Source organism: Solanum lycopersicum, chromosome 1 (genome assembly GCF_036512215.1).
Source record: "Solanum lycopersicum chromosome 1, SLM_r2.1".
NCBI classification, from domain to species: Eukaryota; Viridiplantae; Streptophyta; class Magnoliopsida; order Solanales; family Solanaceae; genus Solanum; species Solanum lycopersicum.
The window spans coordinates 4,751,118-4,879,320 of NC_090800.1; the positions used below are offsets into that span (position 1 = coordinate 4,751,118).

The window sequence follows — 128,203 nt, forward strand, 5'->3', positions numbered from 1 at the left end:
CAATCGAACGATTTCTGAGATATAGATCTTGGCTAACTTCTCTGCATTGTAAGTCACCTTTACCGGAATGAAATGAGCAGATTTAGTTAACCTATCAACAATTACCCAAATGGAGTCATACTTACCCATTGTCCTTGGAAGACCAACCACAAAGTCCATTGCAATTCTTTCCCACTTCCATTCCGGAATGGGCATTCTCTGAAGTGTTCCTCCGGGCCTTTGGTGTTCATACTTTACTTGTTGACAGTTTGGACACTTGGCAATAAAGTCAACAATATCACGCTTCATTCTACTCCACCAAAAGTGTTGTTTTAGGTCACGATACATCTTGGCTGCACCCGGATGTATAGAATACCTTGAACTATGAGCCTCTGTCAGAATAGTGTTGATCAAATCATCGACGCGGGGTACACATACCCTTCCCTTGATTCTCAAAACACCTTCCTCATCGATTTGTGCTTCCTTAGCCTCCCCTCGCAATACTTTATCTTGGATTCGCCTTAGTTTCTCATCATCAAACTGTTTTCCCTTAATTTTGTCAAGAAAAGAAGATCTTGACTCAACACTAGCCAACAATCCTCCCTTCTCATTTACTTCTAATCTCATCAAGTCATTAGCTAGAGTCTGAACCTCTCTAGCCAATGGGCGTCTAGAAGCTTGCAAGTGAGCTAGACTTCCCATGCTTCCCGCCTTTCTACTTAAAGCATCCGCTACAACATTCGCCTTCCCCGGATGATACAAAATAGTGATGTCGTAGTCCTTCAGTAGTTCCATCCATCTCCTCTGTCTCAAGATCAAATCTTTCTGAGTAAAGACATACTGTAGGCTACGATGATCCGTATAGACCTCACACTTAACCCCATATAAATAGTGTCTCCATTGCTTTAATGCAAACACTACCGCGGCCAATTCCAAATCATGAGTTGGATAGTTACGTTCATGCACTTTTAATTGTCTTGAAGCATAAGCAATCACATTCTTCTCTTGCATTAGCACTGCACCCAAACCAGAATAGGATGCATCACAATAAACAATGAAGTTCTTACCCTCTACTGGCAAGGTAAGGATAGGTGCGGTAGTCAACAAAGTCTTGAGCTTCTGAATGCTTTCCTCACATTCGTCCGACCATACAAATGGAACATTCTGCTTAGTCAAGTTCGTCAATTGGGAAGCAATAGAAGAGAATCCCTTGACAAATCGGCGGTAGTAGCTAGCTAACCCAACAAAGCTCCTTATTTCTGACACATTAGTAGGTCTTACCCAATTCTTCACTGTCTCAATCTTAGAAGGATCCACTATCACTCCATCCTTAGAAACCACGTGCCCCAAGAAGGACACTGCATCTAGCCAAAACTCACACTTAGAGAACTTGGCATAAAGCTTTTTCTCCCTCAACATTTCCAATACCATTCTCAAATGCTCTTCATGTTCCTTCTTGCTCTTTGAGTATACCAATATATCATCAATAAATACGATCACGAAGAGGTCCAAATATGGCTTAAAAATCCCGTTCATCAAGCTCATGAACGCAGCAGGGGCATTCGTAAGACCAAAAGACATCACTACAAATTCGTAATGCCCATACCTCGTTCGAAAAGCAGTCTTTGGCACATCCGTTGCCCGTATTTTCAATTGATGATAACCGGATCTCAAGTCAATCTTAGAGAAGACACAAGCACCTTGCAACTGATCGATCAAGTCATCTATGCGGGGAAGAGGATACTTGTTCTTTATGGTTACCTTGTTTAGTTGTCTGTAGTCTATACACATTCGAAAACTCCCATCCTTCTTCTTTACAAACAAAACCGGAGCACCCCAAGGAGATGCACTTGGTCTAATGAAGCCTTTGCTCAACAACTCTTGAAGTTGGGCTTTTAACTCTCTTAACTCCGCGGAAGCCATTCTATAAGGAGGTATAGAAATGGGGAGAGTACCCGGTTCAAGGTCAATACAGAAATCAATATCCCTATCTGGTGGCATACCAGGAAGATCTGCAGGGAACACATCCAGAAACTCACGAACCACCGAAACCGACTCAATCGAAGGTACTTGGGTAGTGTCATCCTTAAGATGTGCCAAGAAAGCTAAACACCCTTTACTAATCATTTTCTTAGCACGAAGAAAGGAGGTGATACGCACCGGATTGGAAGTGTAGTCACCCTCCCACACTAACGGATCTGTCCCAGGCTTGGCTAACGTCACCGTTTTAGCATTACAATCCAAGATCGCAAATTGCGGAGAAAGCCAAGTCATACCCAGAATTACATCAAAATCATCCATTTCTAAGATAACCAAATCTACATAAGTGTTGCTCCCCACGAAGTTCACCAAACAGGACCTATATACCTTTTCAACTACCACAGACTCACCCACCGGAGTAGAAACACGAATAGGTATATCAAGTAATTCACAATGTAAATTTAGACCATTAACAAATGAGGAAGATACATAAGAAAATGTGGATCCAGGATCAAACAATACAGAAGCCATGCAATCACAAACCAGAAGATTACCTGTGATGACAGCATCAGATGCCTCCGCTTCAGACCGCCCAGGGAAAGCGTAACAATGGGCCCTATCGTTTGTCTGTCCATTGCCCCTACCATGTTGTGATGTAGTGATTCCAGTTTGCCCATCACCTCGGCCATTTTGGTGACCACCATTACCTCGACCACCACGTCCTCCAGAATAACGGCCTCTACCATGACCACCTCTACCTCTAGCTATTGGGGGTCTATAACTCTGTTTTGGACAATTCCTCCTAATATGTCCAGTCTCCCCACATCCATAACACTCTCTGGAGTCAAGCATAGGTCTCTCAGAGAAGTGTTGACCAGTCTGAGGTGGACCCCCAACTACAGTTTGTAGTGAAGACTGAATGGGTCGACCTGAGTAACCTCCGGAACCTTGTCCTCTAGAGTAAGAACCATTAAACTCACCTCCCTTTCGAAACCTCTTTGATGTCGATGCCATGGTGAATTCATCTGGCTTCACTCCTTCCACCTCTACCACGAAATCTACCACCTCTTGGAAGGATTTTGCAGTAGCCGCTATCTGTAAGGCTGAAATCCGCAACTCTGACCTCAACCCCTTCACCAAACGGCGAATCCGCTCTTGTGGACTGAAACATAGTTGGGTGGCATACCGGGATAAAGCATGAAACTTAGCCTCATATGCATTGACCGACATCCTACCTTGCTCTAGTCTCAAGAACTCATCCCTTTTCCTATCCCTCAAAGTCCGGGGGATATACTTCTCCATAAACAAGCTAGAGAATGAGGCCCAAGTCATAGGTGGTGCCTCCGTTGGTTGACACTCAATATGTGACCGCCACCACATTTTGGCATTCCCTTGAAACTGATAACTCACGAACTCAACACCAAACCGTTCTACTATACCCATCTTGTGTAGTAGCTCATGACAGTCAACCAGAAAATCGTAAGCATCCTCAGATTCAGCACCCTTGAAGACTGGAGGTTTCAATTTCAAGAACTTACTGAAAAGTTCATGCTGATCACTTGTCATTATGGGCCAAGTAGTCAGACGTGGAAACGTGCCTATGTCCAATGAGGCATCCATACGAGGAGCCATAGTGGCTGCATGTTGTACCTCTGAAACCGGAGGTGTTGGTGCAGAAAACACTGGAGGTGCCTGACCCTGATCAGACAACCCACTAAGATAAGCGAGAACCTGATTGATCATCTCTGGGGTAGGTTGGGGTGGCAATTCCTCATTTTGCACTTGTTCATTCTCCCCTTCCTCACCCTCTCTTACTACTTCCTCAGTCGGTGGAGGAGTCACTGCCCTAGTATCAGATGGGCTAGGTGCTCGTCCTATTCCCCTAGAGGACGTCCTCCCACGACCTCTACCACGGCCTCTTGCCACTGCTTTTCCTCGAGCTACAGCCCCAGTGGCTGGCTCAGACGCACCCTGTCCCGCCGGTGCTGGTGTTGGTGCTGGCGTAGTCGTTGCTCTAGTTCTAACCATCTGCGAAATAGAGTGAAGATGGTCAGATACCAATTTGTATCACCTAGATACCAATTGGATCCAAGTAATAGCACGAAAGAAAGAAAGAATGGAATTTTCCTAAAGTCCTATAGCCTCTCAAAGAAAAGTAAAGGCGTCCCCCTACCGTTCCTCAAGACTCTACTAGACTCGTTCTTGTGTGATGAGACCAACGAACCTAAGGCTCTGATACCAAGTTTGTCACGACCCAAACCGGGTTGCGACTGGCACCCACACTTACCCTCCTATGTGAGCAAACCAACCAATCTAACCTTAACATTTCAATATAATATCAACAGAAAGTAATGCGGAAGACTTAAACTCATTAAATAAAGACCAATTCATTAACTTCTAAAATTCAACATCTATTATTCCCCAAAATCTGGAAGTCATCATCACAAGAACATCTACGATCAAATGACTAAACTAAGAGTGTTCTAAAAGCTAAAAATACATAAGAAGCTAGTCCATGCCGGAAGTTCAAGGCATCAAGACTTGAAGAAGAAGATCCAGTCCAAGCTAGAAGCATTAGCTCACCCTGAATTTCCGATGTAGTAAGACTGGCTTGAATTACTGTTGAGTTGAAGACGATGGCACGTTTGCTGCACTCCACAAATAAACAAGAAGAGAACATAAAAGTAGGGGTCAGTACAAAACACGGGTACTGAGTAGATATCATCGGCCAACTCAAAATAGAAATCAATATATACCAAGTAATATCATAAAATCAACTATGATACTCAACATGTAGCAACAGCAAATACTATATCGTTAACAATTACCGTCAAGTTCACACATGAGGACTCAAGCCTCGATACCATACTCATTTGGGAATCATGTTCATTAGATTGAGTATATTAACATCTTTCAAGATTCATTATCTTTATTTCTCTTGTGTCGGTACGTGACACTCCGCTCCCTCAATATTCATTAATCCTCTTGTGTCGATACGTGACACTCCGATCCCCTAAATCTACGTGTCGGTTCGTGACACCCGATCCCCTAATACTACGTGTCGATTCGTGACACCCGATCCCCTAATTCTACGTGTCGGTTCGTGACACCCGATCCCCTAATACTACGTGTCGGTTCGTGACACCCGATCTCCTAATTCTACGTGTCGGTTCGTGACACCCGATCCCCTAATACTACGTGTCGATTCGTGACACCCGATCCCCTAATTCTACGTGTCGGTTCGTGACACCCGATCCCCTAATTCTACGTGTCGGTTCGTGACACCCGATCCCCTAATTCTACGTGTCGGTTCGTGACACCCGATCCCCTAATCTCCTTCCATCAATTCATCAAGCCTTCCTTCTTACCAAGGCATCATCAATCTCATTACTTTAGTTCATCAAGCCTTCTCCCTTACCAAGGCATCATCATTAAAAAGAGATTAGGTTTTTATCAATATTTGGGATTCAATAACTTCATCATGCTTAATATAATCACAATTATATAATCACGTTCATGCATGCATACAATTAAGCACATAGCAGGGTTTACAATACTACCAATCATATCATTCTCTATTAAGAGTTTACTATGAAAGCATGAAAACCATAACCTACCTCCACCGAAGATTCGTGATCAAGCAAGCAAATTTTCCCAAAGCTTTGTGTTTTTCCCCTTCTCGATCGTCTCTCTCTCTATCGATTCCCTTCTCTCTCTTTCTCTTGTTCTTTCTATTTTCTTTATTCAAACCCTCTTTCTTTTACCCTAATTAGTATATAATTAAGAATAAAAGATGACAATAATAGCCCACTAATTAACTTAAGGTTACCTCTTTTATCTCCCAAGAAATTGAGTTATTAATATAGACCCACGAAATATATAATTATAGCAGGAATAGTCCAAAACGCCCCTTTAAAACTTAACCAAAATTCCGACTTCCACTGGGATTACGCAACCTGTGACGTCCCATCGCGCTTGCGACGGTCCGTCATGCAGGTTCGTCAGAGACTCGATTTCCACTGAATAATCTGTGACGGTCCGTCCTGCACTTCCGTCACGACGTTCAGAGAATCGTTCCCTGTACCAAATTCTCAAGAGTTGAAGTGTTTTGAAACGGTGGATCACGACGGTTCGTCGTGCCTGTGACGGTCCGTCCTGCGGGTCCGTCACAGAGTTCAGAGAGTCGATTTCAGCACCCAAATTTCAGAATTTCTAAGTGTTTTGGGACGAGACACCCTCGACGGTCCGTCGTGCCCATGACGTTCCGTCGTGGGTTCCGTCGTCTCAGCCTGTTTTTTCAGAAATAAAATCTGCTGCTCAAAACGACTAAACAGGTTGTTACAATTTTTTTCTTTCAAACTACAAATTGTATTTGGGTGATCAAAATTGTATTACTTGATTACCATATATATATATACACACACATATCTCAATATGTATGAATATAATTTATGAAAGGGTATAAGATTTTTGGTGGAAAATAGCATACTTGGTGGAAATGATAAATTTGTTGAGGAAGGATATAATATTCTAAAAAAATAAATACAAATTGATTATGAAAGAAATAAGAATACAAGATTCTGAAAAACAGATAGCATAAATAGTAAAATAATATAATCAGTATACAATATTCTAAAAATAATACAAATTAATTGTTGAAAAACAGGATACATATTTGTTTAAGAAATACAAATTCACATGAGATAGTATACATAGTGAAAATGATATATTTAGAATATAATATTCTAAAAAATATATAAATAGACTGTTAAAAAATATGATACATCTATGCTTAAGAAATACAAATTCATATAAGATACGTATTTGAATGACTACAAATAAAAAAGAAATACAATATTCTTAATAAATATATAAATGATGAGTAAAAGAAAAATAATTGACAAACAATAATTAATATGAATATTATTCTGATATGAATACAATTCGCAACCTTCTTCTTTGACTCTCTCTTTCTTCTTCGTCTGCTATATTCCTTTATTCCAATTCTTTTTACCAAATTCAAATCTGAATCTGTGTTTTATTTGTAAATTAATAACCCTATAAGTAAAATTTGAAATTATTAAATATGAATATATAAAAAAAAAATCAAACAATATATTATGTATGAATGCTTCTGTGGCTTACTACAAATTACAATCTACGAAATCTCAAATATGAAAATAAAATCATAAAAATAGTGTTTCAAATACTAAAATTTCGAAATGCATAAATATTTGATGAGTATGTTAACAAACTCATATAAGAATCGAGAAAATGACGAAAAAATTATAATACATACAATCCAAAATTCAACATAATTTTTATTTCGAAAACAAAATCTTATGAAATTTCACAAAATAAAAGATGATTATGAAAATACCTTTATGTATTGAGAGATTTCTTGAATTAATCGATAGATCTAAACAAATTGATATGAACTTGAATAATTAGTTCTTCTTCAATAATGAGAGACAATAATGGTGAAAATGGTAAAAGAGAATTTTTTTTTTGAAAATCTTAAAGATGAAAATAAATTTAATGGTATTAAATTCTAGAAGAAGTCTAAATGGATACTGAATATATTTAATGTTGGACTGTTTTGAGAAATATAAGGAAAGATAAATAATAGTATTTCCAAATTATTTTTAAAATATTGACATTTTGACTAAATATTTTAAAGTGTAGATGTTTTTACTAATTAAGTTAGAAATTATGAATACTTTACTAATTTTTCCTAAAAAATTGTTCTGTGACTATCTTTTACTCTCCTTTCATTCAATATCCTCCATAGATTTTTATAAAATCTTTTTCAAACAATAAAACAAAAATTGATAAATTGAAAATAATATAAAAGTAGTGTCATACTCCAAAACAACATCTAACAATTAATCTCAAAGATAATTATAAGTAACCAATCTATAGTGTTACGCTCCAAAACATTATATCACTATGTTGATTTCTTTCGAATCATTATAAAATGTTACACTCAAAATTTAATTTCTTTTTAAAAGTTAGAATTTTTATTTTTACTATACTTCATTGTTGCTGCTTGTTTGTCAAAGTGCAGATCTCTACCCGGTAAGTACTATTTACTCTTCTCAGATTCTCTCGATTCTCTCTTTCCTATTTTTTAAAAATTTGTTTTTATATCGTATAATAATTTATTCAAAGATCTTATTTTTAATTTTTAATTTTAAAAATCCGTTTCACGTATTAATAATTTTGATTATATTAATTACATTATTATTTGTTTCTCGAAACTTCAACTTTCAAGGCAAGGATGACTCAAGGGTGAAGCAAGTAAAACCTTTCCTTTAGGTCCCAAAAGTATTAATGGTAAATTTACTAACTTCAATTTTAAAATCTCAAAAATATTAATGGTGAATTTAATAACTTTAATTTTACTTAAAATAATGTTGAGATTATAGAAAAAAATCTTCAAAATTTATGCTAAAATATAACAATTATCTACCCTTTACCAAATAATATTTTATAACTTTAAAATAAATAACTCAAATCTTTATATTAGCAAATGAAGTATTTGAATATTTACCAAATGACACATTATTTTTGTCATATATATATTTGATCATAACTTTGATGATTGTTATATTAGGCTAATATGTATTTTATTTTAAAATTTAAAATTCATAAACATTAAATTCTGACTCCATCTTTGATTTGACATATCCTAGTTCTAGTCTAACTACTAGAAATAAATATATTGGGTTTGTGAAAGCATTAAAAACTTTAGCCGCAGCCTTCAGCAATTATACTATGCAGACGAAGGATGAAGATGAAATTCGGAAAAAGAAAAGTCAATAATGTTTGAAATATTCTCATGGCTTCCTGTTAAATTTTTAATGCGTTTCAAGTAGAGTTAAAAGTCTAAAGGGTGAAAAATGTTAACGAAAAATTTAAAATAATATATATAAAAATAATTTAATCAAAACGGCAAAAATCGCTCACGAAATAGCGATTTTGTCCGTTGAAAAAAGTAAAATCGCTCATGAAGTAGCGATTTGTCCACTAGAAAAAGTAAAATCGCTACAATAGCAGCGATTTATAAAATTTGATTTTTTTAAAAAAAAATTAAAACAAAATCGCTCCCAAAGGAGCAATTTTCAATTTTTTTTTTAATATATCGCTGCCTCAGCAGCAGCGACTTAAGTTTAATTATTATTTTTTGTTTTTTTTAAAAGAAAAAAGTTTAAAATCAATTTTTTTATTTTTAAAATCAAATCGCTAAAAAAAGTTTTGATATAAAATTACTGTCTTAATAGCGATTTAATTTTTTTTTAAAAAAATTAATTAAAAATCAACGCGGTTTGATTTTTAAAAAAAATTGATTCAAACCTTTCTTTTTTAAAAAAAAAGCAAAAAATAATTTTAAAAAATTTTGGACTTACTGCCTCAGCAGACATTGAAAATATTATTAAAAAAATATTTTGAAAATCGCTCCCAGATTTTGTTTAAAAAAATGAAAAAAATTAAATTTAACAAATCGCTATTATAGCAGTAATTTTAATTTTTCCAGTGAATAAAATCGCTACTTAATGAGCGATTTTATCATTTTGATTTTTAAAAAAATTTCATATATCATTTTGAAATTTTTATTAACGTTTTTCATCTTTTAGGCTTCGAACTCGTTTCAAGGTGTGTTTCCGAATTTTGGAACTCTCTAGCATCTGAATCACAGTTTTCGAATATCCATAGATGTAACCGTCCTGCAACAAAGTTGTTTCTTCATGAAAGGAAAACTTTTTACTCAGGTTGAACAAGATGAAGACGGAAATATCTCTGCCTCCCTTTTTCAACAAGCTCAGAGATTTATTAAATCTATAAATATATCTCTTCTTTATTGCATAGCGGATTTATCTATCAGTTTGACAGTGAACATAACAGAGATGTTAAATGTGAAAATCTCGAAATCATTATGTTGTGGAATGAGTCTCACTGGAATTTTTGCAGTTGTGGATTATCACAATGTAAAGACATCCTTTAAATTGTGGATTTTTAGAGCACTCTCCACGAAGAGAATGGAAGAGACATGTTCCTTCAAAATGGAGTTACAAATTGACCGGATATATTGTTGAATTCATCCCATTTTTTAGTCAATTTTAGCTATTCAATTGGTACAAGCAATTGTTAAAAAGGAATAGTAATTGGAGTTAAAAGAAAAGATTTGGTGGTCGGCAAATTGGTAATATTTGCAACCATTCTTGACTTTGCTATATTTACCTATGTCATTAGTGACATAGGCATGGTTTTATCCTTCTATAAGTACATCATTCTTGCTCATTTGTAGAACACACCAAGTTAGAGAGCAAAATCATTTAAAGAGCAAAGTGAGGTATTCCATAAACTATACAAGAAAATAGTCTGTGAACAAAAATAGAGTGTGAGCGATATTTTAGTAAGACGGAAACCAAAAGAGTGTTGTTCCTTTTGAGTGTGTAGTAGTTACTAAAATTCTTGGTGTCATTATTTTCCCATTTTATTTCCATTACTTTTACCATATATACTTTTGTGTTTGTACGCGTTTTCCCAACATATATATCATCCTGCACGTCGCGTGATGGGAAGATTGTGTTCATTCGCAACTTTAAGTCAGGTGTTTTCTGCTGGTGTTATGATCTCATTGCAACGAGAAGGAAATGGAAAAAATTAGAGATCAAGGGGCTTACTGACGAGACCAATTCTCTATGGAATTTATAGTTATGTGGAGACCTTAGTTGCATTTAGTATAGGTTAAGAGATATTATTTGATTGTGAGTTTTGGTTTATGGGATTTGTGTTAAATTTAAATAAAATTATTTAGTTTTGTAGTTTGTTCTGTTTTTCTGTCAAAATATCTATACATCAATACGAAGTACTATTGAGGTTCAGGTTTGGCATAGATACAATTGAACTGGTCTCCGTTTGTTTGTTCGTTCACTAGTCACGAGTCAAGTTATTTGCTATAGTCCCTACATGGAACGATACACCGTACATCCTGCAAACCACATCATGGTCAGGTCACTCTGAGAGCGGAGAGTGGGAGAGAGGTGAATTGTATATGTATATTGGTTGCTGTTAAGTTTTTCGAGTAAATGTTGGTAGGCTACTTTTGTTAGTATTCTTTCTTGTTGAAAGTTTTTGGATGTTGATGTGGTGTTGAATGTCTTCATGACGACCACATTGATCGCATTTATGTGGAAGAGGGCTTGTTTGGTAGATGCTTTGAAGGTATTTGATGCAATGGTTAACGATGTATGTCAATATGAGAGCAAAGGGGCTGCAACCAAATAAGTCGGAACATTATGGTTATGTGGTTGATCTATTAGAGAGAGCTGGGTTACTGCAGGAAGCATACGACTTCATGGAGCCATACCTTAAGTCGCGGCCTAATCATGCTGGACGATATGTGCAAGTATGCTGGTGCGTGCAGAGAGGTGGGATCATGCTGCTGTAATGTTAAAGCTAACAACTACAGCAGCATTTATTTGCAAAGTTATCAATGAAATCTCATTACGGGTTGGCTTACCTACAGGTGGTTACAGTAGGTGTCATCATTACTAGAGAAATCGAGTCGTAACAAATCTTGACTCATCAATATTCTCATTCTGAGATCATAGTATCTTTCGTTGTATTTCAATGAGAACAGTTAAAGCATAGCAGATTACTGCAATTTTTGGTCCATGATTATAAGGCCATATCGTAAAGCAAAAAATTTGAACAAACAAACAAATGAAGACCGGTTCGCGATACCCTTGGTTGTTGTAGTTGACACTGAGGTTAGCCACACTGTCCTCATATATGTATGGTGTATAGAGGTATTCGATATTAATAAAACAGAAAAGTAAAATCATCAATAAATATTGGCATATACTTTTATTGAAATGCTAATTTTACACTAAAATCTTACAGACTTGATATCCAGATGCAAAAAAAAAAAAACATATGAATTGCATAAATTCTAAAGTAGAAAGAGATTTAATTTCTACATAACTACAAATGCCTATGATACAGTGGTTCTTAGGAAGCCCCTTAATTTCCAATTTTCTCCAACTCTGTCTCGTGACATCATAACACAAACATAAAGTACCAGACTTTAACTTCGTAGTGAATAAGATCTTCCCATCACAAGACGTGCATGATAATCTGACATCGAGTATGATTTCTTGTTGTATATACTTCCATGTAGAAGGAAATTGAATCGCATAACTCTTCCATTCTTCTCCTTTTCGAGTTTGTTCAAAAACAAACAAGTGGATTTTTTCATACGAGCATATTTCATATTCTACGACAGCTAGTTTACCCTTCACCTCTATTAACTCGTAAGACCACCCATGAGAGACGTCCCTTAATGCAATAAGTTTGGAATTTTCCGTTTTAACATCAAATGCAACTATAGCAAGTCCTCTATGGAAAACAAACCTATAGATAACTCCGTTGATGCAAACCCCGGGCTTACACAAAATAAGAGGGGGAATGTGTTTAGTCTCTCTCCATGACTCGTCTATGCCTAAAGTGAAAACCATGTTTTTTATGCAACCATTTCGATCATATATTGTTGTCGAAAGAACTTTGTACTTGTTTTCTTCGGGCTCAAAACCTAATGAATAATGACACCAAGAAAAACCTTCGATTAGGTTTGGAAGATATCTGACTTCTCTTGTACTAGGGTTTAAAATTGTGGCTGGTTGTACAGATGATGGTTGCCAAAGTAAAAATAAATCGTTAACACAATTCAAAAGAGTATCTATATGGATATGAAAGGGGAGTTCACAAAAACTCTCAATTTGAAGAATGGAGGCAGAGTTTTGTGCGGTGCAATAAAAATCACTACCGTGCAAAAAGAATTTTGTTCCATCGGGACGGATAAGAGATCGATATTTATGGATATTCGTGAAATCTGATTCGAAAATAATAGAATTAAGAATTTGGTAACACACTTGAAACGCATTAAAGATTTAGCAGGAAGCCATGACAATATTTCAACGACTATATCTCGAGGAATTGATCGATTCATCTTCACACTTAGCCCCTTAACGTTGGACACCCCCTTTTTTCAAAGTCTAATAAAACCCTTCACATTTTTTTTATTTATGACTTATTCATCAAAAAAATATATAGTATAGTAAACGTTTTCTAATAGTGTTAGGAGAGATAAAAAAAAAAGGAAAATTAGTAATAAGTCATCTTTTAAGAGTTCTATTTTTTATATATTTTAAGTATATATATCAAAAATTACTTCACGCCTCATATTATTTATTAATGTATTCAAAAAAAAAAATACTATACGTTTTCTATTAGTATTAGGAAAACTTTTTTTTTTGGAAAAATTACTTGGATGAATGTCTTTTAATAAATAATTACTAATTTTAGTGATATTTTTTATTTGTTATTATTTATAGTAATGTTATACTAAATCTGCAATATGTATTAAAAATGAATTAAGTACGCAATATATACGCATTATAACTATTTTCAAAAATATGTTAAGCTTGTTTGGTAAGAAATTGACAAATAAATAAGTGATAAATGTATTATCCATCAATAAAACTTGTATTATATGTGAATAAAAAATTATTATTTTGTAATATGAATTAAAAGTGATAAAGTGGGAAAAAAAAGTTATTGCTATAAATGGTAAATATTATTTATTTGTAGTATATTTATGTGGAGTTTCAGTTATAGCTACTCCTAAAAGAAATTTATCCTGGCCTAAATTCGATTATAGATTCAATGTATTTATTACCATTAAAATGGAACAAGAGTATATGTATGTTGCAGCAGGTTGGCACTAGTTGTAGTAGCAAAACAAGTTAGCTAGGGAAAAAGGTTGTAGATTATTGTGTTTAATGTTCATGAAGTGTGATTTCCTTAGAAATAGCTTAATGCTTCATAACATTAGTTTGATAATTAGGATTTGTACCTACAGGTTAGATGGAGTAGAGAGGCGAGCAAGATTGGGAGAGGGAGGAGAGAGGCGAGTGAGAAAGTGAAGAGAGGAGAATTACATATGTATATTGATCAAAATAATTGTATATATGAAATTGGTATGCATATGTATTTGTATATCTGGCGAGCGAGATTGAGAGAGAGAGACGAGCGAGATTTGGAGAGGAAAGAGAGAGGGCACAAAATGGCGAAAGACGAACTGTATATGTATATCTGTCTGATAAATTGTGTAAATGCAACTGGCATACATATGTATTTGTATATCTGGCGAGCAAGATTGAGACTGGGAGGAGAGAAGCGAGTGAATTGCGAGAGGAAAGAGAAAGGAGAGCGAGAGAGGCCAGAGAGAGTGGAGAGATCAAAATGTATACGTAAATCTGTTAGATAAATTGCATATATATATATATATAATTAGTACATATGCATTTGTATATCTAGCTGGCGAGGTTGAAGGGGGAGGAGAGAGGCAAGCGAGACTAGGAGAGAAAGGAGAGATGCGAGCCACAGATGGCAAAGAGCGAAGAGAGACTAATTGTATTTGTATGTGTCACATAATTATATATCGATATTCTTTAATTATATTTTGTATTCGATAGTTTGTAGTTGTATATGTTAAAAGAGGAGAGAGGTGAGAGAGGGGGGAAGAAAGGAAAGAGGTTACGTAAATATAATTAAAATTAAGTTGTGAGCCGTAACTAATTCAAACTATAGTTAAGTTAGCTAATTTACTAGTAGTCCTCTGTTCTTAGTTACTTCTCTACTTTTGAATTGACACCTCTATTAAGAGACAATTATTGACATTGTGAGTTTATTATTTTATTGCTATTAATTATGAAGCGGATGAATTAAAAACCTAATATTTTCAATAAGTTTTACTTTATTCAAAGTAATTTATTGAGGGTATTATAGGTGAAAAAATTTCCTTTCTTAATTCGTAAAAATGAACAAGTAATTAAGGACAACTCAAAAAAATGGTCAAATAATTTGGGATAGAGAAGTATATGTTTGTTTATTCGCATAATTTTCCTTTTTAAACAACTTTGAATATTTGTTCTACTGTTCACATCTCTTTAATTCACAATTTGTGGTTACTAATGTGTGTATTATATTGGTGTTAATAGTGTTATTATGAAAATTCCCCTAATTATTATGGTATAATTTACTAATATCACATAGTGTTAAGATCTAATTACGTTATTTTTTTATTCTTTTGCAAATTATAAAAATCCTTTAAAATTTATGGATTTCAAATACATCATTAGATTTCCAGATACATCATTAGACTTTCCGATAAAATTATAATACGGTCACGTCATTCATTTTTTTAATTAAAACTATTTAATTCAATTTTTCTTCAGAATTTTAATTTTTTTATCTAAAAATTGATGACGTGGCCGAGTTACAATTGGCCACGTGTCAAAAATGATTTTACAAAATCAATATTAAAAAAATAATGGCATGAATGAGTCTTTCTTGAATGGTAATGGCATAGATGAGCCAAACTTTTAACGGATGACATAAATAACCCTTTTCTAAAAGTTCGATGGCATATTTGAGTCTTTTTCCTTAATTTCCATTCACATCTTTTAAAACCCAACAAATGCTAGTGAGAGAATGAGAAGAGGCGAATTGCATATGTATATCGGTCAAAATAATTGTATATATTTAACTGATATGCATGTGTATTTGTAGATTTGGAGAGTGAGATTGGGAGAGAAAGGAGAGAGACAAGCGAGATTTGGAGAGGAAAGAGAGAGGGCACATAATGGAGAAAGACGAACTGTATATGTAAACCTGTCAGATAAATTTTATATATGTAACTGATATACATATATATTTGTATATTTGGCGAGCGAGATAGGGAGGAGAGAGGCGAGTGAATTGGGAGAGGGAAGAGAGAGGAGATGGAGAGAGTCCAGAGAGTGAAGATAGACAAAATGTATACGTATATCTGTCAGATAAATTATATATATGTAATTGGTATACATATGCATTTGTATATCTAGCGAGCGAGATTGAGAGAAGGAGGAGAGAGAAGAGCAAAATTGGGAGAGGAAGGAGAGATGCGAGTGAGAGATGACAAAGAGTGGAGAGAGACGAATTGTATTTGTATACATGTCATATAATTATATATCTATAGATATATTTTGTCTTTGATAATTTGTATTTGTATGTGTATAAAAGAGGATAGAGGGGAAGAAAGGAGAGAGGTTACGTAAGTATGACTAAAATTAAGTTGTGAGCCATAATTAATTCAAATTATAGTTGAGTTAGCTAAATAATTAGTACTCCCTATGTCCCTAATTACTTGTCTACTTTGAATTGACACCCCTAATTAAGAAACAATTATTGACATAGTAGTTTAGTATTTTACCGCTATTAATTATGATATGAATTAAAAATCTAAGATTCTCAACAAGTTTTACTTTATTTAAAGTAATTAATTGAGGGTGTTATAGGTGAAAAAAATTGCCCTTTCTTGATTTGTAGAAATGAACAAGTAATTAGGAATAACTAAAAAAGAAAAGTGAACAAGTAATTAGGGACAGAGAAGAATATGTTTGCTTATCCGCATAATTTTCCTTTTAAAAACATTGAATATGTATTCTATTGTTCACATCTCTTTAATCCAGAATTTGTGGTTACTAAAATGTGTATATATTGGTCATTAATAGTGTTATTATGAAAATTCCCATGATTATTATTGTATAATTTACTAAAATTCCATAGTATTAAGAGCTAATTACATTATTTTTCTACTCTTCTGTAAATTATAAAAATCTGTTAAAATTTATAAATTCCAAATACATCATTAGACTTCTGGATACATTACTGGACTTTCGGATACACTAATAGACATCCTAATACATAGGTAAGGGATGTATCAGAGATGAGAGGAATGTATTCGAAAGGGAATATGAATGTTCCAACGAGAGGAGAGTGACGTATCCGTGATGAGCGTATTTTTGAATTTTTTTTTAATGATAGTAAATTTTAGAGATTATGATAAAATAAGATATGTATTTAGATAATGTTTCCATTATTTTTTGTAGGACAACTTTCACATATAGCAAACACAAAATTCAAATTTGTATGCTATAACAAAGTTCGCATAATTTCTCTCCATAGCAAACATATATATGTATAATTCGCTATACATATACTGTTGACACCCAATTTTGACCCGCGTCGGTGTAAATTAATTATCGAGCTTCGTGAATTTTTCAAATTATTTAAATTAATTAATGTTATAATTTTGCAAAATATAACGATATAATGTTTACATAGTTGTGTATATAGACGGTATATCTTGTGTATATTCGAAAATCATCCCAAAATATTTCGATTTTGATAATCATTCCATCTTAGTTTAAAATCATGAGTCACTATTTTCAAAATTTTATTACTAGGTAAGTAAGCTCGTTAATAAATTTACGCCAAATTCATCTTACTTTAAATCAATTGACCATTCATTAAACTTAACTCTTTTTCTTTAGAACCATTTTGGGTCTTCTCCCAACTTACCAACCCAATTCCGAGGCCCAATCCTCCCTATTCCAGCCCACTTCAGCTTTTAAAAAGAACAAACCCAATTCCCAGGCCCAACCTCCTTTAATTTAACCCACATCCCTTTGACCCGCCCCGAATCCAGCTCTCCTACCCGACCCGTCTTCCCTTTCTTCTTCCCCCTCACCCCACGTTCTTCAGAACAGAAGCCACGCACGCGACCCTCCCTCCCTCCTCGTCTCTCCCCACGTTCTCCCCTCTCTCCTGCGTCTCCCCCTCACGCGTCTTTCTCTCCCCCCTCCCATCGCGACCTGCAAAGAAAAAGAACAGAGCTGCGCCGAAAACGCAGCAAAGACAGACACCAAAAAATGCAGCAGTGCAGTGCTTTCGGCTGTGGCAGACCTGCTCTCTCGTCCTTGCATCGCCGAGATGACTCCACGTAGCTCGCTAGTACCACGATTTCATCTCAACCCTCCACCTCGCCTCAAACTCCCTTCCCGCTCGAAATTTCGGATAAGATTTTGAGATTTTGAATTGAGATGGGCGGAAACTCGTGAAACCCATCCCAATTTCAAAAACCATAGGGATTTTTCTATATAAACCCCCATTCTCGTCAGTTTGGGGGTTGGATTTTTTTTGAAATTTCTTGGGTTGAAAATTGGGAAATTCTGAAAAAAAATCGAGCTACTCTGTTATTGTGAGCTTTGGAAACATTTTGGTTTCTCTACAGTTGGTTATCGGAAGAACTAAGGAAGTCGGATAAATTTTAGAGTGAAACACTCTCTTTCACCGACGAGTGTTTAACAGTGGTGTTCCGGTGAAGCGTCGTAGCAACCTCGGCACGTCTCTCTTGTTTGAGGGTGGAAGCTCGTTCGCGTTCGCGGTGGTGGAAGTTCGTTGTTGCCTGTTCTTGCTTACCCGTCCCTGTCGCTGCTCCTTAACAGGTAACCTCTCCACTCTATATTATCTTCTCGTCTCCCTTCATCTCGTAATGGTCTCTTCTGTCGCTCATTGCTTTGTTGGTTTGTGCCGGTTCGTTTCATGCCATGGTTGTTGAAGAAGTTCGATTAACCTTATCCGAAGCTTGTTGTTTTTTTTCTTATATGGAAGTTTGGCGTTTGTTCTTGGTTTAAATATACTTATCCAGTTGCTTTCAGTGCGTGTCTACTGCTGGTTGTGATGTTGTTCATGCGGTATGCTAGTCTGCTGCTTTCGTTTTTTTTTGTATGTCAAGCACCTTGGAACATTCGATTGATTGAATATATGGCCTGTCCTAGTATATTTCTGGCGAATGTTCTGTTTCCTTCTTTGTTGTTGTATTGAGTTGTGCGTATCGATGTTTTCACCTGTTTCTTCAAGTTGTGTTTTCCTCTTCTCATACCTATGCTGAGTCGGCTGTTTACTCGCCACTTATTCGATAGCATTTGGTATGACATATGCATCTTTAGAGATGTCATTGACATAGTGGTACTACCGATTCGAAATTACGGGATTCGCAGTCAATATAATGGCCCTGCTGTTCTGTTTCTTTCGGCGTCCTTCCGACGGTCTTTCTTTTAGGGATTAGCGGTTCGTTCAATTCTTAGCCATGCTGTTTGTTCGTTTTTAAGTACTTATGTTGGTTTTGTCTACTGTTAACTTGAGGTAGTGAAGGAATTATTTGAAGACTTATGGCTTTGTCGTTGTCTCCTCGTTGTCATTTATATTCGTTCGTATAGATAAAAAGTATTCTCACTCATTTTAGATTCGAAAACAGTTAACAAATTGGCAGGCTAAAGTTTATTTTTGTCACAACGTCCCTATTTTTCGGGTCCTATGGTGTCACGGCCTAACCCTTAATGGTTCATTTTAATTATACGCTAAAAAAAAACGTTGGTTCTAGTTGAAGTGTGTAGTATCGAGATTAAATGGCACTCCTTCATACATGTCAGGAGTCCATTAATGAGAATAGGTTGTGCCTTATCAACAGTCTTGTGAAAATGAAGATTGGTGTTGAGTTTGGTCTCAGAATTCATTACTGTGTTGTTTATGCCTTAGCTGCTACTGTTATTATTATTTTATTTTTCCTTATTATTCCTTTTCTCTTTTTCTCTTCTTTTCTAGCACGAAATATTTCTAAGGTAGTGCGCTCTTTGATATCTTTAAACTTCTATTCTAAATTAGTTTATTAACTTGTTGTTGACATCCGATCCCTATCTCTTATGCACTAATATGCCTCCGTGGATGTTTGATTTCTTTTCCCTTTCACGTCTGTTTTGTTTTATCCCTATTAGCGGCTAGTCAGATTGGGTCATGCGTTGTAACGATATTCAGATAGTAGTGTTTATCTTGTTTTAGTGTTTTGTGATGTTAAATCATTGAGTTACCGCTTACACTTATTTCACTTTATGTGGCATGTAAAATCTGCTCGAGTTCTCCATGAACTCTCCCTCTCTGCATTTCGAGAGAGTCGTAAAGACTCATAATTTTATCATCGAGTCAAACCTGTAAAGCAAGCATATGAGGACCAAAGTTCCAAGAAGATTGGAGGAATTCGAAGGCGTCTGATTAGAAGGCCTTTTCTTCTTTATGTTATATTTTTGCATTCTATTTGTAATGGGCCTAAGCCCTCGATAATTTACTTTTCCGTATTTTTATTTTATTTTGTACATTTAGATTAGGACAGGTACAAAGATGGGTCAAAAACCCAAAAAACAGGTGGGTCCAAAACTCGGTCAAGGCGAACAGAACCCGAGTTTGGACCCAAATCTCTCCCTCTCTCTCTCTCTCTCTCTCTTCCGCTTGCTACTTGTTTATATTTTTGCTTTGGATGCCTTTTAGTCTAAGGTTAGAATAACTCCAAACCCCATCAAACGCCTTTTTGCTTCATCAAATTCGAAGTTAAAAATTGACCTTTAAAGATGTTTAAGTTCGAAAGTTGCTAGGACTTGAGGTTTAAAAGGTTTAGTTTTAACGAAGTCTTGAAACAGCGGTATTTCACAAGTTCGTTTAAATTAAAAGCTTAGACCTTGAATGGAGATTTGCAAGATAAATAATAGCATGTCAAAACTTGTAATATTTGTCTAGATAAATTTTAAAGTTAAGCTTCGTAAAGATTTGCAATTGCGAGATAAACTATGAATATTTCCAACCTTGAAAATTTGCCTAAGTAAATGTCTAATAAGCTTAATAACAAAAGATTCGCAAAAGTTAAAACAAAATAGTCAAATAAGTTAATCGTTGGAAAACCGTAAGTTAGCGGAGTGTCTTAGGTGCCTTACACCTTCCTAAGACACTAATAAGAATTCCGAACCCCCCTAAAATATTTTCAAAACGATTTTTTCTGTTTAAATTGTTTTGGGAATGAGTTTTCTTAATTTTTCTTAAAAATTAAGTGGCGACTCCTAAAAGTCGAAAATACCTTTAGATAAAATAAACTTTTTTTCGAAAACCACTTTTTTCGATAAAACAGAAATGGCGACTCCGCTGGGGACTATTTGGAGGATTCTAACCTTAAGACTAACTTGTTTGACTAATTGTGATAATTGTTCCCTGGCTTAAATACTTTAGTTTTCGAATAATTGTATTTCATGGCATAACTTCCGCCAAACGGCAAATAGACTGCATTAGGAAACGGAAGTTACGCGGCTTACCGCGACTTCTCTCAGAAATACCTCAAGAAATCATTTGGGAATATCGAATAAATAGTTGGAATGCGGTCATCCGACGTTATTCGATAGCTCCGCCCCGATGTTTGTCCGACTCGGGTAACCGTCTATTTGAAAACAATTCTAGAAAAGCCTAAGTTAGAGCGAAACCAAAACCAAAATTAGGCATTAGCCTAGGATGATTTAATACCCAAGGCATATTAAGTCCATTTTAGTAGAAAACCACCAAAATCGCGTCTAAGGTCTTCGACCTCACGACGCATCATGTTATTTGACATTCGAAAGTGTATGTGTGAAAACCAACTTGGGGGTAGGGGAAAGTCTAACAGGTTTCTGTTTTGCAGGTATGGACCGCTTCCCCAAATTCAACATGGTCATCTCAGCGCCACCCCAACTAACAATGTGGCACAACGACTTAGACGGAGATCATAGGCGGACTCTCAACAAGTATGTAGGGGCCTTGACCGAGCTAATCAACATGAATGGTTGGCCAGAGTTGATAGAGGTACTCACGGGGTATTGGGACAGCCAAAGAATGGTCTTCCGTTTTGGAACGGCCGAAATCACCCCTACATTAGAAGAGATAAGGGATTGCATAGACACCGTGGGAACGGGCCTAGAAAGAAGAGCCCGAAAACAAGAGGACGTGTTTATCCCCAACAAACCTTCCGTTGAGGACATCTCGGATTGGTTAGGACTAAGAAAAGATTTCACTTATTGGTGTCAAGATTCCCACATAATGTTCAGAGATCTATACGTTAGATTTGGACACGCGAGTTTCTATGCCGCGTATAATCGGGAATTTAGAATTTCCTACAGGGAGTGGAACGAGCTCCGCCCATTGGCGTTTGCCATAGCCTTGTTGGGGACAATGGTCTTTCCGCACGGCCCGAGCCTGAGTATCAACACCAGAGTCATAACACTCATCCAGACGCTATTCAAAGGGTATGAGAATCAAGGAACGACAAAGTACTACTCCGTAGCCCCGGTCATATTGTCAGACATATATCGCGCTTTGGGTAAGTGCAAAGAGGGACATCGGTACTTCCAGGGCTGTAATCTGCTCCTCCAATGGTGGATTCTCAGCCACTTGGCGAAGCGTGCCGGAACTCGAGAGCTGCACACTCTCGACAACAAGAACACCCTCAAGGACTTGAACGACTTGTTATTCTGGGCAAACATGAACAATCGGAAGACGAGAGGGAGATGGGCCCAAATTTTCTCCGAGTTGAGAGAAGAGGACCTCCAATGGATGCTCGACCGCTTCATATCCAAAGAAGTTGTCGTAGAAAGTCGAAGATGTGTCGTGCTTCCTTTACCCGGTATCCGAGGGATCCGCCCTTACGCGCCGTTTCGAGTCTTGCGACAGTTCGGAAGAAAGCAGACTGTGCCTAGAGAAGCGTATTATGGTGCTTATGTATATGACATTGGGGACGACAGGGTGGACGATGCTACAGAGATGCTCAGAGAATGGAAGAATGCCAAGCGCATGGGCAAAGACAGTATCGCCCCTGACCGATTCAACGCTGGATGTGACGAAGGCTACAAAGCATGGTTGAAGAGGGATATACAAAACATCTCCTTTCAAATTCCGCGTAGCTTTCGTAGTGTGACAGACAAAGAGGCCAAAGCAGAGGCCGAATTACGAGAATTAAAGGAAGAAGCTAATGAGGTCTACGCCAAATTCGTAGAGAATCAAGACGCACTCGAGAGGGCGACTCGAGAGATCGAGAGACTGAAGCAAGGGTATGAAGAGTTCGACAACTGGATCCAGCAGAAAATTGAGAGGATGCGATACGAGAGCCTGGAAGACAAAGGGCGTCTGGGCGAAGGCTTTCTGTTGATGCTGAGGTACATGTTCCAACAGCACAAAAACCAGGAAAACGACGACGGAGCGGGATCGTCCGGAGCAGCATAGTGGATATCGCCCCTACGTGGGTTTTTCCTTGTTGTATTCGCATTGCTTTAGCCCCTGCGTGGGCCCAATGTTATCGCACTTTCTAAATAGCCCCTGCGTGGGTTTGTTTTTCCCTTTTAAAACGTTTTACTCATTGTTAAGTATTATTTTGGGGGGGAATCACTTGACTGGTTTAAAATCACACGTACATCATTCGAATGCGTTAGGCCTACCCTTGGCACAAAGGGTCCCCATGCATGATTAGGACGCGTTACCTATGTGCACTTAAATGCTTATGTGTTACGTTGCTTTGAATGAAGATATTGTAAACCCACTCCAAGCCCAAAACTCTAAAGAGTATACAGAAGCCACTATTAAAATGTCCGACCAAAATTTCCGAGTCTCTAGTTTCTCACGCAAAATCCATCTCCCACCACAAATCCTAAATACCGCTCTATCATCCCAGGGAAGTTGAATCACCGCTATGGACAAAGGCAAGAACGCCCAGACGGAGCTCACTGAGGAGGAACTACGAAGAAAGATCGAACGAATCACTCGAGAGATTCAGAGGGTTAAAGAAGAAGGACTCAAAGTAGACGTGACCACGGCGATCTACAAAGCTGCGGTCACAACCTTGGATGAAGATCTGGCGTCACAGATAAAGAGAAAGAAGGAGGTTGAGATGGAAACCGAAAGCCTAAGGAAAAGGTTGAACCTGCTTCGTTTGGAGATACACGAAGGAAAGGCGAGAGAAGCGAAAATAGATATCGAGACTGCCGTGTCGTTGGCCAGAAGTGCGGCACTCGACGAAGAATTGGCAATCCATAGCAACTTAAAAGGCGGAAAACATCCCGCCCGTGAACAGGGAACAGATCACAGTAGCCCCGGCTATGAAGTAATTGAGGAGGACGATGAAGAAGAAATCGTCTACAAGCCTCCATTTCCGACTGTCTGAAAGGAAAGGAATGACGCCACCACAAGACAAGAAATCGCCAAATGCTGTTTTCCAGAAATTTCAATGTTGTTTTCCAATTCCCTTGTAATCACAATGAAAGAATGAATGAAAATTTTCATCCTTGTATTCGAACTACGTTGGGCCTGAATTCTCCTCGTGAGATACGTAGGCAGCCTTTCCCGGCCCGGCCCCTATCACCAAAAATTTTCATTCTCCTCCGTGTTTCGGAGATACGAAGATAAGATCAACGGACGACGAAAAGCAGCTGCAAGAAAACCATAGCTCAACGTGATTAAGCTTTCCCGAGATGACGTCAAAACAAACAAATTCCTGTTTGTTCAAAATATATTTCCGTCCTCATTCGCGGGTTAAGATATCCTCAAACAAAGTGACTTGTGTGTTTATCTGTTTTATGTGCGATATTATGCATTTTGTACTCCGGATATGCACTAACAAATTTGCCTTTGAGTTGTTTTTACATCACAGGTACCTCTTACTGATCTGTGTCGATAAAGCTGGCAGATCACCACTACTTCACCAGATCAAAAGGTCGCGCAAATTCCTTCCCCAGATCAAACGCAAATACAGACATGGGCGACAACAATGAACAAATCAGCCTCACAGATGTCGTGGTGGCTCAGCCAACTTTGGCAGAGCAGAATGAGCTTATTGCGCAGTTGATGCAGCGAATAGCTGACATGAGGGTAGAGATGCAACGGAGGCAAGACACCCCTCCGCCCGGATTCGGCCCCAACTTTCTCGACGCAAGACCCCCTACATACTTCCCCTCGTCCAGCTCGGATCCTACTCAGCAACGTCCATCGACACCCGTGCATAACCTCTCCAGAATAGATATAACCACCCAAAACCCCTAATACGCGTCAGTCTCCTATCAGACTCCCTCACCACCCCCAGACAATCCTCCACAAATACCACCACACCCCCAAAGCATTCCAATAGCCCCATTACCCCAAAATCAAACCCAAAATCCCGCCGCCTTCAATTCCCAAACACCGCATCCCCACTTTAACCAAAATACCAATCCACAAAATTTCCCGCAAAATTATCAAACCGCACAGAACGTTCCAAGCCCTTCCATAGCTCCACCCCTCCCCAAAAGAACCACTTTTCAAGTCCCAATCCCAGTCGAGCATGAGGTGCACGGCTCCGAGTTGGACCACTATGAGGAGCAAGAAAGAGAGTGGAGGTCGAGGGAAGAAGCAAAGGTAGACATAAAGGAGGAGATCCGGAAGGCAATGAGGGAATTACAATGTACTCCAGACGTCGCCGGGTTAAGCTACGCAGAACTATGCATCCACCCAGACTTGAACCTGCCTGAAGGGTTCAAGATCCCGAAGTTTGATACCTTCGGTGGGGTGGGCAACCCCATGGCACACCTCAGAGCGTACTGTGACCAACTCGTGGGAGTTGGCAAAGATGAAGCCTTGCTAATGAGGTTATTCAGCCGGAGCCTGTGCGGTGAAGCCCTGGAGTGGTTCACGTCACATGAGACTCGACAGTGGCCCAGTTGGAGTGCACTGGCTAAGGAGTTCATCGACAGATTCGCGTACAACGTCGAAATAGTCCCTGATCGGTACTCCTTGGAGAAGATGAAGCAGAAGCCCACAGAAAGCTATCGCGAGTTCGCGTACAGATGGAGGAAGGAGGCAGTGAGGGTGAGGCCTCCAATGACAGAGAAGGAGATTGTGGAGGTGTTCGTGCGGGTGCAGGAGCCCGAGTATTATGACAGAGTCATCTTATTAATCGGCGCCAAGTTCGCCGAGATAGTCAAGGTGGGTGAGACTATTGAAGATGGCCTGAAGTCGGGGAAGATAGCCCGAGTGTCTGCATCACCTGGGTCTTCCGGACTGGTAAAGAAGAAAAGAGAAGAGGTTAACGCTATCTCACACGGGGGAAGAAAGGCCCCCAGAAACTTACCACGTCCCCAAGGCCGCCCTTACCCTCCATCACAGCCTCATCAAGCCTATCGTCCAAACTCAAATCATTCCAGCCACTACAATGCCGGCCCCACTTATCCAGAAGCCCATATTGCGTCGTATCAGAATCCACCCCCGATTCCCCAAAATTTTCCAAACTACCCCCAAGCCTATCAAGTCCCTCCCCACTACCAGAATGTCGCTCCCAGCTGCGCTAATGTACAGCCAAGCTATCAAGCGCCATTCCCTGCATATCAAATACAAACCCCAGCATATCAAAGCCTCCATCCAAATTACCAAGCCCCAAGGCCAAACCACCAAACAAATCCCTACCCTAGAACCCAAGCTCCACGACCAAACGCCCGCAATTACCAACAGGTCCCTCCCCCACAGCAGGGCGGGTATGATCCCCCTCGCCCCAGGTCTGAGAAGAAGCCCTCCAGAAGCTTCACTGTGTTGGCTGAAAGTAGAACTAAATTGTTCGAAAGGTTATCCGCGGCCGGATACATCCACCCTGTGGGCCCCAAGCCCGTGGATGTCCATTCCAGATTCTACAGACCGGAGCAGAGATGTGCTTACCATTCCAACAGTGTTGGACATGATACAGAAGATTGTATCAATCTCAAGCACAAGATCCAGGACTTGATTGACCAGGAAGTGGTCTCTCTTCAGCCCGCGGCGCCAAACGTCAACACGAATCCGTTGCCAAATCATGGGGGTGGAAACATCAACATGATAGAAATTGACGATGATGAGCGTGAAGCCAAGAGAATTACTCCTATTGTTCAGGAAGACTTGGAGAGGGCTGTCGCTTCTTTGAGCGTCAGGGAGAAAGGAGAGTTTGTCATTCTGACACCTGCAAAGGTTGTTGCCTTGGTGCCCTCAAGGACTCTCCCCAAACCCAAGTTTGTGATAGAAATGGCCGTGGCTCAAGGCATGACTAGGTCCGGAAGGTGCTACACTCCTGATGAGCTTGCACTCGGAGGACAGAAGAAGGACCATGCTAAGAGGCCGATAAGCGAGGGGGAAGCAGAAGAGTTCTGGAGAAGGATGCAGCCGAAGGACTATTCCATCGTTAAACATTTAGAGAAGACTCCAGCTCAGATATCTGTGTGGGCCCTGCTGATGAGCTCTCAGTCCCACAGGCAGGCCTTAATGAAAGCTCTTGATGATACATACGTGCCCTCAGGCACAAGCAGCGACAATGTAGCTGCTATGATTCACCGAGTCCTTCAGGGACACCGTATCAGCTTCTGCGATGATGAGTTGCCATCCGAAGGGAGAGCCCACAACAAAGCTCTACACATCACCGTGGTATGCCGCGGAAAGATCGTCAACCGTGTTTTGGTAGACGACGGATCTGGCCTAAACATATGCCCCTTGTCCACGCTGAAGCAGCTGAGGTTTGACCTTGGAAAGTTGGAGAAAAACCAGGTCAATGTGAGAGCATTTGATGGTGTGCAGAGAGAGACGTTAGGAGCGGTGAACTTGATCATCCAAATGGGCCCCGCGGAGTTCGAGGCAAAATTCCAGGTGTTGGATATCGACACCAACTATAACCTCCTTTTGGGAAGGCCATTTATTCATATGGCTGGAGCCATCCCTTCCACTCTTCACCAAGTGATGAAACTAGTATGGAGAAATGAAGAACTAGTTATTCACGGGGAAAGGGGCCATTCAGGTAAGCAGGTGCCGATCTTGGACGAGACGCCACAAACTTCGGATTTCTACACAGTGGAGTTGGTAAATGCCACCGATGAGGGCCTGGCACCACAGACTCCCATGCCGGCCGTGTACAAAATGATCGCCACGGTAATGCTGCAGAGCGGATTCGAACCAGGTTCCGGATTAGAAAAGAATGCGCAAGGGATCATCGAGCCAGTTCCGGTCCTTGCTACAGGATCAAGGTATGGTTTGGGGTACATCCCCACAGATGATGATGTGAAGATGAAGAGGAAAAGGGATCAAGGGTTGACTAAGCCGATCCCGCATCTCTATCAATCCTTTCCAGTCCGGGAGCGTGCCGAGCCTGAAGACGATGGGGAAGGGATCTGTGACCTGTTCAAGGAGATCAACGCCGTCATCGAGGAGGAGGCTGAGCCAGCAGGCATTCGTGATGCTGAATCAGGGGAGATGCTGCAAAATTGGACGTCCACGCTGATCCTGATGCCCCGAACTCTGTGGTAGAATGGAGTTATTTTGTGCATGCCAAAATCGGTGGTCGTTCGGAAGAGGCCCGAGACCCACCATTTCTGCATTTCTTGATTTTGAATTTTGTTATGATTGTTTAAAGGGCGACACGGTCTTGTGCCATGACCCAAATTTGCATTTTTGATTCAATTTAAATGAAAGCCTCCTTATTCTGACTTTGTTTATTCAATTGCTTGTTATATTTTACTTTTCTAATTTTGTCTGTTTATGATTTCAGTAACGTAAGTTACAAACCTGCCAATGTCATGTCATGTCACGAGCTAAACGAGCAAAATGAGGCAAATGACGACGAGGCTGACGACTACGACGACGAAAGTGGGGAACCAGACTATGTGGTAGAAGAATTTCGGCAGTTCGAGAATCAACATAAGCCGAATCTGGAGGAAACAGAGACGGTGAATTTGGGAGATTCAGAATGTGTCAAAGAGGTTAAGATCAGCACTCACCTGAATGAAACTCAGAAGGTGAGCCTGGTGCATTTGCTTGCCGAATACAGCGATGTGTTTGTTTGGGAGGTCAGTGACATGCAGGGGCTGAGTACCGATGTCGTATCTCATAAGCTGCCTATCAACCCAGGGTTCGAGCCGGTGAAGCAAAAGACTCGGAAATTCAAGCCTGAATTGAGTCTGAAGATTAAGGAGGAAATCACCAAGCAGATAGAGTCTCGGTTGGTAGAAGTAACGCAATATCCCACCTGGTTGGCGAATGTCGTTCCGGTCGCCAAGAAAGATGGAAAAATCAGGATTTGTGTTGATTACAGAGATCTCAACAAGGCTAGTCCAAAGGATAATTTCCCGTTGCCAAATATCCATATTCTGATTGACAACTGTGCCAAACATGAGATGCAGTCATTTGTGGACTGCTACGCGGGTTATCACCAGATTCTGATGGATGAAGAAGACGCGGAGAAAACGGCCTTCATCACACCTTGGGGGGTATATCACTACAGGGTGATGCCATTTGGGCTCAAAAACGCCGGTGCCACTTACATGAGAGCCATGACGACTATCTTCCACGACATGATTCACAAGGAAATTGAAGTGTACGTGGACGACGTCATAATTAAATCCCGCGAGAGTTCGTATCATTTGACACACCTGCGAAAATTCTTTGAACGTTTGCGTAGGTACAACTTGAAGCTAAATCCCGCAAAGTGTGCTTTTGGAGTCCCAGCTGGGAAGTTGTTGGGATTTATAGTCAGCAGAAGAGGTATTGAGCTCGACCCTTCCAAGATCAAAGCGATTCAAGAGTTACCTCCGCCGAAAACGAGGAGAGAGGTGATGAGTTTCTTAGGGAGGTTGAACTATATCAGCCGGTTTATAGCACAATCGACGGTGGTATGTGAGCCTATCTTCAGGTTGCTGAAGAAAGATGCCCCAACTAAGTGGACTGAGGAGTGTCAGACCGCTTTCGACGCTATCAAGAGCTACTTGTCTAACCCACCAGTATTGGTTCCTCCGCGAGAAGGGAGTCCTTTGTTGCTGTATTTATCTGTTTCAGATAACGCCTTTGGATGTGTACTGGGTCAACACGACGAGACAGGGAAGAAAGAAAGGGCAATCTACTACATCAGCAAGAAATTTACTCCGTATGAGTCTCGTTACACTCTGCTGGAAAGAACATGTTGTGCTCTGACGTGGCTTGCCCAGAAGCTGAGGCACTATTTGTCGTCGTATACTACATATCTTATCTCCAGAATGGATCCATTGAAGTATATTTTCCAGAAAGCGATGCCGACCGGGAAGTTAGCTAAATGGCAAATGCTGTTGAGTGAGTTTGACATCGTGTACGTGACTCAGAAGGCAATAAAAGCACAAGCTTTGGCTGATCATCTTGCGGAAAATCCCGTTGATGAAGAGTATGAACCTCTCAAGACATATTTTCACGATGAAGAAGTGTCATTTGTGGGTGAAGATATCTCTGAAGCTTATCCAGGTTGGAGATTATTCTTCGATGGAGCGGTGAACCACCAGGGTAAAGGTGTTGGAGCAGTCTTGGTATCAGAATCTGGTCAGCACTATCCTGTAGCGGCTAAACTACGATTCAACTGCACAAACAACATGGCTGAGTATGAAGCTTGCATTCTCGGTTTGAAAATGGCCGTTGACATGAATGTCTACGAGTTACTGGTTATTGGAGATTCAGACCTCTTGATTCATCAGGTTCAGGGAGAATGGGCTGTGAAGAACCTGAAGATTGTACCTTACGTACAATATGTGCAAAATCTGTGTAAAAGGTTTCGCCAGATCGAGTTCAGACATACTCCCAGAATACAGAATGAATTAGCTGATGCTCTTGCCACCATCGCGTCAATGATCAAACATCCGGATACTGATTACATCGACCCGTTGGATATAGACTTGAAGGAACATCCAGTCCATTGTTCACATGTTGAATCAGAACCAGATGGTTTGCCCTGGTATTTCGACATAAAGAGGTACTTGGAGTCTGGGACATATCCAGAAGACGCCGCATCTAATCAAAAGAAGTCGATACGTCGTATGGCTCTCAATTTCTTTTTGAATGGAGAAGTCCTTTACAGGAGGACTCCAAATTTGGGCCTTTTGAGATGCGTGGATGCTACTGAAGCCGTGAGGCTTATTGAACAGATACATGCTGGAGTTTGTGGTACACATATGAACGGGCTTACCTTGGCAAGAAAAGTCCTTCGAGCCGGTTATTTCTGGATGACTATGGAGCATGACTGCTGCAAATTCGTGCAAAAATGCCACAAATGTCAAGTGCACGGCGATCTGATACGGGTGCCACCTCACGAACTTAATGCTATGAGTTCACCTTGGCCATTTGTAGCTTGGGGAATGGATGTCATCGGTCCTATAGAGCCAGCCGCTTCTAATGGACACAGATTCATTTTGGTTGCCATCGATTATTTCACCAAGTGGGTGGAAGCAGCCTCTTACAAATCGGTAACCAAGAAAGTGGTGGCCGACTTTGTCCGCAACAATCTGATATGCCGATTTGGAGTTCCAGAATCCATCATCACGGATAACGGTGCAAATCTCAACAGCCATCTGATGAAAGAGATATGTGAACAATTTAAGATTATTCACCGAAGGTCCACTGCTTATCGCCCTCAAATGAACGGAGCTGTAGAGGCCGCCAACAAGAACATCAAGAAGATTCTGAGGAAAATGATTGACAAGCAGCGGGGTTGGCATGAAATGTTGCCTTATGCTCTACTGGGTTATCGAACGACGGTCAGAACATCAACTGGGGCTACTCCATACTTGCTAGTATACGGAACAGAAGCAGTCGTACCTGTTGAAGTCGAGATACCGTCACTGAGGATCATCCAAGAAGCTGAGCTAAGTAATGCTGAGTGGGTTAGCAAACGGATTGATCAACTAGCTTTGATTGATGAGAAGAGGATGGTCGCTGTTTGCCATGGCCAGTTGTATAGACAAAGAATGACTCGTGCTTTTCACAAAAGAGTAAGAGCCAGAAGTTTTGAAGTTGGTCAGTTGGTTCTTAAGCGTATTTTTCCTCATCAAGACGAGTACAAAGGAAAATTCGCACCGAACTGGCAAGGTCCTTACATGGTTCACAAAGTACTATCTGGAGGTGCTTTAGTCTTGTCAGAGATGGATGGCGCTGTATGGCCCAAGCCTATCAACTCAGATGCTGTCAAGAGATATTACGCGTGAAGTTCGTTTTGCATTTTCCATCATTTACTCGTAATCTTCTGTTTGCTTGTATTTGTTCGAATTTGAATTCTTATCCCTCCTGTAACGAACTACGTCTGACCTGAATTCTCGAGAACGAGATACGTAGGCGGCCCATGTCGGCTTCGGTCACCCCATTTATCCCCTTTAATCATTTCTTTGCATTGGAACTACGTTCGACCTGAATTCTCAAGAATGAGATACGTAGGCGGCCTATGTCGGCCTCGGTCGTTTCATTATCAAAACTTTCTATTTTGGTTAACCATTGAGAGGGGAACTACGTTTGACCTGATTCCTGCCGCAACGGGATACGTAGGCGCCACAAGGGCTCGGTCATATATCTCGTAAATTTTATTTCCCCCTTCTACAATAGAAACTGGGACAGAATTCTTTTAGAGGGACTCAAAAAATTCTCCAGAAGGAACCTTCTCTTTAGCGGATCAAACTAAAGACATTTCGAATTTGCGACTGGGACAGAATTTTTGAGAAGATCTCAAAAATTCCGAGATCTGTGCGATTACAATGGAAAGAGGAGCAAGATACTAAACTGGGACAGAAATTTTGAGGATAGCCTCAAAATTTTGTCATGGGACTTCCCTACAAGTCCGGAATGCCTCTGAAATTCATTCGACAAGCGTCGGACTCAAAGAAGCTCGTTAAGCCTGACATGACATGACTTGGCATTGACTTTTCGAGATACTATTTCTTAAAAATTTCTTGCTTCTCTTAAAAATTTTCCTTTTATATTTCATCTGTTTTGGCATAAGATATTTTCTTATCTATCAAGAGTCGGGAAATCGGGAAATCAACCGGAGACATCAAGACAAGGAGCAAACAACCGAAGGGATCGACACAGATCAGTATGTTTAAAACTGACAATTTTTCTGTGGATGCAGGTTTATAGCTTCGCTTCAAAATCGGCCGAATTCTTCCGACTTATGAATACGGAGAAGGAGAAAACTATCTCCAAAACCAGTGATTTTATTGAAAGCGGGAATATCGTTTGCGTCAGGATGCTTATGAATGTGTTTGTTTATTTCAAACCATTCTCAACAATGGGAAATTTACAAAATATCCAGTCAGATTCAAAGGTGAATCAAACGGAAATCATGCATCGCGAGTCAATAATTATGCATGACGAGAAGATTTCATGCCTCGTCAAAATTTATACATCGCGAGAAGAATTTATGCCTCGCAGGAATTCATGCATCGCGGAATCATGCATCGCGGAAATCATGCATCGCGAGTCAATAATTATGCATGACGAGAAGATTTCATGCCTCGTCAAAATTTATACATCGCGAGAAGAATTTATGCCTCGCAGGAATTCATGCATCGCGGAATCATGCATCGCGGAAATCATGCATCGCGAGTCAATAATTATGCATGACGAGAAGATTTCATGCCTCGTCAAAGTTTATACATCGCGAGAAGAATTTATGCCTCGCAGGAATTCATGCATCGCGGAATCATGCATCGCGGAAATCATGCATCGCGAGTCAATAATTATGCATGACGAGAAGATTTCATGTCTCGTCAAAATTTATACATCGCGAGAAGAATTTATGCCTCGCAGGAATTCATGCATCGCGGAATCATGCATCGCGGAAATCATGCATCGCGAGTCAATAATTATGCATGACGAGAAGATTTCATGCCTCGTCAAAATTTATACATCGCGAGAAGAATTTATGCCTCGCAGGAATTCATGCATCGCGGAATCATGCATCGCAGAAATCATGCATCGCGAGTCAATAATTATGCATGACGAGAAGATTTCATGCCTCGTCAAAATCTATACGTCGCGAGAAGAATTTATGCCTCGCTGAAATTCATGCATAGCAAAAATCATGCATCGCGGAAGTCATGCATCGTGAGTCATTAATTATGCACAACGAGAAGATTTCATGCCTCGTCAAAATTTAGGCACGACGAGAAGAATTCATGCCTCGTCAAAATTTGCATATCGCAAGAAGATTTTATTCTTCGCTGAAAGTTATGCATCGCGAGAAGATTCATATCTCGCAGGAATTTACGTAGCGCGGGAAGATATTCATGACCCGCAAGAAGACGTACTTGGATAAAGAAAGAGCAATACTTATCCATTGGCCTCGACTGCATTATGTTATTTCTTATAAAAATAAACCTCATGGAGAGCATCGAAGATGACAACAAAAGAAACATCAATATCGCATCAGCATTTATTTATTTATTTCGACATCAAGTATGGAATACATTGAAGATGATATTGCAAAGCACAAGGCATAAGCTTTATTTGCTGGACGTCAGACCGATCGAGTCGACGTCGAACATGGAGGAGAACAATGAAGTGTCGACATGGTAAAAGACACTGTCTCCCATCCTAATTGCATTTTTTAAGCTGACGAGTTTTATCTCAGTCTTTGTCGAGAGCATCCAAAAGGATGAATCCTCCAAAAACCACAGGTGCGGACGACATCAAAAAGGATGCAGCACAACGTGGAACTTTTTCTTAGCAGCGAACTGGGACACAGTCCAAAGAGGAGTGTCAAACTCTTAGGACGCGAGCAGAGGAGCGACTTCCACCACAATCGAACCACCCTCTCGAGGCTTACGGGTTTTCTCTAGTTCTGTCAGTTTCTGTCTCACTTCCGAAAGTTTTATTTTATCAGAAGAAAAGTTTCCAATCTGAGTGACAATACGCCAAAAGATTTGGAAATTATGTCCGTGTAAGTTCTTAATTATGGGTGTGAAGCGCGCCACATTCATGGCTAAAGAGGTTACAAGCCTCCTTTTCATACTCGTTAATTTGTCACTTGTCCAAAACCGAAGGTTATCTAGCATAATAGATTTCCTTTTCCCATCGATTGAGTCGAACTACACACAGCCTGATTCCGAAGGTTTAAGGATATGTAGGCGGATTCTATGTTGAAACTCGGCTGTATTCCAACATTCGCCCTCGAATCCTATTCTCGAGCATTTCGATACCTTCATAATTCGGTATCGAGGAAGCTTTTGATTCTTTCAAATCGTGCGGTAAATCAAACTTATCGAACTACAAGTGGCCTGAACTCTTATATAACCTGAGATATGTAGGAAACCCGTTTCAAGGGTTCGGCCATAATTCCTAAACCCTTTGTCAAATCCTTCCAAGTAAAATGAATGGGTTGGTCAAAATTGGTTTGGTCAATTTCATTTTCCTCAAGTTGCTTGCATCAACCCAAGTAAAATGAGGGACAGTTGTTGACACCCAATTTTGACCCGCGTCGGTGTAAATTAATTATCGAGCTTCGTGAATTTTTCAAATTATTTAAATTAATTAATGTTATAATTTTGCAAAATATAACGATATAATGTTTACATAGTTGTGTATATAGACGGTATATCTTGTGTATATTCGAAAATCATCCCAAAATATTTCGATTTTGATAATCATTCCATCTTAGTTTAAAATCATGAGTCACTATTTTCAAAATTTTGTTACTAGGTAAGTAAGCTCGTTAATAAATTTACGCCAAATTCATCTTACTTTAAATCAATTGACCATTCATTAAACTTAACTCTTTTTCTTTAGAACCATTTTGGGTCTTCTCCCAACTTACCAACCCAATTCTGAGGCCCAATCCTCCCTATTCCAGCCCACTTCAGCTTTTAAAAAGAACAAACCCAATTCCCAGGCCCAACCTCCTTTAATTTAACCCACATCCCTTTGACCCGCCCCGAATCCAGCTCTCCTACCCGACCCGTCTTCCCTTTCTTCTTCCCCCTCACCCCACGTTCTTCAGAACAGAAGCCACGCACGCGACCCTCCCTCCCTCCTCGTCTCTCCCCACGTTCTCCCCTCTCTCCTGCGTCTCCCCCTCACGCGTCTTTCTCTCCCCCCTCCCATCGCGACCTGCAAAGAAAAAGAACAGAGCTGCGCCGAAAACGCAGCAAAGACAGACACCAAAAAATGCAGCAGTGCAGTGCTTTCGGCTGTGGCAGACCTGCTCTCTCGTCCTTGCATCGCCGAGATGACTCCACGTAGCTCGCTAGTACCACGATTTCATCTCAACCCTCCACCTCGCCTCAAACTCCCTTCCCGCTCGAAATTTCGGATAAGATTTTGAGATTTTGAATTGAGATGGGCGGAAACTCGTGAAACCCATCCCAATTTCAAAAACCATAGGGATTTTTCTATATAAACCCCCATTCTCGTCAGTTTGGGGGTTGGATTTTTTTTGAAATTTCTTGGGTTGAAAATTGGGAAATTCTGAAAAAAAATCGAGCTACTCTGTTATTGTGAGCTTTGGAAACATTTTGGTTTCTCTACAGTTGGTTATCGGAAGAACTAAGGAAGTCGGATAAATTTTAGAGTGAAACACTCTCTTTCACCGACGAGTGTTTAACAGTGGTGTTCCGGTGAAGCGTCGTAGCAACCTCGGCACGTCTCTCTTGTTTGAGGGTGGAAGCTCGTTCGCGTTCGCGGTGGTGGAAGTTCGTTGTTGCCTGTTCTTGCTTACCCGTCCCTGTCGCTGCTCCTTAACAGGCAACCTCTCCACTCTATATTATCTTCTCGTCTCCCTTCATCTCGTAATGGTCTCTTCTGTCGCTCATTGCTTTGTTGGTTTGTGCCGGTTCGTTTCATGCCATGGTTGTTGAAGAAGTTCGATTAACCTTATCCGAAGCTTGTTGTTTTTTTTCTTATATGGAAGTTTGGCGTTTGTTCTTGGTTTAAATATACTTATCCAGTTGCTTTCAGTGCGTGTCTACTGCTGGTTGTGATGTTGTTCATGCAGTATGCTAGTCTGCTGCTTTCGTTTTTTTTTTTTGTATGTCAAGCACCTTGGAACATTCGATTGATTGAATATATGGCCTGTCCTAGTATATTTCTGGCGAATGTTCTGTTTCCTTCTTTGTTGTTGTATTGAGTTGTGCGTATCGATGTTTTCACCTGTTTCTTCAAGTTGTGTTTTCCTCTTCTCATACCTATGCTGAGTCGGTTGTTTACTCGCCACTTATTCGATAGCATTTGGTATGACATATGCATCTTTAGAGATGTCATTGACATAGTGGTACTACCGATTCGAAATTACGGGATTCGCAGTCAATATAATGGCCCTGCTATTCTGTTTCTTTCGGCGTCCTTCCGACGGTCTTTCTTTTAGGGATTAGCGGTTCGTTCAATTCTTAGCCATGCTGTTTGTTCGTTTTTAAGTACTTATGTTGGTTTTGTCTACTGTTAACTTGAGGTAGTGAAGGAATTATTTGAAGACTTATGGCTTTGTCGTTGTCTCCTCGTTGTCATTTATATTCGTTCGTATAGATAAAAAGTATTCTCACTCATTTTAGATTCGAAAACAGTTAACAAATTGGCAGGCTAAAGTTTATTTTTGTCACAACGTCCCTATTTTTCGGGTCCTATGGTGTCACGGCCTAACCCTTAATGGTTCATTTTAATTATACGCTAAAAAAAACGTTGGTTCTAGTTGAAGTGTGTAGTATCGAGATTAAATGGCACTCCTTCATACATGTCAGGAGTCCATTAATGAGAATAGGTTGTGCCTTATCAACAGTCTTGTGAAAGTGAAGATTGGTGTTGAGTTTGGTCTTAGAATTCATTACTGTGTTGTTTATGCCTTAGCTGCTACTGTTATTATTATTTTATTTTTCCTTATTATTCCTTTTCTCTTTTTCTCTTCTTTTCTAGCACGAAATATTTCTAAGGTAGTGCGCTCTTTGATATCTTTAAACTTCTATTCTAAATTAGTTTATTAACTTGTTGTTGACATCCGATCCCTATCTCTTATGCACTAATATGCCTCCGTGGATGTTTGATTTCTTTTCCCTTTCACGTCTGTTTTGTTTTATCCCTATTAGCGGCTAGTCAGATTGGGTCATGCGTTGTAACGATATTCAGATAGTAGTGTTTATCTTGTTTTAGTGTTTTGTGATGTTAAATCATTGAGTTACCGCTTACACTTATTTCACTTTATGTGGCATGTAAAATCTGCTCGAGTTCTCCATGAACTCTCCCTCTCTGCATTTCGAGAGAGTCGTAAAGACTCATAATTTTATCATCGAGTCAAACCTGTAAAGCAAGCATATGAGGACCAAAGTTCCAAGAAGATTGGAGGAATTCGAAGGCGTCTGATTAGAAGGCCTTTTCTTCTTTATGTTATATTTTTGCATTCTATTTGTAATGGGCCTAAGCCCTCGATAATTTACTTTTCCGTATTTTTATTTTATTTTGTACATTTAGATTAGGACAGGTACAAAGATGGGTCAAAAACCCAAAAAACAGGTGGGTCCAAAACTCGGTCAAGGCGAACAGAACCCGAGTTTGGACCCAAATCTCTCCCTCTCTCTCTCTCTCTCTCTCTCTTCCGCTTGCTACTTGTTTATATTTTTGCTTTGGATGCCTTTTAGTCTAAGGTTAGAATAACTCCAAACCCCATCAAACGCCTTTTTGCTTCATCAAATTCGAAGTTAAAAATTGACCTTTAAAGATGTTTAAGTTCGAAAGTTGCTAGGACTTGAGGTTTAAAAGGTTTAGTTTTAACGAAGTCTTGAAACAGCGGTATTTCACAAGTTCGTTTAAATTAAAAGCTTAGACCTTGAATGGAGATTTGCAAGATAAATAATAGCATGTCAAAACTTGTAATATTTGTCTAGATAAATTTTAAAGTTAAGCTTCGTAAAGATTTGCAATTGCGAGATAAACTATGAATATTTCCAACCTTGAAAATTTGCCTAAGTAAATGTCTAATAAGCTTAATAACAAAAGATTCGCAAAAGTTAAAACAAAATAGTCAAATAAGTTAATCGTTGGAAAACCGTAAGTTAGCGGAGTGTCTTAGGTGCCTTACACCTTCCTAAGACACTAATAAGAATCCCGAACCCCCCTAAAATATTTTCAAAACGATTTTTTCTGTTTAAATTGTTTTGGGAATGAGTTTTCTTAATTTTTCTTAAAAATTAAGTGGCGACTCCTAAAAGTCGAAAATACCTTTAAATAAAATAAACTTTTTTTCGAAAATCACTTTTTTCGATAAAACATATACAACTGAAAGTTATGCCTATTTCGCTATACATATATACAAAAGAAGCAATTGAATAATTCGTTGGCTCCTCTTCAGATTTTTATAATTTCTCTGGAAGGCCATTTGTATAAATTGTTGTTAGCCTCTCATTTGTATAAATCGTTGTTAGCGTCTCAAAACAATTGTATGTGTTTGTATATCTGTATAAAATTTAAATTTGTATACAATTGAATCAAATTGTTTAAAAAGATAAAGAGAGAGATTATATACAATTTTAATTTGTATAAAGCGTGAAAGATAGAAAGACAAAAGAGACTTGGACAGAGAATACACAATTGAATCGAAATGTATAAAACGAGTAAGAGAGAAATTATATACAATTTGAATTTGTATCAAAAGAGAAAGAGAGAAAAACAAAAGAGATTTAAGCAGAGAAATATGTTTATTGTATAATTATAAGTGTATATGAAGGAGATCTATGTATTTGCTTGTGTATATACAATTTCTCTCGTTTTATACAAACAGAAACATAATTTATACATTTCTATTGTATAAAGCGAGAGAGGGAGAGTGGCGAGCGAGAAAATGAGGAAAAGAGGCGACTGACAAATAATTTGCTATGGAAAACACATAAATCAAACGATAGCTATTATATTTATTTTACATTATTAGTTTGTTATTCGATACAATATTTTTTTTTTATTATCATACCCACCAAATATGATAAAAGCCCAAAGAAAAAAAAAGTCACTTTGTTAGTACAAAGGCCCAATATGTCATATAAAGATGAAGAAATGGGGATTCTTTACAGTAAAGAAAAATGGCGACATGGGGTGCATTTTTTGGTACAAGGGTTATGGAAATAGTGAAGAAGCATGACTCCGGCGGCCTTGTTTGGAAGAGAATTAAGCTCACATCTACTCGCAAAGCTAATGCCAAGAAACGTCTTCGCCGTGTTTGGCAGGTTCCTACTTCTATTCCTTTCACTCTTTACTTGTAAAAATTTAGGGTTTTACTCTGTTGATGAACATTATGAGTTGGATGGGGTGTAGATTCAATGAATTCAACTATACCCAACACCATTTCTTGGATTTTAATTATCTATAGAAGAATTGGGGAGTGGTTACAAGTTAGAAGAAATAATTAGGTGAATTACTATGATTCCATGTTTATTGGAATTTCTTAGCTCTGTTTTAAATATGGAATGTTATTTGCTGGAATATTAACTAGAGATAACAAGATTGGGACTTTTTATTGGGTTGAGATTATTGATATGTTGTTTATAGTTATATAAACCTTAAGCGGCATATACCATATCGAAACTCGGAAATCTAAATTAATGTTTGTTTATGGGGGCTTCCATTTTACAAGTCCTTTGCGTAGAGTTACTATTGTCTTAAACTACTTTGTTGTATATGTTAAAACTCCAGCTTGAGATCTAATGGTTGTAATATTTGCTTTAGGAAATGTCTTTTCCTGCATACCCAATTGGTCCGAAAATTCCTTCTTTTAGTTCGTCTGAATGAGCTGATATTCTCTAAACTTAGTTCGCAGATTTACTTGACGCCCTGGCTTATGGGTTGTGTTAGAATGCTTGGTGGATTAAGAAAAAGTGAATCCTTCTTACCCCGCACCGTGTAAAGTGAAGCCTGGTATTTAAGTGGATAAGGGTGAGGGGCGGGCTTGTTATCTACCGAGTTTAGAAGGCTGTGATTTTGGTAAAGGGCCCACGGATTTCTTGGTTATAAAAAAAAGTGAATCTTTATTCTTTAGTGCATAAGAATTTTGATGAGTCTTCTTTGGTGCGGCCTTTTCCCCGGACTCTGCGTGAATATGGGAACTGCCTTCCTATTTTTTTGGGTCACACAAGCTCCAGTTAATTTTTCGGCTTTATCACTTTATTCCAAAGCTTAATTCCACTGTCTTATATAATCTGATTTACCTTTGAAATATCATTTCCAACAAATGAAATGTCTGTCTTATAATTATTGATCTTTGGATAATCTTTTTCTTGTATGATGTTGTGTAGCTTTAGGCAGTGTTGGTTGATAATACTCATTTGCATGTTTTATGTATCATTTAGGGGTTTATTAAGTTGGACAAAAGTCAAAGGGAACTTGGTTCCTCGAGTAAGATACTTCCCGAGTTTCACTTGATTGGCCTTGAGTTGGGTGCTCTATGTTATGTTTAAATTGGAGACAATTATGTTGACTGTTATTGAGGAACTAATGATCTCAAGACGCAAATATTCATGTAATGATGGCTGAATAAGGTAATTCACTGGTCATTATTCCCATTTAAAATTACCTTGAGGAATAAACCCAAAGGGATACTTTATATCGGATTGAGAAGGCGTTTAAATGGAGAGACTTGGGTAGTAAAGGTTTATAAAGGGGACTACAACTAGATGAGAATTGAGGTGAAGTAGTAGTTGTTGTTTTCTGGACCGTTTCTTCTCAATAAAACTATATGACTGGTATGATCAGTTCAAAAAAAAAATAGAAGATATATGTATTTGGTGGTTTAGGGCAAAGAGGTGGACCCATTATCCACTGAGTTTCGAAGCTATAAACAACGGGTTTCTCCTTTGTCAGAAAAAAAGTTCTATGCATTACCTTTTTAATTTTTAGGTCCTTTCAGTTAAAAAGAGCCTGCTTAAATCGATTGAGAGTTGTATTGTAAGATTCCAGAAAGAAAACAACGAATGGAAAAGCAAAACTGCTTAAATGAGCTATTTAGCAAGGCTGATCAACAACTATTTTTATTTTTTTGCTCAGGTAATGATAGTTAATTTGCATAAAAGCGAGGTTACCTACAAGGGACAGAGACAAAATATGTAGTCTCGAATAATTGATGTCTTATGGTCTTGATCTTAACCGACAGTAATCCACCATGACTGATCTGATTTGTTTTCAATATCTACGAATGGGATTGATCAACTTGAATGAAGAGTACATATGTTAATATGCTCATTACATTGTAGCTTAGAAGTTCAAAATTATCCACAATGGTTTGAAAACATCGTCTTGTTGCTAGGGTCAATACAGTTTGTGTAGATGTTCATCATATGTCATCCTTACGTGTGTAATATTTAGTATACGTGTAAATATCGTTGTCATGTATATTTCTTCACTCATGAAGCACACGTTCCTAATTACTATTTTGGTGTTTCAGAATAGATCATTACCTCTTTCCGCTAGGTTATTTTTTAGCACATACTTTTCTCTCTTTTTTGATGATAAATGAAATTTTATTACCAAGTTGAGAGAGCTAGGGCATCTCTAATCCAACACCAAAATTTACACCAAATCCTATTTTGGTGTAAAATTTGTTGTTTTTCATCTTCAACCCAACACTAAATTTCACACTATTATAATGGGAATAGTGTTGCACCAAATTTTGGTGCGACACTATCAGGCCATATAACACCAAAGTTTACACTAGAATGGTGTCAAGACCATTTTAGTGTATACCAACTTCAATGCACTACACTAAATTTTACAATAAAAATCAATATTTTTTTATATAACTCTCTATTCAATTTTTTATTTTAATTATATTTTCTTATTTCATAAATAAATCTTTTTTTCATTTTCACCCTACATAATTCTTATTCTTTGCTTATATAATCATTTAATATAAATTTATTTTATATCAGAAACTCTTTAATAATATGTAAATCACAAGCAAATATCATACATTATAGATATTAAAGCATAATTCAAATAAAAGTGTATCTGGGATGAAATACAATGAAATAAATATTACATTATGGTAAAATTTATTTTAATTTTTACATAAATATTCAACTTTCAAGATTACTATGTTTCTTTCATAAATTCTCTATTGATACATTACGTAAGAAAAACTTAGGTATCTTAGGGACTCGATTAAAAACATACAATTTATAATATGTTAAGTTAAAAATGTTATATAGTAAAAATAAAAGTTAAAAAAAAAATCAAGAACATAATTGATGTCGATGAATATTGTCGCACCAATTGGTAAGACACTATTCATAAACTATAATAGTGTAAAATTTAGTGTTGGGTTGGGGATGAAAAACACCAAATTTTGGGGTTGGAGATGCCCTAATGATCATCAATTATACTCTTAATTATTTTATTATTACTTGTATTATAGTACACTTTTAATTTAACATATTATAAATTGTTTTTAATTAAGTCCCTAATGTACCTAATTATTTTAATGTATTATCTTTATAATTTAAATTTTTATATTTTGATGTATAATATACAAACATGCTATCATAAATAAAATTGAAGCTAAGTAGTGTAGTGGTAGTGGTTCTGCATCCACACTCTGAATTTTCTCTTCATAAAACCTCTCATGTGCACCTTTTGGACTATTTGCTTCACGATGACTGCTTCTTCTTCGCAATCTCAAGCCAAACTTTGTAGACAAGCTGCTAAACACATTCTAAACACTTCAGATTTGTGCTCTTATCTCTAGCATGTTGTGCAGTCCAGTTCAGTTCTTCCTCCCAACACATAGGATCGCTGGTAATTCCTTACCATACCAGAAGCTTTTTCCACACTTGAGCAGATAGATACACATTGGAATAATAAGTGAGTAATACTTTCATCCTCTTGCCCACACAAAGGGCAAGCATGGATGATGATGACACCCATTTGATTAGCCTACCTCTTGTGTATAATTTCCCATTCATGGTCAGCCAAAAAATAAAAATCCATCGAGGCAGTCCATTGTTGTTGCACACAGTTTCCCTCTGCATTACCTTCTGGTAGTCACCCCTTAGTTTTTGGTAGAACAATTTAATAGAGAAATTATTCATGCAGAAGTTCTTCCATGGTGTAACCAACTTCAAGTACATAATTCTTGGTCTTTGGTATTTTTGTACAATCTAGATGATTGTGTAGGAATAACAACATACTTAATGTAACCCCACAAGTGGGGTCAGGGAAGGGTAGTGTGTACGCATACCCTAACCCTACCTTGTGCATGTAGAGATGTTGTTTCTTATCAACCTTCGGCTCAAGACAAGCATGAACCCTACACTTATGGAAACATAAGTAGTAACAACAGTAGCATTTGAGACAACAAAGTGGTAATAGAAAAGAAAACTAGGAATGATAAACATGGAGCTAGTTAAATGATGCTAATACTATTGTATTGGTAAAGAAAAGCAAAACGCGAAACTACCTACTACTAGCCTTCTACCCTTATTCTCGCCCTCCACACCCACCTATCAAAGGTCGTATCCTAGTTGAGCTAAAGTCTTGCCATGTCCTACCCGATCCCCAATACTTCTTGGCGTACCTCTACTTCTCCTGAAGCCCTCCGATGCCAGCCTCTAACACCTCCTCAATGTTGTGTTTGTACATCTCTTGACAGGCCCTAATCATCTCAGTGTTGCCTTCTGCATCTTGTCCTCCACAAAAGTCACTCCTACATTGTCTTGAATCCCACGTGAGAGTTCTTGACTGGTCAAAAATACACCCCTATGCAACAAAGTCGATCTAACCACTACTCTGGAAAAGTATTGGTGGCTCCTTATTAAACAAGACACCAAATGCTAATACGATGATTATTGTTTAGAAATGTCATCGATAATGTTTCTGCCTCCCATAATAACTGTGTATCAAGTTTCCCAAAGTGTGTCTTTTGTCATACATGTTCCATAACAGCTTCCTTATGCTAGGACATTCAACCCCCCAGCTGTCTTTGGTGAACATACTTTTATTCCAGGCTACCATGGCTTTGTGTGATACATCAGTCCCACCCGTCCACAGGAACCTTCTGCATGTGGCCGCAATAAGTTTCACATTCTTCTTAGGCCCTGCCTATAAAAGTTGAATGGAAAAGACCCTCCCTGAATAAGATATAAACTTGTTAGTCCAAGATTAAGTCCTGCCCAGCATCCTTTAGCAGGGGCCGACATTGTAGTACTGACACTCTTTTGGTGCTAAGTATCGCTCCAAGGTATCTAAAGGAAGTTGTCCTTCAGTAAAGTTTAGAGGGTGAAGGATGGCTTGTTGGTCCCCTCTGTAGAGAAACCCCTCCCCAGGTGAATATTCATCTATCATTTTTGCTGATTAAAGAGAGGTCTCTCTTAGTGAGGGTACTATCTTGAAGCGTTTTTAGCGAGACTATAAAAACTTCTAATGTTTTCAGTCTTTTGCACTTAATTTTTTTCTCATCCAAAAACCTTTACAGGATATGGACAAGTTTTTATATTACATTTTTTCAAGTCATACAGATTAGATGCACTTTAGCAACGTCTCTATCAGCAATATTACCCATCTTATGGCGCAAAGGCCTATGAAATGCTAGTGTTGTACAAAAGCATGTTTTGATTAGATCCACTAGGTCTGGCTCTCTCCTTCAAATCTAACCTCTGAACTGTAAAATGAGAACATTCTCTTAGCTTTTTTTTTTTCCTTTTTTGACGACAAGGGAAACCCGCAGCCGCTACCCTTTGGATGCGCACAGAGTAAAATCCCTGCTCCTATGCAATAGCTCGCAAACCACATAGGAGAGGTAACCCGCACTAGGCAAGCTTGGTGCGACGAGCTCGATCAAAAGGCAAACCCCTTGCTTTCACTGGCAAGGGGTTTCGAACTTGAGACCTCCTACATGGAAGTCCCAAGCTCAAACCACTGGGCCACCCCGAAGGGTAACATTCTCTTAGCTTTATATAGTAAGATTCCTTTTTCTCACCCAAAATAAGCAATGATGATAAATTTTGGGTTTGATTATACCTGTCTAAATTGCTTCCAACGTTCTGATCTGATTTAATTAAAATATCATTTGTTTAATTGACTTCATTTCTTCTCGATGATGTGTGTTTTGAATCAAATTTTGTGAAATTATATCCCTATCTTTTATACATGTTAGATTATACAAAGGTTTGACATTTTTTTGTTTTCTGCAGAATGAAGCTGTCTTGAGGGCATGTTCTGAACCACCTCCATCCGTAACTTCACAAGTTGATGCTGGACAAGTAAGTAATGTGCAGTTAAAAACCGGTAAGAGTTAGTTCTGAAAAGGGTGACCGAGTATGAAGAGGCAAAATAGAATACGCGTGACAGCTGCTTGCAAGGTTAACGACATTAATGGACTACTCCTCAATTTAACTTTACCTGTTAGCGTTATGTTAGTATCTGGTAAAGTGATTTGAATGTCTCACTTTCACATCGTTACTCTAGATCATGCATGTTATAACTGATACAACTATCTCCTTCATCTTTGGTGATCCAAGTATACTTTTCTTAGCTTAGCTGTGCTGAGTATTTTACATCGCTGACAAAATTTATCACGTAGAACCTATTCTGAGGTCGTGCTTCTGTTTGTGTTTGATCATGGCCAGATTGCGAAACATCTGACTTCTAGCATTTTCTGTCCAAGTTTAATTGTTTTGCTTAGGTGACTGGTCCCTCTGCAGTAGCAAAGGCTAGTGTAACTCTCACCTTTCTCACACTGGTGTTATCGTTTAAGATTACGTCGATCAAGGAGTATTTAGATCGTCTTTAGCTCGAGTGCATTTCATTTCGAAAAAAAGCTGGAACAGTTGGATTAGGTGTAGAAACAGCAATGGAAACCATTGTCCAAGTCTAGACATGCCATGCAGAAAAGCTGTCTTATTTTATCTTTTTTGGTTTCCCATCTTCTTGCCGATAACTTTTTCATACTTAGAACTCAAAGCCAAGATAAGGAAGGAACAACATATCCATTGCATCACATCATTTGATGACGACAAGTAGGTGGTTATTGTTTGGTAACAACTACAGTAGTGGCCTTACAAAATTCATATTTAATCTAGTGAGTGAGTTCACATGTGATGAGTCTTATTAGACTACTTGTGTACAAACTAAACAATCCAAATATAAACATCAATAATTTTTTTTTTTTGTACAAACTTTTTAAAGTGGTTGTTGAACTAGTCAACGTTATGAAATTACCTTTCCATGTGGAAAGTTGTTGGAGTACCTTTCTTTCACTATAAGAATTGACCTAACCCCATATGAAGCCATAAAAGCTGTGTTCATTGTTTGTATTCTACTCTGACGGCTTGCAAACGCCATTGACAATGTCAAGTCAAGCAATCTACACAACCAACCAAATCTTACACTAGCCTATCCTAAAAAGAAAATTGTCGAGAGTTGGAATCATCTTTCAGAGTCTCGAGTTTGAGTTTTGAGATTTGACCTGATATATATACAATGTAATTATATGACATATAGGGGTTGGATGAGTCTCGAACTCCCTTCTTGTTCCTCCAACTCCCCTCCGCTCCTACCTACTGAGTTCATGATTAATTAAAGGAAAAAAGAACAAATATATTTTCGAACTATCGTAAATGGTAATGTAAATATCATCCATCATACTTTTGGGACATAGGTGCTCCAATCGTCCAAAAATTGGAGCATATATACCCTTTATACTAACATACATACACATGTCATAATCTTATCCACCAATTCGATATTTATCGACGGATAAGATTGTGTCACGTGTCCATATTTGATCTTCAGTTAGAGCGAAGGGTATATATGCTCAACTTTTTAAACGGAAGGGTCACCAATATCCCAAAAGCATGACGAAGGGTATCTGGATACCATTTACGATAGTTTGAGGGTATATTTATCTTTTTTTTCCCCTTAATTAAATGTACTTTGACCTTATATGAAAGTATGATTATCTAACATGTAGGGGTTGGATGAGCCTCGAACTCCCCTCTAGTTCCACTCCTACCTTGTGCATCTAAATTAATTAGGTCAATGTATTTTAGGTATCAAATTAAACTTTATAATAACAGATCATTCACATGAAGTCTTATCCTACCCCTTACTACACCTCCCACCATGACAATGAAATATCAATCTTTTTTTTTTAATATATAAAGCGTTTTATTATCTTTAATAGGCCCACCGATAATAGAGAGGTTCATCGTAAATTATACACATTTATACAACCTTATATGAAATCAGAGCTCGGAGCCTAAAGGGTATAAAATATTAACAAAAATTCCAAAACGGAATATAAAATTTTACATTAACTAAATCGGCAAAATCGCTGGAACAACAACGATTTACTCCACCGGAAAAAGTAAAATCACCTGCTACTGCAGCATCGAAATTAATTAGGTCAATGAAATTTTAAAAAAAAATTTAAAAAAAATTGAAGTCTTATCTTACCCCTTTGTACACTCCCACCTTATATGAGGTACTTAAAGCCATGACAATGAAATATGAACATTATTATAATTATTATTATTATCATTATCATGTATATATCGTATAATATAAAGTGACGTGAAGGACTTCAAAAGACTTTTTAGCTGATTCTGAACCACTGTCACAAGGAACTCTGGTCGGCATTTTTTTATATCTATACTTTGCTTCTCAAAAAGTTAGTGCCCCACTTTTTCTTCAAAAAAATTAAATTGACTAATATTTGTTTTTTTTGCCTGTCTTTTATACGATGTTTATAGTAAAGTTTCGATAATTTAAATATATGTCATATAACACACATTTAAGAAGAAAGCATTTCTTAATACGAATTTTTTTATACAGAATTTAAATTTAAAACTTCTGATTAAAATGAAGGAATCATATTCATCGTGAAAATTGAAACTTCTGATTAAAATGAAGAGATCATATTCATAGGTTGCTATTGAATTAATTTAATTATTGCATATGTTTCTTCTATATATCAAGTTTTAACTATGAGCCGCCCTTTTGCCTCTTAACTCCCACTTGGCAATTATTGAAAGGGCTTATGCCCCCTAATTATTTATAATCTTTGTCTTATGAGATCATGTCACATCCAAATAAATCACCTTATTATAGTTCTTAATTAATGTTTACCTTTGCATAAAGACATTAACCAAATGATTAAAATAAGTGTTCAATGAGTATCTATCTATTAGTTTGCTTGCTTATTATAGTTATATATATATATATACATGTTTGAATAATTCATGATTATCAGAATTTTAAACATATATTATTATCATTCACTAGTACTTTGTGAGTTGTGGCAATGGATTTAAACTTAGTACGTAGCCTAAATTTGTTTTGTAATCGACTTGACGATATCAGATGTTCATCTTGCGATATACAAATATATAATCAAAGCTTAGTCTGAATTACGTCCTGCATAATCACTTGATCAGAGACATTTCTTTTTACGTATAAGGAAGAGATATTCACTCGATTTCGAAAAACATTTTCTAATAATTATTGTCCACATACTAGCTCTAACGTATGACCTATGCATACGTTTGTAATTTTAAATCATGTATATGAGTCAGTATTAGGCATGCATGTCTCTTCCATTTGAAAAAAGATATTAGGGAAAACTATTAATTAGTAACATATTTGTAGAAAAATCTTGCTTAATTATAAGTTAAATTTTCAATGTAGTTGGAAGATAGTTGGAGAATCTCTTTGCTTAGTCTTCCTTTATGGATTTCCATATAATTTAGTTAATGATTAACAATATTATACATTTTTATATAAGGGTGTTAGGTAATGTCCCTTCCAATTATTAAGTGAGAAGTAGATAGAGATTTATTTGTCATATACGAGGCAATTTCACGAGGTATAATACATAAATTTGTTCTTTTAATTTGATTTCATATGGTATCTATGTCCCCCTACTTTGAACATGCACAAGTAGATACTTAAACTTGTATAAAATTAAACGCAATGCAGGACACAAAATTGTCATGTAGGACAAATGTGTCTGTTGTTCAATCTTACACAAGCTTAAATGTCTACTTGTGCACAACCAAAATTAGAGAACATAAATATTAGTTAAAATCAAATTAAATGACACATTTATGTATTATATCATACCAGAAATCTGAAATCCAGCAGCATAGTCAAAAATTTGTATAAAAGGATTTAAAAGAAAACTTAATATGACAATTATTAGGATTTGATATATATCCTATTTCACACATTATAATTTTTTTTATATAAATATTCAATCAAGTTTTTCACTTATCTTTTTAAGTTGGTATACATATATTCTATTGATTATACAAAAATTATACATCTATTATATATTCACTAGCTAATTTTACTTTAAACAGTTAAGTGATTAGTTATATACATTAATCTCTTCGTAATTTCTAAGTGAAAGATATTCAGTTGAACCCTTCTGTCTGTCTAGTTTCGTAAGTGGCCCCATAAAACAGATTTTTTTTCTTCTACATTTGAAAAAAAAAAATATATGAAGCAAGACCCTTTTGTTCTTTGAATCCATTGGACCACTTTCTTATATATTTTTTTCAAATGTTGTCCTTGTTATATGAAATTTCATTTTCTCCAATTTCACCTACCTATCTATCATGTAAATTCAGTAATTCTGTTAACTCTGCCCCTTCACAAATATACACCTAATTAATTTACTCTTTTTTTGTCTTGTGTGTTTGCTAGTAAGATTAGTAGCACCAATGTCACCAACCTCTTTGAAATGTGTCATGGAATGTATTTTGGGACTAGTCTATACAAAATCGATATATATTCCGTATAATCATATAAGTATTATCTGAAAAGAATAGGAGTAATTTTTTTTTTTACAATTCGTCGATTCAAGAAGAAGTATATAAAACAATTTTAAAAAAAATAAAGAAAGTGGAGATAACACTTAGTTAGTTACCTACTAAAAATTACAAAAGATAGTCTGACAAAACATTCAGATTATTATTTTTTGTTTGTCTATGTGTTTTTCTTCAAAGTTCTTCACCAACTATCCAAGGTTGAAGGACAAGTTTGGTCACCATTTTTTTTTTTTTTACATTAAGGGATCGTTTGATACAGTGTATTATATAATGTCAAAATAGAGTGTATTACTAATACTTGCATTAGCAATGCGTGTATTAGTTATATTTGTGTTAATTATACATAAATTATTTTTGTGCATTGTTTGGTTTGATGCATTAAAAATAGAAAGCATTGCATTAAAAAAATTATTTACAAAGTTAATACATGCATTATTTTTTTAATACACTCTATCGAACGAATGTATTATTTAATACATTCTACCAAACGAATAGTTCTTCTTTCTGCCTTCGAGGCTTCTTTCGTTGACTCTATTTACCTCCTTTATGGAATATTAGAAAGAAATATGAGTTTGTAACGACATTTTTATGAATATACACAAACTAATTTTATACTTTACTAGACCAAAGTTGTTGTACTATATTTTGAAACTTAAAAAATCACTCAATCTTATTAAAGTATCATAAAAGTCATTAAAATATGTTTTATTTAAAAAAATATTCAACTTTACTAAGTAAGCATAGTGAATCACTAGAAGTAAAACAAAGAAAACATTTCTTTTGACATCTAAAGTTGAGTCGCATTTTCGTTATAAAAAAAACATTTAGTAACTTTATGTTATATTTAAATAAAGTTGAGGTGAATATTGTGTGTAAAAAAATAATTTAATGTTTTTAACGTAATAAGACAAAAAATTATCGAGTGGCCATTAAATTACCCCTAATTATATGTGATCTTAGGACACGAATTTGACAATTTTTAAGTGGATTTTTCTTAATTATGTGAAGGAATTAGCATTAAACATGGTAGTGGATGTTTATATTTTCTGTAATAAAAAAATGAATTAAAAGGAAGTCTTTTTTGGGTTCCAAAAATGGATAGGCAAATAGGTGATCTAATTCTATAGGGGAAATGATAATTTACTCTTCATATAATTATATAATTTAAATTTTAATAGTTATTTTATTGAACTTGTGCACATTTAACTTTTAGTTACTTAAAATGTGTGATTTTGATCCTTGTAAGTTAATGATAATTAAATATCTGATAGAATTATTACTAAAATAGTTGAAATTTTAAAAATAAAGGTTAAAGGTTTTAAAGTCTACATCATTGATAGCCCTAAGGAGCCCGTCTATGTAAATTTGACATTAATTATTATTTTATCTGTCTCTAATTATCTGTTCATTTTTTTTTAATTGATCTTAATTATTTAATTATTATGACAAATCAAATAAGGATAATTTTTAACCTATTATATAATAATTAATTACTTTAAAAAAGATAAAACTTATAAAAATCTCAAGTTGTTAATTCATTCACTTCATAATTAATGAACCAAGAGCAGAGCAAAGAGAGAGGCAAATATGATCAATTTATATATTTAAAATAATCATTTTGGTTGTATATTTAAGAAATATAAAATATAATTCTGATTTTTGCATATCATTCTTCATTTTATTTTATTATATACATTTTGTAACAATCATTCTGTTAAATAATTAACTTCAAAGACAAAAATCACACATTTCAAATAATTAAGAGGTTAGATGTGCATAATTAAGTAACCCAAAAAAAACAAAAACTAGAATTATCTAATATTTACAGGGACTGAAATTGTTTTTTTACCTTTATATTATATCCTTATTCATGTGGTTGTTCAAATAAATCAAAAACTAAATTATCTAATATTACAAGGATTAAATTTATCTTTTTACCTTTATATTATATGCTTATTCATGTGGTTCTTCAAATAAATTAGTAATTTTTTCATATAATTTGTTATCCAATACGAATTTGCTTGACTAATTTAATTGTTGTGTGTTGTTTTCATCAAGAGAGTAATGGGGAAATACATTTTATATAGAAATATTTACATATTAAGATTTGAATTTAAAATATTTAACTTAAAAAGAACGAATTTTATTCATCTTATTATATTTTTTTGAGAGATTTTTTTTTGGAAGAGGGGGAAGGGTCCGCGAATAATAAAGTATTTTTTACTTTTTACAAAATTTTCCAATTTTAGTTGTTTTCATTTTGTGAGTCTTAGTCTTACTCCATAACAATAAATAAGATGAAGAAAATCGAAATTGAGCTGCTTATTCCGATTGAATACTACTAGAAAATTGAATTAGCAACTGAGAACGTTAAAAAAGATGATTAATATCGTTTTAACGACGATTAATTAATTAATTTTTCTTTTAAAAGTAGTAAAATTATTAAAACTACTAGTACTTTCTTCATGATCATCAGATTCTTCATTAGTAGTAGTCAAATCAGTGATTCCACTACTTGACGTTGAAGCTGCAACTCCATTCGAATTATTCCTCCCCATAAAATCGTAAAATATTATGGATGCCTTCTTCTTCAGTTCACTATTCGCGGAAGCCAATGCCTCAGAATCTCGAGAACTCATTTTGACTGAAACAACGGGCGAGTTTTTATCAATTTCTCTGTTTCTAACCTCATCATGTGTTGTCATGTTTTCCTCCTTATTTTTAGTATTGCCTCTTTTTTTCAAGAAAATTCGACAGATAACCCAATTTCCCTGCAATAGCAGATTCACATCGTTATCATCTCGTATAATTTATGTGACGATATTTAATTTAAAAAAAATTAAACAAAAAGACATTTAAAACTAGGGGAATTATGGGTCTGAAAGAATTTAGCTAAAAAAAATTAATTTAACAAACATTACATCCAAATAATTTTATACTACATATTCATGACAAAAAAAAAAATTGTCCAATGGGGAATTATTTGAAATACCTTTTTCCAAAAATTACATTTATAGGTTTATTCCTTTAAAACATATAAATTATACTTTTATTTTCACTTATAAAAAAATAAAAAAAAAGAATCAATTTTAAGATTCGAAGAGAAAATCTATTGGAGTTGGAATTAGTGGTTCAACTCGCTTTATATACTTAAGAATTTCTTACCTCATACGTATCTAAAGTAAATTCTTTCGATGCTAAAACTAAAAAAGTCAAATTCAACATAAATTTTACCTGAATTGGATGATAGTTAGATTCGAGATTGGCAAGACGATATTCGTGCATAATCCAATTGGTCCTACAGCCATGTGGAGATTTTCCTCTATAGAAGACAAGTGTTTTCTTCAATCCTATCAATTGTTGTTGTTGTTGTCGTCCCCTGCGCGAATTAAATCACTCGTTAAAGCTATATCGAACCAGAATCAAAATAATAAACTGATTGATTATGATTAAGTCGAAGTCTCGAATCTTTTATTATTCGTTCGAGAAAATTGATTGAACTTTATACCATACCTTAATATGATTTGCTTGTCAATTCCAGTAGCCTTCCAATATCCTGAATTTGTTGCTCTATTTGACCTATTCCCATTTGGATACTTCACTTCCTTAGTGCTAAAAAAATACTTTTCTTGCTCCATATCACCTAAATTCAAATTTAAAAAAAAAAATTAAATTAATTCGATTCGATTTAATTTTCGATATTTATATATTCCACTTATATAAAACACAGCACCCAACTCCTCTGTCTACCCTGCTCCAACCACTTTTTCTCAAAATCATAACTTCAATAATTACCCCCAAAAAAAAAGCAATCCTTTAATCGAGAATATTTTATTCCCTTCGTAAATTTAGCGCAAATTTAAAAATATATTTTTATAAAAATAACCTAATAATTTAATTTTACGATTCAAATTCATTTATATTGGTTATTATTTTTATCTAAGGCTCGAAAAAAGGAGAGGGCCTCTGACGGATGGCAAAAAGTGTGATGTAGACATTCTATCGTAACGGGAATTCCTATGAACCAACCTGGCAAATCCCAAGGATCAGATTTGTAAACTTCAACTTCAGGGATAATAGAAGCTGGCAAAGGAAAAGAGAAGACTTTACGCTTCAAGTATTGTACCACAAGTTCTTCATCGGTGGGACGAAATCGAAAACCTGGGGGTAATCTTAATACACCATTTTTCAAAAAATTAACCTTCTCCATAAATTTAATTTGAAGAGAAAAAAGAAATTCAAGTTGTTAATATTTTGTCATTTGAAGAAGAAGAGGAAAAGTGTGGTATTTATATAAGAGAAAGTGTGGATTTATTTTATAGTTAATAAAGAGAGGGATGTTGAAGAAAAGGGGGATTTTTTTATTTTTTTTTTTTAGAATTTTAGAATTTTGAAAGATAAGGAGAATAGAATATGGACGACTCATTTTGCGTAAAATAGACTCAATCTCATTTTCCTTTGACGTTTCTTTCTTTCCTTTTTTTTTTTTTAAGTTCTGACTCGGTGTTTGATATCTATATTGAAAGTTTGATTGATTTGAATTTGTAGTATGATTGAGGGGAAGCGGGATCTAATAAAGTCTTTATGTAGGCTTCGACCAAAGATTAAGGGGAAGCATGGTCTAATAGAGTCTTTATGTAGGTTTCGACCAAAGGCAGAACTAGGTGGGGGTTAACTAACTTTTTATATAGACGATGTATTTGTCAAAATTAAATAAACATATATACTTTCTCCGTTCACTTTTATTTATCATGTTGCGCTTTTCGAAAGTCAATTTGAGTAATTTTTAAAGTTAAGTTAGATTATATTAATTCGATATTATAAACAAAAAATTTAGATTATAAATTGTTTTACATATCAATATGATTAAAAAATACATTTGAAAAATATTAGTCAAAGTTTTTATAATTTAACTCTAAAAATAAAAATTATGATAAATAATAATGGACGAATGGAGTATATATTTACTAACTTATGAACCCCTTAAAAGAATTGAATCGCGGCTAAGTAGTAAGAAACACTAGTGTTGTAGGTTCAAACCCAACTATCGATAAAAGTTTTAGAATTCTCAAATTTCTAATCTTGACTTCGACTAATCTAAATTTATGATATAATAATGGAATTCTCGTCGCTTAAATCAGTTTACCACTCGTTTTTTTTTTCACTCCTAAAATATGTTCATTCATTTTTTAGCCATTAGCATATAATGTTGTATTTGTTGTGGACTTCAAGTGCTCAATTTCTTTTTCCAACTTCTAATTATGATTTAAAATTATCTTTTTTACTAGGGTTACAGAAAAAAATGAAACTTTTATTTTTCTAATAACGAGAGAAATGAGACATAAATCATAATAATAAGGAATTCAGATCTAAATTGAGATTAGTTGTTTGTGACATTTGTCTTCTAAGCATTTATTAATTATTAACTATTAATTTGTCCTAGTGTTAATTATAAATCATGTTTTATGTATATTTCAAGCATTTAAATTTATAGATTTTGGAATTCATACTAATGTTTGGATTTTTTCCCGAATATTATAACTATTTTCCGGAAACAGAAGAATAATAATTAATTGTTTTCTTTTTATTGTTTTTTTTGTTTTCTTCAAATTATATAACAATATCCAAATTTTTCATTTGTTTTAGTGAAGGTATATACATCAATTTAATTTATACGGTATAATTTAATTGAGTATAAAATTGAAAAAATAATAAATTGAAATCAAGCATAAACCTATCATGTGATTCTCTAACTATAAATATACACTTATCTAAGTAAAATAAAATAAAAATTGTTATAAATTGTATAAAATATAGTATTTTTGTAAATAAATAAATAGGGAAATGAGATGGAAGAGAAAGTATATTCTTTTTTCATATTCAGATTACAGAGAGTAAAAGTGAAAAAGTAAAAAAAATAAAATTAAAAGAGTAGAAATTGTGGTGAGAAATAAGTGGACGGTAGAAGGACACAAAAAGCTTAAATTAGGTAACTTTTGGACTAAAAAAGCAAGGATTTTTTTTATGTGAAAGAAAATAAAAATTACGCCACACATAAATAGTAAAAAGTGTATTAAACCTCTTCTTTCACTCGTTTTGATACGCTAATAAGGTAAGATATTTCATAATTAAATAGACGATAAAAATGAATATTATGCTTCATTGATCGTGTAAATTTTATCTCATACTTTCAAGTGAGATAAATTAGTTCATAAATTATAATTTCAAAACTATTTAATCACGTGTACTACATGTAATAATCTATAATCATACAAAAGATTATAACTTTACATTAAAATCATATAATTTTAAGTGTTTTGTTCGTCTTAAACTTGATGTCTGATCAAATACAACAATATAAATTAGGACGAAAGAAGTAATAAAAGTGTGGGTGCAAATTAGTGGACGGTGGAAGGACTTAAGATGCTTTAATTGGGAAACTTTTGGACCAAAAATGTAAAGAAAAGTTTGGTTAATGTGAATGAAATACAAAAATAGTAAAAAGAGTTTCGTGCTTCGTAAGGATGAAGTCATGTTATGTCACACGTAACAGCTGGATCTCACCAATGTACCCTTCTCCTTAATTACTTGTACTTAAAAGCATTCATATCCATTTAACTATTAATGTTTATATATTTCAATTATTTAGGAATCGTTGTTTGGTAGCTATTTAGAATTATGCTAGTATTACTGATGCAAATTTTAGTTATTTTATTTTTTTTGTCTTCCTTAAAATAATATATCAATTTTCTCGTAATTTGTATATGTATTAGTTATATATGACTAACTATTAAATGGTGTATAGATGAATCGTCAGACGGGCATTGATTTAGGGTTGAGAGTCGTGTTCCGGATTGGGACCCAAGTCCCAAATTAGTATAAGGAGTTGAATCTTAAATTTGAATTAGAATTCGAGTCTCAAGTCGGCTCTTAGATTGAGATCGATTGTTAGAGTCAGGGTCGAGGTCAAGGTCATGAATAAGGTCATAGGTCGAGACTAGGTTTCAAATATCGAATAGGGATAGGTCACCGACCAATGTCAGGATCGAGGTTAAGGGTTGGGTTCTAAATCTTGGTCGGGGACAATGTTGGGAGTTGGGTCTTAGGAATCGAGTCCTGGGTTAAAAGTGTGAGTTGGATTCTAAGTTGGGGTTAGAAATCAGAGTCAAGGGATGGGGTTAGGAGTCTAATCAAGGTCAGGAGTAGGTTTTAAGTCAGGATTCGAGAATTAAGTCTTATATCGAAATTCAGGTCTTGATTTTGGATCGGATTCATAATTGGAAGTCTAATCTTGTTTCTCATATCGAGGTTATATTTAAATCTCGAGTCAGGATCAAAAGTTTGAATCTAGCTATGAGGAATTCCTCATCTCATAGAGATATCGGATAGAAACCTATTTTGAAGAGGTCATGAGGTTGAAGGAAAGTTTTGACAAAATATTTTTCTTGATATATGTGTATATATAAATATATAAAAATATTTTTCCATACCAAACATGCCCTTAATAAGTGCACTTTTTAGAAGTTTCCACACGTTTACATATTTGAAGGGGAGTCTAGTTGGTGGATACTTATGGATTATTCATATTTTCTATGATGGATAATGTGTGATCCATGTTTAATGTAATTTTGAAATGATTGAATATCCAACCATTTAAAATATAATTGGATCGAATTGATACCAAAACTTCTAACCATTTTGTCACCCCTAATGTTACTTCATAGGTTACAGGTTTATCGATAAGAGTTATTTTATTTCGTACAAAATAAAAATAAAATATATGTATATTCTATTATTTTCTGATCGGCTATACAAGTTAAAAAAATGAATTTCTATGCCATTGGACCACTAAAATTTTGGTGTACTCAAAGTAGAGATGTTCAATTTATTCTAAAACTCACTTGATTTTATTAATTTCGAACTTTATATAATTTTTCTAAATAAAATATATTGATGTGAATTGTCTATTTTAAAATGGTTATGTTTGTCCCCTCCCTCAATCATGGTAAACAAATAAAAGCAAAGAACATACTTTGACATTGAAGAAGCTATATATATTGTAGAAATTCAAATTACAACTATTTGAACTAGTGGAGTCAAAAAGTCTAACAAATAATTAAGAAAATAATATATACTAAAATATTACACTGAAAATTCAAACTTGTAATTCAAAGTATATTTGAACTACCTTTGTTATTACATTAGAAGCTTCTCTTATGTGTTTTTTAATTAATTTATTTATTAGTTATATTACTTAGTTTAATACCAACCATACTTTTGTTGTTTATAGAATGAAGAGGGTGTAATTGTTGACGTCTAAGGAATCTCTAATAGGAAGCATAAACAATGTGAAATGTATTATCAAATATTTCATTGAAAAGTAAAGTTTTCATTTATCTTTAATAAAGAAACTTAGATTAAAGAAAATATATATAATTATACATTTTTTTACCTTAAATACTATTAATTCATTTATATTTGAAATAATTACATATTATCTTACTAATTAATAATTTTGTATGAAAGTTCAAGTTAGATACACCGCATCCTTAGATTTTAAGTCAAATACATATATTAACGATAATAGATTTATGTGTCTCTGATATTGAATATATATTTTGAATATTGTATATCTCGAACAAATTAAACTACACCTTATTTAATTCGCATATATCTAACTCCAACAGAAACATAGTAAATGTGGTAATTTCAAAAACTAAAGGTAAGGCACATAATTAGACACTAAAGTTATGTAACTTGTATCAATTGTTGTAGATTTAAATCTTGAAAATTGATTTGATAAAAAAAAATCATTTTGAACCCTTACATATAATAAGGCTTTTCGATATGAATTTGATCAGTTGAACTTAAAAGACGATATAAATTGCAATATTAGTGAAAATTAAAGTTTTCACTAAGAATATTCTAAATATAAAAACATATTCATATACAGTCAAGTTGATTCAACGTATACAAAATAAAAAAAATTGAAATTAATTATAAAATTTATCCGTAATACCTAGTTAATCCATCACTTAAAAACTCCTAGATGGTTGATTTTTTTTACGATCTGTCACTAATCCATAACTAAATAAAATTAACATGAAATTTTAATTGTTTAGCTACAGAATTTCGTCCATCGATAATTTCTAGTAGTCATACTATAATAACAACAACAACATACTCAGTATATATCACAAAAAAACCTGAAAAGAACGATATATATACAATCTTATTTCTACATTATAAAAATCATAAATAAACCGTTTTTAATAAACTCTCGACTCAAATAATTTTCCACTTTTAATATTTTTGAAAATGGATGCATGGATAAGCACAAGTTGTGCTAAATCTATAAAAGAAGAATTTGGTATGTATAAAAAGGAAAGTATAATAAAAGGAAAAAGACAAGACGTTTACGAAACATGTATTTACTAAAGGTAGCAAAATCGTGTCCAGCCATAGAGAAACAAAAAGTGGGAGCTTGTAGCAGCCACCAAACAACTAATTAATTGTTTCATTCATTTTAATTTATTTCATTGAGCCAAAAAAAGATACTTATCGTTTTTTTATTATACATCTGTCTCAATTTATGTGACATTTTTCATTTTTCTGTAGTCAGCAGTCAGTGGGAGAGCCACCATAGCTTTAGGGAGTCCTTTGACGGAAAATTATATTATTTTTGTATGATTAAACTAATTTTTAGGTATACATTGTAGATATCGAATCCCCTTCGGCTATTTCGTGTATCTATTTCTTCAGATTTTGAATCCTTTTATCGAAAATTCTAACTCCGCCTCTGCCAGCAGTTTAAGTTTGATCGGCAATTTATGCATGGAATTTTTAAATTTTATAAAATAAAATTTATATATTTATAAGTTACGTAAAAAGTACTACAAGTCATAATAATTTATAATATAATATATATAAAAAATCTATAAAGAAGTTATCATAAAAAATAGACTTATTTGAATTTTAAAATCTAAAAATTATCACATAAAATAAAATTTCGAAGAAAGTATTTGAATTTCATTATCATCTCCATCTTTATCTATTTATGTATATAGAAACAATTGATAAATATGGATTTAAAGGCAACAATGTGACGTATAGGTTTTTAATTCTAACTATATACTATATAAAAAATAAAAAAACATACCTATATAGTACACATTTACACGCATGTTTATTTCAAATATTTACAAAAATTGTGATGGAAGAATTCGTCACAAATTTGATTTTTTTTTAAAAAATAAAATTTCGGCCATCACATGTATATACACATATATATGCACCGTAATGTAAAAAAAAAAGTTAATTGAATTTATCATATTAAAAGAATTGAAACGAAATTCTTATTTTCGTCATAAATATAACTGTGCGTTATAAATTAAAGATTTATGATAAATCAATAAGTCTGTCAAGATTTATAACAAATCTTTATTTAGATGTAAATTTGTGATAATTACAAATTTATAACAGAATTGTGAGAGATTATTATGTCTATCACAATATCTTTTTCACATTGGTTAATTTTTATCATAAAATTGTCACAAATCCATTGAGAAGTCATGATGAACTTGTCACAAATTTGTAATTTTTCTTTTGGTAATGATATTAATGTATTAATTTCTTAGTTCGATTTTTCATGATTCTATTTAATTGAGTTTAAATTCAAAAAAGATATAAAAGCTTTAATTCTGGAAGACTTACACTCTTAAACATATTAAAATAATCATACAACTATAAAAACTTGTTAATAAGAGATAAAATAAGATTTTTATTTATTTAATATTTAAATATAATTTTTTAAAAAACAGATTAAAAGTATATATTACAAAAAAAAATATCATGTGGAATAAATTCTACATCCATTAACTTAAAATCATATATTATATATACATTATAGAAAAAAAAAAAGTTGAAAAGGAGTGTGGGATGCCCACCTCATTAATCTTTTTTCTTCATAATGACCCTTTTGAGTTGTCAAGAGTTGGAAATACCAAAAATTTAAATATATCAAATCAATTATTTTATTCTTATTTGGATATAATGAATCTTTTATTGTATTCAACTACCTATCAACTAATTCCATTATTTCTTAGTGCTCTTCACTTTCCCTCTTTTTCATTCATTAATTCATTATTACATAAATGATCAATATTAGGTTAATTAAATTCATTTGGGATACAAAATTATTAAAACAAAGCTTATAATAAAACCAACTACTACTATATATAGGGAATAAAATTTGGCTTATCTCTCCTACACCCACCCAACTCCTCCTCCACAAGCTCACCCGCATAGGCGGATTTAGAAAATAACACGTATTTTTAGAAATTTACTTATTATTATATATTACTTAAAATAAATTTGTAAAAATTTATGAACGATAAATCTTGAATCTGTTTTTAACTCATTGACATATAGTCTAAAAATCAATTAAACGAAACTAGAGAATTTTTTTTTTTTTATCAAACTCTACATATATTAAGAAATTCACGAATTATATTTTAAATATTAATCAATTACTAGCCTTTGAAACAATTTACAATTCAAAAACTCATAAAATAATATTGAAGATAATTATGCCCTAGCCTCTTTAATTTCAAAGTAGTGTGAAGTAATTGATCATAGTATTATTTTTTTTAATTATTATTTATGAAACTTTTACCAAAATTGCTTGAGACAATGAATTTAACTTGGGAAAGAAAAGGTAGGAGCTAAATATCTACTTATAGATTTAGTAAATCCAACAAAATTGAATGAAAGATGCGATTAAGATGTCTTCATAAAGGCATGGATATAAAAAGAGTAGTTAAACTTATACTAGCCATTTGTTGATCATGGATTGGCTTTAAATATTGTTTTTTCAAAATGATTTAACTAATATATGTTGACAGGATATATATTTTCTTATAAAAAAGTTGTTTGTATAACTTAACCTTTTATTAGTGAAGAATTTGTTTAAATATTTTCCTATTTTCTAGAAGTGTTTGTAATTAATTACATTTCTTGTTTAGGCTTTCTACTAGTATATTAGTACATGCACTCTACTTGTATAGATTCTTCCATACACACATTTATAATTAATGTGAATTTATATATGATATTAGAGTTTTACGTGTTTCTTTTAAAATTTAAGTATTATTTTTCTATAATTCTTCTTTTATTGTTATGTTAAAAATTCTAAAAATCGAAGACAGAAACGTCATCGGTATAATTATATATTCAATTGATCTGCATCCATTTTGAAATTGATATTTCCTCAAATCATAGTCAATCTACTAGTACTAGTACATGCACTCTATTTGTATAGATACTTCATATGCATAATGATAATTAATGTGAATTTATACATGATATCAGAGTTTTAGATGTCTCCTTCAAAATACTGGTATTGTCTTCTTCTAATTCTTCTTCCGTTATGTCAAGAACACTAGGAGGCGGAAATAGAAACTCCACCTCCATAATTATACGTCCAATTAGTATGCATTCATTTTAGAGTCAATCTTTTCTCAAATCAAAGTCAATCTTCTAGTACTAGTACATGCACTCTACTTGTATAGATACTTCCATATACACGATGATAATTAATGTGAATTTATACATGACATCAGAACTTTAGGTGTTTTCTTTAAAATTCAAGTATTACCTTTTTTTATAATTCTTATTCCGTTGTTATTTCAAAAACTATAAAGATCGAAAACAGAAATGCCATCGCTAAAATTATATGTCTAATTGGTCTGCGTCCATTTCAGAGTCAATCTTTCCTCAAATTATAGTCAATCTAAGTTTTAGTACATGCACTCTACTTGTACAGATACATCATATGCACAATGATAATTAATGTGAATTTTTACACGATATCAGAGCTTTAGGTGTCTTCTTCAAAATTTTAGTATTGTCTTCTTCTTCCGTTATGTTAAAAGCCCTAGGAGCCAGAGATAGAAACTCCACCGCCATAATTTTATGTCCAATTGGTCTGCGTCCATTTTAAAAGTCAATCTTTTCTTAAATTATTATTGTAGAAAATAACTGCAACACGAGACAATTAACTCGTTATAACTTGTAACTTATATTTGTTACGTCCAAACTTCTAATAAATAATTAAGAAATACTTTACGATAATCTTTGATGGTCACTAAATATTTTAAAAATTAGATATATATGGTCCTACATGCCATAAAAATGATGGGGTACCCAATGCCCACATTTGAATAAGAAGGGTAGCTTGAAGTGATGTTCCATTAGGAGAATTTTCCCAAAATCTTCATTTGTCTCACTATTATTACTCACAATGCCAAGTTTAGGAGATATCGTCAAGTTTCGTCTCACTTAAAATTGAAATCTTTTTTGATTGCAACAATTATTTTTTCATACAAATAAAAATGTTGGTCCACTAATAGGATATAATAATAATAATAGTAACATTAGTAAATTAAAATTTGAAAAAATATTTTCTTTTCTTGTCCAAAAAAGTTAACAAAAAAATTTATATGAAGCTCCCTTATGTTTGCAATTAACTCAATCTATATACAACTAATTTTGTTTGTTTTAGTTTGATATGTCTTATTCACTCATTAATTTCAATTAAAAGTGATAAGGTCATTTCTTGTCACTTTTAAATAAGTGTACAAGTCTGTCAGATGCCTACACTATGGTGAATTACCAAAAAAATAGTATAGATAGTTTGTATATACGAATACGAATTCAAAAATTGAAGTTCATGTAATTCTCAAACGACTTTAAATTAATTTTATATTATGATAATTAGATTTACTATAAAATGTTTATAAATATCTAAAAAATATATATAAAATCTAGATAAATATTATTAAATTTATATAAATACGTAATTAGGTTTTAGATCTATGCGCACCTCAGATTATTGCGGGATTGTTTTGGGTGGGGTTGGGGGTGTGATAATTTGACAAGGAATTAAGCTAGCCTCATATATTGACAATTGAAGAAGATCGATTGCGTAGGGAGAAGGCAACTTAAGACTAATTTACGTTTCAAAAAATAATAAATTGATAACCATTTAAATCAAATTTAATTACAAAAAAAAAAACAAAAAAACAAGAGATCGATTATTGAATCTTTAGTATAATGTTTTTATATATATATATATATAGGATTCTAATCCCACTAAAGGCATTAACTTTATTTTTCTTCCCATTATATGTTAGATTAAGATTATCCACTCAAATATTTTTAAAGACTAAAGAATATCAACAAGTAAAAAAAAATGTATACCAACAACAAGATATTCCCACAACTCCACAAGCAAATGACCTCATCACCTCCTTTTTTCTTTCTTTCTATTTAGTATCCGATATTTATTTTCGACTTTAAGTAATCTAAATTTATATTAAAAAATTTTACTTTGAAAATAAATCAAATTTATTAAAACATAATTACATAATTTCTCTGATTAAAAAAGAATGATCATATTTCTTTTTTAGTCTGTTTCAAAAAAATGACTCATTTTCTTTTTTAACAACACTTGAAATGTTTAAGATCACAGATTAAATAACGTTTTGATTCATTTGACATAACATTAATTTAAAACCACAAAATTAAAAAATCTTTTTTCTTTTCTTAAACTCTATTTTAAGTTAAACTAAATTATTTTTTAAAAAAACAAAGAAGGTATCGTTTATCGACTATCGTAATCTTTATTAATGTTTAATTAAACTCATGACTAGATAAATTAAAAAGCTAAAATATTTATTATAAATTTGATTATTTATCTTTTAAATTTTGAATCCGAATCCGAATCTGAATAGAAAAGGGGAAAGTCCTTTATAAGGTGAATTGCGGCTATGTTTTTTTTTTTTTTTTAATTTTTTGATTTTTTACTATGTTGCTTTTTAGTGTTATTGTGGTTAAGAGTCAAAGTAGGAGTTTGCGTGTGGATTTTGAAGTGTGTACATTTTCAAGGAAGAAAAACAAAAAATCAAGAAACGTGATACTTTTATTTGCAATTATTATTTTTTTCTTATTTTTTTCTTATTGTTGGAATATATGTTGTCTACTCCAACATGTCTCCTTGCAACTTGTAGACAATGACATACTTCTCCCCACAACACATCCTCTTTTCGTCTATTCAGATACGAATTCAGAATTTATAATTTTTTTATAAGAATTTCAAATAAATATCGATTTATATATCAATATCGATATGCATCTTTATCAAAGTTTCCTTTGATTGTGCCCCTCTTAGGCATAATTCACAATCTTTTGGGTCCCAATAAATATACTTACACTCGAATCTTTCTCAAAAGATTAATGTCGATTGACAATTTATTTCTTAGCCCACTGATTAATTTTCTTACGCCTTTTTATATATTTATATTTATGTGAAATAACATGTGATGGATAAACGATGAAATTTATAGCTATAATGATAGTTAATGAAGAGGAGTATACGATGAGTTGACAACTTTTATAAGACAAATAAGTAAAATATAATCCAATAAGTAGAGTTGAGAAATGGAAAAGCTACCAATAATTAAGAAAAATTATCACAAGTGTAAAAGCAAAAATGATGTTGAAAAAGAAATAAGGTTTTATATTATTTCACTTATTTGTGCTCAATTTCCATCATTATTTTTGTTAGTTCGATTTCAACTTTCTTGTACAATGTGTTAATCGTTTTATTTATTAGACTTTTATAAAGTTGATTTATTGTGGTGGATTTAGAAATTTTTGTGATTAGGCTTAATATTTGAACTTGGAATGTTAAAGATCAAAATATTGAACCTTCTAAATCACTAAATCAAATGTTCAAATAAATTTAAAATTTATATACGTACATTAGGGAAACAATCTTATATACATATAAAATATATTTTTTTCGAGAAAGTTCAGGTAAACACACTCCAGACCTCGAGATCCGTTCCTACTTGTTTGATCAACTTATCAAATCTTTTTATTTGAAAAATAACAAGTTAGGAAATATACAATTTATGCATGATTAATTAATTTTAGAAAAAACTTTGACAATATTAGACCGATAATTTATTCTTAGTCAGTTCTCTAAGTACTTTTGGAGAAAAATTACGTTTTTGCTACTATCCGAAAGTGTTATCCTTTTTTTATAATAGCTTGATCAAATGTTCAAATAAATTTAAAATTTATATACGTACATTAGGGAAACAATCTTATATACATATAAAATATATTTTTTTCGAGAAAGTTCAGGTAAACACACTCCAGACCTCGAGATCCGTTCCTGCTTGTTTGATCAACTTATCAAATCTTTTTATTTGAAAAATAACAAGTTAGGAAATATACAATTTATGCATGATTAATTAATTTTAGAAAAAACTTTGACAATATTAGACCGATAATTTATTCTTAGTCAGTTCTCTAAGTACTTTTGGAGAAAAATTACGTTTTTGCTACTATCCGAAAGTGTTATCCTTTTTTATAATAGCTTGATCAAATACGTTTAGCTTAAAATAAATATTAATTTTTTTAAAAAAGTTTATTTTTAGCTTCACAAAAGTTTTATTTATTTATTTTTTGCTCTTCCATACCATAATTGAGTGTCTATGTGGTATACCTTAATTAAAATTACATCTATATTGGAATAAAATAAACAATTTTATTTTTATACATTTGCGTATAGAACATACTTATTGAACTAGCTATATGTAATCTTATAATGCCAGTCCACTCTCTCATACTATATATTATAAATAAATTTTATATGCTTAAGTAAACTAATATAATTTGTTAAAGAGACTTCTAGAAGAGGGTATATAAATTCAAAAATGGTAATGAAACTCAACGTTGACCATAGAGTTCTCTTAATTATTTTTTTTTTATATTGGAAAAAAATATAATACTTTGCCCTTTGAAATTATATCATGATTTATGGAACATTAGAAGTTACTTCTCTTCTTTCTAAAGATAATTAATTTCACACTGTCAACTCTTCAAGAGTTGAAGATAAATATCTAATGTTTGACAAATAAAATAATTTTTAATGAATTAATAATAAGATTAATTAATATAATTGGTAGCTTTCTTCATTTATAGGTAACGTACCAAAAAAATTGAGAACATTATATTATGAGACGTAACAAAATTTAGGTGTTTTGAGTATTAAAATGGAGAATAGATTTCTTGCAAGAATATTTATTCATTATAAAAGTTTGACGTCACACTTTCACAAGTGCATATTTGTATATATCCACCAGTGTACGTTCACATAGAAGAAAAAAATGGCAACTCTAATATGGTTTTATGAAAAATTAAATATATATATATATATATAGACGATTCGAAGAGAGTAGAGTGTATGCAGATCTTATTTCTATTTTAAAAGTAGAAAACATATTTCTGATAAATAAAAATGATAATACTACTTGAATTTGATGAACTTTTTTTGTTGTTAAAACGAATTTGATTGTATCTATTTAATAATGTAATTCAGAATATGACTGTCTCACTGTTCACTCGATTTTTGAGTCGTAATTATTGTGGAGGATAGATGATTGAGTGGCTTAAGGCGTTAGGCATAACATTAAAATTGCTATGTAAGCTTTTGTTTAGGGAGAGTTTGAGTTCCTTTCTTTCTTGTACTTTGCTTGTAAATTGACTAATTTTACCAACAATAAGGACTCAACACAACAATGGATAACAAGTACACCCTTTTTTGATTAAAAGATATGAATTTCTAATTCTTGATTATTGTGATACATAAAGTAGAATATTAAAAAATAATCAATATCGAAACAAGTAAATTTCACATATAGCAAACATAAAAATTATATTTGTATATTATAGCTATACTTTGTATAATTGCACTTCATAACAAATATAAATATGTATATTTCGCTATATATATACTAAGAAACCAGTTGTATAATTCTCTATACATAACAAAAGAAAATAGTTATATATAAAAGTTCAATTGTATAATTTATGTATGTATAAAACTAGAAAGAGAGAAAGACAAAAGAAAATTGGGCAGAGAATATTTATATTGTATAATTATAAGTGTATATGACCGAGATATATGTATTTGTATGTGTATATACACTTTTTCCTCGCTTTATACAAACAAAAATGCAATTTAAATATTTTGTTTCTGTTTGTATAAGCGAGAGAGGCGAGGGCAATGATCGGAGATCTGAGAGAGGGGAATGAAAATATATGTATATATACAATTTTCTCTCGCTTTATACAAACACATTTTATACATTGTATAAAAGTGAGAGAGGCGAGTGAGAGAGAGAGAGAGAAGAGCGAGAGTTTGAGGGAGAGAGACGACTGACAAACAGTTTACTACAGGACACAATTAAATCAAAATGTGATTATAATATTTAATTTGATTTGTTAGTTTGCCATTATATACAATTTTCCTTTGAAATTATCTTACTATTTTATCTAGTTGAGACAGGCTTACTAGCCCATTGCTGAAGATAAATGTGGGCCTCATGGTCAAGTCCAACCAAATAGAATTACATGTATATCACCCTTGTTTTTCTCACCAAATAGCACGTTTTGAGGCCATTGTTTATATTTGGGACATATACAAAGATATACTAAATAATCTCATATCTATAATAATAACGCGGCGCCTAATAATACCTCAGAGTACTATAGCAACAAATTTTACATAATATATACACTCTTAATAATTGTATTAGTGTTCTTCCTTATTCACGTGTATATAATGTGTATAGAACTTATCCACATGACAATAATAAGATATACACAAGAGAAACATATGGAATATACAAATATACAATTGTGATACACAGATATACACCACTAAACTAAGATGCGAGATAAGTCGAACCCAATAACCTTGATACAAATATTATATTTGTTTTAAAATTTAATTCAATAATTTTAAAGAGATAAAATCTTAAATATTTAGGGGTCGTTTGGTAGGCCGCATTAAAAGAAATAGTTCATGTATTATGTAAGATATTATTTAGCACTATGATTGGTAGGAATTCGTGTCTTTGTATAACGAATTCATGGTATTATAGAATGTATTGCTAATATCTTCCATTTGGAGGTATTAGTAATACATAGAATATAATACCATCTATGTAAAAACAAAAATGTTCTTCGAATCATTTTAATAATTTTGTTTATTTCCTTGATTTTATGGTTTATGTTTTATATTTGTACTAGTAAATTTAATTAAATAAATTAGATTATAAATTATGTAGAAAAAAATTTCCAATTGATTATCAACTCAAATAAAACAATAGATGAAATATTTTAAGCATTTGATTAGATGCTAACTTAGAAAACTATGGATCACACATTTTCTTTTTCTTTTTAAGTGATGCACTTATATTCTAGAAATTCTAAATCTGTCTCTAACTAAATCCTCACATATCATTGCGAGGTATATAAGTTGCTTTTGAAATACATAATTCCACAAGTAAAATATGAAAGTATAGATAAACCTTATTCCTACAAGAGGTTGACTTTGCAAGAAGGAGAGTTTGGTTTAATATAACCTCTTGCTGACTTCAAAGAGCATTGCTAACAAGTCCAAAACCCCCTAAAATGTCATGAGGCTTCTCATAGTTTGGACCATCACTTTTTTGAATCAAAACTTGTCTTAAAAAAAATCTTCAAATATAAAATTTAGAGCCGTCAAAATGGGCTAGACATGTTGGGACGGCTCGGCACGGCATAACCTGTGATTTAATAGGGTTGAATTAAGATTTCTGAAGTTCATTAAAGGAAAGAGATTTTTTAGCCCAGTCTGAAAAAGTAGATTATATGTGGGGCTTTTTCAATATGGGTAGGGCCAACTCATTGGCTAAAAAATAAAAGTACAAACATGAAAATATTCAAACATTTGTAGCTACTCGAAAATAGTTGCACGGTATTTCTCAAACGGATAATATCTTTTTTTGTACATTTAAATACTCTACGTATTTCTTTATTTTTTTATTTTTTTTTAACACACAAGTCACAACTAAGAATAGTGATCATTGGGGTGAAATTCGAATAAGTCTGTCATTGATGAAATTTAATTTGAGTTTTTCATATCAGAATCATTTTCATCTGGACATGAAAATCCTATGAGAGATACACAAGTGACACATGTGAAATATACCAATATACAATGGTGATACATAGATATACATAGGACATACACCACTAGACCAAGACGTGGATTAAGTCGAACCAAAATGTCCTTGATACAAACATTATATTTGTTTTAAGAACGTTAATTTAGTAATTTAAAAGATAAAATCTTAAATTCTTATACTTTAAATAGTACATATGAAACCATTTTATTCTTTCTTTAAAAACTCCTTTCCAAATATGCATTTAAAACATAAACTTCTGGTCTAACTTTTCAAGTCCAAAATCATTAATGCATAAGAAGTCTCATGTAAAAATCTTTATACACCTGACTTTTATAAACACTTAGGGTTCATCACTATGACTTTAGGGCGTGAAGACGAACTTAATCCATCACTATGAGTAACCTAACATACATGGAAGAACAAAGTTCTAGACGAAACCGAAAGAACACTTGAAAATCCTAATTTCTCCTCTCGGATCCTTGTTTTGAAACTTTGAAGCATTAATGAGTGTAATATGATCGATTAATACCGTTTAGAATTTTATTTAGGTATAAGAATATCGAGGGTATAAACTTAGAAGGGTTTGGGAAAGAAAAAGATGTAAAGAACCTTTCACGGGGCCATCTATGGTTCATGATTTTATCTACGGGCGGTAGATCTCACCCGTGGAATTCATATTGAAATTCTAAGGCTCAAAACTTCATTCTACGGGCCAAAATATGACATGTAGAAGTTTCTATAAATTGTGAATTGGTATGTAAGAATTAAACCCAAAGTTTTAACTCTCGATACTTTTTCTACGAGTGAACAATACGGATCATAGAAACTTCTACGACCTATAGAAGTCATTTGTAGGCCATTGACTCAGAAAATGATGTTGTGTCAATCATGATCTTTTACTTCAAACTTGAAATGAAACTTGAAATGAGGGAAACTTAATAGCGTTGGAATTGAAAATGACTCATTTACCTTTAATTTGATAGTTCATTAATCATCTGATTCATTATGTGTCGAGAGATATTACTTTTTGAAGTTGACCTACATAGAATCTCATATCAAAACTTAATCAATAAAATATAAATGATGAAATAATTTACAAATAAAATATAATAATTTCAGAAATAGGGCATGAGGAAGATAAAGGTATGTGCAACACCACTAATTAAAAGTAGGATTTGTTTTTTGCTAATTGGTTATCAGCTCAAATAAAACAACAAATGAAATAATTTAATTGGTTTACTCTATTAAAATATTTATTAGACAACCCATTTCAGGTAGTAATATTTTCAGAAGACCATCATTTAAAAATGCATATGTAGACAAATTTACCAGCTAACACGTGAACCTATGATTTTTTCCCCGTAAAATTAGATATTTTATGTGTATATTTTCTAAATTTGGTATAATATTTTTTGTTGACACTCACTTATAGTAAGGCTAAATAATGGTGCAATTTGTTGGATGTTGAGTTACTTACTTAGAAAACTAGGGATTGATTCTCAATTAATACATGTTCTCCTTCTCTTTTTCAGTGATGCACTCATATTCTAAAAATCTTAGATTTGCCTCTAACTAACCCCCACGTACCATTGTGAGGTATAAAAGTTATTTTTGAAATATGCAATTCCACAACTAGAATCTGAAAAAGATATTTTATGTATATATTTTTTTAAATTTGGTATAATATTTTATGTTGACACTTGTTTATAATATAAAGCTAAATAATGGTGCAATTGGTCGATTGTTGAGTTACTTTGAAAACTAGGGATCAATCCCCACTTATACATGTTTTCCTTTTTCTTTTATCAATGATTTTCACATTCTAGAAGTTCCAGATTTGCCTCTTACTAAACCCTCACATAATATCATTATGATATAAAAGTTTGTTTTTATAATACGTACAAAGTCTATTACTAAACACATGCGAAAATACTATATACGCAACGAAAATGATATATTTAGTAAAACGGAAAAGTTGATGAGAACATGAAAGAAATCTAAATACCCCTTCATAATCCATTGTCCCACATCGACTATAAAGCCCAAACAAGGCAACTTTATAACCTCTCAACTTAATAACAAGTGTGCCGAGCTTGGCAACGCGAGCTTGTAACTCAAGTGAGGGCATTAAGGTGATGCGGACAAACTAATAAAAGTAGACTTTAAAGTTTCTAATGGGTATATTATGGATCAAGCACTAATACTGGGCATCTGTGGTGACCCTTCTTAATAGAAGTGAGGCGTCTACAAAGATATTTGTGGGCATCAGGTGTGTCCCTCTTTAAAAGAGGTTGACTTTGCAAATAGAAGAGAGGCGTCTACAAAGATATTTGTGGGCATCAGGTGTGTCCCTCTTTAAAAGAGGTTGACTTTGCAAGAAGAGAAGAGTCTGGTTTATAACCTTTACTGACTTCACAGAGCAGGGCTCATCCCTCTTGCATGATTATATCAACAGACCAGTTTGCTAACAAGTCCAAAACCCTAAAAGTGACATGAGGCTTCTTCTCATAGTTTGGACCATCACCTTTTTTTTTTTTTTTTTTTTTATATCAAAAGTTGTTTTAAAATTTAGAGTAAAAAGAGCTAGGCATTTAATAGGATTGGACTAATATTTTCGAAGTTCATTGAAAAAAAGATATTTTTAGAATGGACCAAATTAGCTGGGTGAATCATGGGACTTGAGATCAAAAGTTATTTTAAAATCTAGAGTAAACAAGAGCTAGGCATTTAACACGATTGGACTAATATTTTCGAAGTTCATTAAAAAAAGATAATTTTAGAATGGATCGAATTAGCTCGGTGAATCATGGGATTTGAGCAATTTGGATAGGGTTGATTCATGGGCGGAATAAAAAAGAGTGATAAAAATAACAAAAGTTCAAACTCAAAGTCTATTTAAAATTTAAAATACTGAAATTTAGAATCATCAAACGTGATGTTACTGTATTCTTATTACTATTGTATTAGCAAAATCATCATTTAATATTGGTTACGTGTTCTGATCATCAAGTATGGAAGTTGCCTCCATCATGAAAATATTCAAACAGTTGTAACTACTCGAAAATGACTATACAATCTGTTTGTTTACATTTAAATACTACACGTAGTTCTTAAATTTATCTAATTTTTCATACACAAGTTGCAACTGCGATTGATGATCATTGGGGTGCCATTGATGAAACTTTGGAGATCCAAAATTAACATTTGAGTTTGCCATATCAGAATCATTTTTCATTTGGACATGACAATTATATAAGAAATATACCAATATACAATGGTGATACATAAATATACATGGATATACACCACTAGACCAAGATGTGGATTAAGTCGAACTCAATAACTTTGATACAAACATTATATTTGTTTAAAGAATGTTAATTCAATAATTGAAAATCTAAAATCTAAAATTCTTAATCTTTAAATTACGACCCATACCTACTTTACCTACTTGACGAAAGGGAATGAACAACGTTTCATTTCCAGGTTTATGGATTGGATTCCGTCAGCCTCACGACATGATGCTTTGGTTACCGGCAAACGCGACCCTTTCGAGTTTCCGTCATTGCCACTGTCTATCTTTGTGCTTTGTATTCTGCCTGCCTTACATATTTGCTTATTTCTATTATCCGTATGTCCGAACTAGGGGTGACGGTTGGGTGGGTTGGATCATAATAGATCAAGATAATAAAGTAGTCATGATCCAATCGATCAAAACGGATCACAACTCTACTCAAGCCAATTTTGATCAAGTTTAGTTGTTTTGCTTATTCTTTCGAAATATATATTTAGTACTTAATGAAATTACTTTTTCTTTATTCGATCTATATAACATATTAATTTTTTGAAAAAATATTTTAATAAAAATTTTAATAAGTCAATCCTGGTTACATATCAACCTATTCTTTAATGAAATTGAAATATATTGAGCTAATAAATTGACAGATCAATAACCTGTCAAACTTACATGAATTTAACAGATTAACTTGAGTTTGATTTTACCACCCGTAGCCCCATCTATGACTGAAAAAAATGATGACCTTTATTTATACCTAACACCTTTTCTTAGGACGTTATTCATTTGAATTGTGAAATATCCATCTATTTTGCACTCTTTGTAAATACATATTTATGTAAATGTAGATTGCTTATATCTAAAAACTTATACAGACCTCATTAATCCCCTCTATACATTTGATTGTTAACTACTTTCCATGATACATGTCCCTATACAAAATTTTATTACACAAACCTTATACATGAAAACATACAATATACCAATATACATACCAAAACAAGACCATCTAATCGTACATTTGCGATTATACAGATTCACAAATGTATCAACTCTGGCACGAGCCTTCGAAAATATGAGATCTCATCCTCCGAGCAGAGAGTTATTCGTTGCTCCGATAACAACCTCTTTTCCAACAATAACAAGTGTTCTTTTCTGTCATGATGAACTTGGTTCGAAAACTGGGCAACAACTGAAGTAATCTCTTCAACGAAATCTACTATCACTCCATCAACACCCATCATGTATAGCAAGTAAACCACTTCTTTCTCGTTGCTGAAAGGGCGTATAACGTATTTCTTTTAGTACAGTAAGCACGATAGACGAAAAACTAAACTAGTATATACATACACTATACATTGTATACAACTTTTCCTCGATTAAAACTTACTTTAGTTGGCCATAAGTCATAAGGGAAAGATTGGATTCTTTGATATTTGCTATCATTTTTGGATTTCTTAAAATGGCTTTCACCTCCGAGACGATGCCTTGTAGACCGCCTTCTAAGCACAACTTAATCGCCTCTTCTAACGAGTTCCTTCTGATGTCCGGATAAATTTCAGAGCCTCCGTTCGTTAGGAAGAAAACCTGGATCATGATTATATAGATGACACATTTCAAGAAATGCTCAAATGAAGTGTTTATTAGAAAAAGTAAAACTATGTTTACTCGTATGGTGGCGGGCAGTTAAAGCTATCGTTTAGGAGATTGTTCGTTGTAGTTATGGAGTTTCAGTAACACGTTCACGAATCTCATGATCCTAGACGGTCATATATAGAGAGCGGATGCAGCCGTATATAGCACCTTGATTTCATTTGAATTCAATAATTTCGATGCAGAGTTCATATATAGGTCTGAAGTTATAATTCTTAGAAAATCAATATAATACGTTAAATGCTAAAAACCTTAAAGATTGAATCGAACGAGCTCAACTTTACTCACCGGATAGGCAGTTTGCTCCTTCCTGATCAATTGAGCCGCGTCTGGTTGAAAGCTCGAGAACATGATACGCTTACCTTTGGCGTACCTCAACACTACCTGAATCATAGTATGTTACAACAATAATGTTAGTACTAACAACTTTCAGTTTCCGTCACTACAACAAAAACAACTTTTAGTGGCAATAAATAGACATATTAATAAAGAGTGCTAAAGTCTTTTCAGGCATTATTAGTTAAGTGTCATTAGATCTAATGTCACTAAAGGCTTTAGGAACATATACAAAGACTGCTAATTGTCGTTAATTAATTGCTGCTAAAGATCATTTTTGATGCAGTAGTGCGTTTACCTGTAAAGCTGCTTGAATAACGCGAACAAGTTCTTCGTCTTTATAATTTCTCTTGTCATCAAATTTAAACTCAATGTTGAACCCTACAGACTGACTCACATTCTCAAACACATATTGCAATGTACATAACCGATCATCCTCTTCGACCTTCCATTCGAAGATCCTTCCATCTTTCGTTTTCCTGAATAATGGTTTTTCCACCTATTTACAACAACAACAACAACATATCAGTATAAGTTCGTGAATTTGAAACCATTTACATCATCGTATGAAGGGCGAAGAATACGTTACATTTGTTGAGCCATTCTGAGGTCCATATGAAAGGAACTCCTCCAAAGTGAGGTCCGTAACTCTTTTCTCAATCAACTTACCCTGAAAAATCATCGCAAAATCAATATCGAGAGTTAGGACATGATCGTATTCGAGCGTAGTGATAATGTGTTTTATTGTAACGAACCTCTTGTTGTGTAAAAATGAAGATATCGTGGAAAATTATTGGATAGCCATCGCGTGTTACCTACAAAAAGATTTTGATACAAAGTTTCATCTATGGTATTTTTTGCTTGCCATTTATATTTTGCAAGCAAACCTACCAAGAAGCATGGAAGGAGGGGGGGGGGGGGGGGGAATTGAAAAGACAAACAAATAATCAGTGCCTTAATTGAATTCAAATATTCATAGATTAAAAAAAAATATTCAATATGAAAAGAATATTTTTTTTAAAACTCATAGAATTTTAACACTTAAGCAAGTCATGAAGTATGTACAAACATTATCATTATAGGTTTTATTATTTCTCTGTTTCACGAAGAATGATTTTAAGAAAATAAAGAAATTCTTGAATCTTGTAATCCTAAAATAAAGTTACGTCAAATGTATAAAATTAGCCTTTAATCTTGTACATATCACGTGAAAAGCTGAAATTAAAATGTTATAAAAAAAAAAGAGATCATTCTTTTTTAAACAGAATAAAAAAGAAAAGAGGTCATTCTTTTTTAAACGGAGGAAGTATGTTCATATTTATTATAACACTCAATAAAACTAAGAGAAAAAAATGTTGAATATACTCACATTGTGATGGTATATAACCCACTTATTTTATTAAGTGGCTTATTTTGACCAGTTGTGTAACGAAGATTTTCACAAATAGTCACTATAATAAAATTTAATTATCCTTCATAGTTATAATTTTACATATTTACAGGTTGTACCTATAATTTAAGTTGTCTATAATTTGCGAGATTATATAATTCGCGAGTTTATACAATTTCCGGTCTATAATAATGTAATGTAATAGGATTTCTCAAGTGATAATTTTCTCAAGTGACACTAGCTCAACCTATTAGTTCCTAAGATATAATCTTGATTTAAGTTTTATCAAAGCTTCTTCCTCTCTATTCAAACATTTAGGGATCGATTGATTGATAACAAGTTATTCTATAATAAGTTAGTCTGAAGCTAACTATTCTGACATAACTTATTCCATCATATATAGAAACTAACTTACTAAATAAAATATAAAAATTTATTTCTATCACTATTTATTTCTATACTTCGCTCAAACTATACTTCCCTTTTTGGTCAAAAATGAATGATGCTATCATAGTACAAGGCGTCAATAATTTACATATAAAAGTTGATTTGATGATAAATTGACAATAGTCACAAAATTAGACACCACCTGCCACGTATTCACAGTGTCACATGTCATTTCTAGAGGTTGACAGTAAAACAAGGCCACTATTTTTAATTGTCCACACAATATATATATATATATATATTTATATTTAATTAATTACCATAGTCAAAAAAAAATTCTAATATATTTTAAAGTGACTTACAACTTAAAAAAAAATATGACAAATAAAATGATTCGAAAGGAAGTAAATAAGAAGAGCGTCTAACCTGAACATCAAATTCGATAAATTGAAGGTTGAATTTAGTAGCTTCATTGAAGGAACGCAAAGTATTCTCTTTTATTATATTTTCATGACATGAAGAATATTGCAACATATTTGTCCCACTTCCTCTATGTCCCATTACTACAAACTTATTATTGTTATTATTCATCTTCCCAACATCATCATCCTCATCTTCATCTGCGAAGCGCGAATTCAAATTTAATCAGATTCAATATTAAAAAATCATCTGTCATAATTAATCAGATATATCATGTTTTAATCATTCTAACTATAGAGACATTTTATAATTTCTGGATACAAACTCAAATTTCATCGAACCTGAAATACAAGGGTGATTACTTACCATGGGAAAGAGATGTAGAATTATTATTGTAAATTGAAGGTGAAAGCGCAAATTCAAATTTAATCAGATTCTATACTAAAAATCATCTGTCACAAACTAATCAGATATATCATGTTTAGTTATTCTAACTATAGAGACATTTTATAATTTCTCGATACAAACTCAAATTTAATTGAACTTGAGATACAAAGGGTGATTACTTACCATGGGAAAGAGATGTAGAATTATTATTGTAAATTGAAGGAAATGAGACATTTTCAACATGAATTTCATCAATGTGTGGAACAACTTGAGAAATTGGAATTGCCTTGAGAGCCATTTTTTTTTCTTTTTTTTGGTTTTGGTTTTGGTTTTGTTGTTTTTGAGATAATGAGGTGGTTATTGTTGTTAAAATGAATGAAATGGACAAAAATAGGGTTGTTATTTATGGTGAGTATTTAAAGGATTACACAAACCTTTTACTTCAAACTATAATTAATTAAAAGTAAAAGTCAAAAACCGTGTCTTCTATTTATACCCACTAAACGTGTACGTGTTGGAGTTTTTTCCTCTTCAATTTTCTTTCTTTTTTAAGTCGTTGTGTCCATATATTTTAATTTTAATTAGAGATTTTAGATTTAAATTTTGGATATATAGAAAATTTAATTAAAAGCGTATTTTACTTTTCAAATAAGTTTTGTAAGATGTAATATACAATCTAAATATAATGAGAGTTTTAATAGGAATTCTAAATACTAAATATAAAGATAATTATAGCTTGAATTACACGTGTATTAGATAATATGTAAGCTCCTTGAAATTGACTTTGATTTAAAAGTTAATTTGTCATTTAAGACTTTTTTACTTTATCTTCTAAATATAGTTAGAATTTTAATACGAATTTTAAATACTAAATAAAAAAATAATTATAGCTTGAATTACACGTGTATTAGATAATATGTAAGCTCCTTGAAATTGACTTTGATTTAAAGGGTAATTTGTCATTCAAGACTTTTTTACTTTATAATTAAATGTTTGAATTATTTTGTAGTAAACGTTAATGTATTGTGTGTATTTTTTTTTTATGGACAAAAAGGGTACTATATCTCTGCTCTTTCCAATAGGTGGAGTAGGCTTCACAGAAATTCACGGTTATTTTTCCTGTTTATTATATATTTAAAAATTACGTAAAATATATTATAAATCGTAAAATAATTTTAAAAGATAAAATTGGTTGCCTCTTAATATTTCATCTGTGTACATAAAAGGATAATATATATTGTTAAAAATTACAATTATTAATATTATAAATCACAAATTAACAAAATTTGAGTATTTAAAAAACATATAAAACATATTGACTTAAATTTTAAATATATTGCATAAAAAAAATAAAAATAATAACATATATTAAACCTGTGTAGTAAATAACTCTAGAGAATAGAGATTGATCACGACTTTACTAGAAGAGTCAAGAATTGACACATGATGTACAAATATACTCTTTCTCGAATCAGCTGAAACATATATAGATAAGTATTTGGGGAGAGGGTCCATATTTGTCTCTATACTTTTTAGATAGTGCATAATTTTGCCATCGTTAAAATTTTAGTTCATTTATACCGTTGTTATTAGCATATTGTCTCATATTTATCTTTAGTATTATGATATGTAATTCTTCGTGATAGCTCAGTTGATTTGGAAGGTGGCTATTCACACGAGTGATCCGGAATTGATCTCTCCTTAATGTCTTTTGAGTCGAGTTTGTCGCATAGGACTTGCCTAGTGCGGTGTGGTTTGCAGGTCAAGGGCGGACCTAGAGTCTGCCGAGGGGGTTCACCCGAACCTCCTCGGCAAAATAATTCGTTGTATATTTTAGGCAGTCTTAAGAATTTTTAAGATTAGAGATTGATTTAGTGATTGAGGAGTTTAAACCTCAAATCTTAAGCACTACTCTCTCTTTTTTCCAACCCCCTTAATGAAAATCATGGATGCGCCACTGTGGCAGGCTATTACACAGTGGAGGATTTACCCCAATTCGAACAAAGTGCTCACCTGAAGGGCAGAGGTCGTAACGGCTGCAGGTTATCCTAGGGTTCCAAAAAAAAAAAAAATATACACAAATTTCATAGTGTTAAGAGCTAATTACATTATATCTTTATCCTTTTTAAAATTATCAGAATAAATTTGGTCGAACTCGAATAGGCGAATACATTCCAAAAACATTTCGACTCATCACATCCTGATTTCGAATACCTTGTTTAAGGTCCCGATACATCGGGTACGTCCCGATACATATAATGAGAAGAGAAAAAAAAAGGTCCTACCGGAAGTCGAACCCAGGTCGCTGGATTCAAAGTCCAGAGTGCTAACCACTACACCATAGAACCTGTTTGTTTAAGCAGGTCACTCTGGTTTTTATATTATATAAATAGGTTAATTTTAATCCTAGGTTATGCATATATAAAAGTATTATATTCCCTTTAAAAGCATCTAGAATATTTCGTAAAACTTTAAATATTCATAAATATATCAAAATATATGTCACAATTTTCTTAATAATCAAATACTTCAAAAGATTCTCAAGTCCTTCCATAGAGATTAAATTTAGATCATCCTAGAAAATATAGAGAGAAGAATTAAGGGACAAACAAAATTGTACCCGTATTATTTATCAATAAATTAAAATCATGTTTCTTCATATTTATTCGTGATTATAATTTACGTTCTATCACTTTAGTATTGCAAATAAGGGGTATTTGGATTGAAGTCCTGAATTTCCATGTCTATTGTTTTTTTTTAAAAAAAAAAAACTAAAAAAACTTTGAAGGTAAAAGCTCGAATTAAATCGTGTAAATAATCCAAAATAAAGTTTTTAACCTCATTGATTCGTTAAAAAAAGGTACAAACCATGTGAAATAGAAGTAGGGTGTGCAGAAATCAATTTAACCCATAAATTGCACAAAAAAAGTATATCATTGGGTTAACAGTATTTGTAATTTTATTCAGTGGAAATCGGTTTGATTTTTGATTTTATGATTTCAATTAATGATTAAAAAATATTGTTTGGTTAACATTTTTGTAATTTTATTTAGTTGGTCGATTTTTGATTTTATGATTTTGGTTGATGGTTAAATCGATAACCTAATAAGATTATATTAAAGTTACAATTTTACTCCTAATTATACATATTAATGACACTATCTATCTTCTCGACACAAACTAGTATTACCTTCTCTCTTTTAAATTTTATGAAATTTTGATTGTGATAAAGATAGACAGTTAACATTGTTTCTACAATTTATTGCATGAGTTTTGCTACAATTTTATTTTATGAACATGTGTATATATGATTATATGAACTTTTTTAATCGGTTAAATCGAAGTCGAATCTTTAAGAATCAGAGAATCGATAATAAATCTTATTTATTTGGTTATTGATTTAGCATGTTCACGAATCAAAAAAGTTAAACCCCAATAATACAAAAATCAAACTGATTGATCAATGACTACCCCTACGTAGAAGCCCAAAAACTCAAGAACAAAATTTAGTTTCTTGCGAACAATGATTTTTAAATATTCAAAAAATTTCAAGATGATTGCGATCATCAACGACCTAGGCTTCCTGGCAAATCATCTCTTCATGTTCACGAACACGAGTTGGTCAAAGTCTTTAGGACTTTCAAGGTACAACCTTGACGATCACGGATAAATATGTCAAATGAGTGAGTTGAGCTGAATATGAACAAGTAAAATTAGCTAAGTTATAAATAAGCGAGTTATTGACCAACTCAAAAGCTAATTGGGTTGAAATGCATTGAGTTAAAATGAGTGGTTTATTGACCAGCCCAAAAGCTAATTGGGCTAAAATGCATCGAGTTTACATGGGCTAAAATGTCAACTACTTGTAAGTTTTAGTTGGTGTGTTTTATTTTATTTATATAAATTTTGAATAGCTAAAAAATTATTATTTTTCTTTATCATGCCTATGTATTACATACTAAATTAAATAAATATTTTGACAAAATTTCTCACGAGTCAATTCAGACAACATATCAACCCAATTCTTAATGGGGTGAAATGAGTCTAGCTAATATATGATTGGGTCAATAATTCGTACAAATTTAAATGATTCTGAAGGATTCTATCGGTTGAATTTGATTTCGCCACACCTAATCACAGACCTTCACTTGTCAAGATCTCTAGGGATCACGGCTCAGGACCTCGCTATCACGACGCTAGTCAAGTCTCTCATCTCAGTCGCATCCAGTGGCAGAGCCACCTTACAATGAGGGGGTTCTTCCGAACCCCTTTCGACGGAAATTATATAATTTATACATGGTTAAAATTATTTTAAAGATATATGCAGTATATGCCGAACCTCCTTCGACTACTTTGTGTGTCTATTTTTCTAGTTTTTAGATTTCGAACCCCCTTATCGAAAATCCTAATTTCGCCACTGATCGCATCAACTTAAAACTAATCCAACACACGTCCGAACCCCTCGAGTCTCATCTCAAACCATCCAACAAGTTATATACCAAAGTTTATAAATACTCAAAACATGGTGTTTGGTTATTACAACCCCCTCCCTACCTATCCTAATTTCATTTATCATTATTCGAATATGAAACCTCTAGTTAAGAATGAAAGATATGCTTACCATCCGACTACCACGTGGACTAGTAAGTAGTGGGCAACCATTACTAACAAAATCCAATCCAATCATTGCTAACACAAAAAATAAAGTCGTGTGAAGCACAATTATCAAACTAAAACTTGTCAACCGGGTCAATTGTCAACTTGTACCAACCAATTGTTCCCATAAACTCGTTCTATCACAAAAAATTAAACATCATCATTTCATCATTCTCAATCAATTTTTGTTCATTCTTCTCATTTTTTTCATCACTTAAACATTATCATTATTTTCAATCTATTTGACTTAATCTAGAAATTTTCGTTATATCGAAAAAATGGTGAAGAATCACCTAGATAAAAATGGTAGCTTCACAGGCAGCCCGAAACCACCTCATCCAACCACGTCAACTGATCCACATTCGCGAAAAGGCAGCCAGGAAGAATTGGATCACTCCTTGAATCATCATAACGAGGATGTCAAGAAGTTATCGGATGATATTGATCGATTCATCGATGAGCTTTCAACATGTCATGATAAATCAAATCCCCCTAAAGTCCCTGAAATCATTGAGACATTCTCAAAAATCATCGAATCGAAAATCAGCAAGCATAGTACTAGTGAAAATTCGTCCACTAGGTTATGCAAGATGACGGAGGAGGACAATTTTTTCGTTGAAGCAGTGACACGTTTATCCAAATTGACTAATTCCTTGAGTGAATTTCCATTAGGTTCAACGACCACTAGGTCGTTGAACAGAACGAGCATGGTCCTACAACGGGCCATGACGTTAATGGAAGAGGATTTGAGAGCCTTGTTAGAAGATTCTTCTTCAAGTCATGTTAAAGTTCATAAAAACTCCTCTTTCAATTCAAACAGGCTATTAGTAGATGGGGAACTATGTAGTTTAACCCTATCTGAATCGAGTGGAGAGGAGGAATATCCGTCATTTCCTCCTGACGTGGTGACAAGAATGAACAGAATAGCCTCTACCATGATCATGGCGGGGTATGAAACAGAATGTTGTCAAGTGTACTCAACTACGAGGAGAAATGCATGTTTTGAACAAATGAAGAAGCTCGAATTCGAGAAGATCAATATGGAGGACGTTCAAAGAATGCAATGGGATTCTTTAGAAGGAGAGATCACACGGTGGATCAGAGCTGTAAAAAATTGCTCAACAACTCTGTTCCCCGGTGAAAAGAGACTCGGGGACTCTGTTTTCTCCGAGTCTCCAATGAATTCTCAAACCCTATTTAGCAACCTAGCTCGTGCAATTGTCATTCAGCTTCTCGACTTTGCTGAGGCTGTCACCATGACCAAACGCTCCGCGGAGAAACTCTTCAAATACCTAGACATGTATGAAGCTTTGCGTGATCTCATTCCATCCATCAAAAACTCGTGCTCCAATGAATGTGAGAACGAATTGAATTCCGAGATTCAAGCTACAATAGACAGGTTAGGTGAATCAGCTGTAAGTATATTTAGTGATCTCGAAAATTCCATAAAGAACGACGTTGCAAGGACCCCCGTCCCTGGTGGTGCAGTGCACCCCCTAACTCGTTACGTCATGAATTACTTAAAATACGCTTGTGAATACAAAATCACCCTAGAACACATCTTCCAGCAACACGTAAAACTCGAAGAATCCAATGCTAATGTCAATGCCAATTCCTCTGCCAAATTTAAGCCAATATTGGAGGTAGAAGCAGAGAACGATAGCCCACATTGTAACTCCGAGACAACGCCATTTTCAATACAACAAGTGACGATTATGGACCTTCTCGACACAAATCTGGAAGCTAAATCAAACCTTTACAGAGACCCTGCGTTACGCCATATTTTCCTAATGAACAATGGTAGGTACATTTTACAAAAAGTGAAAGGTTCCGCGGAGATTCATCAAGTGATGGGCGATACGTGGTGTAGGAGACGATCAACGATCGTTAGACATTACCACAAGAACTATCAAAGGGAGACATTTGGTAAAGTACTTCAAATACTAACACATGATGGGATGCAAGTACACGGGAAAGTGGCGAAAACAACAGTTAAAGAGAGGTTCAAGAATTTCAACGTGATTTTCGATGAAATACATAGGAGTCAGAGTACTTGGGTTGTTAGTGATGAACAACTTCAATCTGAACTTCGAGTTTCGATATCTGCATTGGTGATTCCAGCTTATAGATCATTTTTTGGGAGATTTAGACAGTATTTGGACAATGCAAAGCAAGCAGAGAAGTATATAAAGTATCAACCAGAGGATATAGAGATATTGATCGACGATTTTTTCGATGGTAATTCTACATCGATGGCTAGAAGGAAGACATAGTTTCTTATAATCATAATGCAAAAAGAGTGATAAGTAGTAAGTAGTAAGTTGAGGATTTTGTATGACATATCATTGATTATTATTGTATTTCATTTCCCCTTTTATATGAACTTTTGATTTTGAAATTTTTGCCCCTTTTTATGATAAATTGTTTTCATATCTCAAACTCACTTAAAACTTAATTGGATTAACTAAAGAAATCTCACATTTTAGTTTACTTATTATTACCATTATCCCCTGTAAGCTTTACAAATTTCTAAAATCCTTCATTTTCACGCATCACATTAATGTATGTCGCACATTAAATTAGTGTATCTCGCGCATTATATTAGTCTATCTCGCGCATCAAATTAATGTATCTCACGCATCAGATTAGTGTATCATGTATAAAATGTACCTTGCGCATCAGATTAATGTATCTCGCGAATCATATTGGTCTATCTTGCGCATCAAATTAATGTATCTCGCGCATCAGATTAGTGTATCATGTATAAAATGTACCTCGCGCATCAGATGAATGTATTTCGCGCATCAGATTAGTGTATCTCATGCATCAGATTAGTGTATATCGCGCATTAGACTAATGTATCGGCGCTTATATTATTGTATTCATTTCGAGGGATTTTTGTAATTGTAAAATTTTAAGGGATATATATTAATTTTGTCTTAAAAGTATGTGGCTTCTGCAATTTGCCCAAACTTAAAAGGTAGAATTTCAATTCTAGTGAAATCTCACTAGTGAATTTTGAGGAGGGTACGATGTAGGCAGACTTCAAGTTTTATGGATCCATACTCATTAAATTAAGAATGTTAGAACAATTACTTATTGTAGGTCAAGTTATTGTAAATGTGGCAGAATAAAGGAAATATTTTTACTACTACATGTTAATGTCAAAGTTTTTGTAGTGACCTTGCAAATGTATATAAAATGTATATATATTGAATAACGAATGTGTATATACTATTGTACCGTGTATCGACATTTTCTATGTATTATAAATGTTGCTGCTAATTTAAAGGTGCTTATTGGAGGAGTATGGAGGTCTTAGCTCAATCGTTTTAGTTTAAAATGTGTGTTTTTTTGTGTGAAGAAGTGAATCTTCTCCTCCTCCTTCTCCCGATCCTTTGGTTTTAATGATTTTTGTATATGAGATTTATATAGATTCAACAACAAAATAATCAAGTGTAATTAGTAGGGTATGGATAGAATCTACATGGATTTTACGACTACTTTAGAGGTAGAGAGGTTGTTTCCGATAAAGATGTATATACATTGTATAATATATAACATTGATATTCAAAAAAATATACATTAGTTATATACATTGAATATACACTTTGGACCTTAATAACCAATGTATACTTTGTGTGTGTTTGTGTATACTCAATATATATTGCATGTACACTGAGTATTCACAAAATATATATTGTTATACAATATTTGTGACAGTGTATCAGCTTATGGTTTTCGTTGTTTACATATATTATTTCAAATTTAGGCTTGTAACATTTAAATATTTTATCGAGCAAGCAACATAAATTTCACTAATTTAGATCTTAATAACTAATTTCACGATAGTTTCAAATATTACTTGTTGTACCACATTTTGTTGGTTGGATACATATATCTTAACTCTATAGATACATGTATCCGAGGAAATGACAAAGCATTATACATATTTAATTAAGGATTGTAACTAAAATGCTTAATTTAAGGAGGAAATTACACCTTTAACAACTTTTGGATATATCTATTCTAATAAGTTCTAAAATATTCAAATAATAAATAAATTTCTTCCATTTATATTTTGTCCAGAATTTCGAGATCTTTTTCTTCACATTTTCATGTTTAGAGAACAATGTATATCTCGCTCTCTAGTTGATTGTTACTTTGTTGAATATTCTGATAAAAGTATATTGTTGTTTTTTAACTAGATAAAAACCTTCATTTGAAAATCTTACATAAATCAAAATTATTAAATATGGATCAAGATACGTGCCTTTAATTAATGAATTTGATGCATGCATCTAGTTTCATTGGATGTATTCGATCTATTATATATGTATATGTGATACATATTTTGTGACTTAGATGTATTAATTATGTACCAATTATATGCATCATTTATAATATATATGTATTTGAAACTTGTTACGTATATGAAGTGTGTATTCAATTATTTGATATTATCAATGAAATTTGAATCGATAAATATGTTTTTTGGCTTTAGTGGGTCTGCATCAATGAATTTGTGATTATTATAATTCCACAAAGGCCAAATCCATCGGTGGCCTCCTAAATTTGACATCAATTTTCATTTAGACATCTCAATTAAGCGATGTTAATTTTAGACACCTCATTTAGGGTTCTGTTGTGTTATTTTGACACTTTTCTGACAATAAACAAAAAAGTAAAGGAGAGTTTAATACACTCGTTGATGACGAGGCAAATAATCAATTAAATAATTACACGTGTTATTTTCAATTAAAAAAAATTATAAAATCTATTTAGTAAATAAATTAAAAATATTATTTTAAGAAAATCTCTTATTTCATTACACTCAAAATCTCTTTTGTATTTTTTTCAATTTTTTTTCTTTTATTATTATTCATATTTATTGATCTTCTTTCTTTTTAGTATCGTTCTTTGGAAAGGAAAGAGGGAGAGGAAGAAAAAAGAAGAGAATAAATATGAAATTTGAGTGTTGATATCCATTTTCTCGGCAAAAAATGGAGGGAGGTAATGATAGATTTAGATAAGTAATACAATGAAGAAGAAGAAAATGACTTAAAAATGAATTTGAATAAAAAATTTGACGTCCATTGAAGGAATTTAAGCTTGAAAAAACGATAAGGGGTGGTGGCTTCAAAAATAGAGAAGAAGAAGAGAAAATAAAAGGGAATTTTTTTCTTCAAAATGTCAATATTTAACATGTAAGAGAATTCATTTAGCAACACTTTCAATATTTAGTAAAAATGTAAAAAATAAAATAAAATTGTTATGTATCTTATTTATATTTTTGTTATTTATTTTTATTTAAAGAATACAATTTTTATATAACAGATTGAAGGAATTTAGAGAAAAGAATTATTTAAAAAAGGGACAAATTCTTAAAAATCTCATAAGTTACATCTTATCAAAATAGATCAACTTCCATCTCGTTTTTCTTTTTTCACCATCTTTTAAAAAATACACCTCTCACCATTATTTAAAAAAAGTTCAATATCTAATTTTCTTAATTTTTTTTTGTTTCTACAAACTTTTATTTACCAAAATAAATATTCAAACTTTCACTATTTATTGTTATGAAAATCACGAAATTAAAGAATTACCACATCTATAAAATTTTCAATATCTAATTTTCACTATCTATTGTTATAAAAATCATGGAATCAAAAAATTCAATATTCAATTTTCACTAATTATTGTAATGAAACTTTATGAGAATACCTTATGGTTTTATATATTAATTTAATTTTTTTTAATTTAGAAATTTTAACACCTATAGTTTTATCTATTATTTGACATTCTTTTCACATAGTGTATTTGTAATTATTTTTCAGAATTTTGTATCCCTGCTTAAATCGTATTCATTCCAATATGTTTACCATTTGCATTTGTATTCATTCTAGTTTTCATGTTGCATTTTATATAATGAAACTTGTATTTCTTTATTAGTTTGTATTCATTGCAATAGGTATGCCAAATAAATATGTATCTATTTAAAAACATATTTCTATTCGTATATTTTTTAAACTGTATATTTATTTTTCTCTTTAGAGTCTTGTTTCATTTCCTAAGTCATATTCGTTCTAGTTTTTATATTTTATTTTGCATAATGATGTATAAAATAAATAAATAATATGATAGAAAAGTGAGAATGATAAATAAAATTGAAGAGTACGAGAATATTTATTGCAATCATTCTTAAATAAAATATAAAGGTTAATAGCATACATACTAGTTTGAATACGAATTAAGAAAGGATACAAAAATTAAAAGAAAACTATAAAAACAAATAAACAAATATAAAGTTGATCTTCTTATTAATAAAATAAATAACTAGCTGACATACTTTTGGGATGAATACAAATTAGGGACAAATACAAGATTCATAAACTATGCAACATAAGATTTTTAATAAATACAAATATTGATAGCATACACAGCGATTTGAATACAAATTGAGAAGGAATATTAAATTCTTAAAAAAAACTATAAATACAAAACAAACTAATAGAAAATTATTCTTCCTTAACTTGGTCTTCAACAAGTTTTTTGAAATCTTCTACACCCAATTTTTTTTCTTTTATTAATAGTGTATTTACATTGCTGACATTACTATCTTGAATTTGAATGCGGATAAAATCACGAAGAAACTTAGCTCTTCTATCTTAAACTATTTTAGTTGCACAAATTATATTTTCTAATAATCTTTGAGTAATGCATAAATCAAAGAGGCATTTTTGAGGATACATCTTTTTTGAAAAATAATGACATTTTTGACATTTTTACTAATGTTTTTAAAATATGGAGGTTTTCATTAAATATGTTAAATTTTTTTTGACTAGTTTGCTAATTTTTCCAAAATAAAATTAAAAATGGCTAAATTAAGTCTTTCACGCGCTATTGTTGAGTGTATCACACTGACTTTGACATGTCAGCAAAAAGTATCAAAATGACACAACAGAACCCCACATGAGGTGTCTAAGTAAAAATTGGTGTGAAGTTTAGGGGGTCACTGATGAATTTGACCTTCCACAAAAGTGTGATACACAATGATCTCGTTGAAATATGACCAGATTACATGACAAGAACGTCTTAAATTGTGATCCTAAGTGATGACACTTTGTTTTTTTAATAGAAGTCTTTGTTTTTCAATAGAGTCTAACTGAAATTTGAAACTTGGATAAAGATCTATAGCTTGACTGGAATTTGAAACTCTTCACACGATCTTCTTTGAAGATGACATAGTTGATTGATCGATGAAGAAAACAAACCCTATAAATGATAAACATAGAGAAAATGGTTGAGTTTTTAAATGTAAAAGTAAAAGTAAAACGTTAATTGTAGAGTTAAAATGTAAAGATAATTAGAGTGTGTTTGGTATGAAGGAAAATATTTTCTGAAAAATGTTTTTCAATTTTCTCATGTTTGGTTGGGATAAAAGTTTTGAAAAATGTTTTTCAAATCAACTCATTTTCCTCAAAATTAAGGAAAATGACTTCCCTTCAAAATTAAGGAAAACATTTTCCAAAACTCTCATCTAATTTTAAATTACATTTTTTTGGGAAAAAAAACAATTCAAAAATAAAATTCAATTTTATTTTTTTACCCGATCCCTAACCCTCCCCCCCACCCCCCATATAAAAATTATTTTTAAAAAATATTTTCAATTTCATAAATTATTTTTTACTCTAGTAAAAATAAAATATGTCTATCAAAAACATTTTTCATTCATAAATCAAACACAAAATCATTTCCGTAAAATATTTTCTACTCACCAATCAAACATGAGAAAATAAGTCCAAAATCTACTTGTTTTCTAGGAAAACATTTTTTAGGAAAACATTTTCCATGGAAAAACATTTTCCATGGAAAAATATTTTCCTTCACACCAAACACACTCTTAATGAATTCTAATTTTAAGAAATATGGTTATCTGATTATATCTTCAATAATAATTGTTACAAAATATTAAAAGTGATAATATATGTAGTTGTTTGAAAGTAGTGATAAAGTTAGTACATATATTATAGTGATGTTTGTCTAGTAAGATAGTTTTCCCTATTTTATTTTGTATTACACTTACATTATTATAGATTTCATGATATAGAAAGTTAATCATCTACTTTGTAAATGTTTTGTTTTGTATTCATTTTAATATACCATTTAATATTATAGATTTAACGTATCAAACACTAATATTTAACGAAAACTTTTGTATTAATGTTGAATTTTCAATCTTTTTGAGGGTTCCTACTCAATTAACGTTTTAAAGTTTTAGCTTATCACAGAGATAAGTAAAATTAGATTTGATTCCCCCCCCCCCCCCCCAATTGTGAGAAAATCGAAAAAATAAAGAAAATTTGAAAAGAAAAATCAGCAAAATATTGAAATAAAAAGAATCAACTTTATGTTGATTTAATTATTGAGAAGTGTTAAATGACCAGAAAATTTGATCAGAATATAGTTGAAAAACTTAAAAACTATAATATTTTTTATTTAAAAATAAATTAATCTTTTTTTTATTTTTTAATTAAAAGATATTAAAATTAATAGGATAAAAGTATTTTTTAAAATATAAAATAACATAAAAAAAAATATCATTCTAGTCAAATCCTGACGAAAATTTTCCACTCAAACATAATTTTTTTCTTAATTATTTTTTAATATAATATCAAACCAACAATCTATATAGACCTCTAACTCCGCCCGTACATTTAAAACTTTGAAAACAAGAGCTACTCCTATGAGTAATGTATATTTATTAATTATAGAAACAAAAACTTGCCTAGTCATAAATATATACATATATATATAATTATAGAAACCTAATTGTACCAAACTAGACTTGTTTACTTTGGTATAGATCCAACATGATGACATTTATGCTTACGCAATGTGTTTACCTACGACACAATTAAATTCGACGGCGGCGGGCGCACCCAATCCTTAAATTCTCCGCCGCCTAACTACGCAAATTAAGGCCTTTACACAAAACAATTCCCTCTCTTTGTTCGTTCCGAACACGTTTAAGATTATAAGATGATATTTTTTTTGTTTTTATTTATTTTTTATAGTTATTTTTAATTATTTGTTTATTTTAATAAATTAAAAAGTAAGGTAAAATGGTAAACTAGTAAAAGTTTTTTTATCTACTTTATAATTAATAGGAGATAAAATAGTAATTTATTGTGTTATTAATTATTTTTTTAATAAGTGTGTCAATTTAAAAGTGGATAAGTAAATAGGTACGAAGTGAATAGTTGATTACTTTTTCTTTTTATATGTATATTAAAAATTTATAAATAAAAAATAATAATTTTTCTAATTTATTTGTTAAGGAAAGTTCTTCAGAGTTTTACAAATAAATGTGAAGACTTTAAAAAAGATTTAATTACAATGATAATATAAGAAAAAAAATAATTAATGTCTTCTTATTTTAGTAAGGTGGAAAATTTAATATTTTCTTTGTCCCTAATTACTTGTCTACTTTTGAATTGAAAACCTATTAAAAAAATAATTATTGACATAACGAGTTGACCTTTTCACCTCTATTAAAAATGAAGTAAATGAATTAAAAATCTAAGATTTTCAAAAAGTTCAATCTTTTTCAAATTAACTAATCGAGAGTAGAGTTGTCAAAATGGACTTAACCCGCTAGGCCGGTCCAATCCAACCATTGAATTAAATGAGGTTGAAATCAATTTTTTTAAACTCATTTATGAACAAGGCTTTTTAGTCAAACCTCATTTGGCTCGCTGGCCTCGTAAGTCCAGCCCGAAAGCCTCATAGGCTAGCCGTCAACTGTGAATTTTAAAAATATTTATTATATATATTTTAAGTAGTATTTTACTTACTAAGATTTTATCAATAAATATTTTTAAAATGTATCAAGACTATTACATATTTTTTACATTCTAGGGTCATTAGCCCAGTAAAATTTCGTGTTAGCCGAAATCCATTACTCAATTATAACTATGAACTTTTGACCTCTTTTACTTTTGTTTTTATATCTAATTTTTCACTTCATCTTTATTGTCTTATTTATAAAAATAGTGATCATGTAATTATTTTTGCTCCGATGATCTTACGAATGTTGTATCTTGGCAATTATAGATTTATTTTGTAAATATATTCACTGAACTATGTGTAATTAGTAAATGAATTTATGTATGTATTGATTTCGTGTTCATCCGATATCATCGTTCGTATATTTTCTAAGAGGAAAATGTTTCTCTTTTTTGATTGAAGGGTCAATCCGTGGTTCACTTAGGGTTGAATTTGACTGCTATTTTATAGACCCTTTAATTAAAAGGACCAATCTGTCCCAACCCGTTAACTTCTAGCCTGTAAGGATTGAAATGGGTTGGGTCAGCATATTTTGACAACTCATTGAGAAAGATGTATTGTTACCATGTATAAATATTCTAACAATAAAAATAATTTTTATTGCTTAGATAGACACATTAATAAAGAATGTTAAATTCCTTATCGGCATTAGTTAAGTGTCATTATATTCAATGTCGCTAAAGCTAAGGACATATACAAAAAGTGCTAATTGCCACTAAAAATACATACTCTGTTTAACAACAATTGCTAATTAATTGCCTCTAATACTCATTTTTTATATAGTAATTACTCATATAATAATATATATACAACTTTAATACATAATTATATATTATAAATATATTATTTTTAAATAATATAAATATATTACATATACGTACAACCATTTAACTAAAAAGTTTTGCTACGTGATACATTTATGTAAGATGCTCGAATATAAATATGTGGAACCCCAAAGGAAAAGTTCTTAAATATGGAGTAGTAATTGATATACAAATACTTTGCTGTCGATAGTGTCTCTATTTAATTTTGCGATCTACCACGTTTCAATTAGTAACTTTATTAGTTTCTCATTAATCGATGCAGTAGCAACTAGCAAGACTACTCCAAATCTGAACTAGAAAACTCACATCGTAACACTGAGTACGATTTTTTTTAATTGGGAGCGTCATCTCCGAATAAGTCATACAGTGCTTTATTCGAATTTAATCAGGATTTTAATACATATTTCGAACACCGTTCAATTTTTTGTTTATTAGCTTCTATCAATTAAAATAATTCCACTTAATCCATGTGAGTGAGCTTCTATACTAAGGTAAAATTGTGACAATTAGCCGATTCAAAATTTGAAATTTGAATATATATACTTTTTAGGATGTTAATAAGGTACTTAACTACGAATCCTCTCAAGAGTAAGACCTTTATTAAGTGCAAATAATTAAGACTTAATAGCATAAATCAATATATGTATAATAGATCTTTGCATATACATTTCTATTATTCTTCTAAGTATGAAATTACTATATAATATGAATTTTGATTTAAATGTAGCCTGGAGGGAAAGCCAAAAAAAAGAAGAAATATAGATGTATAACACTTCATCTTAATTCCAATTATTCCAACTATATATTGCTTTTTGCAATTAATTGCAAACGGCCACGGGCTATTGTACACCTTTAGTATTTAATGATTCATTTAACACAAAAAAAATAAAAAATTTAATTTTACATTACCTACGTTCCATATCTCCCATGCACAAAAATTAAATTCACGAAAATAAAGACCCCCCCCATTATATATATATATATATATATGTATGTATTCTACTTCCAATTTGTCATCACTCAACAAATTCATAATATTCCTTAAGACGATTTTTTGTTTTTATTTTTATAGTGTTCAAAATGCAATATCAAGAATCAAATTCATCTAGGGGGAATCACCGAACCACAAGGGTGAAGCGAAGGTCCTCGTGTTCGGACTCATTGGAGAGGGTGGTGAAGTTAGCATCCGTGAGCGCGGTCGTGATATTTAGCTCGAGTAGTTGTTGCATGTGTCATGCAATGAAGAGGTTGTTTTGTGAGCTTGGTGTGAACCCAACGGTGTACGAATTAGACCATGACCCTAATGGAAAGTCGATGGAGAAGGCTCTTTCCAAGCTTCTTGGGAACTCACCTGCAGTTCCAGTTGTGTTCATAGGTAGTGAACTGATTGGATCGATGGATAGAGTTATGGCCTCTCATATTAATGGATCTCTTGTCCCTCTACTCAAAGAAGTGGGGGCGCTTTGGCTTTAATTTCAAATATTGTGAATTTTATCGATGCATGGGTGGCTCTAGGTTAACGCAAGTGAAATCCACAAATGTTAAAAGGAGCCAAAATATGAAGCACTATATATTATTTATATATAATATAGTATAATTTTTGTGATTATAGTATCTAATAATAAATCTTCTTTTATTATTAAATTAAATAGTATATTTATCTTTTCAACAATTTTAGTTTTTATCCCTTTATATATAACCTTTTCCTTTTCATATTTATGGGGTGATTTCACTTTTTTATTCAATCTAGTTTGTCTGATTACTTTAATTTTTATTTGTCATATCTATACTTAAAGAAAATATTGATATTTCTTAATTAGGAGATTTTCGAGTAGTAAAGAGTTTAATATCATAATTTTTTAAAAATATTTTAATTATATTGATAAATTAAGTGTCGAAACAATATAATGTTATTATAACAAAAACAATTTTTAGCAGCATTAAATATTGACATTTATAAAGAGTGCTAAAGCTTTTACTGACATTAGTTAAATGTCATTAGATTCAACGTCGCTAAAGGCTTTAGAGACATATATAAAGAGTGACAATTGTCGCTAAAAATACATATTTAATAGTAATTAAAAGTTAATAATTACTAATAATCATTTTTGTTATAGTATCCGTACTCGATTGGGATGATTTATGGCTGGGATTTAATTATGGATACAAGTGCCAATTTTGGGTAAAGAGAAATGGGTAATAAGCTCTAATTAATAAAGGGACTTTTTTCATAAATAGATATACGATATAAGTTTTTATTTATCATAAGTGACAATACTATTAAACTTTTCAAAATACAGCTAGCCAGCAATAATTTTTCATGAGACCATCCAAAGCAAATTTTTGTTTGATTTTTTGAGCAAAATAGAAAATCGAGAAGTATTGAAAATATTTTATATTTTACGTAAATTATTAGTTTTGTTTTAAAATTATTGACAATTTTTAATTCTCCATTACTTAACTTTTTAAACTTAGATATATCATATGTCAAATGACTTAACAAGTGTTCTTAAACTCTTGTTATAAGAGCATGTGTCTCTTAAACTTGATAAGAATTTAGAGATATATTTCATTTTATTTTGCACGATCTAAAGTATATTAAATTTAACTAGTCAAGTAAATGAATATTTTAAAGCTGTCAATAATGTAAAAATAAACTAATAATTTGCATCTAGAAGAGTTTTCAATAAATTTGGATAGAAAATCCTATTCATTCCATATATTAATGAAGCTTGTTTCATTCAGAGTAGGTATAGAGAGGCTTACCTCTTCTGTTTTGTAGTAATATTTAATTATAAAATAACATCCACTCTTTAGACTTGGACGGTTAAAGAAAAATGTTCAAATATTTTTTTTATAAGTTGTATTGGTACTATAATATAGAGGGATAAGGCACAAGTATTATTTCAGTCTAAGTTCGAAATTTTAGAGATATATTTATATTATAATAAAGTTATATTATTTATTTGAATTTATTTTATTAATAATTTTCTATCCCTTTTCGGTCTATGTGACACTATCTTGTGTGTCCAATAATGGTTGACTTTTTTTTCAAATTAGTACCACATATATAAAATAAGTTCAGAAGGGTAATAAAACCTTAGTATAATATAAGTGTCTCTGAAACCTCAGACATAAATTGAGGAGACACTTGTACATTTTCCCAAATACAAAACATTACTTTTCATGATTATATAAGATCTTTTTAAGTAATAAAATAATAAAAGTGTGATAGTATTATATTGAGGACACATGAATAATACATATACATGAACACCAATAGCAAGTAAATATATAAATTTTGGCTATCTATTTTATCAAGAAACTATTAATTATATACACCTTCAACGATATTCTCCATTAATGATTATGTAATATAATTATTATTTAATTTAAGCTACTCACGATTTTCATATATCTATTGATAAATAAAAATAATTTTATCACTCATTTCTTAATATTCTTTTAGTGTTGGTTAGAAAATTTGTGTAAAAATTGAACAATTCCCAAATTGAGCATTAGACATGATTATTCGAGCACACTTAATTGACCACTTAGAGCACATAAAAAAAAAAGTCATGATCCAGACTGTCGTGAATGACACCCACATTAACCCTCGGGGAAGAGAACTGATACGCTCAAACTTACTTCTCAAATGAGAAGTAAAGCGATCGCGTCAAGTAAATAACCCAACTAGTGAGGTTGGGATCGTTTCCACGAGGAATATAGTCTAGACTTAACTTCAACTTGTTATTACTATTGTTCGGTTGATGACTTCCTTAGAAAGTAAAAACATAAAAAGGGGGGTTCTATCTCTAAATAAGTGAAAATAAACAACGAACTTGAAAGAGACACTTAACAACTTTTAATTTTGGGTTTTAATCAATTAATCAAAGTAACTAGGGTTTATGTGTTCCCCACAGGTTTATAACTTGATAATTCTAACTATAACAATTCTTTCCTAGTATCTTGCATGCAAAGTGATAAGTTATGTATTTCTAAATCCTTGGTCCGGCATCTAGAAAATCTCACTCCGCACCTTGGTCCGGCTACGTGTGTTGCTTTCCTAACCCTTATCTTTACCTCATATTAAGCATCGTATTCGATATTTGACTAAGTTATTACCTCGTACCAATCAATACTAGCCTATTAGATAGTATACACTAAATCTATGTTAATAATTCTTTTCCTATTATCTATGTCACGACCCAAATCGGGCCGCGACTGGCACCCACACTTATCCTATTATGTGAGCGAACCAACCATTCTAACCCCAATCGTTTACCAATAATAACAGAAAATAATGCGGAAGACTTAAACTCATTAATGGAAATCAATTAAATAACTTCTAAAAACTCAACAACTATTATTATCCCCAAAATTTGGAAGTCATCATCACAAGAACATCTATCCTCAAATTACTAATCTAAGAGTATCTAAGAAGCTAAAATACATAAAAAGCTAGTCCATGCCGGAACTTCAAGGCATCGAGACATGAAGAGGAAGATCCAGTCCAAGCTAGAAGCATTAGCTCACCCTGAAATCCGGAGTAATGAAGACTGACTAGAGTTGTGGTTGAGTTGAAGACGACGGCACGTTTGCTGCACTCCACAAATAATCAAAAAGAAAACATACAAGAAGGGGTCAGTACAAAACACAGGTACTGAGTAGATATCATCGGCCAACTCAAAATAGAATACAATATATATCAGATAGTATCATAAAATCAACTACAATACTCAACATGCGGCATTAAAAATTACCATAACCCTTGGTTACAACACCAAGCACATCAATGAGGACTCACGCCTCCTCATCATACTCATTTGGGAATTAGGTTTATTAGATTGAGTATATTAACATCTTTCAAGATTTATTATCTTTATTCCTCTCGTGTCGGTACGTGACACTCCGCTCCTCATATACTATCCTGGTGTCGGAACGTGACACTCCGATCCTCATTCTATCCTGGTGTCGGAACGTGACACCCGATCCATATTCTATCCTGGTACCGGAACGTGGCACCCGATCCATATTCTATCCTGGTGTCGCAACGTGACACTCCGATCCTCATATACTATCCTGGTACCGGAATGTGGCACCCAATCCATATTCTATCCTGGTGTCGGAACGTGACACTCCGATCCTCATATACTATCCTGGTACCGGAACGTGGCACCCGATCCATATTCTATCCTGGTGTCGGAACGTGACACTCCGATCCTCATATACTATCCTGGTACCGGAACGTGGCACCCGATCCCCTAATCTCACTACTTTCGTTCATCAAGCCTTCTTTTATACCAAGGCATCATCATTAACAAAGTAGATTAGGGTTTCTTTTTCAAGATTTAGGATTCAATAGCTTCATCATGCTTATTTTATCACAATTATATAATCACAACATGCAAACACACAATTAAGCATATAGAAGGGTTTACAACACTACCCAATACATATCATTCGCTATTAAGAGTTTACTACGAATAGTGTAAAAACCATAACCTACCTCCACCGAAGATTAGTGATCAAGCAAGCAAGTTCCCAAAGCTTTGTTCTTCTTCTCGTTTCTCCTCTTTCTCGTTCGATCCTCTCTCTCTCTTTGTTCTTTCTATTTTTCTTATTTAAACCCTCTTTCGTTTACCCTTATTAACATATAATTAAGTATAAAAGATGAGTACTTAACCCACTACTTAACTCAAGGTTACCTCTTTTAACCCCCAAGTAATTGAGTTATTAATATTAAACCACTAACTTTATAATTATAAGCCGGAATAGTCCAAAACGCCCTTTAAAATAATTACAGAAATCCGACCCAGCATGGGATTACGCAGCCTGTGACGGGCCGTCGTGCCTGCGACGGTCCGTCTTGCTGCTCCGTCACAGAGTTCAGAGACTCCATTCCATTAAAGGGTCTGTGACGGTCCGTCGTGCCCACGACGGTCCGTCCTGCCCACGACGGTCCGTCCTGCCATTCCGTCACGAAGTTCAGAGAGTCGATTTCAGTACCCAATTTTCAGAATTCTAAGTATTTTGGAACGAGACACCCTCAACAGTCCGTCGTGCCCATGACGGTCCGTCGTGGGTTCCTTCGTCTCAGCAAGTTTTTCTAGAAATAAAATCTGCTGCTCAAAACGATTAAACAGGTCATTACAATAGATACCAATTTACCCATCATTCGTCCCCGAATGATCACCAAAAGAAAAACAAAGGCGAAAAAGAGTACTTGAATCTGTAAAAAGGTGTGGATATCTTTCTCGCATATCAACCTCCTTCTCCCAAGTGGCTTCTTCAATTGGTCGATTCTTCCATTGAACTTTGATGGATGCAATCTCCCTTGATCTCAACTTGCGAATTTCTCTATCTAGAATGGCAACAGGCTCCTCCTCATAAGTCAAATTCTCATCAAGAAGAACCGAATCCCAATGAATGATGTAGTTTCCATCCCCATGGTATCTTTTCAACATGGACACATGAAATACTGGGTGCACTCCGGACAGTCTTGGGGGCAAGGCTAATTCATAAGCCACCTCCCCTACTCGCTTAAGTACTTCAAATGGTCCAATATACCTTGGGCTTAGCTGACCTCTTTTTCCAAACCGCATCACCCCTTTCATGGGCGAAACCTTCAGCAAGACTTGCTCATCCTCCATGAACTCCAAGTCTCTAATCTTTCGATCTGTATATTCCTTTTGTCTGCTTTGAGCCGCTAAAAGCTTTTCTTGAATAGATTTCACCTTCTCTAATGAGTCCCTCAAAAGGTCAGTACCCCAAGGTCTAACCTCAAATGCATCAAACCAACCAATGGGAGACCTACATCTCCTCCCATACAATGCTTCGAAAGGAGCCATATCAATACTTGAGTGATAGCTATTATTGTATGAAAACTCCGCTAAGGGTAAGAAGTTGTCCCAATGACCTCCAAATTCTATCACACATGCACGAAGCATATCCTCCAACACTTGAATTGTTCGCTCAGACTGACCATCGGTCTGAGGGTGAAATGCAGCACTAAGGTCCAACCTAGTACCTAATTCAGCATGCAATGTTCTCCAAAACTTAGAAGTAAACTGCGTACCTCTATCTGATATGATGGAGAGTGGAACTCCATGCAATCGAACGATTTCTGAGATATAGATTTTGGCCTACTTCTCTGCATTGTAGGTCACCTTGATTGGAATGAAGTGAGCAGACTTAGTTAACCTGTCAACGATTACCCAAATAGAGTCAAACTTCCCCAATGTCTTTGGAAGACCAACCACGAAATCCATTGCAACTCTCTCCCACTTCCATTCAAGAATGGGCATTCTCTGAAGTGTTCCTCCGGACCTCTGGTGTTCATACTTTACTTGCTGACAATTTGGACATTTGGCAACAAAATCAACAATGTTGCGTTTCATTCTACTCCACCAAAAGTGTTGCTTTAGGTCACGGTACATCTTGGTTGCACCAGGATGTATAGAATATCCGGAACTATGAGCTTCTGTAAGAATAGCGTGGATCAGATCATCAACACGGGGCACACATACCCTTCCCTTAATCCTCAAAACACCTTCCTCATCCATTATCGCTTCTTTAGTCTCTCCTCGAAACACCATATCCCGAATTTGGCTTAGCTTCTCATCATCAAACTGTTTTCCCTTGATCTTGTCAAGAAAATAAGATCTCGCCTCCACACAAGCCAACAGTCCTCCCTTCTCATTTACTTCTAACCTCATAAAGTCGTTAGCCAGAGTCTGAACCTCTCTAGCCAATGGGCGTTTAGAAACTTGTAAGTGAGCTAGACTACCCATGCTCCCTGCTTTCCTACTTAAGGCGTCTGCCACAACATTAGCCTTTCCTGGGTGATACAAGATGGTAACATCATAATCCTTCAGTAATTCCATCCATCTCCTCTGTCTCAAGTTCAAATCTCTTTGAGTAAAGACATACTGCAGGCTACGATGATCCGTGTAGACTTCACACTTAACTCCATATAGATAGTGCCTCCATTGCTTTAATACAAACACAACTGCGGCCAATTCCAAATTGTGGGTCGGATAGTTACGTTCATGCACCTTTAATTGCCTTGAAGCATAAGCAATTACATTATTCTCTTACATTAGCACTGCACCCAAACCCGAATAGGATGCATCATAATAGACAATGAAATTCTTACCTTCCACTGGCAGGGTAAGGATTGGCGCAGTAGTCAACAAAGTCTTGAGTTTCTGAAAGCTTTCTTCGCACTCGTTCGACCATACGAATGGAACATTTTGTTTAGTCAAGTTCGTCAATTGGGAAGCAATGGAAGAGAATCCCTTGACAAATCGACGGTAGTAGCTAGCTAAACCAACAAAGCTCCTTATTTCTGACACATTAGTAGGTCTTACCCAATTCTTCACTGTCTCAATCTTAGAAGGATCCACCATCACCCCATCCTTAGAAACCACATGCCCCAAGAAGGACACTGCATCTAGCCAAAACTCACACTTGGAGAATTTGGCATAAAGTTTTTTCTCCCTCAACATTTCCAATACCATTCTCAAATGCTCTTCATGTTCCTTCTTGCTCTTTGAGTATACCAATATATCATCAATAAATATGATCACAAAGAGATCCAGATATGGCTTAAAAATCCCGTTCATCAAGCTCATGAAAGCAGCAGGGGCATTCGTAAGACCAAAAGACATTACCACAAATTCGTAATGCCCATACCTAGTTCGAAAAGCAGTCTTTGGCACATCCGTTGCCTATATTTTCAATTGATGATAACCGGATCTCAAGTCAATCTTAGAAAAGACACAAGCACCTTGTAACTGATCGAACAAGTCATCAATGCGAGGAATGGGATACTTGTTCTTAATAGTTACCTTGTTAAACTACCGGTAGTCTATGCACATCCGAAAACTCCCATCCTTCTTCTTCACAAATAACATCGGAGCACCCCAAGGGGATGAACTTGGTCTAATGAAACCTTTACTTAACAACTCTTGAAGTTGGGCCTTTAACTCTCTTAACTCCGCGGGAGCCATTCTATAAGGGGGTATAGAAATGGGGCGAGTACCCGGTTCAAGATCAATGCAGAAGTCAATGTCTCTATCCGGTGGCATACCCGGAAGGTCTGCGGGAAACACATCAAAAAACTCACGAACTATCGATACCGACTCAATTGGAGGTACTTGGGTAGTATCATCCCTGAGATGTGCCAAGAACGCTAAACAACCCTTACTAACCATTTTCTTAGCACGAAGAAGGGAGATGATACGAACCGGATTGGAAGTGTAGTCACCCTCCCACACTAACGGATCTGTCCCAGGCTTGGCTAACGTCACAGTTTTAGCATTACAATCTAAGATCGCAAAATTTGGGGAAAGCCAAGTCATACCCAGTATTACATAAAAATCAACCATTTCTAAGATAACCAAGTCTACATAAGTATTGCTCCCCACAAAAGTCACCAAACAAGACCTATACACTTTTTCAACTATCACAGACTCACCCACCGGAGTAGAAACACGAATAGGCATGTCAAGCAATTCGCAATGTAAATTAAGATCATTAGCAAATGAGGAAGATACATAAGAAAATGTGGATTCAGGATCAAACAATACAGAAGCCATGCAATCACAAACCAAAAGATTACCTGTGATAACAGCATCTGATGTCTCCGCTTCTGACCGCCCAGGGAAAGCGTAACAATGGGCCCTATCACCTGTCTGCCCGTTGCCTCTACCAGGTTGTGCTGCAGTAGTTCCCATTTGTCCGTCACCCCGACCGTTTTGGTGACCACCATTACCTCGGCCACCACGCCCTCCAGAATGACGACCTCTACCTCTGACTATCTGAGGTCTTTAACTCTGTTTTGGACAATACCTCTTAATGTGTCCAGTCTCCCAACATCCATAACATTCTCTGGATTCAAGCATAGGTCTCTCAGAGAAGTGTTGACCGGTCTGAGGTGGACCCTCAACTACAGTCTGTATTGAAGACTGAATTGGTCGGACTGAGTAACCTCCTGAACCCTGTCCTCTAGAGTAAGAACCATTAAACTCACCTCCCTTTCGAAACCTTTTTGATGTCGATGCCATGGTGAAGTCATTTGGCTTCACTCCTTCCACCTCTATCACGAAGTCTACCACTTTTTGGAAGGATTTTGTCGTAGCCGCCACCTGTAAGGCTGAAATCCGCAATTCTGACCTCAACCCCTTCACAAATCGGCGAATCCGCTCTTGTGGACTGAAACAAAGTTGGGTAGCATACCTGGATAATGCACGAAACTTAGCCTCATATGCAGTAACCGACATCCTACCTTGATCTAGGCTCAAAAACTCATCTCTTTTCCTATCCCTCAAAGTCCGGGGGATATACTTCTCCATAAACAAGCTAGAGAATAATGCCTAAGTCATAGGTGGTGCCTCTGTTGGTTGACACTTAACATATGGCCGCCACCACATTTTGGCGTTCCCTTGAAACTGATAAGTCACAAACTCAACACCAAACCGTTCTACTATACCCATCTTGTGTAGTAGCTCATGGCAGTCAACCGGAAAATCATAAGCATCCTCAAATTCAGCACCCTTGAAGACTGGAGGTTTCAATTTCAAGAACTTACTGAAAAATTCATGCTGATCATTTTTATAGGTCTTGTAGTCAGACGAGGAAACGTGCCTATTTCCAATGGAACATCCATGCGGAGAGCCGCAATAGTTGCCTGTTGTACTTCCGGAACCTGAGGTGCTGGTGCAGAAAACACTGGAGGTGTTTGACCTTGATCAGATAACCCACTAAGATAAGCAAGGACCTGATTTATCATCTCTGGGGTAGGTTGGGGTGGTAGTTCCTCATTCTGCACTTGCTGAGTTCCCCCTTCCTCACCCTCTCTAACTACTTCTTCAGTCGGTGAAGGAGTCACCGCCCTAGTACTAGATGGGACGGGCGCTTGTCCTCTACCCCTAGAGGACGTCCTCCCACGACCTCTACCACGGCCTCTTACCGCTACTCTTCCTCGAGCTACAGCCCCAGTGGCTGGCTCAGACGCTTCTTGTCTTGCCAATGTTGGTGTTGGCGCAGTCATTGCTCTAGTTCTAACCATCTGCGAAATAGAGTGAAGATGGTATAATACCAATTTGTATCACCTAGATACCAATTGGATCCAAGTAATAGCACGAAAGAAAGAAAGAATGGAATTTTCCTAAAGCCTTATAGCCTCTCAAAGAAAAGTAAAGGCGTCCTTCTACCGTTCCTTAAGACTCTACTAGACTCGTTCTTGTGTGATGAGACCAACGAACCTAATGCTCTGATACCAAGTTTGTCACGACCCAAATCGGGCCGCGACTGGCACCCACACTTATCCTATTATGTGAGCGAACCAACCATTCTAACCCCAATCGTTTACCAATAATAACAGAAAATAATGCGGAAGACTTAAACTCATTAATGGAAATCAATTAAATAACTTCTAAAAACTCAACAACTATTATTATCCCCAAAATCTGGAAGTCATCATCACAAGAACATCTATCCTTAAATTACTAATCTAAGAGTATCTAAGAAGCTAAAATACATAAAAAGCTAGTCCATGTCGGAACTTCAAGGCATCGAGACATGAAGAGGAAGATCCAGTCCAAGCTAGAAGCATTAGCTCACCCTGAAATCCGGAGTAATGAAGACTGGCTAGAGTTGTGGTTGAGTTGAAGACGACGGCACGTTTGCTGCACTCCACAAATAATAAAAAAGAAAACATACAAGTAGGGGTCAGTACAAAACACAGGTACTGAATAGATATCATCGGCCAACTCAAAATAGAAAACAGTATATATCAGATAGTATCATAAAATCAACCACAATACTCAACATGCGGCATTAATAATTACCATAACCCTTGGTTACAACACCAAGAACATCAATGAGGACTCACGCCTCCTCATCATACTCATTTCGGAATTAGGTTCATTAGATTGAGTATATTAACATCTTTCAAAATTCATTATCTTTATTCCTCTCGTGTCGGTATGTGACACTCCGCTCCTCATATACTATCCTGGTGTCGGAACGTGACACTCCGATCCTCATTCTATCCTTGTGTCAGAACGTGACATTCGATCCATATTCTATCCTGGTACCGAAACGTGGTACCCGATCCATATTCTATCCTGGTGTCGGAATGTGACACTCCGATCCTCATATACTATCCTGGTACCGGAACGTGGCACCCGATCCATATTCTATCCTGGTGTCGGAACGTGACACTCCGATCCTCATATACTATCCTGTACCGGAACATGGCACCCGATTCATATTCTATCCTGGTGTCGGAACGTGACACTCCGATCCTCATATACTATCCTGGTACCGAAACGTGGTACCCGATCCCCTAATATCACTACTTTCGTTCATCAAGCCTTCTTTTATACCAAGGCATCATCATTAACAAAGTAGATTAGGGTTTCTTTTTCAAGATTTAGGATTCAATAGCTTCATCATGCTTATTTTATCACAATTATATAATAACAACATGCAAACACACAATTAAGCATATAGAAGGGTTTACAACACTACCCAATACATATCATTCGCTATTAAGAGTTTACTACGAATAGTGTAAAAACCATAACCTACCTCCACCGAAGATTAGTGATCAAGCAAGCAAGTTCCCAAAGCTTTGTTCTTCTTCTCGTTTCTCCTCTTTCTCGTTCGATCCTCTCTCTTTCTTTGTTCATTCTATTTTTCTTATTCAAACCCTCTTTCTTTTACCCTAATTAACATATAATTAAGTATAAAAGATGAGGACTTAACCCACTAATTAGTACCTCTTTTAACCCCCAAGTAATTGAGTTATTAATATTAAACCACTAACTTTATAATTATAAGCCGGAATAATCCAAAACGCCCTTTAAAATAATTACAGAAATCCGACCCAGCATGGAATTACGCAGCCTGTGACGGGACGTCGTGCCTGTGACGGTCCGTCCTGCTGCTCCGTCACAGAGTTCAGAGACTCCATTCCATTAAAGGGTTTGTGACGGTCTGTCGTGCCCACGACGGTCCGTCCTGCCTTTCCTTCACGAAGTTCAGAGATTTGATTTTAGTACCCAATTTTCAGAATTCTAAGTATTTTGGAACGAGACACCCTCGACGGTCCGTCGTGCCCATGACGGTTCGTCGTGGGTTCCGTCATCTCAGCCAGTTTTTCTAGAAATAAAATCTGCTGCTCAAAACGACTAAACAGGTCGTTACAATCTACCTCCTTGGTCCGGCAAGTAGCATTAAGGCGAGTTCTAACGTTGATCATCCGTTAAAAAGACTTCTAAGTGAAAGAATTATTAATACATGCAAGACTCTATTCTAGAATTGTTATTTTAGCTAGGGTTTATCTCATTATTTGCCTATGGTTCCCACAACCCTAGTTATGGAGTTTAGTTACTCATGGCCATAAACACAATATTGAAATATGTTAAATAAGAATTCATGTACTTACTTCAATGAGAAAGAATAAAGTCCGAAAATTTGCTTGATTAATCACCAAAAATCACTTGTAAGAATCTCCAAAAAATCAAACACTAATACACAAAGTCTAATAATATGATGTCTAATCTAGCAGGGTCTAACCTCAAAAATGAGGTTTTTCGAACTATTTATAAAAAATAAAAACCTAATTAAACAAGGATTCTAATTACTGGAAATCTGCCAAAACGCGGCTGGGTCGACGGACCACGCGACGGACCGTCGTGGTCACAACGGAGCGTCGTGGACTCTGTCGTCCCATATTTGGTGCAATTTCTTCTGCTGCTTTATTCATTCCCCTCGACGGCAAGTGTGACGGACCGTCATAGGCACAACGGTCCGTCGAGGGTCTTCGTTTCAAAATATTTCAACTCTTGGAATTTGGGTACTGGGATCACTTCTCTGATCTTCACGACGAACCTGCAGGACGGACCGTCATAGCCATGACGGACCGTCACAAGCTTCGTAATCCCACACTTGGTCAGACTTCTCCATCTTCCTTCAGCAGCTGCACTACACTGCCACCTACGGACAGTCACAGGCACGACGGACCGTCATAAGCTCCGTAGGTGGTCTCTTCTACATTTTTTTGCTCAAAATCTCCGCTTTCAGCTCTGGACAGATTTCCTTCAAAACAAAGAGAAACTTATATCAAAATTAGCACAAAAAAGGCTTTCGGACACATTAAACTTAAGGAAAAAGTATTAATTATACCGTGAAACCACGGTATATCAACACCCTCAACTTAAATTCGTTATTTGTCCTCAAGCGATGCACTATGACTCACTACACAATCTTTGTACAATAGTATTCATGTTTTATCCTTTGCAATCATTTGGCTATCAATTCCGATTAATCTCATCAAATCTATGCATGCTATCACATTAGGCTTGAATTTTGTGGGATTCGAACATGACACAGACTCACTATGCACTAACACCTATCCTCTTCAATTTCTCACCGAGGTGCTAACAATTCCGGTATTGCAACTAGTGTCCTCACTTTAGAAAAAAATCCTCATTTTTCACACGATGATTTCAGTTTGAGTATAAGGATTACTTTTCAACACTCGCTCTCAGAACAAAGTCACACTCATTCATACCTATTGCCATAAGCTTGCCATTATTTTCACTGCCTTAAGTTCGCTATACAACCCTTAGGATCACGATAGGACTTGCCCTCCTTGACATATCGGCTAAACCTTCCACTTTCTATCACTTTATCTCGCCCAGTTTCTCCCATTCTTTCACCTTGCTATTTTCCCTTCTTTCTTCATTTGTGTAAGTGACTCTTTTCCCTTTTTTTTCTTTCAACGAGTTCTTGAGTCACTTTACTTTTATTCTTTCTCTCTCTTTCTTCTTTCAACCCCACTTTCTAGAGCATTCCTCAAAACAGCCACCCTCAACTCATGTCTTTGCGATGAGTCAAGGTACACAATACCCAAAGTCGGGTCAGGGCCGTAATGAAGGTTGTTGATGCATTAGCCACCCTCAACTTATGCTTTTGGCATAAGCTGACGTGCACATGTCCAAGGAGGGACCAGGGCCAACATATTGTTCCCAGAAAAAGATCAGTTGGGGTGAAAAATAAAGGTCTAATTTTAAGCTCAAATTATTTGGATCAAAGAAGGATAACTTTCATTTGGTTTCTTTTATTTAGGCTAGAAATGGGCTATCTTGAATAAGGGCCTATGATCCTTTCCTAATTGTCTGTTACAACTTACTTTTAGCAGGACTAACCAGGCAAGTTCTAGCTCAGTACCAGTAGTGGACTATTCAAATTTCCTCACACTCACTTGACATCTCATCATTATACCAGATTATCAGACACCTAGTTCGACTTGAAGATTTAGGGTAATGCAATGGTGTAACTCTATTTCATGTTTAGAGCCACACAATTATCAGTTACTACGCCTAGTCATGCAACATTTTCCAGTTTTATCAGGATATCATTTTAGCCATCATGCTTCAGAGTTAAACTATGTACAAAAAATATACGTGCCGGTTCAACAGAAAAAATAATCAGTCTTTTGGGAAAAAGAACACAGGCAAGAAAACCCCAAAAGAGGAAAGTGAGTTGGGCTACTCAAACTTCACCCTAACACTAACTTTACATTTACCCCACCCCTAACAAAAAAGCATGCAATTGTCCCTAATGCATAAAAAAAATCTACATATTAGAGTGGTAGGTGAAGCAAACCTGTGGCGCAAAACGCCGTCGATTTAACAAGCTGGTGGGTCCGGTTCCCCGGAACCCACATCCTCTGCAATCTGTACACCCTCAGTGGTGTCCTCAGCAACACCCGCACCATCAGTAGTGCCTCCTGCTGTCTCTACAGTGCGGGAGCTAGACGTCCCAACCGCTATCTGCGATGCTCTAATTTGGTGTGCCTCCGCCTCAGCAAGTGAGGCTCTCCTTGCAGCCTCCATCTCTCAGCCCTCCTTCTTCCTAGCTCGCGCCTCATCCTCTGCTCGACCCCTACGCCTCTTGGCACTCTCTCGAGGGGGAGGTGGTGGAATTTTAGTAGTAAACAGGGCCGCCAATACTGTGTCCTCAGCAGGCTCGACAGAAGAGGCCTCAGAATCTGGCATCCTCGCCTCTAGTATCGTGTTGATGTCTACACGAAGACTGTTGACTGCAGCCTGAAGAGCCGACACATCTACCGGAGGGGCTGGTCGAGCTAACACTCTCAACTCAAAGGCCTCTAGGCGCTGGTTAACCTCAGCAATCTTTTGCTCGGTAAACTGCTGCATCTTTCTCTCTAGACGCGCTTCAGACTCAGTGATTGACTTTTGCATCCACGGCTGGATATGATGCAGAAGAGTGGCCATTTGTGCCTCCAGTTTTTGGACCCTAGCAAGCGGGACCAGTAACAGTAGAGGGACGGTGCGAGAGGAGCTCGGGGCTGGGCTACTACTCGGGATAGACTCGACCGGGGTAGTGTCAGTGGACACCTGTGTAGCTGCGCGGGCCCGGGCCCGGGCCACCATATCCACAAGATCATTAGCAAGTGGTGGAAGCTCTGGACGGGGCCCTCGACGTGGGGCCAACTCATTGTCCTCGTCTCTGATGAGGCCAACGTCAACGGTGCCTGTGGGGTCTTCAACTGATCTATGTGCCATATGGGCACACCTGCGGACCTGCAAAGGGCAAAGATCATACATAGGAAGGGGTAGGTAGTAGTGACCTTGAATGCCCTCTCGTGCATGACTGCCTGGAGAAGACATGCGAAGTCGACCTCAAATCCGGCTATTATCACCGCCATCAACACTGCTCGATCCCAGGTGACGATGTTATCAACAGTTGTGGGGGAAAGGCAGTGACGGACGAGCAGCCACAAGAACTTTGCCACGAACGTGAGGTTGGCCTTCTTGATGGCCCCCTTCGGCTCAGTGACCCAATCGACACCCTCTCCATCTACTGGCAGGTGCTGGGCCATCCACCTCTTGGTGGTCTCTCTCAGTGCTGGCTCGCGCAAGAACTGTCCATCCTTTACTATCTGCCAGCAGTAGTCAAACTCGGCAGTGATGGGGGTCCTCGTAATATCTGCACTCTCACCGTATAGGAACCGGCGGATAGCTGGCAAGGAAATGTCAACCTGCACGCCCCGGACTTGAACCTGCTCCAGTGGGGCCTGTTTAGCGGGAGCAGCCCACCTATCTATCTATGATCGGAGAGTCGCTACATAGGATGCGTAGAACTCTCGGACCATTTCCTCGCTGTATCGTCCCAATGGACGGGCTGTCCACTCAAAGCGATGCGTGGTGAAGAGGTTGTGGATCTCCGGCATCAATGGGAGACTCCCTGTAAGTACCCGCCGCTCCAAGGTGAGTGCCCGAGTCATTACTCCTTTATCAGTCAGGAATCTAGCGTCGGAGTAAACTTGAAACTGGCCTTCGACACACCACCGGTTTGGCTGGTCAGAGGCTGGGGTGGGGACCTGGGCTGGTGCGCCGGATGTAGAGTCTGAACTGTCAGCCTCATCAGACGAGGCCGACGCTGCAGCAGTGGCGGGTGCGGGAACCTCATCAGAGCCTAAAGCTTCCTCGGACCATGATACTCCTAGGGAGCCAGACTCTCCTTCCTCATTTGTGGCTAACTCAGAGGGTATGCTGGTCAGTGTGCGCTCCTCATCAGACTGGGAGGCAGTGACTACGCCGGACGCCACCGTCTTAGGTGTGGCTCTAGGAGCACGTGCAACACGGGAAGGTGCGGAAGTGTCTGAGCACATATTCAGGGTCCCGCTCATCATCAGAGCCGATGATCAAGCGTGCAGACGGGGCAACAGATTTTGATTGCCCGCGTGCGTAGGTTCGGTCTTGCTTAGGTGCCATAGTAGATAGTACCTGCAAAGGATTACTATTACTACGAGTAGTGGCAAACAAGACAAGCGAGCCCATATGACATAAAACATTGAAAATAGTGTGTTAGTGATATTGAAACTGTATCACACGATGGGCCAGATGACGGTTCGTCGTGGCTATGACGGACCGTCATGAGGTCCGTCATGTTGTACTTAGTCTATGTATATATAAAGAACCCTGAAGGAGGGGTCTCTGACCATCATGACGGTCGAGCAGGACGAACCATCGTTGGTACAACGGTCCGTCGTAAAAGTCCGTCGTAGGACACTTAAAAAATGTTGGGAGACCCTTATTAGAGGGGTCTCTGACCATCATGACGGTCGTGCAGGACGGACCGTCGTGGGTATGACGGTCCGTCGTAGGACACATAGAAAATTTTGAGAGACCCTTAGAAACAGGGTCTCTGACAACCATAACGGTTGTGCAGGACGGACCGTCGTGAAGACAACGGTCCGTCACAGGCGTTCTTGGGACAGGGTGCTAGGGCTTTTGGAACGGACCCTACGACGGTCCGTCGTGTGTGCAACGGTCTGTCATCGGGGTCTCGTTCTGAGTAGCAGTGATAGAGTTGGGGGTACCCTATGCATCCCCGATGAACCCACATGGTCTTGTAGTGTTGTGGACCTATATGTGTCTATCCCAACTACCTAGGAAGCTACCAATGCAAAATCACATATGCCTAGGGTTATCAACATGGCAAATTCGAACATTTTAAGCCTAGGTTTAGACATAATCATATAAAGGAAACAATATACGACTAAGAACTAAGCTAATACTAACTACTAAACCAAAATGCAAGATAAATGAGTAAATTTAGAGACACATACCTTGGAAATGGTGAAAAAAACAAATGGAGAATGATTCAGTTGGCAAGGTAGACACCTACAGCAGCAACACCGACTAGTAGATGACAATTATAAGGCTTAGGAGGATTTTGGGGGCAATGATCAGTGGGGGGAAATGTGGAAGTTGAAAAGAGAGGGGAGATGAGAGGAATAAGGAAGTAATGGGGTGAAATATGGAGGGGTGGGGAGTATAAACGGTCAGATTTTGAAAAGGGTCCAGCCGGGTCGGGTCGGGTAGAATTCATTAATCACGCGATGGTTCCCCGACGACAGTCCGTCGCAGTTGTGACGACCCTTTGTAGGTTCTGTCGTGTGTGCCCTAATTTCAAAATGATAGAAAAACGTACCTGGTGTGACGGATGCATACGACGGTCCATTGCATGCGCAACGGTCTGTCGATGTATCCATCAGTGGCTGCTGTGGAGTAGTTTTCTGCAGAATTTCCTGGTGATGTGCCTGCAAATTTAAAACCCATTAATAGAAAAATGCTACAATTATTAAAAAGACGATAAGTATTGGGTTTCCTCCCAACAAGCGCCTGATTTAATGTCGCGGCACGACTGGGGCCACTTGATTACTCAGACTTCATCAAGATGGTATGCCTCGATCACTTCATTCTCTGATTCATCATGCCCGAGATAGATTTTTATGCGCTGTCCATTCACCTTGAACCGCACACCCTCCTTAGTTTCCAACTCAACTGCTCCATGAGGGAATAGTTGGGTAACCGTGTAAGGACCAGTCCATTTGGACTTGAGTTTGCCTGGAAACAAGCGCAATCTGGAATTGAATAAAAGCATCAAATCCCCGACCATAAACTCTCGTTTTTCAATTTTGTTGTCATGATACTTCTTCATCTTTTCTTTATATAGGGCTGAGCTTTCATAGGCTTTCGAGTGAAATTTATCAAGTTCATTCAATCCATTTAACCGTTGCTCTGCAGCTTCACTCCAATCTATTTTTAACTTCTTCATAGCCCACATGGCTTTATGCTCTAACTCAACTGGAAGATGACAAGCTTTCCCATATACAAGTTGGTATGGAGACATACCTATGGGAGTCTTATATGCTGTTCGGTAGGCCCAAAGAGCATCATCAAGCCTCCTTGACCAATCCGTTCTACTAGCATTCACTGTTTTGGACAATATCTGTTTGATCTCCCGATTTGATACTTCGACTTGCCCACTAGTTTGAGGGTGGTAAGGAGTGGCCACATTATGGCGAACCCCGTATTTCTCCAATAACCCCTTGAACAATCTGTTGCAGAAGTGGGAGCCCCCATCACTAATAATGGCCCTTGGGGTGCCAAAACGGGAGAATATATTCTTTTTCAAGAATGCAGTGACACTCTTCCCTTCATTGTTTGCGAGGGCTATGGCTTCGACCCATTTAGATACATAATCAACTGCTACTAGAATGTACTTCATCCCATGAGAACTCACGAAAGGACCCATAAAGTCAATACCCCACACATCAAATAACTCAATCACAAGAATGGGGTTTAGAGGGAGCTCTTGCTTTCTTGAAATACCACCATCTCGTTAACATTTGTCACATACTTTAGCAAACCCATGAGCATCTTGATGAAGAGTTGGCCAATAGTAACCACATTGCAATATCTTGTGAGCGGTTCGGATACCATTGTGATGTCCGCTAACAGGTGAAGAATAGCATGCCTCCAACACACTCAACATTTCGCATTCTGGCACACAACGCCGAATAAGCCCATCGGCACAACTCCTATACAAGTATGGATCATCCCAAAAGAACTTCTTCACATCATACATGAACTTTTTCCTTTGATGAAAGGACAAGTCTGATGGAACAATATCACTAGCCAGATAGTTCGCAAAATTTGCGAACCATGGAATCAAGTCTTGTGAAGTAGCCAATACATGTTCATCGGTGAAAGTATTATCAATGTCAGTCTTATCCCCTAACTCTCTCATAGCTTCATCATCTAGATGAGACAAATGATCAACAACTTGATTTTCAGTCCCTTTTCTATCCATCACTTCAAAGTCAAATTCTTGCAGCAGTAATACCCAACGAATCAGCCTTGGTTTCGCATCCTTCTTCGCCATCAAATATCTCAATGCTGAATGGTCAGTATGCACTATAACTCTAGTACCTAGCAAATAGGAGCGGAATTTCTCAAAAGCAAAGACTACTGCAACGAGTTCTTGCTCAGTCACTGTGTAGTTCTTCTGAGCTTCATTTAGGGCTTTACTAGCATAGTAAATTGGGTGAAGGATTTTGTTTCTTCTCTGTCCCAATACTATACCAAGAGCCACCCCACTAGCATCGCACATTACCTCAAATGGACTATTCCAATCCGGAGAAATTATGATAGGCGCAGACACTAACTTTTCTTTTAGCTCGCCGAATGCTTTAAGACAGGATTCATTAAAACAAAATTTACATTCTTTCTCCAGCAATTTGCACAATGGGTGTACAATCTTTGAAAAGTCTTTGATGAATCTCTGGTAAAAACCTGCATGCCCAAGAAAGCTTCTCACACCTTTCACAGAGATCGGTGGGGGAAGTCTCTCTATTACCTCAACTTTAGCTCGATCAACCTCTATGCCCTTTTCTGAAATGCGATGACCCAACACAATACCCTCTTTCACCATGAAATGACACTTTTACCAGTTTAGTACCAAATTGCAGTCTTCACATCTCTTAAGAACCTCAGATAAATTGGTCAAACACCGCTCGAATGAATCACCAACCACAGAAAAATCATCCATAAAAACTTCTATAGTATCCTCCACCATGTCAGAAAATATTGACATCATACATCTCTGAAAGGTTGCGGGTGCATTGCACAACCCAAACGACATTCTTCTGAACGCAAAAGTCCCATATGGACAAGTGAAAGTGGTTTTCTCTTGATCTTCTGGTGCAATAGAACTCTAATTATACCCCGAATACCCATCAAGAAAACAATACCACCCTTTTCCAGCAAGTCTATCCAACATCTGATCCATGAAAGGCATAGGAAAATGGTCTTTTTCAGTCCATGAGTTCAGTTTACGGTAATCCATACACACCCTCCATCCAGTAACCGGTCTCATTGGAACAAGTTCATTCTTTTCGTTGGGGACCACAGTCATTCCCCCTTTCTTAGGTACACACTGAATCGGGCATACCCAACTACTATCGGCAATTGGATAGATTACTCCGGCATCCAACCACTTGATGATTTCCTTCTTCACAACCTCTTGCATAGGAGGATTCAAACGTCTCTGGTGCTCAATACTCGGCTTATGATCAGGCATGAGTTGGATTTTATGAGAGCAAATATCAGGAGGGATCCCAATAATGTCCGCAATGGCCCACCCAATAGCTCTTTTGAACCTTTTAGTACCTTCATTAAACTATGAACCTGTTGTTCATCCAGGTCTGATGCAATGATTACCGGCAAAGTGTTACCCTTTCCTAAGAATTCATACCTGAGTAAGGTGGGAGAGATTTTAGTTCTAATTTTGGAGCTTCCTCTATAGATGGTTTAGCGGGTGGGGACTCGCGATTCTTCATATTATGCTTAAATTTCTTCAGTTTAAACCGAACATCACCTCGGTCAAGAGCCGCGACTAATGACTCATACTCTTCAATGCAATCGCAATCAAAGTTCATTATCACTGCCGCTAATGCTTCAACACCTAGACGTTCTTCTATTTGTGTCTCAAATGTCTCACCCATGTTGGAGGATATAGCAGATGCCGATTGGAGCTCACCACTCTGCCTCATGGACCTAAAAATATTAAAGGTCACTTCCTCATTGTTCAACCGAAATTTCATCTGCCCCTTTTCCATGTCTACTAAGGCTCTTTTCATAGCTAGGAATGGCCTCCCAAAGATAATAGACACTTCAAAATCAACCTCACAATCAAGAATAACAAAATCGGTCGGAAAGATGAATGACTTCACTTTTTCTAGCACATCATGAAGTATCCCTATGGGCCGTTTTACTGTTCGATCAGCCATCAGTAGTCGCATCGCAGTGGGCTTTGGGTCACCCAAACCCAACTTCTTGTAAATCAAGAAGGGCATGAGATTTATGCTTCCCCCAGATCACATAATGATTTCGCAAAATGTAATAGCCCGATTGTACAAGAAATACTGAACGCACCCGGATCTTCTTTCTTTTAGACCAGAGATCTTGTAGCAATAGCACTACAATGCTGCATTCTATCATCATCCTCAAAAGTAGCCGATCTTTTCTTTGTGACCAAATCTTTCATAAACTTGGCGTAACCGGGCATTTGTTCTAAAGCTTCTACCAAAGGGACATTGATAGAAAGTTGCTTCAACATTGTTATAAAACACCGATACTTGCCATCTTCGGTCTTTTTCACTAATCTGTGAGGAAATGGGGGTGGTGGCCTAGGCATGTGAGTTACCTTTTTAGGCACTTCAGCATCTTTTGCAATGTTATCCTCTAAATCAGCATCAACATTTACCACTTTATCAGTATCTTTTGTCACCTCATTCTGATTAGATGGCATAGGTGGGTCAATGGTTTGCTTGCCACCGCGAGTAGTAATTGCCATACAATGTCCATCATTTTTCAAATTTTGGACAGTGTTGCTAGGAAGAGTGCCCGGTTGCCGTGTGTTCACAGTTGCAGATAATTGGGCCAATTGTAACTCAAGTTGCTTAATGGATATTGCATGTGTATCAACTTTTTGCCCAATACCCGCTAAATCATTCCTCAACTCTTTATTGTGCTCATCACTAGCATCGAACCTCCTCATCATTTTATGCAACATATCCTCAACTCGCGACATACTACCTCCACCATCCCTAGGAGTAACTTCACGATTTTGAGGAGGAACATAGGGTCCATTCCTGTCATTTCTATTACCATAGTTACCCCTGTTGAAGTTGTTGTCGCGATTGTAATTTCCATCTCGGACATAATGACCCTCACAATTGTAGTTACCATAGTTCCTACCTTGGTTCCCTTGACCTCGGAGCCAATTCTCCTGATTAGAGCCTTGGGCACTTGGTCAGAAACCCCCCATCTTTTCATTCACTGCATAGGAATCCTCCTCATAATAACACTCATCGATCGGAGGTGGTGGTTTAGCCAAGTAGTTGACTGCATTAATCTTTTCTACACCCCCAATGACATGTTTTAGTACCAACCCAAGCTCAGTTTTCATCTGAGCCATTTCTTCACGAATATCATCTGTGGCTGGGTTGTGAGTGGACTGCACTGCGAAGGTGTTTCTCCCTGTATCGGACTTCCTAGTACTCCAAGCTTTGTTGTTACAGGAGATTTTCTCTAATTTCTCAGCAATCTCAGCATAAGGGCATTCTCCATAAGATCCACCTGCTATAGTGTCCAACACCGCTTTATTGTTATCATCCTGTCCCCGATAGAAGTATTCCTTCAGTGACTCATCATCAATACGGTGATTTGGAACACTTCTCAAGAATGAGGTGAATCTATCCCAAAAACTACTAACTGACTCTCCTGGTAGTGCCACAAAGTTGTTCACCCTGTCTTTGTGGTTTAATTTCTTGGAGACCGGATAGTAGCGTGCTAAGAAGAAATCCCGTAGTTGGTTCCAAGTGAAGATGAAGTTGTATGGGAGCTCAGCAAGCCACATAGCAGCCTGTCCCGTCAGTGAAAGAGGAAACACTCTGAGACCTATTACATCTAGATCCAAATCAGGTCTCCCCACACAACTTTTACACACTGCCCTTACCTTAGCTATATGGGCATGTGGATCTTCAGAAGGTAGCCCTGAAAACAAACCTCTGGCAGTGAGCATTTACATCAGGCTACTAGTCACCGCAAAAGTGTGGCCTGTGGGTAGAGGGGGCAAGACAAGTGGCCCATCCGAGTCTGCTATGTTATCATACCCTCTGTAGTATGCTTGGGGCCGTTGAACGGGATTTTGTCCCTTCTATTGATGTTCACCCGGAGCATTGGGTAACATCTGACCATGAACATCCACTGGATCTGGGTTGTTCTGGTTTGGATCCTCATCATTAATTCCCAAGTTTCGATTCATATTGCGCAGTGTATGCTCTAGCTCGTGATCATAGGAAAACAAGGGTTCTCTTCCTCTCCGTGTATTTGGCATACAAGGAGGATAGTTCTGAAAGGAAATCAAAAACAATAAAACAAAGTTAAATCAAGAAAATATCAACTAAACTTTAGTAATAAGTTCAAGTTAATCTAAAATTCCCCGGCAGCGGCGCCAAAATTTGATACGCTCAAACTTACTTCTCAAATTAGAAGTAAAGCAGTCGCGTCAAGTAAATAACCCAACTAGTGAGTTTGGGATCGTTCCCACGAGGAAAATAGTCTAGACTTAACTTCAACTTGTTATTACTATTGTTCGGTTGATGACTTCCTTAGAAAGTAAAAACATAAAAAGGGGGGGTTCTATCTCTAAATAAGTGAAAATAAACAACGAACTTGAAAGAGATACTTAACAGCTTTTAATTTTGGGTTTTAATCAATTAATCAAAGTAACTAGAGTTTACGTGTTCCCCACAGGTTCATAACTTGATAATTCTAACTATAACAATTCTTTCCTAGTATCTTGCATGCAAAGTGATAAGTTATGTATTTCTAAATCCTTGGTCCGGCATCTAGAAAATCTCACTCCGCACCTTGATCTGGCTACGTGTGTTGCTTTCCTAACCCTTATCTTTACCTCATATTAAGCATCGTATTCGATATTTGACTAAGTTATTACCTCGTACCAATCAATACTAGCCTATTAGATAGTATACACTAAATCTATGTTAATAATTCTTTTCCTATTATCTACCTCCTTGGTCTGGCAAGTAGCATTAAGGCGAGTTCTAATGTTGATCATCCGTTAAAAAGACTTCTAAGCGAAAGAATTATTAATACATGCAAAACACTATTCTAGAATTGTTATTTTAGCTAGGGTTTATCTCATTATTTGCCTATGGTTCCCACAAGCCTAGTTATGGAGTTTAGTTACTCATGGCCATAAACACAATATTGAAATATGTTAAATAAGAATTCATGTACTTACTTCAATGAGAAAGAATAAAGTCCGAAAATTTGCTTAATTAGTCACCAAAAATCACTTGTAAGAATCTCCAAAAAATCAAACACTAATACACAAAGTCTAATAATATGATGTCTAATCTAGCAGAGTCTAACCTCAAAAATGAGGTTTTTCGAACTATTTATAAAAAATAAAAACCTAATTAAACAAGGATTCTAATTACTGGAAATCTGCCAAAACGCGGCTGGGTCGACGGACCATCGTGGTCACAACGGACCATCGAGGGTCTTCGTTTCAAAATACTTCAACTCTTGGAATCTAGGTACTGGGATCACTTCTCTGATCTTCATGATGAACCTGCAGGACGGACCGTCATAGCCATGACGGACCGTCACAAGCTTCGTAATCCCACACTTGGTCAGACTTCCCCATCTTCGTTCAGCAGCTGCACTACGCTGCTACCTACGGACCGTCACAGACACGACGGACTGTCATAAGCTCCGTAGGTGGTCTCTTCTGCATTTTTCGCTCAAAATCTTTGCTTTCAGCTCTGGACAGATTTCCTGCAAAACAAAGAGAAACTTATATCAAAATTAGCACAAAAAAGGCTTCCGGACACATTAAACTTAAGGAAAAAGTATTAATTATACCGTGAAACAACGGTATATCAAGAACCATTATTACAACTCATCTACACAACTTAACGAAAAGATAGGCATTTAAAGATACTGAGCAGGCTTAAATGTCTAAAGAAAATCGAAGTTCTCATATAATTTGGAAATTAACCAAAAAAAACCTACCAAACATTACGGAAAACCATCCCTAGAACCTGAAAGTCAATGTACCGATCCACATTTTCAATCACGAGTAAATATGACAATTCAATGGTACTTTTATGGAACACATACCTAAACTTTTAGTATACCAAAATATGGTACCCGATCTTAATTAGTGTGTCAAACGTGGCACCCATTCAATATACGCGCCAGAATGTGGCACCAAATCCAAGTTAGTGTGTCGAAACATGACACCTGATCCATTCAACACAACCACAATCACACTCATATGTACATTCTCATAATCATACAATCAAGTTTTGATCATGACATACATTTACTCATTCGTTCTCATTTCATTAGGTTCGATCAACAATGTTCCAATCTCATACATGCATGAATAACAATGAAGCAATTTACCAACATATATTATGCAAACAAGAAATCAACTTATCTCCTACTTTGAAACCAAGCTTGAATCACTAAGACACTTGAATTTTTTGTTTTCGAATTCTTTCCGCTTGTTCTAGGTATAAAAATAACAACTTCATGCAAGGATCAATTAGTTAAGGTCTACTTACCCGGATTATAATAAACCTAATATCCCATGACCAAACACATGATCCTATTGTGCAGCTAGGGCTTTTCCCCACCATCAAATTCAGTTCACCCTCCAATAATATTTAACCAAGAATCTATGTTCTACGAATCGAAAATGAAATTAGGGGAGTAAAATCCTTACCTTTAACACCTAAATTCGTGAAAAACTGTCAAGAAATCACCTGGGGTCGTCTCTTACGTAATAAGAGTGGAACCTGGAGAAAAATAATGTTTTTGGGATTTAATTCCAACTAAAGTCGCAACTAGACTGCCTTAGCATGCCTCAACCCGCCATAGAGGCAAGGCCCTGACGGGAATAATCTCGTCACAACCGCTTACACGGAGACAGAGAGTCGAAATTTGATTTCCATCCCCCATTTCACGAAATACCTCAATCCATGACGTTCAAAACTACCATTTCATGCTAAGATTAGTTTCGAGAGTTTCACTCGCCCAAATTTAATTCTGTAAAGTCGTACGGGTTCCTTAAAATCTTAGCTATCTTCTCGTGCAATCAAATTCAATATTTAATCTCTCATTCATTATCAGATTTTTCTAGACCTCACGTGACTCATAATTCATTCAAATCTGGATTAGGCTAGGAAATTTCAAGTTACTACCAAAAAGTTTTCTGGCCCCAAAATTTTTCCCTGTTGAATTTTCTATAATGTTGGGAACATGTTCTTACAATAGATACGAATTTACCTATCACTTGTCCTCAAGTAACAAACTAGGAAAACGGCTAAAGTAATATTGGAGTAGTACCTGAATCGTCAAACAACTAGAGATACTTGTCTCCCATGTCTTTTACGATTTTTGAAGTAGCTTCCTCAAATGGAAGATACTACCATTGAACTTTCACAGACTCAATCTCTTTGATTCTCATCTTTCGGACATGGTGATCTAGAATTGCAATCGGTTTTTCCTCATACTCAATGTCTTTATCTAACAACACTCAGTCCCACTTTATGATGTAATCTCCTTCTCCATGTTACTTCTTCAACATGGATATATCAAAAAACTAGTGAACTCTAGATAATCTAGGTGGTAAATCCAATATGTAAGCCATTAGCCCTACACAATCAAGAATCTCAAAATGGGCTGATGTAACGACGATTAAGCTTGTCCTTCTTGTTGAATTTCATCTCCCCTTTCATGGGTGATACTTTAAGATTAACACTCTCACCAGTCTGAAATGCCATTTCTTTTACCTTATGACATGTATAGTTCTTTTGTCAACTTTGGGGCGCTAAAAGCTTAGCTTGGATGCTTCTTACCTTATCCTGAGCATCCTTTACCAAATCCATCCCTAAAGGTTTTACATCTCCCAACTCAAACTCTCATACGGGGATCTACATCCCCTCCCATAACTTGAATAGTGCCATGTATATGCTATATTGGTAACTATTATTATAGGAGAACTCACACCAACAGTAGAAACTTATCCCAATGTCCTTCAAAATCAATCACACATGCCCTCAACATGTCCTCTAACACTTGAATGGTTCTCTTTGACTGCCGGTCCTTTCGTGAATGGAAAGTTGTACTAAAAGTGAGTTGAGATTCAACTCACCATGTAATTTTCTCCAAAAATTGTATGTGAACTATGTACCCCGGTCTGAGATGATAGAAAGAGGTATCTCGTGCAACCTCACTATCACTTTCACATAATCCTTAGCCAACTGCAAAGCATTATAATCTATTTTGACCGGAATAAAATGGGAGGACTTAGTCAATCCATCAATCATTATCCAAATAGAATCAAACTTTCCCAAAGTCTTGGGGAGATTAACCTCAAAATCTATAGCTATCTTTTCCCACTTCCATTCCGAAATTGACATTCTCTGAAGCAAACCTGCAGGCCTTTGATGATAGTACTTTACTTGCTGACAGTTTTAGCACTTAGCCAAAAAATCAGCTATGAAATTCTTCATGTTAGGCTACTAATAAAGTACTTCAAATCTCGATACATCTTGATCACATCTGGATAAATGGATACCATAAACCATAAGCTTCTTTCAGCAATTTTTGAATCAAATCATCCACTCTAGGAACACAAATCCTTCTTTTAAAGCTAAGCACACACCCGATATCTAAAGTCACATCTTGTGCCTTGCCAAACACTGTTTTCTTTTTTAGCTCATTCAAATTCTCATCCTCAAATTGTTTGGCCTTGATATCTTCAATGAATGTGGCCCTTACCTCAATGCTAGCTAACACTCCACCTTTTTCTAAGATGTCAAACTGCGTAAACTTAAATTTAAAGGTTTGAATTTTCTTAGCCAAAGGTCGATTGGATACACTCAAGCAAGCTAAACTATCCATTATCACCGTCTTCTAGCTCAGTGCATTTGCCACTACATATCCCTTATCCGAATGATATTAGATGGTGACATCATAATCTTTAAGTAACTCCGTCCCTCTTTGTTGTCCCAAATTCAAATCCTTTTGCGTAAATACATGTTGTAGACTGCGATGATCTATAAACACCTCACACCATAAAGGTAATACCACCAGATCTTAAGATCAAATGCTATAGCTGCCAACTCTAAATCATGTGTAGGATAATTCTTTTCATGCACCTTTAACTACTGCAATACACACAACATCCAAATCCAAATGTGAAATGTCACAATAAATAGTAAGATCTTTACCTTAAACCGGCAGTGCTAGAATAAGTGTTCTGGTCAAAAGAGTTTGGTACTTTAGAAAGCTCTTATCACATCTTTCAGTTCATTTGAAAAGTACCTCATTCTTGGTCAACCTTGTTAGATGTGTGGAAATAGAACCAAAGTTTTTCACTAATCGATGATAGTAACTAGCTAGCCCAAAAAAACTCTCAACTTTGATCACAAAGTTAGGTCGGACCCAATTCTTATCCGCTTTAATCTTTTGGAGATCTACCATTACCCCTCTCGTCAAAACTACATGCCCCAAAAAGACTACTGAATCCAATAAGAACGCATCACGTGGAAAATTTGGCATATAACCTTTGTTTCTGAAGAACACCCAGAACAATACGAAGATTGTCGGCATCCTCTTCCTTACTCTAGGAATAAACCAAAATATCATCAATAAAGACTATCATAGAAGAATCCAGAAATGGCTTGAACACACCATTCATCAAATTCATGAAAGTTGCAGGGGCATTGCTCAACTGGAATGACATTACTAAAAACTCATAGTTCTCGTAATATGTCCTGAACGCCGTCTTTGGTACATTCTCAGGCCTAATTTTTAACTAATGGTAACAATATCTTAGATCAATATTAGAGAAAAATGAAACACCTTGCAACTGGTCAAAATGATCATCTATTCGAGGTAACTGATATCGAATGGTGACCCTATTCAACTGTTGCTAGTCTATGCACATCCTCATACTACCATCATTTTTTAAACAAACAAGACATGATCACCCCATGGGGAAGCACTAAGAAGGATGAAACTGTCATCAAGAAGTTCTTGGATTTGAGTCATACACAATCTCAATTCTACCGGGGACATGCGATACATATGGATAAAAATAGAGCGGGTACCAGGTTCTAAATCAATGCAAAAATCTATATCTCGATATGAAGGCATACCACAAAAATCAGTGGGAAACACGATCCTAAATTCAGACACTACAAGAATAAAGTCAATAGAGGGAGACTTAATTAAACCTCAACATCCCGAATATATGTCAAGTACGCAAAACATCCCTGCCCCACCAGATTCCTAGCTCGAATTAAGGATATGACCTTAGCTACTTAGGCTTATACACCCCTTCCCACTTTAATTTTTCCCTATCTCTAGAGTCATAGGACACAAAATAATAGATGGACAACCAAGTCATGCCTATGATTATATCAAAGTCAATCATATAGAAAATAACCATATCAACCCAAGTTTGGAAACCCATAAACATAACAGAACAAACACGATACACATGGGTGACTATGACAAACTCTCCAACTGGGGTAGAAACATGGATAGGGGGCATCAACTACATCACAAATGTCTTTAAATTCCAAGGCAAATTGAACTGACACATATGAAAAGGTAGAACCTGGATCAAATAATACATTATCCATTCGGTCACAAATAAGGATAGTATATGTGATCATTGCATTAGATGTCTCTGCATCAGTATTGCCCGAAAAAGAATAAAATTGAGCTTTGTCATCTTGACGGACAACCTCCTTGCCGCTCATTACCATTACCCCGACTTCCACGACCTCATTGATTTCCTTTTCGCCCACCTTCTGATCGTCCTCTACCATTATTACTATTGCTCGCGGGTACCACTCTCTAGTATGTTTCTACGTTGAATCCAACATGAGCTGTTGGGGATAATCTCTTCTCATGTGGCCAAGTTCCTCACAATTATAACTAGTAAGATTAAAGGACGGTGTGCCGCTAGCCAAAGATGTGAATTCCTGGTTATCGCGAATAAAATTCTACTAAAGAGTTCCTGAGTAGTTACCTATACAAGCGGGCATGGAAAACTGAATTGGTTGCCCCGTCAGCCTATTTGAGCCTCTAGAGTAGGAACCCAGAAATTCACTTCTTTTTTTGTCTATCTTAGCCAAAGCCTTAGCCTTCCCATCACGTCTAACTCCTTCTAGTTTGTTCACAAAGTTGATTACCTCATCAAAGCTTTTTCCTGCAAATGTCTTGTGAACAGACAATACTTGAAATTCAAGTTTAATCCTTTGACAAATAGAAACGAATCCTCTTCTTCTCAATTGTTACCAATTATGTAGAATATCTTGATAAGTCATGGAACTTAGCCTCATAAACAACTACAGTCATACCACCCTGTTCTAAAGCCATGAACTCATCCTTTTTGCAATCTCTCAGAGTCTGGGGCATATAGTTTTAAAAAACGGGCCATGAAAAGTGTGTCCAAGTGGATGGGGGTAAAGCTGACGATCTGCATTCTGCAGAAGCTCTCCAACATTACTTAGCCTCACCTTGAAGTTGGAAAGTCACAAACTCTACTACATGCTGATGGACAATACAAACTTATGCAACCTTTCTTAAAAATCCAAGATGAACTCATGCGCGTCCTCATTCTCTGAAACACATGGGCTTCAATTTCAGAAACTTAATCAGTATCTCATGCTCATTATCAGTCATTACATGACCCAATAAAGGATAAAAAATGACATCAGTACCTACGATTTTACTCAATTGGGGACAATAATGGCAATAGGGGTTGGCAAGAGCTTGGGTTGCTTGAATTGTGGGAAGAACTTCAGGACTAACCAATATTTTCAGAAAAGACATAATTTATTGAGCTAATACTAAGTCTAAGAGAGGAATATTTGTAGTCTCAACCTATATCTCTTTATCTTGTCCAACATCCTCCTCATTCTCAACCTCAATATTCTCTTCTATCTCTTCATGATGCGCAAGAGAAATCTCAATTCTGGGAGCATTCTCAACCGAAGCTCCACCCCTAGCGGATGCTACCCTTCCTTGGCCTCTACCCCTTGTTATTTCTCTATCCCTGGCTCAACTAAGACCTCTTGCTGCAAACTCCTCAGTGGGCTCATTGACAGGATCCACGGGCCTTACACCGTTAAAGCGGGTGTTAACCATCTGTGTACAGAAGAGTGAAAGAGATTAGATACCGATTCACATCACCATATACCAATTGGAATCAAGTTATAGTATTAAGAAGACAAGAGAAAACAAAGAGGTTTTCAAAAATCGTATGACCTCTCGAAGAAAAGTACAAACGTCTCTGTACCATTTCATACGACTCTTTGGTACACTGAGATCAATGATCCTAGGGGTTTGATACCAGCTTTTTCACAACTTAAATCGTTGTGATCAGTACTTACACTAACCCTCCTATTGGAGAATTGTTACTACAACCCAAACTAAACAATTTACCAAGAGCTAAGACATTTAAAGATATGGAAGTAGGTTTAAATGCATAAACGGACTAAAGAGTTTCCTTAAACTCCAGGAATTTAATAAACTATCAAAATATTGCAGAAATATTCCCTAGAAAGTAAAAAACAATATACCAAAACATCTAAAGTTTAACAAGTCTAAAGAAAATGGTACAACCCAACTAAACATACGAGTAGTAAGTCTAACTAGAAAGTATAATTCCGAAAATAGTGGACTAAAATATAGAAGACCCATGACAGACTGAAAGAACTGACTGACCCTTGAATCTGATCTTGCTCTCTGATCTCCTAAACAAGGTCTATCAGAAAATCTTCTAGGGTCATCTCCTAGCTCTCAAGAATGAAACATGTAGAAAAATAATATTTTTGGAGTTTATTTTCGACTTAAGTTATGACTGGCCCGCTATGGCAGCCCTCGTCCCTCCACATAGGCCTTGCCCTAGCGGTTTTCATGAAAATAGAAAGTCGAAAGTTGAGTTTCAGACCTCCATTTCAAAATGCACCTTCAGCTCACGATACTCAAAAACTATCCGTTCACGTTAAGATCAGTTTTGGTATTCTAATTGTTCGATTTCGATTTCGTGAAGTCATACGAATTTCTTAACGTATTAGCTATCTAATCATGTGATCAAATTCATAATTATATCTCTCATTCATTACTAGATCTCCCTAAACTTTACTGACTCTGATTTCATCCAAATTTGGACTAGGCTAGGAAATTTCAAGTTACTACCAAAAAAGTTTTTTTCGCCCAAACTTTTTCTCAAGACGTAAACCGGTCCTTATAATGTTTTTTTTCTTGAAAAATTGTTATTGTTGATATTTTTAAGTATATGTAAATTGTTTTAATTATTATTACAATTTATTCAATTTTAATATATCAACTAGAATTCCGTTTTTTCAAAAAGATAGAAAACATGAAGAATTAAATAAATCTTAAAAAAAGCACTTGATAGATTTTAACAAATAATGAATATTTCGAATAAAAAAATATTGAAGGTTGTTCTTCAAATGAACAAGTCACCAATAAAATTGAGTTAGATGATGATAATATACAAGAATAAACTTTACAAGAAGTTGGTAAAAACATGACATTGTTCCCGATATCAAGAACTCCTAAATTAAATAATTTAAATAGTCGCATTCCTAAAAATATATATGATCGAAGTCAATGGAATAATGTAGATACAAAAGAGAGATCTATTAATAGAAAAGGGACCATTTAGAATGACTGGTACAAATTTTTCATAAGATAAATACGTACGACATTTTTCTACAACATGCTATATTCAAAAATTGCTAAACGGATAAAAGCATGAAAGAAAAATGATTAATTTAATCTAAAGATTTGGATAATATTTTGTTTTTGTTGTAAATTATTTAGCATAATTTATATTATTTGTAATAATAAACTAGCTAGGTGAAGGTAGTAATAAGTGGAGAAATCTTAGTGTTAAGCTCAAAGTCCATGAAGTAAAGAATGAACATTATATTAAAAAATGTGAGCTCGTGTATTGATTTAGAAATGAGTTTGCATAAAATAACAATTGATAAAGTTGTGTAGGAATAAATTGATATAGATAAAGTGCAGCGGAAAAATATATTGTAAAATATTATTGATCAAAATAATTTCTTTAGCATT

At 35.1% G+C, this 128,203-nt stretch overlaps 7 protein-coding genes, 1 non-coding gene and 2 pseudogenes across 9 annotated transcripts; 4 read left to right on the plus strand and 6 right to left on the minus strand.

Annotated features, from left to right (window-relative positions):
* Window positions 1–11,214: 11,214 nt before the first annotated feature.
* On the minus strand, window positions 11,215–13,086 carry LOC138340796 (putative F-box protein At1g32420; annotated as a pseudogene).
* Window positions 13,087–24,501: 11,415 nt separating this feature from the next.
* Window positions 24,502–28,582, plus strand: LOC138340792 (uncharacterized). The gene is made up of 4 exons (XM_069293017.1): window positions 24,502–24,741; window positions 24,991–28,031; window positions 28,277–28,523; window positions 28,556–28,582. Exons 1-4 carry the CDS (start codon window positions 24,502–24,504, stop codon window positions 28,580–28,582), a joined length of 3,555 nt encoding a protein of 1,184 aa, XP_069149118.1.
* A 10,951-nt stretch (window positions 28,583–39,533) lies between these two features.
* On the plus strand, window positions 39,534–45,999 carry LOC101264851 (uncharacterized). Its single transcript, XM_004228386.5, has 2 exons — window positions 39,534–39,707; window positions 45,660–45,999. Exons 1-2 carry the CDS (start codon window positions 39,564–39,566, stop codon window positions 45,762–45,764), a joined length of 249 nt encoding a protein of 82 aa, XP_004228434.1. The 5' UTR covers window positions 39,534–39,563; the 3' UTR covers window positions 45,765–45,999.
* A 6,688-nt stretch (window positions 46,000–52,687) lies between these two features.
* On the minus strand, window positions 52,688–54,516 carry LOC100147720 (uncharacterized). Its single transcript, NM_001246882.1, has 4 exons — window positions 54,327–54,516; window positions 53,811–53,940; window positions 53,532–53,676; window positions 52,688–53,068 (listed from the first exon to the last, which is right to left on the minus strand). Exons 1-4 carry the CDS (start codon window positions 54,505–54,507, stop codon window positions 52,706–52,708), a joined length of 819 nt encoding a protein of 272 aa, NP_001233811.1. The 5' UTR covers window positions 54,508–54,516; the 3' UTR covers window positions 52,688–52,705.
* A 19,993-nt stretch (window positions 54,517–74,509) lies between these two features.
* Window positions 74,510–78,657, minus strand: LOC101264545 (glycerophosphodiester phosphodiesterase GDPD3-like). 2 transcript variants are annotated; one of them, XM_004228385.5, is made up of 8 exons: window positions 78,433–78,657; window positions 77,869–78,062; window positions 76,421–76,480; window positions 76,255–76,335; window positions 75,964–76,164; window positions 75,618–75,713; window positions 75,067–75,263; window positions 74,510–74,951 (listed from the first exon to the last, which is right to left on the minus strand). In XM_004228385.5, exons 1-8 carry the CDS (start codon window positions 78,545–78,547, stop codon window positions 74,714–74,716), a joined length of 1,182 nt encoding a protein of 393 aa, XP_004228433.1. In that variant the 5' UTR covers window positions 78,548–78,657; the 3' UTR covers window positions 74,510–74,713. The 2 variants fall into 2 exon arrangements, with proteins under 2 accessions (XP_004228433.1, XP_010325619.1); XM_010327317.4 differs by lacking the exon at window positions 78,433–78,657 and adding an exon at window positions 78,229–78,364.
* Window positions 78,658–80,525: 1,868 nt separating this feature from the next.
* TRNAQ-UUG (transfer RNA glutamine (anticodon UUG)) lies at window positions 80,526–80,597 on the minus strand. Its single transcript has one exon. It is a non-coding gene; the product is annotated as a tRNA-Gln (tRNA).
* Window positions 80,598–83,126: 2,529 nt separating this feature from the next.
* LOC101243736 (exocyst complex component EXO70C1) lies at window positions 83,127–85,282 on the plus strand. The gene has a single exon (XM_004228808.5). It carries the CDS (start codon window positions 83,184–83,186, stop codon window positions 85,176–85,178), a length of 1,995 nt encoding a protein of 664 aa, XP_004228856.1. The 5' UTR covers window positions 83,127–83,183; the 3' UTR covers window positions 85,179–85,282.
* A 9,316-nt stretch (window positions 85,283–94,598) lies between these two features.
* On the plus strand, window positions 94,599–95,250 carry LOC112940699 (glutaredoxin-C1-like). The gene has a single exon (XM_026028983.2). The coding sequence runs from the start codon at window positions 94,659–94,661 to the stop codon at window positions 95,049–95,051; it is 393 nt and encodes a 130-aa protein (XP_025884768.1). The 5' UTR covers window positions 94,599–94,658; the 3' UTR covers window positions 95,052–95,250.
* A 14,245-nt stretch (window positions 95,251–109,495) lies between these two features.
* LOC138340793 (uncharacterized) lies at window positions 109,496–117,893 on the minus strand (annotated as a pseudogene).
* Window positions 117,894–122,259: 4,366 nt separating this feature from the next.
* LOC101268713 (uncharacterized) lies at window positions 122,260–122,980 on the minus strand. Its single transcript, XM_004228807.2, has 3 exons — window positions 122,742–122,980; window positions 122,611–122,638; window positions 122,260–122,541 (listed from the first exon to the last, which is right to left on the minus strand). Exons 1-3 carry the CDS (start codon window positions 122,978–122,980, stop codon window positions 122,260–122,262), a joined length of 549 nt encoding a protein of 182 aa, XP_004228855.1.
* Between the last annotated feature and the right edge of the window lie 5,223 nt (window positions 122,981–128,203).

Coding starts and splice junctions, on each gene's coding strand:
- LOC138340792 (XM_069293017.1), top strand. CDS start 24,502: ATGGGCGACAACAATGAACAAATCAGCCTCACAGATGTCGTGGTGGCT. Junction 24,742..24,990: donor AGCAACGTCCATCGACACCC/GTGCATAACCTC, acceptor CAAACCGCACAG/AACGTTCCAAGCCCTTCCAT. Junction 28,032..28,276: donor CTGATGCCCCGAACTCTGTG/GTAGAATGGAGT, acceptor TTATGATTTCAG/TAACGTAAGTTACAAACCTG.
- LOC101264851 (XM_004228386.5), top strand. CDS start 39,564: ATGGCGACATGGGGTGCATTTTTTGGTACAAGGGTTATGGAAATAGTG. Junction 39,708..45,659: donor GTCTTCGCCGTGTTTGGCAG/GTTCCTACTTCT, acceptor TGTTTTCTGCAG/AATGAAGCTGTCTTGAGGGC.
- LOC100147720 (NM_001246882.1), bottom strand. CDS start 54,507: ATGGAGAAGGTTAATTTTTTGAAAAATGGTGTATTAAGATTACCCCCA. Junction 53,941..54,326: donor TGATCCTTGGGATTTGCCAG/GTTGGTTCATAG, acceptor ATTTGAATTTAG/GTGATATGGAGCAAGAAAAG. Junction 53,677..53,810: donor GACAAGCAAATCATATTAAG/GTATGGTATAAA, acceptor TAATTCGCGCAG/GGGACGACAACAACAACAAC.
- LOC101264545 (XM_004228385.5), bottom strand. CDS start 78,547: ATGGCTCTCAAGGCAATTCCAATTTCTCAAGTTGTTCCACACATTGAT. Junction 76,481..77,868: donor TTATCGAATTTGATGTTCAG/GTTAGACGCTCT, acceptor ATCTTTTTGTAG/GTAACACGCGATGGCTATCC. Junction 74,952..75,066: donor ATGACTTATGGCCAACTAAA/GTAAGTTTTAAT, acceptor ACGCCCTTTCAG/CAACGAGAAAGAAGTGGTTT.
- LOC101243736 (XM_004228808.5), top strand. CDS start 83,184: ATGGTGAAGAATCACCTAGATAAAAATGGTAGCTTCACAGGCAGCCCG.
- LOC112940699 (XM_026028983.2), top strand. CDS start 94,659: ATGCAATATCAAGAATCAAATTCATCTAGGGGGAATCACCGAACCACA.
- LOC101268713 (XM_004228807.2), bottom strand. CDS start 122,980: ATGGATAGTTTAGCTTGCTTGAGTGTATCCAATCGACCTTTGGCTAAG. Junction 122,639..122,741: donor GATGTGACTTTAGATATCGG/GTGTGTGCTTAG, acceptor CCATTTATCCAG/ATGTGATCAAGATGTATCGA. Junction 122,542..122,610: donor AAGATGTATCGAGATTTGAA/GTACTTTATTAG, acceptor TAAAACTGTCAG/CAAGTAAAGTACTATCATCA.